General features: G+C 45.5%; 1 protein-coding gene across 2 annotated transcripts; it reads left to right on the top strand.

Moving 5' to 3' along the window:
- The first annotated feature begins 42278 nt into the window (after window positions 1-42278).
- LOC120996029 (retinol dehydrogenase 7-like) lies at window positions 42279-107527 on the top strand. Of its 2 annotated transcripts, none has more exons than XM_040425685.1 (5): window positions 42279-42298; window positions 79172-79508; window positions 84479-84737; window positions 104511-104674; window positions 107191-107527. In XM_040425685.1, exons 2-5 carry the CDS (start codon window positions 79196-79198, stop codon window positions 107406-107408), a joined length of 954 nt encoding a protein of 317 aa, XP_040281619.1. In that variant the 5' UTR covers window positions 42279-42298; window positions 79172-79195; the 3' UTR covers window positions 107409-107527. The 2 variants fall into 2 exon arrangements, with proteins under 2 accessions (XP_040281619.1, XP_040281618.1); XM_040425684.1 differs by lacking the exon at window positions 42279-42298 and adding an exon at window positions 45379-45401.
- The last annotated feature ends 36652 nt before the right edge of the window (window positions 107528-144179 follow it).

Raw genomic sequence — 144179 nt, 5'->3', positions numbered from 1 at the left:
ACAGATCCCCCATAACAGTGTGCCATCCACAGATCCCCCATAACAGTGCGCCATCCACAGACCACAATTAGTTCAAAACCCAACAAAAGCACACCTTTTGGTTCAAAATATTTTTTTTCTTATTTTCCTCCTCAAAAACCTAGGTGTGTCTTATGGGCCGATGTGTCTTATAGGGCGAAAAATACGGTATTTAAATGACTAACGTTGATTTTCAATTTACAAATTTACAAATGTAAAACATGTCATTGTTTGAGATGTCTATTAAAAAAAATACATACAGGTGAAACTCGAAAAATTTGAATATCGTGCAAAAGTTCATTTATTTCAGTAATACAACTAACAAGGTGAAACTAATATATGAGATAGACTCATTACATGCAAAGCGAGATATTTCAATCCTATATTTGTTATAATTTGGATGATTATGGCTTACAGCTTATGGTGGGTTCACACTAGCGTTAGGGATTCCGTTATGGCTTTCCGTTATAACATGGTTATAACGGAAAGCCATAACGGAATCCCTAACGCTAGTGTGAACCCACACTTATGAAAACCCCAAAGTCACAATTTTGAGGTTCCCTTTGCTCAGGGGGTATGGATTAATTAGCTGACTAGAGTGTGACACTTTGAGCCTAGAATATTGAACCTTTTCACAAAATTCTCATTGTAAGCTGCATTAATGCAATTCCTTTTCATTTGCATTTACTGAAATAAATGGATTTTTGCACGATATTCTAATTTTTCGAGTTTCACCTGTATCTATTTTATGAAACTGAGTGTTCATGGATATTCCCGCCTCTTGGTGTAGGGTTAGGGTTTGCCAAATAGAATAATTATTAGGTTGGCAGATGCTACACAGCTGTATTGACAAACATAGCTATTTCTCTTGATGGAAAAAAGTACTCTGACATCAGCAGTGTGACTGACTTGCTGTAAATACAGCTTTTAGAAATGTCAGCCGCCCCCCTCCCCCCAGCAATGTGACTGAACAGCCTCATATACTGCACTACTACACTGGTCTATCCCCCTCCCCCACCAGCAGTGTGACTGAACGTCCTCATATACTGCACTACTACACTGGTCTATCCCCCTCCCCCACCAGCAGTGTGACTGAACAGCCTCCTATACTGCACTACTACACTGGTCTATCCCCCTCCCCCACCAGCAATGTGACTGATCAGCCTCCTATACTGCACTACTACACTGGTCTATCCCCCTCCCCCACCAGCAGTGTGACTGATCAGCCTCCTATACTGCACTACTACACTGGTCTATCCCCCTCCCCCACCAGCAATGTGACTGATCAGCCTCCTATACTGCACTACTACACTGGTCTATCCCCCTCCCCCACCAGCAGTGTGACTGAACAGCCTCATATACTGCACTACTACACTGGTCTATCCCCCTCCCCCACCAGCAGTGTGACTGATCAGCCTCCTATACTGCATTACTACACTGGTCTATCCCCTCCCCCACCAGCAGTGTGACTGAACAGCCTCCTATACTGCATTACTACACTGGTCTATCCCCTCCCCCACCAGCAGTGTGACTGAACGGCCTCCTGTACTGCACTACTACACTGGTCTATCCCCTCCCCCACCAGCAGTGTGACTGAACGGCCTCCTGTACTGCACTACTACACTGGTCTATCCCCCTCCCCCACCAGCAGTGTGACTGATCAGCCTCCTGTACTGCACTACTACACTGGTCTATCCCCCTCCCCCACCAGCAGTGTGACTGAACAGCCTCCTATACTGCACTACTACACTGGTCTATCCCCCTCCCCCACCAGCAATGTGACTGAACAGCCTCATATACTGCATTACTACACTGGTCTATCCCCTCCCCCACCAGCAGTGTGACTGATCAGCCTCCTATACTGCACTACTACACTGGTCTATCCCCCTCCCCCACCAGCAGTGTGACTGATCAGCCTCCTATACTGCACTACTACACTGGTCTATCCCCCTCCCCCACCAGCAGTGTGACTGATCAGCCTCCTATACTGTACTACTACACTGGTCTATCCCCCTCCCCCACCAGCAGTGTGACTGATCAGCCTCCTATACTGCACTACTACACTGGTCTATCCCCCTCCCCCACCAGCAGTGTGACTGTCTAGCTATAGCTGTAAATACTGCCCTGCTGTATTTAGTAGACAGAAACACACAGATACTCCAATAACTAAAGTAAAGTGCTATGAAAATGCAGCAGTTCTGTGTATTCTGATGCAGCACCTTACTTTACTAGAAGGAGTTAGTCGGTTTCTGTCTATGACAAACAGCAGGGCAGTATTTGTAGCTATAGTTACAAAGCCATAGTGCTGGTGGGGGAGGGGAATAGTCAGATGTAGCAGAGCTGTATATGAAGCTGTTCAGCCACAGTGCTAGTGGTGGAGGAGGGGAATATACAGATGTAGCAGTGCTGTATATGAGGAGATTCAGCCACAGTGCTAGTGGGGGAGGGGGAGACAGATGTAGCAGAGCTGTATAGGAAACGATTTAGCCACCCACAGTGCTGGTAGGGGACTGGGGAAGACAGATGTAGTAGAGCTGTATATGCATCTATACAGATACATGGTCTAAGGTTTATACACAACTCAGTGCTGGTCGGTGAGGGATGCTCATGTTTTATGGGAGTCAGAAGCACAGATCATATGGCTACTGGCTGACATGCTTTTGGGCCAATGTATAGCAGTGAATTATTGTTTCCTGCACAGAATGGGTTTGAAAAACAGGTTTTGTGTGTAAAACTGTATCAGAATGCAGGAGAGCAACATGTCACTGTCTACAGCTCACTTCCCATTGCTCTCTGAGGGATGGGCCTCCTAGACCCTGCAGGCTGCCAGACTGATGAATCAGACTCTCCAGCAAAAGTCCAGCAAAAACGCTTCCTTTACTGATAATACAACCATCTGCATCCGTTATGAATGGATCCGGTTTTATTATCTTTAACACTGCCAAGACGGATCCAGCATTACCCCCATTGAAAGTCAAGTTTGTTTGTTTTTACTTTTTTTACCACTTCATAGTCCCACAAGGGTACTATAACAGACAACATTCTGATTGATTTTAATATGCAATGCATTATCCCTATAGGGCATTGCATTTTAATATCAGTGCTATTCGGACATTAATCAGCAGGCTACGCCAGAGAGTCGCAGCCTGCTGGAAATTGCTAAAGGCTGGTCTGGGGCCTACACAAGACCCCAGCCAGCCTTCACACACATCGGCACCTCGCGATCGGGGTGCCGATGGGAGACATAGGGAGTCCACTCTCTCTGTCAGCACTTTAGATGCGGCGGGCGCCATCATGTGAGAGCTGGGGACCTGTGCAGCGCTTGGACGACTGTGGCTCCACACTCAGAGTGCAGCAATGAGCTGTCTGATCGTGAGCTGTAGGCACAAACTGACTAAGGCCTCTTTCACACGACCGTTTTTTTTTCCGTTTACGGACTGTTTTTTTGCGTTCCGTATACGGTCCGTATACGGAACCATTCATTTCAATGGTTCCGCAAAAAAAACGGAATGCACTCCGTATGCATTTCGTTTCCGTATTTCCGTTTTTCCGTTCCGTTGAAAGATAGAACATGTCCTATTATTGCCCGTAAATCGCGTTCCGTGGCTCCATTCAAGTCAATGGGTCCGCAAAAAAAACCGAACACATACGGAAATGCATCCGTGAGTCTTCCGTATTCGTTCCATTTTTGCGGAACCATCTATGGAAAATTTTATGCTCAGCCCAATTTTTTCTATGCAATTATTGTATACTGTATATGCCAAACGGAACAGAAACGGAAACACAACGGAAACAAAAAAAAAACGGAACAACAGATCCGTGAAAAACGGACCGCAAAACACTGAAAAAGACATACGGTCATGTGAAAGAGGCCTAACTTAGACTTCTCTCAGTGAACATGTCACTCTGTGCCTGACTGAGGGTGAGAGAAGCACTCTGGGCCCCTGCGCAGCTTACCTTCAGATCTTCCAGTTCCTTTTTTTTTTCTCTTGCTGGCAACGAGGGCATGGTTTAGCGGCCTATAATGTCCGGCTTTTTGGGGTGAATACAGTGGCCACCCTAAGGCCTCATGCACACAACAGTATTTTTTCACGGTCCGCAAAACGGGGTTCCGTTGGTCCGTGATCCGTGACCGTTTTTTCGTCTGTGGGTCTTCCTTGATTTTTGGAGGATCCACGGACATGAAAAAAAAGTCGTTTTGGTGTCTGCCTGGCTGTGCGGAGCCAAACGGATCCGTCCTAACTTACAATGCAAGTCAATGTGGACGGATCCATTTGACGTTGACACAATATGGTGCAATTGCAAACGGATCCGTCCCCCATTGACTTTCAATGTAAAGTCAGGAGTTAATATACCATAGGATCAGAGTTTTCTCCAATCCGATGGTATATTTTAACTTGAAGCGTCCCCATCACCATGGGAACGCCTCTATGTTAGAATATACCATCGGACTTGAGTTAGATCGTGAAACTCATATCCGACAGTATATTCTAACACAGAGGCGTTCCCGTAGTGATGGGGACGCTTCAAGTTAGAATATCCTACGAACTGTGTACATGACTGCCCCCTGCTGCCTGGCAGCACCCGATCTTTTACAGGGGGCTGTGATCCGCACAATTAACCCCTCAGGTGCCGCACCTAAAGGGTTAATTGTGCGTATCATAGCCTCCTGTAAGAGATCAGGTGCTGCCAGGCAGCAGGGGGCAGACCCCCTCCCTCCCCAATATTATATTCATTGGTGGCCAGTGCGGCCTCCCCTCCCCCCCCCCAGTTAAAATCACGTTCCGAATCCCCCATCATTGGTGGCCAGTGCGGCCTCACATCTCCCCCCCCCTCCCTAGTTAAAATCACGTTCCCCCATCATTGGTGGCAGTGGAGAGTTCCGATCGGAGTCCCAGTTTAATCACTGGGGCTCCGATCGGTAACCATGGCAACCAGGACGCCCCTCCTACTGGTAAGTGATAGGTCTGTGCTATAAGCAATGCGCCGCACAGACCTGTCACTTACCAGTAGGAAGAGCGCCCGGCCGGTCACAGACATCGCAGCTCGCAGGTAAGTATAATGCTTCTAAAAATTGCTAAGTAACCATGGCAACCAGGACTGCAGTAGCGTCCTGGTTGCCATGGTTACCGATCGGAGCCCCAGCGATTAAACTGGGACTCCGATCGGAACTCTCCACTGCCACCAATGATGGGGGAACGTGATTCTAACTAGGGGGGGGGGGAAGATGTGAGGCCGCACTGGCCAGCAATGATGGGGGATTCGGAACGTGATTTTTAACTAGGAGGAAAGATGTGAGGCTGCACTGGCCACCAATGATGGGGGATTCGGAATGTGATTTTAACTGGGGGGGGCCGCACTGGCCACCAATGAATATAATATTGGGGAGGGAGGGGGTCTGCCCCCTCCTGCCTGGCAGCACCTGATCTCTTACAGGGGGCTATGATACGCACAATTAACCCTTTAGGTGCGGCACCTGAGGGGTTAATTGTGCGGATCACAGCCCCCTGTAAAAGATCGGGTGCTGCCAGGCAGCAGGGGGCAGTCATGTACACAGTTCTCAGTATATTCTAACTTGAAGCGTCCCCATCACTATGGGAACGCCTCTGTGTTAGAATATACTGTCGGATATGAGTTTTCACAAAGTGAAAACTCATATCTGAAAAAGCTTTTATGCAGACGGATCTGTGATCCGTCTGTGTGAAAGTTGCCAACGGCCACGGATCACGGACGCCGATGCCAATCTTGTGTGCATCCGTGTTTTTTCACGGACCCATTGACTTGAATGGGTCCGTGAACCCTTGTCCGTCAAAAAAATAGGACAGGTCCTATTTTTTTGACGGACAGGAAACACGGATCACGGCCGCGGATGAACAATGGTGCATTTTCCGAGTTTTCAACTGACCCATTGAAAGTCAATGGGTCCGCAGAAAATCACGGAAAATGGAACAACGGCCACGGATGCACACAACGGTCGTGTGCATGAGGCCTAACACCAACAAAAGTGCATATTGAGTTTTAAAGAAAGTATATTATACACAGTCAATTATGCGTCATAAAAATTGATAAAACAAATGACCTTATATAATTTACCATAATATCATTAAAAAAAAACAATGATTATATAAATATCACAGAAATGAAGCAAACAATAACACTACAAAGAGAACTGCAGTATTAATTAAGGAAAAATCTATAGAAATGCAACTATGTGATGCATGGAGTCTGGAGCATGAACACACCATGTGGTCTTCCAGCTTCTCGCTCATTTCTGCACTCCAGGCTCAGGGAGATGGGGGATTATGCTTCAACTGATCAGTGACACTGATGAAGGGATGATCGCTGCAGAAGTCAGCAGGGTAGTAGACTAAGTGAAGGCTGCAATTAACCCCTGCTACTGGAAAATCCTTTTACACTATCCGATTGTAGGGCAGATTATCTGGGACAAATGTTCATATGAAAGCTCGTCTCGATAATCTGACAATGTAAAGGTGCTGGCTAGAGATGAGCGAATCGACGTTGACGAAGTGGAATTCGATCCGAATTTTAGGAAAAAATTTGATTCGCATCGAATCAGAATTTCTTCACGCTTCGTGGTAACGAATCTCATTTTTTCCTAAAATGGCTGCTGCACATGTGAGGACATGGAGCAAGGAACTCTGGGAAGGCGGGATCACACATAATGCCATGCATACAGCCAATCAGCAGCCAGCCAGCCCTGTGATGTCACAGCCCTATAAATAGCCTCAGCCATCTTGGATTCTGCCATTTTCCAGTGTACTTACTGCAGGGAGAGACGTCAGCAGGCGCTAGGGACAGTGCTAGAAAAAACTTCATTGTGCTAAAAAAAACGATTTACAAGTGCAGGGAAAGATTATTCAAGGTGTAGGGAAAGGATAGGGAGGAATCATTCCATAGCATTTATGTAGAACAGCGTTCAGTAGGGGAGGTTACAGCCTGGGTAATAGGAACAATCCTATTACACCTTGCTGCACTGACTGGGGATTCAAATTGCCATTACACAGCTCTGTAATTCCAGAAAACCTTTCTTGTCAATGGGGTGTTACAGCCATTAACAGTGTTTATTACAAGGAAATATTTCTACGTCTTATTTGCCCTTGTGCGGTGCAGTTATATGTTCTTAAGCATTTTTTGGCTTGTATTAGTGGGAAAAAATGGGCTTATTAGCCATTGTGTGGTGAAGTGCTAAAATTACAGCACTTTTTGTCGTGTATTAGTGGCAAAAGAAAAATATATTTGCCGTAAGCCTTTTGTGGCGTGCATTAGTGGCAAAAGTAAAATATATTTGCCGTTCACCGGGGCAGTTACAGTCTTGTGAAAAAATTAGGACACCCTTTGAAAGCATGTGGTTTTTTGTAACATTTTTAATAAATGGTTATTTCATCTCCGTTTCAACAATACAGAGAGATTAAAGTAATCCGACTAAACAAAGAAAACTGAATAAAAGTCTTTTCAAGATCTTCTGTAAATGTCATTCTACAAAAATGCCTATTCTAACTGAGGAAAAAGATAGGACACCCTTGCCCCTAATAGCGAGTGTTACCTCCTTTGGCTGAAATAACTGCAGTGAGACGGTTCTTGTAGCCATCTACCAGTCTTCGACATCGGTCTGAGGAAATTTTACCCCACTCCTCAATGCAGAACTTTTTCAGCTGTGAGATGTTTGAGGGGTTTCTTGCACGTACAGCCCTTTTCAAGTCACCCCACAGCATCTCAATGGGATTCAAATCTGGACTTTGACTTGGCCATTCCAGGACTCTCCATTTCTTCTTTTTCAGCCAATCTTTGGTTGATTTACTAGTATGTTTTGGGTCATTGTCATGTTGCATGGTCCAGTTCCGCTTCAGCTTTAATTTTCTAACTGATGGTCTCACATGTTCTTCAAGCACCTTCTGATACACAGTAGAATTCATCGTGGATTCTATGATGGTGAGCTGACCAGGTCCTGCTGCAGCAAAGCAGCCCCAAACCATGACACTTCCACCTCCATGCTTCACAGTTGGTATGAGGTTCTTTTCTTGGAATGCTGTGTTTGGTTTACGCCAAACATGTCCTCTGCTGTTGTGTCCAAATAATTCAATTTTGGACTCATCTGTCCAAAGAACATTATTCCAGAAGTCCTGGTCTTTGTCAACTTTATCGCTGGCAAATGTCAGTCTGGCCTCGATGTTTCTCTTGGAAAGCAAAGGTTTCCTCCTTGCACACCTCCCATGCAAGTTAAACTTGTACAGTCTCTTTCTGATTGTAGAGGCATGTACTTCTACATCAACAGTAGCCAGAGCCTGCTGTAGTTCTCGAGATGACACTTTAGGGTTTTTGGATACCTCTTTTAGCATCTTGCGGTCTGCTCTTGGGGTGAACTTGCTGGGGCGACCAGTCCTGGGCATGTTGGCAGTTGTTTTGAAAGCCCTCCACTTGTAGACTATCTTCCGGACAGTGGAATGGCTGATTTCAAAATCTTTTGAGATCTTTTTAAATCCCTTCCCAGACTCATAGGCTGCTACAATCTTTTTTCTGAAGTCCTCTGACAGCTCTTTTGCTCTCACCATGGTGCTCACTCTCACTTCAACAGTCAGGAGCACACCAAACTAAATGTCTGAGGTTTAAATAGGGCAAGCCTCATTCAACATGCAGAGTAACGATCTACTAATTATGTGCACCTGGTGTGATATACCTGTGTGAGATCTGAGCCAATTTAAGAGGGAATACATGTGAGGGTGTCCTATCTTTTTCCTCAGTTAGAATAGGCATTTTTGTAGAATGACATTTACAGAAGATCTTGAAAAGACTTTTCTTCAGTTTTCTTTGTTTAGTTGGATTACTTTAATCTCTCTGTATTGTTGAAACGGAGATGAAATAACCATTTATTAAAAATGTTACAAAAAACCACATGCTTTCAAAGGGTGTCCTAATTTTTTCACATGACTGTATATATTCTAAAGCCTTTTGTGGTGTGTATTAGTGGCAAATGAAAAATATATTTGCCGTTCAACAGTGCAGTTATATGTTATAAAGCCCTTTTTGTTGTGTAATAGTGGCAAAATAAAAATATATTTGCTGTTCAGCGGTGCAGTTATATGTTCTAAAGCCTTTTGTGGCGTGTATAAGTGGAAAAAGAAAAATATATCTGCCGTTCAGCGGTGCAGTTATATGTTATAAAGCCCTTTTTGTCATGTAATAGTGGCAAAAGAAAAATATATTTGCCATTCAGCGGTGCAGTTATATGTTCTACAGCCTTTTGTGGCGTGTATACAGTTGCAAGAAAAAGTATGTGAACCCTTTGGAATGATATGGATTTCTGCACAAATTGGTCATAAAATGTGATCTGATCTTCATCTAAGTCATAACAATAGACAATCACAGTCTGCTTAAACTAATAAACACACAAAGAATTAAATGTTACCATGTTTTTATTGAACACACCATGTAAACATTCACAGTGCAGGTGGAAAAAGTATGTGGATTTAATAACTGGTTGAACCTCCTTTGGCAGCAATAACTTCAACCAAACGTTTCCTGTAGTTGCAGATCAGACGTGCACAACGGCCAGGAGTAATTCTTGACCATTCCTCTTTATAGAACTGTTTTAGTTCAGCAATATTCTTGGGATGTCTGGTGTGTATCGCTTTCTTGAGGTCATGCCACAGCATCTCAATCGGATTGAGGTCAGGACTCTGACTGGGCCACTCCAGAAGGCATATTTTCTTCTGTTTAAGCCATTCTGTTGTTGATTTACTTCTATGCTTTGGGTTTTTGTCCTGTTGCAACACCCATCTTCTGTTGAGCTTCAGCTGGTGGACAGATGGCCATAAGTTCTCCTGCAAAATGTCTTGACAAACTTGAGAATTCATTTTTCCTTCGATGATAGCAATACGTCCAGGCCCTGACGCAGCAAAGCAGCCCCAAACCATGATGCCCCCACCACCATACTTTACAGTTGGGATAAGGTTTTGATGTTGGTGTGCTGAGCCTCTTTTTCTCCATACATAGTGTTGTGTGTTTCTTCCAAACAACTCAACTTTGGTTTCATCTGTCTACAGAATATTTTGCCAGTACTGCTGTGGAACATCCAGGTGCTCTTGCGCAAACTGTAAACGTGCAGCAATGTTTATTTTGGACAGCAGTGGCTTCCTCTGTGGTATCCTCCCATGAAATCCATTCTTGTTTAGTGTTTTACGTATCGTAGATTCGCTAACAGGGATGCTAGCATATGCCAGAGACTTTTGTAAGTCTTTAGCTGACACTCTAGGATTCTTCTTCACCTCATTGAGCAGTCTGCGCTGTGCTCTTGCAGTCATATTTACAGGACTGCCACTCCTAGAGAGAGTAGCAGCAGTGCTGAACTTTCTCCATTTATAGACAATTTGTCTTACCATGGACTGATGAACAGCAAGGCTTTTGGAGATACTTTTATAACCCTTTCCAGCTTTATGCAAGTCAACAATTCTTAATCGTAGGTCTTCTGAGAGCTCTTTTGTGCGAGGCATCATTCACATCAGGCAATGCTTCTTGTGAAAAGCAAATTCAGAACTGGTGTGTGTTTTTAATAGGGCAGGGCAGCTGTACCCAACACCTCCAACCTCATCTCATTGATTGGACTCCAGTTGGCTGATACCTCACTCCAATTAGCTCTTGGAGATGTCATTAGTCTAGGGGTTCACATACTTTTTCCACCTGCACTATGAATGTTTACATGGTGTGTTTAATAAAAAACATGGTAACATTTAATTCTTTGTGTGTTATTTGTTTAAGCAGACTGTGATTGTCTATTGTTGTGACTTAGATGAAGATCAGATCACATTTTATGACCAATTTGTGCAGAAATCCATATCATTCCAAAGGGTTCACATACTTTTTTTTGCAACTGTAAGTAGAAAAAAAAAACATATATTTGCCGTTCAGAAGTGCAGTTATATGTTATAAAGCTCTTTTTGTCATGTAATAGTGGCAAAATAAAAATATATTTGTCGTTCAGCGGTGCAGTTATATGTTTTAAAGCCTTTTTGGCGTGTATAAGTGGAAAACGAAAAATATATTTACCGTTCAGCGGTGCAGTTATATGTTATTAAGCATTTTGTGGTGTGTATTAGTGGCAAAATAAAAATATATTTGCCGTTCAGCAGTGCAGTTATATGTTATAAAGCCATTTTTGTGGTGTAATAGTGCAAAATAAAAATATATTTGCCGTTCAGCAGGGCAGTTATATGTTCTAAAGCCTTTTGTGGCGTGTATTAGTGGCAAAATAAAAATATATTTGCCGTTCAGCGGTGCAGTTATAAGTTATAAAGCCCTTTTTGTCGTGTAATAGTGGCAAAATAAAAATATATTTGCCGTTCAGCGGTGCAGTTATACAGTATGTTCTAAAGCCTTTTGTGGCGTGTATAAGTCGAAAAAGAAAAATATACAGTCAGGTCCATAAATATTGGGACATCGACACAATTATAATATTTTTGGCTCTATGCACCACCACAATGGATTTTAAATGAAACGATCAAGATGTGCTTTAACTGCAGACTGTCAGCCTTAATTTGAGGGTATTTACATCCAAATCAGGTGAGCGGTGTAGGAATTACAACAGTTTGCATATGTGCCTCCCACTTGTTAAGGGACCAAAAGTAATGGGACATAATAATAATAATCATAAATCAAACTTTCTTGGTTGCAAATCCTTTGCAGTCAATTACAGCCTGAAGTCTGGAACGCATAGACATCACCAGACACTGGGTTTCATCCCTGGTGATGCTCTGCCAGGCCTCTACTGCAACTGTCTTTAGTTCCTGCTTGTTCTTGGGGCATTTTCTCTTCAGTTTTGTCTTCAGCAAGTGAAATGCATGCTCAATCGGATTCAGGTCGGGTGATTGACTTGGCCATTGCATAACATTCTACTTCTTTCCCTTAAAAAACTATTTGGTTGCTTTTGCAGTATGCTTTGGGTCATTGTCCATCTGCACTGTGAAGCGCCGTCCAATGAAGCATTTGCCTGAATATGAGCAGATAATATTGCTCGAAACACTTCAGAATTCATCCTGCTGCTTTTGTCAGCAGTCACATCATCAAAAAATACAAGAGAACCAGTTCCATTGGCAGCCATACATGCCCACGCCATGACACTACCACCACCATGCTTCACTGATTGGGTGGTGTGCTTAGGATCATGAGCAGTTCCTTTCCTTCTCTATACTCTTCTCTTCCCATCACTCTGGTACAAGTTGATCTTGGTCTCATCTGTCCATAGGATGTTGTTCCAGAACTGTGAAGGCTTTTTGAGATGTCGTTTGGCAAACTCTAATCTGGTCTTCCTGTTTTTGAGGCTCACCAATGGTTTACACCTTGTGGTGAACCCTCTGTATTCACTCTGGTGAAGTCTCCTCTTGATTGTTGACTTTGACACACATACACCTACTTCCTGGAGAGTGTTCTTGATCTGGCCAACTGTTGTGAAGGGTGTTTTCTTCACCAGGGAAATAATTCTTCGGTAATCCACCACAGTTGTTTTCTATGGTCTTCCGGGTCTTTTGGTGTTGCTGAGCTCACCGCTGCGTTCCTTCTTTTTAAGAAAGTTCCAAACAGTTGTTTTGGCCACGCCTAATGTTTTTGCTATCTCTCTGATGGGTTTGTTTTGTTTTTTCAGCCTAATGCTGGCTTGCTTCACTGATAGTGACAGCTCTTTGGATCTCATCTTGAGAGTTGACAGCAACAGATTCCAAATGCAAATAGCACAGTTTAAATGAACTCTGGACCTTTTATCTGCTCATTGTAATTGGGATAATGAGGGAATAGCACACACCTGGCCATGGAACAGCTAAGAAGCCAGTTGTCCCATTACTTTTGGTCCCTTAACAAGTGGGAGGCACATATGTAAACTGTTGTAATTCCTACACCGTTCACCTGATTTGGATGTAAATACCCTCAAATTAAAGCTGACAGTCTGCAGTTAAAGCACATCTTGATTGTTTCATTTCAAATCCATTGTGGTGGTGTATAGAGCCAAAAATGTTAGAATTGTGTCGATGTCCCAATATTTATGGACCTGGCTGCATTTCCGTTCAGTGGTGCAGTTATGTTCTAAAGGCCTTTTTTGTGTGTATTAGTATGAAAAAAAAATGAGCTTATTAGCCGTTGTGTGATGAAGTGAGAAAACAAAAGACTTTTTTGGGGTGTTTTAATTTCCTTTTTATTTATTTATTTGATCTAACAGTATGTCAGACAGAGAAGTGCCAGACCCTGCACAGGGGAGTGACAGAGACCTAAATGTTTCTGGTGCAGGCAGAGATCACAGCAGAGTAAGGGGCCATGGCCGCAGGGGTCCCTTCGAGAGGACTGAGCTCCTAGTGTCTTGACCAGCGTCATGTCTTGACCAGCGTCGTGTCTTGACCAGCGGTTCTTGAATGCTCGACTCGATCTTCGACTTCGTCGCAAGTGACATCAGACACCCCCAGCCAAAAGTCAGTGGGTTCGTCAGACACAACCCTTAGTTGGCATGGCCCGGGAGCAGGCCCTGTGCCCTCACCTGTCCTCAACCTGCCTCCGTCCTTTTCTGTTCCCTCAGCCAGAAAAGTATTGTATGCTGTGGGCTCAACTCCACTATACAGTGAGGACGAGCTACTAGAAGACAGTCAGCAGTTAGTGGCAAGCCAAGATGTGGAGGAGACATCCGCCGCTTCCTCCACTAGGCGGGCAAGTAGTGATGAGGAGAGTGTCATGGGAGCTGGTGTTGCGAGCAGTCAGGCTTCTGACCCAGAGACGGTTGAGGAGGACATCAGTGACATGCAGACAGTACTCGATGATGATGATGTAGCTGATTGCACTTGGGAGCCAGGTGATGAAGGGGCTTCATCATCATTGGGAGAAGAGGGAGGCAGCTTGCCCGTGAGGCAGCAGCGGAGCCAGCAAGTCGCTAGTGTGGCCGGGAGTCAGCAGGGTGGCAGCAGTGGGAGGTCGGGAGCCATATGTGCCCGGGGTAGACCACCCGCTTCGCAGGAGCCTACCTGCCCGGGAAGTAACGGTGCAAGGGTTCACGGAGGCAGCGGCGGTAGCAGTTAGTCAGTGCGTAGTGTTGGGGGTAAAATCACCTACTCGGCGGTGTGGCAGTTTTTTGTTAAGCTGCCGGAGGAGGTGAACATGGCCATATGTAGAATCTGTGGGCAGAAGTTGAAACGTGGCCAGGATGTCAATGTTGGCACCACTGCCCTGCATCAGCATATGCAGCGTCACCATAAAGTGGCTTGGGAGAACTGTGGCTCTGATGTGGTGGTCCAGCCTGCTGCAGCAACTGCTGCATCACCCAGTGGCAAGCAGCGGATTTCAGGCAGTCAAGGCCCAACCACCTCAGCCGAAGGCAGCTGTCTGTCCTTCCCATCATCTGCTGGTCCTGATGCTCCTGCTCCTCACCTCCTGCTGCTCCTCCTGCTCAGTCATCGATCACCGAAGCGACTGCCAGGAGACAACAGTATGAGTGAACTCATTCAACGGTGCAGAAGCTGAACATGCTCCTGTCCAAGTTGCTGGTGCTGCAGTCCCTCCCTTTTCAAGTGGTGGACTCTGCCCCTTTCAGAGAACTAATGGCTTGTGCCCAGCCGAGGTGGAGAGTCCCAAGCCGTCATTTCTTTGCCAAAATTCAGTACCAGCCCTGCACACACATGTAGAACACACACATGTAGAAGGTGGGCCAGTCCTTGAGCCTGTCGGTGTCTGCCAAAGTGCACGGCAGCTCCGACGTGTGGAGCTGTAACTACGGTCAGGGACAATGCATGTCCTTTATGGCCCACTGGGTAAATGTGGTTCCAGCACAGCCAAACCAGCAACTTGGTCAGGTGATGCCGCTTTCGCCTCCACGTTCTCACGTCGTTGGTCCTGCGATAATGTCCGCCTCTGCCTCCTCATTCTCCACTGTGTCCTCAGAGTCCACTGCAGGGACAATTCACCATGCCCCTCCAGCATACCACATGTGCGGGGCACGGCGGTGTCATGCTGTTCTGCACCTCGTTTGCCTGGGAGAACGGAGTCACACAGGAAAGAAACTCCTCTGTGTCCTTCATCAAGAAATCGAATCCTGGCATTCTCCGTGACAACTGAAAATTGGAACCATGGTGACCAACAACGGGAAGAATATGGTGTCGGTGCTGCGTAAAGGAGGGCTGAGCCATGCGCCCTGCATGGCACACGTGTTCAATCTGGTTGTCAAACAGTTCCTGAAGTCTTCCACCCATCTGCGGGATGAACAATGTCATTCCACTGCTTCATTGCCTGGAACAGATGCTGGTAAAACTGAACTACTATAGAGACATCTTATGTAGTCAGTTGGCCGCTGCCTATCTCCGCCATCAACCATCCTCTTGCAGGTCTGACCGGGGGGGGCCCTGTACACTCACTTTCCTCTGCCATAGCTGCTGTGGCAGGGTGGGTGGGGGGGGGGGGGGGGGGTAGGAGCAGTTCCAGCTCCATCAGCAGCAACTTGAGTCTAGAGTCGCTGATGAGCAGCTTTCTTCACCCGCCTAGTGAAGAAAATACTCACCAGCAAAAGCAAGACCTGGAGCAGGACCTGAACCAGCAGGTGGTGGCATACTTGGACAGCACTATGCCACCCCACATTGAAGATCTGCTGGACTACTGGGCAGCCAAACTGGATTTGTGGCCGCAACTGGAAAAGCTGTCCTGCCCGGCCAGTAGTGTGGCATCAGAACGGGTGTTTAGTGCGGCAGGGGCCATAGTTATCCCAAGAAGAACTCTCCTGTCCACCGAAATTGTGGAGAGACTGACTTTTGTCAAGATGAATCAGGCGTGGATCAGCCAGGATTTCCACCCAACAATGCCTGATTCATCAGATTAGATCATCCATGGTGCTACACCAACACTTTGACAAAAGAGACCGGTGTCTTCTGGCTACCTGCCTCAGCTACTATTCTGATGCTGCCACCCGCCTGATGCCACACATCTGATGCCAAGTGCTCCTTCTTACACTGACCATCGTCAGGGGGTACTGTTATTGCCACCTACCTCCCCACTCTGTCACTGGCTCACTCTGTGGTCTCCTCATGCTGTTGCCACCTCCACACTTTGTCACCTTGCCACTCTGTGGTCTCCTCATGCTGCTGCCACCTCCACACTATGTCATCTTGCCACTCTGTGGTCTCCTCATGCTGCTGCCACCTCCACACTATGTCACCTTGCCACTCTGTGGCCTCCTGGGGCTGCCGCCACCTCCATACTCTGAAATTGGGCCACTCTGTGGTCTCCTCATGCTGCTTCCACCTAACAACTATGACATAGGGCCACTCTGTGGACATTCTTCATGACTGGGCCACTATTTTGCCTTTCGGCCTGGCTGACATCATCATTTATTTGACCCTTCTTGTGATCTGTCAGAAGGAAAAATGAGACGCACAACGGATCCTCTCTGTGTAGCAGTTGTAAGGCCTGTATGGTCCCAACAGAATTGGCTTGTGATTTGATAGCCAAAAGCAGGAGTGGGTACAAAACACAGAAGACATGCAAATATTCCATTCACGTGTCATCTCTGTTGTGGATCCACTACTGTTTTTTTCGGCATTAGCAATACTGATGGATTACTGACCAAATGCTGACCGAGTGAAGGCGAATGCTCAACAGACAGGATCCGTTTTTTTGGTGTTATTTTTCTGATGGATCAGAGGAAGGGCTAATTCATCAGTGACGTCAACACAAACTTACTGCTGACACCCTCTCCCCTCTGTAAGGGGGCTCTACTTGTATAAGCGTTTAATAAAACAGGTTCTGTAGACATCTATGTGGAATGAGCTGATGACGGTGTAAAAGAAGTGCGCTTCTTCTTGGGGCTAAAATCGACCTGTAAGGCTGAGTTCATACTTGAGTTATTTGGTCAGTTTTGGCCCCGTGACTGCCCAAAGAAGTAAAGTGTGCAGTGATTCTAAGAGCGACGCCTGTCATCTGCATGTCATACTGACTCACAGTATTATTTCACTACCACAGCGGACTCCCTATGCGTTTTACTGCAAGGCACAGTGTTCTACACCACTATAAAGGCTCTCTGCAGCCAGAAAATAGCAGTTTTTAACGCGATTTGCCACGAAGAAATTCAGATAGAACAAAGAATTTAAAAGATTCGGCAAACCGGCCGAATCGAATATTTAAAAAATTCGCTCATCTCCAGTGCTGGAAATCACCAGTAGTGATCACTCCTCCCCATGGAGAAGAGATTATTGCTGCATGGAAATGTAGCTCTTCACCTACACTGACGAGCAGGCGATTGTTTGATGGACAACAAACTGGGGGAATGTGTCCCTGACTGCATGAGACATGCTATTTAGATTGTCAAAGGGTGAGGGCACCTTCACATGCCCTCACCCTTTGACAATCTAAATAGCATGTCTCATGCAGTCAGGGACACATTCCCCAGTTTGTTTCAGAATTTCCCGCGACTGAATATAGTTCCATTCACCTGAATCAGGCGTGTAGAAATCCATGCGCTTGCCTCCCATTCAAAACGAATGGAACAGATTTTTAGTGGCAGAAAATTCTGCTACAAAACCCACACGGTGTGAAAGCATCCTTAAAGGGACAGGTCTTCCCAGGACATTTGTTAGCCCATCCTTTGAAGAACTGTTCAATTGAGGACAAAATGGGGGGAGGGAGGTGAGTGATCATCTATTCTGTGATGGGGGAGTAATCCATGAATCTTGTGGTATGGGTACTGTCTACCTTCCCCTCAGTTAATGGATAATAGTTTGAGCCAGTAGCCCATACCCTTTTATCAGAGTAAGGCCCCTTTCTCATGGGCGAGAATTCCGGGCGGGTGCAATGCGTGAGGTGAACGCATTGCACCCGCACTGAATCTGGACCCATTCACTTCAATGGGGCTGTGCACATGAGCGGTGATTTTCACGCATCACTTGTGCGTTGTGTGAAAATCGCAGCAAGCTCTATATTGTACGTTGTACATAGAAGTGAATGGGGCTGTGTGAAAATCGCAAGCATCCGCAAGCAAGTGCGGATGCGGTGCGATTTTCACGCATGGTTGCTAGGTGACGATCGGGGTGGGGACCCGATCTTTATTATTTTCCCTTATAACATGGTTCTTAATACAGAATGCTAAGTAAATTAGGGATGGAGGGGTTAAAAAAAATAAAAATAAATTAAACTCACCTCATCCACTTGTTCGCGCAGCCCGGCTTGTCTTCTTTCTTCTTCTTTGAGTACCTGGGAGAAAAGGACCTTTGGTGACGTCACTGCGCTCATCACATGGTCCGTCACATGGTCCAAAGGTCCTTTTCTCCCAGGTCCTCAAAGAAGAAGAAAGAAGACAAGTGGATGAGGTGAGTTAAAAAAAAAAAATTTTAACCCCCTCTGTCCCTAATTTACATTTTGTATTCAGAATGCTATTATTTTCCCTTATAACCATGTTATAAGGGAAAATATTAAAATCTACAGAATACGTAACCCAAACCCAAACTTCAGTGAAGAAGTCCGGGTTTGGGTCTGGCTGGGTACCACATTCAGTTCAGGATGCATCAGTTCAGGATGAATCAGGATGTCTTCAGTTCAGTCTTTTTGAGTTTTCAGGACGGAGATAATACCGCAGCATGCTGCGGTTTTATCCCCGTCCAAAATTCTGGAACACTTGCCAGAATGCCGGATCCGCCATTAATTTACATTGAAATGTATTAATGCCGGATCCGGCATTAAAAATATCGCAATGCCGGATCCGTCCTTCCGGTCTGCGCATGCGCAGACCTTTAAAATTGTGGGGAAAAAAAATAGAAACGGATCCGTTTGTCTGTATGACAAACGGACAGACGGATCAGTTCTTGCAATGCATTTGTAAGACGGATCCGCATCCAGATCCGTCTACAAAAGCTGTCCGTTTGCATGCAGATTGCCGGATCCGGCAGGCAGTTCCGGCTTCCCACCCTCCCTTTGTCTCTTTGGGAATTTTTACACAAAATTGGTGCTGATTTTTGTTATTGTTTTCTTATGTTTAAGAAAAGGTTTCAGCTTTTAGCATTAGAAGTTGTGAGGGATACCGTACCCCTCGTGCCCCGACTGACGTCAGACGTCGACTACGTCGAGCTCACGAGATGCGGTATGGTCACTGGTTACCAAGACGTGACGTTACGCCCTCCTGAAGGAGCATGTAAGGTCAGCTTGGTACAGTTTACACTGACTCCTCCTGTCCACACGGGCACAGAGAGGCAACAAGCTGAGGGAGCCTGGTTACTGCCCCAGTGAAACAGCGCGTCCTCGGCCTGGGAAAACTGCCACCAGCTTCTCGTTTGATATAAGCCCAGTCCGCTAACGGGATTATATAGGGTGAGAAACCAACCCACGGTAGCTTATAACTAGGCCGAAACACGGACGTGGGGATTCGTAATCGAGATACAAGACAGCACAAGATTAAATGATATATTTAATCGCCTTAAGGGCACACTAGATAACACAATATACACAAGGAATATATACAGTGGTAGGAGGTTACAAATACAGGTAATATGGTACAAACAGGATTACACACAGTACAAGTCAGTTACTGGGTAGTTGAATTTTCCTTTGGGTTATGATTAGTCACATGGAGGGCAGTGATGTCAGCTGGTTGCAGGTCCCTCTAAACACATGTCACGATGTGACCTTCCTTCAGAGAAAGACACCGCCCGCTGGCTTGCATGGGCTTTTTGACCTATAGCTGGTCCCTCCCTCCCTGCCTCTGGGAAGGGTCCCCTCCTCCTCTTCTGGGCTGGCAGCCAAGGACCCACAAAACCCATAGCTCCAGACCAGGAGGTCACAGGGAGATAGTTCTGGGACCAACAGACCCGCCTGGGTTCTGGCTACAATTAGAGTCCAAGCATGGTACTGTTATTGGGTTTCTGTGGGGAGATATGTATATCTCCCTTCTCTGGCACCTGACCTCCAACCTATGACCATGGGCATGTTCATCGTGGCCATCGGCACACAAATATGTATACGGTTTGCGCCTGTGATGGCCGGGCGATCCATAATTCCTTATAAATCGCTGGTTCCATGCTGTTGATTGAACTGGGGAATAGCTTAGACCTCATGCTGAGAGATTCTTCCTGTGACATCATCTTGGTTCCTTGCTGACTGGTTGAGGTGTGAATTCGTACTCATGTGGCCTCCTTGAAGCCATAACCACTGTGGAGTTCACTACCTCCGTTATCTGACAAGCAGAGGGTTGAAGTGAGAAGTTATTTTTCATGTACACTGACAAAGGTGAATCAGATGAAAATCATGGCTGCTAGAAAATAATGATCCATATTCCTCACAGATGTCACAGCTGGCGGTCGGTCGTTCGTGTAAAAGAATGTGGTGTAGTTGAGGGCGGACTTGCCCACTAGAAGCAGTGGTTTGGCATACTGCTTCGGATCCCTCCTGTTTTGAGTTATCCGACCCCTGAAATGTCCCCCCATATGCCCGGGCCCCTCACACACAATGTACTTACCTCGCTCTCCGGCATCCGTGTCGCTCCTGGTCCCAGCACTGCCGCCACTGCTTCTCCCTGTGCGATGTCGGGGGGCAGCCATTGGCAGGGACCAGGAGCGACGCAGAAGCGAGGCAAGTATATTGTGTGTGAGGGGCCTGGGCATATGGGGAGGCATTTCAGGGGTCGGATAACCCCTTTAAAGGGAACCTGTCACCTGGATTTTGGGTATAGAGCTGAGGACATGGGTTGCTAGATAGCCGTTAGCACATCCGCAATACCCAGTCCCCATAGCTCTGTGTGCTTTTATTGTGTATAAAAACCGATTTAATACATATGCAAATTAACCTAAGATGAGTCAGAGCTTGAAAATATGACTCTTCTCTGGTCACACCAGTAAGATATGACTCTTTTATGTTAATTTGCATATGTATCAAATCGTTTTTTTTTACACAATAAAAGCACACAGAGCTATGGGCCCTGGGTATTGCGGATGTGCCAGCGGCCATCTAGCAACCCATGTCCTCAGCTCTATACACAAAATCCCGGTGACAGGTTCCCTTTAATGGTATAAAAACCATTCTGTGAATAATTTTGATATTTCAATAAAGCTGTGGCCCATTCAACAATAAAAGGTTTTATACATATTACTTATTGGTGTTACTGTGTTTACTTACATAGGAAGTTGTGGGTATACAGGTAAAACTAAAAAAAATTGAATATTGCGCAAAAGTTCATTTATTTCAGTATGCTTAAAAGGTGAAACTAATATATAAGATAGACTCATTACATGCAAAGCAAGATATTTCAAGCCTTTATTTGTTATAATTTGGATGATTATGGCTTACAGCTTATGCAAACCCCAAACTCAATATCTCAGAAAATTAGAATATTGTGAAAAGGTTAAATATTCTAGGCTCAAAGTGTCACACTCTAGTCAGCTAATTAATCCATATACCCTGAGCAAAGGGTACCTGAGCCTTTAAATTGTCTCTCAGTCTGGTTCAGTAGGAATCACAAATATGGGATAGACTGCTGACCTGACAGTTGTGTGGAAAACCATCATTAACCCCCTCCATAAGGAGGGAAAGCCTCAAAAGGTAATTGCAAAAGAAGTTGGATGTTCCCAAAGTGCTGTATCAAAGTACAGGGTGGGCCATTATATGGATACACCTTAATAAAATTGGAATGGTTGTTGATATTAACTTCCTGTTTGTGGCACATTAGTATATGTGAGGGGGGGAAACTTTTCAAGATGGGTGGTGACCATGGCGGCCATTTTGAAGTCGGCCATTTTGAATCCAACTTTAGTTTTTTCAATAGGAAGAGGGACTTATTGGGAATTTCACAAGAAAAACAATGGTGTGCTTGGTTATAACGTAACTTTATTCTTTCATGAGTTATTTACAAATTTCTGACCACTTATAAAATGTGTTCAATGCAAAGCAAGATATTTCAAGCCTTTATTTGTTATAATTTGGATGATTATGGCTTACAGCTTATGCAAACCCCAAACTCAATATCTCAGAAAATTAGAATATTGTGAAAAGGTTAAATATTCTAGGCTCAAAGTGTCACACTCTAGTCAGCTAATTAATCCATATACCCTGAGCAAAGGGTACCTGAGCCTTTAAATTGTCTCTCAGTCTGGTTCAGTAGGAATCACAAATATGGGATAGACTGCTGACCTGACAGTTGTGTGGAAAACCATCATTAACACCCTCCATAAGGAGGGAAAGCCTCAAAAGGTAATTGCAAAAGAAGTTGGATGTTCCCAAAGTGCTGTATCAAAGTACAGGGTGGGCCATTTATATGGATACACCTTAATAAAATGGGAATGGTTGTTGATATTAACTTCCTGTTTGTGGCACATTAGTATATGTGAGGGGGGAAACTTTTCAAGATGGGTGGTGACCATGGCGGCCATTTTGAAGTCGGCCATTTTTGAATCCAACTTTAGTTTTTTCAATAGGAAGAGGGACTTATTGGGAATTTCACAAGAAAAACAATGGTGTGCTTGGTTATACGTAACTTTATTCCTTTCATGAGTATTTACAAATTTCTGACCACTTATAAAATGTGTTCAATGCCAAAGCAAGATATTTCAAGCCTTATTTGTTATAATTTGGATGATTATGGCTTACAGCTTATGCAAAACCCCAAACTCAATATCTCAGAAAATTAGAATATTGTGAAAAGGTTAAATATTCTAGGCTCAAAGTGTCACACTCTAGTCAGCTAATTAATCCATATACCCTGAGCAAAGGGTACCTGAGCCTTTAAATTTGTCTCTCAGTCTGGTTCAGTAGGAATCACAAATATGGGATAGACTGCTGACCTGACAGTTGTGTGGAAAAACCATCATTAACACCCTCCATAAGGAGGGAAAGCCTCAAAAGGTAATTGCAAAAGAAGTTGGATGTTCCCAAAGTGCTGTATCAAAGTACAGGGTGGGCCATTTATATGGATACACCTTAATAAAATGGGAATGGTTGGTGATATTAACTTCCTGTTTGTGGCACTTAGTATAATGTGAGGGGGAAACATTTCAAGATGAGTGGTGACCATGGCGGCCATTTTGAAGTCGGCCATTTTGAATCCAACTTTAGTTTTTTCAATAGGAAGAGGGACTTATTGGAATTTCACAAGAAAAACAATGGTGTGCTTGGTTATAACGTAACTTTATTCTTCATGAGTTATTTACAAATTTCTGACCACTTATAAAATGTGTTCAATGTGCTGCTCATTGTGTTGGATTGTCAATGCAACCCTCTTCTCCCCACTCTTCACACACTGATAGCAACACCGCAGGAGAAATGCTAGCATAGGCTTCCAGTATCCTTAGTTTCAGGTGCTGCACATCTCGTATCTTCACAGCATAGACAATTGCCTTCAGATGACCCCAAAGATAAAATTCTAAGGGGGTCAGATTGGGAGACCTTAGGGGCCATTCAACTGGCCCACGACGACCAATCCACTTTCCAGGAAACTGTTCATCTAGGAATGCTCGGACCTGACACCCATAATGTGGTGGTGCACCACCTTGCTGTAAAAACTCAGGGAACGTGCCAGCTTCAGTGCATAAAGAGGGAAACACATCATCATGTAGCAATTTCGCTATCCAGTGGTCTTGAGGTTTCCATTGATGAGGAATGGCCCCACTATCTTTGTACCCCATATACCACACCATACCATAAATTTGTTTGTCCCAACAGTCTTGGAGGGATCTATCCAATGTGGGTTAGTGTCAGACCAATAGCGGTGGTTTTGTTTGTTAACTTCACCATTCACATAAAAGTTTGCCTCGTCACTGAACAAAATCTTCTGCGTAAACTGAGGGTCCTGTTCCAATTTTTGTTTTGCCCATTCTGCAAATTCAGTGCGCCGATCTGGGTCATCCTCGTTGAGATGCTGCAGTAGCTGGAATTTATAAGGGTGCCATTTGTGAGTAGCTAATATCCGCCGAAGGGATGTTCGACTAATGCCACTCTCCAGTGACATGCGGCGAGTGCTACGCTGTGGGCTCTTGCTGAATGAAGCTAGGACAGCCACTGATGTTTCTTCATTAGAGACAGATTTCATGCGTCCACATTTGGCAAATCCAACACTGAACCAGTTTCACAAAACTTAGCAAGCAGTTTGCTAACTGTAGCATGGGAGATGGGTGGTCTCGTAGGGTGTCTTGCATTGAAATCTGCTGCAATGACCCAGTTACTGCGTTCACCAGACATCAAAACAATTTCTATTCGCTCCTCACGTGTTAACCTCGGCGACATGTCAATGGCTGTAAACAAAGAGAAACTTGTAAATAACTCATGAAAGAATAAAGTTACGTTAAAACCAAGCACACCATTGTTTTTCGTGTGAAATTCCCAATAAATTTGATGTGTCACATGACCCTCTTCCTATTGAAAAAACAAAAGTTGGATTCAAAATGGCGACTTAAAAATGGCCGCCATGGTCACCACCCATCTTGAAAAGTTTCCCCCCCTCACATATACTAATGTGCCACAAACAGGAAGTTAATATCACCAACCATTCCCATTTTATTAAGGTGTATCCATATAAATGGCCCACCCTGTACATTAATAGAAAGTTATGTGGAAGGGACAAGTGTGGAAGAAAAAGGTGCACAAGTGGCAGGGATGACCGTAGCCTGGAGAGGATTGTCAGGAATAGGCCATTCAAAAGTGTTGGGGACTTTTACAAGGAGTGGACTGAGGCTGGAGTTAGTGCATCAAGAGCCACCACACACAGACGGATCCTGGACATGGGCTTCAAATGTCGTATTCCTCTTGTCAAGCCTCTCATGAGCAACAAACAACGTCAGAAGAGTCTTACCTGAGCTAAAGAAAAATAGAACTGGTCTGTTGCTCAGTGGTCCAAAGTCCTCTTTTCTGATGAAAGCAACTTTTTCATCTCATTTGGAAACCAAGGACCCATAGTCTGGAAGAAGAATGGAGAGGCACACAATACAAGATGCTTGAAGTCCAGTGTGAAGTTTCCACAGTCTGTGTTGATTTGGGGAGCCATGTCATCTGCTGGTGTTGGTCCACTGTGCTTCATTAAAGGGACTCTGTCACCACTTTCTAACCCCCCCTTTTAAAAGTATTGTTATCTCCATGGCGCCCCTGTGATTACAAAGGTGTTGTTAGAAGATAAATTCGCCGTCTCCTTTTGATAAAAAGAGCTTTTATCTAACCTGTCAATCTTCTTGATAAGGTGCCCAGGGCGTTTCTGTTGGTCTCAAGCTGCCGCCCGCCGCCGCCGCTGTTGGTGCCCAGCTCCTCCCCTGATGCTTTCAGCGCCGCCTGAATATAATGAAATACGCCTCCGGCTCTCGCTCAGTGCCCCCTCCTTTTAAAAGATCCCGCGCGTGCGCACAGGCCTGTGCCTGATGCGCCCGTGCGGACATTTACAATCAGCCTCATTGAGCGAAGTGCGCATGCGCGCACTTCGCTCAACCTCCTCATCAGACGAGCACTGCAGCCGGCCGGCTGGCAGTGCTCGTCTGATGAGGAGGTTGAGCGAAGTGCGCGCATGCGCACTTCGCTCATGAGGCTGATTGTAAATGTCCGCACGGGCGCATCAGGCCACAGGCCTGTGCGCACGCGCGGGATCTTTTAAATGGAGGGGGCACTGAGCGAGAGCCGGAGGCGTATTTTCATTATATTCAGGCGGCGCTGAAAGCATCAGGGGGAGGAGCTGGGCACCAACAGCGGCGGCGGCGGGCGGCAGCTTGAGACCAACAGAAACGCCCTGGGAACCTTATCAAGAAGATAGACAGGTTAGATAAAAGCTCTTTTATCAAAAGGAGACGGCGAATTTATCTTCTAACAACACCTTTTGTATCACAGGGGCGCCATGGAGATAACAATACTTTTAAAAGGGGGGGTTAGAAAGTGGTGACAGAGTCCCTTTAAGTCCAGAGTCAACGCAGCCATCTACCAGGAGATTTTGTAGCACTTCATGCTTCCTACAGCAGATGAGCTTTATGGAGATGGAGATGGTGACTTCATTTTCCAGCAGGACTTGGCACCTGCCCACACTGCCAAAAGTACCAAAACCTGGTTCAATGACCATGGGATTACTGTGCTTGATTGGCCAGCAAACTCGCCTGACCTGAACCCCATAGAGAATCTATGGGGCATTTCCAAGAGAAAGATGAGAGACATGAGACCGAACAATGCAGAAGAGCTGAAGGCAGCTATTGAAGCATCCTGGTCTTCCATAACACCTCAGCAGTGCCATAGGCTGATAGCATCCATGCCATGCCGCACTGAGGCAGTAATTGATGCAAAAGGAGCCCAAACCAAGTACTGAGCACATATGCATGATTATACTTTTCAGAGGTCCTACGTTTTTCTATGTAACATCCTTTTTTTTATTGATTTCATGTAATCTAATTTTCTGAGATTGTGACTTTGGGGTTTTCATAAGCTGTAAGCCATACTCATCCAAATTATAACATAAAGGCTTGAAATATCTCGCTTTGCATGCAATGAGTCTCTCTCATACATTAGTTTCATCTTTTAAAGGGAAACTGTCACCTGGAAAACACATATTAAACCAACCACAGTACCTTTAAAGTATCCCCCAGTGTGTTGCTAATCTTGTTTTCTCTTTCCTCATTCTGTCTCCTCATATTTGTTAAAATTGCAGTTTTAATGTCTGTTGGCGCCTTCTCCAAGTCAGGCTTGAAGTCAAGGGGGCAGCGATTCTCGTCTTTAGCGTGAGCATGATCACTGAACTTGCATTCTCCAGCGCCTGAAGCCAGTGATGGAACTGAACGGCACAATGCGCAGTCTGCAAAATGAAGGCGGTGAGAGAGGGAGCGCTGTAAACAGGCGCATGCGCGAGAAGAGCGCGGTCCCCGGCAATCACGGCAAAATGTCCATTACAATGTAGAGAGGAGGGGTAAGGGGCGGGGGTTATCGTACCTTGAAGCAAGAAGGCCGCTGCCCCCCTTGACTTCAACCCTGACTTGGAGAAGGCGCCAACAGACATTAAAACTGCAATTTTAACAAATATGAGGAGACAGAATGAGGAAAGAAAATCATGATTAGCAACACACTGGCGGATACTTTAACCCCCTTTAGGACACAGCCTTATTTCACCTTAAGGACCAGGCCATTTTTTGCAAATCTGACAGTGTCACTTTAAGTGGTGATAACTTCAAAACGCTTTGGACTTATCCAGGCTATTCTGAGATGTTTTTTCGTCATATATATGTACTTTATGACACTGGTAAATGCAGAAGTCAAAAAAATATTTTTTTATTTATAAAAATACCAAATTTACCATTTTTTTTAAAAAAAATGCAAATTTCCAAGTTTCAATTTCTCTACTTCTATAATACATAGTAATACCTCCCAAAAATAGTTATTAATTTACATCCCCCATATGTCTACTTCATGTTTGGATCATTTTGGGAAATGATATTTTTATATTTTGGGGATGTTACAAGGCTTAGAAGTTAGATAGCAAATCTTGAAATTTTTCAGAAATTTGAAAAAACCCAATGTTTAGGACCAGTTCAGGTCTGAAGTCACTTTGTGAGGGCTTTACATAATAGAAACCACCTGAAAATGACCCATTCTAGAAACTACACCCCTCAAGCTATTCAAAACTGATTTTACAAATGTCGTTAACCCCTTTAGGTGTTGCACAAGAGTTATTGGCATATGGGGATGAAATTTGAGAATGAATTTTTTTTGCCAATTCTCAATTTTACCCATTTTTTTCCACTAACAAAGCAAGGGTTAACAGCCAAACAAGACTGTATCTTTATTGCCCTGACTCTGCCGTTTACAGAAACACACCCCGTATTTGGTCGTACACTACTGTACTGGCACACAGTATGGCGCAGAGGGAAAGGTGCGCCATATGGTTTTGGGAGAAGGCAGATTTTGCTGGACTGGTTTATTTACCCATGTCCCATTTGAAGCCCCCCTGATGCACCCCTAGAGTAGAAACTCCATTAAGTGACCCCCATCTAAGAAACTACACCCCTCAAGGTATTCAAAACTGATTTTACTAACTTTGTTAACCTTTTAGGTGTTGCACAAGAGTTATTGGCAAATGGGGATGAAATTTGAGAATTTCATTTTTTTGCCAAATTTTCAATTTTAACCTATTTTTCAACTAACAAAGCAAGGGTTAACAGCCAAACAAGACTGTATCTTTATTGCCCTGACTCTGCCGTTTACAGAAACACCCCATATGTGGTCGTACACTACTGTACGGCCACACGGCGGGGCGTAGAGGGAAAGGAGCGCTGTGTGGTTTTGGAGGGCTGATTTTTATGGACCGGTTTATTTACACAGTGTCCTGTTTTCAACCCCCCTGATGCACCCCTGGAGTAGAAACTCCCTAAAAGTGACCCCATTTTGGAAACTACGGGATAAGGTGGCAGTTTTGTTGGTACTATTTTTAGGGTACATATGATTTTTGGTTGCTCTATATTACATTTTTGTGAGGTAATGTTACCAAAAATTGAAATTCTGACATTTCATCTCCATTTGCCATTAACTGTTGAGGAACACCTAAAGAGTTAATAAAGTTTGTAAAATCAGTTTTGAATACCTTGTGGGGTGTAGTTTCTTAGATGGGGTCACTTTTAGGGAGTTTCTACTCTAGGAGTGCATCAGGGGGGCTTCAAAAGGGACATGGTGTCAATAAAAAAGGCCATCAAAATCGGCCTTCCAGAAGGTCCTTTCCTTTTGCGCCCTGCCTTTTAGTGATACAGCAGTTTACGACCACAAATGTGGCGTTTCTGTAAACTGCAGTATCTGGGTAATAAATATTTAGTTTTTTTTGGTTGTTAACCCTTGCTTTGTTACCGTAAAAAACTGATTAAAATGGAAAAGTGCCAAAAATAGCTGTTTTGGCACCGTTTTAAATTATTTTTTTTTTGACCGTGTTAATCTGGGGGGTTAGGTCATAGGGTATTTTTATAGAGAAGATTCTTATGGATGTGGCGATACCTAATAAGTCTACTTTTTTTACAATTATTAGGTTTTAGACTATATTATCCTTTTGATACCCCAAAAAAATTTTTGTATGTCTAAAGTTTAAGAGTCATTTTTTTTTTTGTTTTTTAGCCGATTATCTTATGTAGAGCTCATTTTTTGCGGATGAGAGGACGGTTTTATTGGCACTATTTTGGGGGCTATATGACTTTTTGATCGCTTGCTATTAAACTTTTTGTTATGTAAGGTGACAAAAAAAGTTTGTTTTTTTTTGCCATGTTAATCTGGGGGGTTAGGTCATGGGGTATTTTTATAGAGGAGATTATTACCGACGCGGGTGATACCTAATTTGTATACTTTTTTTTTAATTATTTAAGTTTACAAACTTTTTGAACAAATTTCTTTTGGTGTCTCAAGTCTGAGAACCATAGTTTTTTTTATCCGATTGTCAGTGGCTAAATTGGGATATAAATTTAGTACTCCATGGAAGTGTGGTACTCCCTGAAGCAATCAATAACGCAGAGGCCCGGATGATCGGGGCACGTGTCACACTGAGTAGTGGTGTCCTTCTGTATCCCCCTTCTGTGACATACTCTGCACCTTTTCTGGGTCCGTCCCTTCTTTCCAGTATGGGGGAACCACACCTGGAAAGTGTTGGCCAGGGACGATCCGGGTGCCTCCAGTTCCCGAGGTACTCCGGCCTGCTCTTTCCCGGTCCGAAAAGATCAGGGCCTTGAGGACTGCCTTATACAACTGAAGGAATGTCCCTGTGTTGCCAGCTCTCCGGGACAGCACAAAAGAGTTGTACAAGGCAATCTGTACCAAGTAGACCGCAACTTTTTTGTACCATGGCATTATATGGCTTGAGGACTTGATCAGAGAGATCAACTCCTCCCATATACCGATTGTAGTCGACGATACAATCGGTCTTGAGGACCGTTGCCACGGTACCTCGCACAGGGACAGGGGTGATGCCGTTACCATGAATTGTGGACAGTACAAGGACATCCCTCTTGTCCTTATATCTGACCAGCAACAGGTTTCCAGTGGTAAGGGCACGGATCTCACCCCTGGGGATAGGTTACCTGGATGGGGTGGGGCAGGGAGGCTGCGTTGATTTTTCCTCACGGTCCCACAAGAGGACGTGGATCTGGCGGCGAGGGACTGGAACAAGGGGATACTAGTATAAAAGTTATCCACGTACAGGTGGTAACCCTTATCTAGCAGTGGGTGCATAAGGTCCCACACAAGTTTCCCGCTAAAATCTAGAGTGGGGGGACATTCTGGGGGTTGAATACGGGAATATCGCCACTCGTACACACGAAACTTGTAAGTGTACCCTGAGGTACTCACAAAGTTTGTACAGCTTCCCGCCATATCTCGCCCGCTTTGAGTGAACATACTGGCGGAAAATGAGTCTCCCCTTGAATGCAATGAGAGACTCATCAACCGCGACCTCCCTTCCAGGTACAAACCGGATTCCAAAAAAGTTGGGACACTAAACAATTGTGAATAAAAACTGAATGCAATGATGTGGAGATGGCAAATGTCAATATTTTATCTGTAATAGAACGTAGATGACAGATCAAATGTTTAATCCGAGTAAATGTATCATTTTAAAGGAAAAATACGTTGATTCCAATTTTCACGGTGTCAACAAATCCCAAAAAAGTTGGGACAAGTAGCAATAAGAGGGCTGGAAAAAGTAAATTTGAGCATAACGAAGAGCTGGAAGACCAATTAACACTAATTAGGTCAATTGGCAACATGATTGGGTATAAAAAGAGCTTCTCAGAGGTGGCAGTGTCTCTCAGAAGCCAAGATGGGTAGAGGATCACCAATTCCCACAATGTTGCGCAGAAAGATAGTGGAGCAATATCAGAAAGGTGTTACCACAGCGAAAAATTGCAAAGACTTTGCATCTATCATCATCAACTGTGCATAACATCATCCGAAGATTCAGAGAATCTGGAACAATCTCTGTGCGTAAGGGTCAAGGCCGTAAAACCATACTGGATGCCCGTGATCTCCGGGCCCTTAAACGAGCACTGCACCACAAACAGGAAGGCTACTGTAAAGGAAATCACAGAATGGGCTCAGGAATACTTCCAGAAACCATTGTCCAGTGAACACAATCCACCGTGCAATCCGCCGTTGCCAGCTGAAACTCTACAGGGCAAAGAAGAAGCCATTTCTAAGCAAGATCCACAAGCTCAGGCGTTTTTCACTGGGCCAGGGATCATTTAAAATGGAGGTGTGCAAAATGGAAGACTGTTCTGTGGTCAGGACGAGTCACGATTCAAAGTTCTTTTTGGAAATCTGGGACGCCATGTCATCCGGACCAAAGAGGACAAGGACAACCCAAGTTGTTATCAACGCTCAGTTCAGAAGCCTGCATCTCTGATGGTATGGGGTTGCATGAGTGGCGTGTGGCATGGGCAGCTTGCATGTCTAGAAAGGCACCATCAATGCAGAAAAATATATTCAGGGTTCTAGAACAACATATGCTCCCATCCAGACGTCATCTCTTTCAGGGAAGACCCTGCATTTTTCAACAAGATAATGCCAGACCACATTCTGCATCAATCACAACATCATGGCTGCGTAGGAGAAGGATCCGTGTACTGAAATGGCCAGTCCTGCAGTCCAGATCTTTCACCTATAAAGAACATTTTGGCGCATCATAAAGAGGAAGGTGCAACAAAGAAGGCCCAAGACGATTGAACAGTTAGAGGCCTGTATTAGACAAGAATGGGAGAGTATTCCTATTTCTAAACTTGAGAAACTGGTCTCCTCGGTCCCCAAGACGTCTGTTGAGTGTTGTAAGAAGAAGGGGAGATGCCACACAGTGGTGAAAATGGCCTTGGTCCCAACTTTTCTTGGATTTGTTGACACCATGAAATTTCTGATTCAATATATTTTTCCCTTAAAATGGTACATTATCTCAGTTTAAACTTTTTTTCCGTGATTTATGTTCTATTCTGAATAAAATTCTAGAAGTTGGCACCTCCACATCATTGCATTCAGTTTTTATTCACGATTTGTATAGTGTCCCAACTTTTTTGGAATCCGGTTTGTACATAGGCCTGTACAAATTTGGCCCCAAAGTGATCGATGACCGGCCTGATTTTGTACAGGCGGTCATAGGCAGGATCACCTCGGGGGGGACATGCTGCATTATCTGAATAATGCAGGCATTTCAGGATGGCCTCAAAGCGGGAGCGTGTCATGGCCGTACTGTAAAAGTGGGGTCTGGTAGAGGACGTCCCCACTCCAGTAATGCCTACACTAGGTTTCTTGACTAGGCCCATATGCAGCACGAGGCTCCAAAATGTCCTCATCTCGCCTGCACTGACCGGCGTCCAGCCACCGGGCCTAGCCAAAAAGGAGCCTGGGGTTTTGAGCGACGAACTGTTGGGGCGTACAGGTTCGTCTGCTCCACCATTAGATTTGCCAGTTGGTCACTGAAAAAATGACTAAAAAACGTCATATTCAGTGAAGCCCACTGTGGAAATCTGGATTCCTGGTTGGCCTACAAAATCAGGAATCACGGGCTCAAATCGCTTTGGGTGTACACCAGACAAGTTCACCGGCAGGGGGCTCCGGTGGATTTAGCTGGTGGGCCGGAAAACTAGTACGAGCCTCAGAGCTGCTCGTACTAGGGTGGGGCACAGGGTCCCTATCATGGCGGTCCCCTTGCTCCGCCTGGCGGATTCTCCGCCGCCTTGGAGGCTCATCATCATAGCTAGATGATGAGGACGCAGATGACAACAGGAAAGTGGGGTCATCCTCGTCCTCACTGGGACTCTCTGACTCGGAGGCAAGCTGGGCGTATGCCTCCTCGTGCGAGAACATCCGGCGGGCCCATAGGGGAGTGTGTGTCTGCGTGTGTGTGTGTTGTGTGTGGTGCGTGCGTGTAAATCTTTATTCAGTGTGCGATGTGTGGGGGCACAGGTGTTCGCGGATTTATCCCTAAAACTAACAGAAAAAAAAAAGACTAACTAAAAAAAAGGGGCAAAAAATTTTGAAAAAATAATTCAAAAACACGCTGATCAAAACCGTCCGAAGTTTGATCAGCGGTGGGGTGGTGCGATGCGCTAACAGTGGCCCGGATACGCGACGCTTAGAGTGCCGGCCACAGTCAGCATACGCGCACAAAAAATAAAAAACTGTCTGCACCCCAAAAAAGTTGTGGGGGGCAGGGGGGCAAGTGGCAGCCCCCTGGGGGGGTCTAGGGTCACACAGCTGTGCTGTGGACCTCAGATTTACTTAAGGTGGTGCAATCAAACTTTTTTTTCCCACTAACTTTCCCTTTTATATCCCTGCCTAGCCCAACCTTTCCCTAATTACCTGGCTGATCTGATGGGGGGGTGCTGGGGCACAGATCGGGTCCTGGGGCAAGGATGGGTGCTGGGGCACAGAATGGGGTGATGCTGGCTGAGATCCACACGTGCAGGCAGGCCAAGATTTGAACCTCCCGCCGCCCGCCCACCTACCAATCAGAAGCGATCCTGAGAGGTGATGTCACCATCACCTCTCAGGATTGCAGGATGGTGATTGGTGGTGTAAAATCACAACCACCGATCACCATCCTGTTTCCGGGTTATCGGGGTCCTCAGAGACCCGAATAACCCGGAAATGCAGCAAACCGCAGGTCTGAATTGACCTGCGGTTTTGCTGCAATCGCCGACATGGGGGGGTCACAGGACCCCCCGGCGCATCTAGCCAAGGTGCCTGCTCAATGATTTGAGCAGGCACCGGGTTCCGATCACAGCCGCCCGGAACCAGGACAACATGCCGGTACCTCATGTGTCCTGAAGAGGGTTAAGGTACTGTGGTTGGTTTAATATGTGTTTTCCAGGTGACAGGTTCCCTTTAAGTTGCATTACTGAAATAAAATGAACTTTTGCACGATATTCTAATTTTTCTAGTTTCACCCTGTATGTAAGAGGAGTTTACAGTATATTCTCTGCAGTCAGAAAAGAACGCTTCCTTTCCCAACAATAGCTCCATCAAACCTGTAAATATACAGTCTACCAGATCTGATAACCACAGTAATACAGATAAACTGTGCCTGCAGGTGAAGGATAACAAGACCCCCCCGCCCCCTCCCCAGCTAGGAGAGACCGCCTAATCTACAGCAACAGAGAGGGACAAGCAGACCAGGACTTTCTATCTGATTTAAGGTGGAACGAAACTTTCCCTCATGTCGTCACACTTTTTGTTATAAGAAAGAATTCAAGTTTCGGAAGACTACTTTGTGCATATTTCATTGAGAAACCTCAGAATTATCTGGAAGGGATATGTAACCTTATACTGTTGGTATACTGGAAATAGCTGGACTGGCAGAATTCTATTAACAATTGCTACTAAGGAAAAGCTTAGCTGTAAAGATCTGCGGTTGTCGCAGGACGGATGCAGACCCACTCAACTTGAATGGGGCCCGTGATCCGTCCGCGCAGCAGAAAATAGAACATGTTTTCCGGATTGCAGACCCATTCAAGTGAATGGGCCGGCATCCCGTGATACGGTGTGCATGTGGCAGGTGCCCATATATTGCAGACCCGCTGTTTGAGGGCCGCAATACGGGCACGTTGGGCAACGGCCATGAGAATGAGGTCTTAGCAGTGAACTGCCCTGGCAGCAGCATTTTTATGCCTTCTAGAGAGAGAATCAGGCCCAGACTGGCAATTTGCTATAATGGGTAGATTTCCCGGTGGGGCCGAGGGTGCCATCTACATCAGTGGGCCGAGTGTCCCGGGCCCTTTTACTTATATTGCTTATATCCAGGCCGCAGCAGCGGCACACAAAAGGCACTTCTTCCTCAATGGTAGATTACCATACGGACAGTTTAGGTAGCCACCCAAGGCTCCCAGGTGGTCCATGGCCACACAAACCACCCACCATCTGCTGCAAAACTGATGTGTGGTCTAACGGTCCATTCACATGTCTGCAAGTGTTTTGCAGTCCGCAAATTGCGGATCCGCAAAACACGGACACCGGCCATGTGCGTTCCGCATTTTGCGGACTGCACACGGCCGGCACAATAATAGAAATGCCTTTTCTTGTCCGTGGCTGCAGACAGAAATAGGACATGTTCTTTTTTCCGGGGCCGCAGAACGGAAGTGCGGATGTGGACAGCACACTGTGTGCTGTCCGCATCCTTTGCGGCCCCTTTGAAAATGAATGGGTCTGCACCCGTTCTGCAAAATTGCGGAACGGATGCGGACGCAGACCCATAATGCGGACATGTGAATGGACCCTAAAATGTATTTGTCTTGCTGTAGATGCTAGGCATGGGCTGAAGAAGCGAAGTGATTTCTGTTTCGAGTCCGATGAAGAAAAGGAACGAGAATGACTACCATTGGAGATGGATTATGTGTGAATCACTGGATTTACAGAGGATCTGTCAGCTCTCCTGATGTGTATATCATGGCAAAACCTTGTATAACCCATAACAACTCTAGACATTTCTTTTTAAAACTATCTTTTACTCCTCCTGGAAATGTACATGGAAACGTTTGTGATGCAACTACTGTAGCTTTTTTACATCACAAAAAGTCTTCAGGTCGGCTTGGCCTTATGCACACATTTTCAGGAGGAATAACAGAGGTACAGGAAAAAGCAGAGAATTGTCATTTCATTGAGAATACAAGTGCTATATTACTAAAACATGTCAGGAGAGATCACAGATTCTTGTGTATTCTGCCCATGGCTGCTGTAACTACACATACATTGTCTGCAGATGTAGCACATGCGGGCTCGGACTGGCCCACAGGGGTACAGGGGAATCCCCCGGTGGGCCCCTGAGCAAGGTGGGCCCTTAGGCTCCCACCCCCTGCACAAGTGGCACATAATACATTAGATTTACTGCACTATATACATATATTCAATGTACAGCACCTCAACCAGCTTATGTTCATGTAAAAAACTTGTTAGATTATTTATTATATTTAAATGTATCCGTACGGTGGGCCCCCAAAATACATTTTACTGATGGGCCCTAGGTACCCCAGTCCGACACTGAGCACATGGACTTCAACCTGCAGCATAAATCATTGACATTGTTATCTCTGGATATTGGTGTTTTTACACTGTTTGCTATAACGTACGGTAAGTAGCTATCTGCCCTATTTACTTTATCTGAGTAATTTTGTGATCTTGTGGATTGCAATATAGATCCATTCAGATCTTGGTATATGGGTATTGATCAGCTCTGAGTGGATCGTTATTAGTATCTTCTGTTGCATTGACTATGTGAATTGTCTCCTGCTCTATTCATTAATGCATCTGGCTTTACATACATAGACGTGCTTTGGTATAGCGACATACTGTACTTCCTAACAGACAGCTATTAGCACTTTAAACTTAGATTTATACCTACTTGAAATCAGAGAATGCATATACTTTAAAATAATTACAGATAAAGAGATTCTAATAGGGGTAAGGCCTCCTGCACACGACCGTTTTTATCCCCATTTACTGGCTGTTTTTTGCGTTCCGTATACGGAACCATTCATTTCAATGGTTCCGCAAAAAAAAAAACAGAATGTATGCATTCCGTTTCCGTATTTCCGTTTTTTCCGTTCCGTTTAAAGATAGAACATGTCCTATTATTGCCCGCAAATCATGTTTCGTGGCTCCATTCAAGTCAATGGGTCCGCAAAAAAAGGAACACATACGGAAATGCATCCGTATGTCTTCCGTTTCCGTTTCGTTTTTTGCTGAACCATCTATTGAAAATGTTATGCCCAGCCCAATTTTATCTATGTAATTACTGTATACTGTATATGCCATACGGAAAAACGGAACGGAAAAACGGAACAGAAACACAACGGAAACAAAAAACGGAACAACGGATTCGTGAAAAACGGACCGCAAAACACTGAAAAAGCCAAGTTCACACGAACGTGTGTAATCCGTGGCCGGTATTGCGGCCCGCAAAATCGTGGGCCGCAATACATGGCCACAGTTCCGTGTGCATTCCGCATCACGGATGCGGACCCATTCACTTCAATGGGTCCGCAAATCCAGAATTGCGGAACGGCCGCACGGAACGGGACCCCTCGGAAGCACTACGGAGTGCTTCCGCGGGGTTGCGTCCCGTACTTCCGTTCCGCAAAAAGATAGAACATGTCCTATCTTTTAGGCGGATCGGGCGGATCGCGGACCCATTAAAGTGAATGGGTCCGCGATCCGATGCGGCTGACCTACGGTAGGCGATCGTGCATTGCGGCCCGCTATTTGCAGCACGTTCGTGTGAACTCGGCCTTAGAGAAGGGACTCAGATAGGGCTTCACCCTCTGGCAACAAGACAAATAAGTAATACCTCTCAGGCTTAATTCACACGTCCGTGTGTGTTGCGGACCCCGCAAATTGCGGGTCCGCAACACACCAGCCCGTCACCCCCATTGAAAATGCCTATTCTTGTCCGCAAGCTGCGGACAAGAATAGGACATGCTCTATCTTTTTTGCGGAGCTGCGGACCCAAAATCGGGGCCGCGCTCCGCAATTGCGGCTGCAGACAGCACAATGTGTGCTGTCCGCAACCATTCCGTCCCCATAGAGAATGAATGGGTCTGCACCCTTTCCGCAAAATTGCGGAAAGGATGCGGACACATTTTGCGGACGTGTGAATGGAGCCTCATTCTGATCAGGAACCGCAAGACTGGCCACATTTTAAGGTCAAACTAATGGCAAGTTAAATGGCCAAGGAAATAAAAAATCAAGCTTATCTGGAGCAATGAAAAGAAATGAACTCTCACCCAGATAAAGTGGAAAAACCTGAGCACAAAGGGGGCACATTTTTAACCCTTTGAGGACCAAGGGACGTATTTGTCCCATGTTTTTAATTGCCTGTATCATCTGATTAAGAACTTAAAATACTTTTTTTGTTTTTGTTTGAGTCAAAATATAAGTTCTTATCAACAAATGGATCTAGCTATTTGCCAGTTATTTCATGAAATGGCTTAGTTACAGCAACTGAAGTGTACGGACTTCAGTTGCTGTAACAAAAAAAAAATGTGCTTCTTTTGGCTCTCCATTAAAAGTAACCTAAATAGTCACATTTGTCCCGTGTCATAACTCCTCCCCCAAAAATGACACAAGTGTAGAAATGCTTTTATTTATTGTTCAAATACATTCTTAAATGGAAAAAAAAATATTATTATTTTTATATTGATGACGGTAATCTTATGGTCCTCAAAGGGTTTTTAAGACCCGCGTTTCGGTCTTAATAAGCCCCTGTACTGGCGGTGGTTATCTGAAGTCATGTAGGGGCGCCGGCCTCTGAATAACTTGAGCGTAACCGCGAGACGTCCGTGTTGCATCTGTTTTGTTTTGTAACAATGCCTGTCCTTGTCCGCAAAACAGACAAGAATAGGACATGTTCTATTTTTTTGTGGAACGTACTTGCGGACATACGGAAACGGAATGCACACGGAGTCATTTCCGTTTTTTTTGCGGACCCATTGAAGTGAATGGTTCCCATACGGGCTGCAAAAAAACCCGGAACAGACACGGAAAGAAAATACAGTCGTGTGCATGAGCCAAGGGCTCTTTCACACTTGCGTTGTTGTGTTCCGGCATAGAGTTCCGTCGTCGGGGCTCTATGCCGGAAGAATCCTGATCAGTTTTATGCATTCTGAATGGAGAGAAATCCGTTCAGGATGCATCAGGATGTCTTTCAGTTCCGGAACGGAACGTTTTTTTGGCCGGAGAAAATATACCGCAGCATGCGGCGCTTTTTGCTCCGGCCAAAATTCCTGAACACTTGCCGCAAGGCCGGATCCAGAATTAATGCCCATTGAAAGGCATTAATGCGGATCCGGCCTTAAGCTAAACGTCGTTTCGGCGCATTACCGGATCCGACGTTTAGCTTTTTTCTGAATGGTTACCATGGCTTCCAGGACGCTAAAGTCCTGTTTGCCATGGTAAAGTGTAGTGGGGAGCGGGGGAGCAGTATACTTAACCGTCCGTGGCGGCTCCTGGGGCGCTTCAGAGTGACGTCAGGGCGCCCCATGCGCATGGATGACGTGATCGCATGGATCACGTCATCCATGCGCATGGGGGCGCTCTGACGTCCTTCTGGAGCGCCCCGGGAGCCGCACGGACGGTAAGTATACAGCTCCCCCGCTCCCCACTACTACTATGGCAGCCAGGACTTTAATAGCGTCCTGGGTGCCATAGTAACACTGAACACATTTTGAAGATGGATCCGTCTTCAAATGCTTTCAGTTCACTTGCGGTGTTACGGATCTGGCGGGCACTTCCGGCAAATGGAGTACACGCCGGATCCGGACAACGCATGTGTGAAAGAGGCTGTGATTGCTATGTGATTTGGTGTAAAAAAAAAAGTAGTAGATTTTTGTTGCATGCCATATATGTTGAGAAATCAACAACTTTTCCTCTTCACGCCAATTTTCAGAAATGGCGAGAAAAGGGGGCATAGTGAGGGCGGAGAGAGGGCGTCACAGCAGGTCCGCCACATTTATCTTTATTTACTCCTTTTTTCTGGTGTGAATAAAGACAGAAATATGCGCCAGCTAGGAGGCTGCAGTAGCTTTTAGACTGTTGCAAAAAATTAAAGGTGTGCGCCTGTGCAGACACTTGGCTGATCCTCTGGCGGCACAGGGGGAATCAAGACCAGCAAAGAAAACGGGACGCCTGGCGATTAGCTGTTCGAGAAGGCAGCATCACTCACTGCTTCCTGCAGGCCAGTGTCATCACGACTATAGGTCTCATGGCCTGGGCGCAGCTCAGCCCCATTCACTTGAGAAAATTCATATATCAGAACTAGTGATGAGCAAAGTTTTTAAAAATTCGATTCAGCTGCTTCGCCAAACTTCGACAAGAAATTTGATTCCATTGTATGGAGCGAGCTCCATGACGGGGAACGGCGATTGCACCGCTCCCGCGTCATTTAACTAGTCAGATGCCGCATTCAATGCTGATCGCGCCATCTGAGAGTCACATTCAGCCTATTAGGGGGTTAATCAGGGGTTAAAACATACTCACCTCATCCATTTGATCGCTGGGGGGGGGTCACAGACATCTTAATTGAAGAAAACGCGGCAATTCTCGCACGCTGACGTGATGAAGTCACCACGAGAATTGGCGCGTTTTCTTTACTGAAGATGGCCGCGATGACCTCACTGCAATCAAATGGATGAGGTGAGTACTTTTTTTTTTTTGCCAAGCAATTCAAATTTGTGGCGAATCAAATTTTTCCTGAAATTCGGATCCAATTCCACTTCGTTAACTTTGATTCGCTCAGCGCTAATCAGAACAACGGCATCATATGGCCCCACAGCATATATTGACATGTGCAAAACACTGCCTATAATCCTATCAACAGGATAATAAAGAATATAAGTGTGGAAAGTGCAAATACTTGTAATCAGTGGAGGGTATCAAAACATAAAATAACAAACTATAACACTATACAGGGGCGTAGCTATAGGAGAAGCAGGGGAAGAGGCCGCCTTGGGGCCCAGACCCACAAGGGGCCCCTTCAGGAGACTAAGACTTAAAAGATTTTATTGTCAGGGGCCCCCAACAGTATTATACAATGACATTATATACCGTGACACTGTAGGAAACGGACGGAGCAGCTGCCGTGCCTTGTCTGAGACCTCAATCTTGACGAGCTACAGGAGTAAGGCCCCCTGCACTTGAACGTGTGCTGCCCGTTGCCGTATTGCAGACCGCATTTGCGGATCCGCAATACACGGGTGCCGTTCCTTGGGCATTCCGCATCAGGGATGCGGACACATTCACTTGAATGGGTCCGCAAATCTGGAGATGCGGAATAGTGCGTAACGGAAGCACAGAACGGAACCCTATGGAAGCACTACGGAGTGCTTCCATGGGGTTTCGCCCCGTACTTCCGTTCCGCAAAAAGATAGAACATGTCCCATCTTTTTGCGGAACGGCCGGTTCGTGGACCGATTCAAGTGAATGGGTCAGCGATCCGCTGCGGATGCCCCACGGACTGTGTTCGTGCATTGCGGCCCACATTTTGCGGGTCGCAGCACGACCGCGGGGTGCACACGTTCGTGTGCAGGGGGCCTAAGGCCTGGAACCCCTATAGAAATGCCTATTCTTGTCCGCAAGCCGCGGACAACAATAGGACATGTTCTATCTTTTGCGGAGCTGCGGAGCTGCGGACCTGAAGATCGGGGCTGCGCTCCTCAAATGCGGATGCATTCCGTCCCCATAGAAAATGAATGGATTGCAGAACAGATGCGGACCCATTTGCGGACGTGTGAATGGAGCCTAAGGGTTGTACGTGAGTTGGGGGTTTGCGAAGAAGTTGCTGGGGGGGGGGGGTGGCATTCAAAAATGGGACCCAGTAATTTCTAGTTATGCCACTGACACTATATCACTATAACAGTTTATCAAACAATAATCAAAGGGTTTTACTCGTAATATCTGATGCAGCCAGGATGGTGACTGACCCTACGCGCACTTCGGTGTGCCCTGGTCAGTGTCACTCCATCTGGCACGCTGACGCTTGATATACTGTTATAGTAATAGTTTGTTATTTTATTTACTTTAATAAGATGCGGCCCCCACCATCTAGTGTAAGACAATTAAAGCAGCAGCATAAGTAGCAAAAATTAAAGTGGTTTTCTGAGACTTTACAACTGATGACCTATCTTCAGGATAGGTCATCAGTATCTGATTGGTGGGGATCGCAGTAGCGCCGTGGCCTTCTCTCAGCTTTTTCCAAGGCCAGAGATGACACGTTCATGTGTCACGTGGCCTAGGCGCAGCTCATTCCCATAGAAGTGAATGGGGCTGTGCGTGATACCAAGCACAGCCGCTATACAATGTACGGTGCTGTGCTTGTTGAGCACGGGGAAGGTCACGGCGCTCACAGGAACACCAGTGCCTTCTCAAACAGCTAATCGGCGGGCGTCCCAGGTGTTGGACCCACCAGTCAGATACCGATGACCTATCCTGAGGATATCTCATCAGTTATAAAATCTTGGAAAGTCATTTAAAATTAAAAGCTGACATATTGTTATTCCGCACAAAAAGACTTATGTTCTTGCTCCTGATAGGGCCCCCCAACCTCTGGGCCCCATAGTAAGTGTTTGCAAATGTATACTGTACTAACAGTGCCTAAAAATTCAAGGTGTAAAACTAATGTTCCTGGACTCATTGGTCATTAGACAACGGCTGTAGAGATTCCACAGGAAGGTTGTCCCCTGAGAGCAGCAAGTAACCATGGGGTCCTATTGGAATCCTTAAAAAGAAGAAGGGGGCGGAGGATTTGCCCATCTCATGTTACTTCTAGGCAGTAAATTGAAGTCTCAGATTGCAGAGGCTTTGGGTGAAGAAGGAAGCTTGTAAGGTAAGGAGCCGTTATCATTTTTTACACATTGTAGGTTTTTGTTGCAGATTACGCTGCGGATTTTGATGAATTAGATGAGTATTTAGTTTGTGAATTATGTTGCTGATTTCTGTGCAGATTACATCTCCATTAAAATGAATTCATCTACAGGAAAATCTGCAATAAAACATTATCTGCGTTCTGTTCCGCTACGAATTTAACATTACAGATGCCGGTAGTGGCTAACCTAGGCGATGTATGTATGTGGCAACATGTGAGGGCACCCTTAGGGCCCATTCAGACGGCCGCATTCAATTCAATGGGGCTGCAAAAGATGCGGACAGCACACCGTGTGCTGTCCGCATCCGTGGTTCCGCTCCACAGCTCTGCAGAAAGGATACAGCATGTCCTACTCTCACAAGAATAGTCATTTTCTATAATTTTTGCGGCCATGTGCGATCCGCAAATTGCGGAATGCACACGGCCTGTATCCTTGTTTTACAAAACACTACGGCTGTCTGAATGAGGCCTTAGGCCTCATGCACATGGCCGTGTTCCGCGGCCGAGAGCGGTCCGTGGTAACACGGCCTGGATTCCTGTTGAGAGCAGGAGCGCACGGCGTCATTGGTTGCTACGACGCCGTGCGCTTCATGCTGCCGCTGCTGTACAGTAATACACTCGTATAGTGTGTTACTGTAGTGCAGCAGTGGCATGAAGCGCACGGCGTCAATGACGCCGTGCGCTCATGCTCTCAAAAGGAATCCAGGCCGTGTTACCACGGACCGCTCTTTGCCGCGGTACACGGCCGTGTGCATGAGGCCTTCTACAGAAAAAAAAATATCCTTTTGTGAAAGGGAAGATTCTACAGGAAAGGTTTTCCATATTTCTCCTGCTGGGAATATTTGAAATCCACAAATAAACCCAGGAAAAAATGAAATTTGCAGGCAACTTTTCTGATGCTTTGTTCCCATCTCATTTTGCAGTAAGGGCCCAGGTAAAATCCCAACATGACAGTCCAGCAGTGAAAACGACAATTTCTTTATGCGAAATACGTTAAAATTAAGTGTAGACACCAGTTTCCTAGTACAAGTGAGGTCTACATTTAAAATGGCACATAAATCAAGATCTACTTCCAAGGCGTGCTCTGACTGCCTTATCATTTGTGGCAAGCCTCTTGCCAGCAGACATTAACCCTTTCTCGTAGCGAACTGCTGCCAGAGAAGCAGCCCTGGGCATGAATGTTCTGTTGTAGAAGAAAGTGCTCCATACCAGACTGTAAAGATCCAGTTGGCCTTCTGTACAGCTGACAGGGCATTCAATCTGTTTGCTGTTGCAATTAATATATTGCGTAAGGCTACTTTCACACTGGCGTTTTGGCTTCACGTTTGCGAGATCCGTTCAGGGCTCTCACAAGCGGTCCAAAACGGATCAGTTTTGCCCTAATGCCTTCTGAATGGAAAAGGATCCGCTCAAAAAGCATCAGTTTGCCTCCGATCAGTCTCCATTCCGCTTTGGAGGTGGACACCAAAACGCTGCTTGAAGCGTTTTGGTGTCCGTCTGACGAAACTGAGCCAAACTGTAAGTCAATGGGGACGGATCCGTTTTCTATGACACAATGTGGCACAATAGAAAACGGATCCGTCCTCCATTGACTTTCAATGGTGTTCAAGACGGATCCGTCTTGGCTATGTTACAGATAATGAAAACAGATCCGTTCTGAACGGATGCATGCGGTTGTATTATCTGAACAGATCCATCTGTGCAGACCCATGACGTATCCGCACCAAATGCGAGTGTGGAAGTAGCCTAAGGCCTCGTGCACACAACCGTTTTTGTGGTCCGCATCCGAGCCGCATTTTTTTTGCGGCTTGGGTGCGGACCCATTCACTTCAATGGGGCCGCAAAAGATGCGGACAGCACTCCGTGTGCTGTCCGCATCCGTTGCACCGTTCCGTGGCCCCGCAAAAAAAATATAACCTGCCCTATTTTTGTCCGTTTTGCGGACAAGAATAGGCATTTCTACAATGGGCCGCCCGTTCCGTTCCGCAAATTGCAGAAGGCACAGGGTCGGCTTCCGTTTTTTGCGGACCGCGAAAAACGGCACAGTCGTGTGCATGAGGCCCAATTCTGTAGCACAAAATAAAGCACAAGATTGCGCAACACGACAAACTTTGCGGAAATGGCTATCACATTATTAAAACCCTGGTAATGTAGTTGTACTGAGTTAGTTTTCTTTTGTGTGTACACAATTGGAGATAGTTTACTGGCTTCAGTGAGCCCTTTTGTAGATGCACTGGGGTCATTTATCAAACTGGTGTGAAGTAGAACTGGCTTAGTTGCCCATAGCAACCAATCAGATTCCACCTTTCATTTTTCACAGCTCCTTTGGAAAATGAAAGACTGAGTCTGATTGGTTGCTATGGGCAACTAAACCGGTTTTGCTTCACACCAGTTTGATAAATCTCCCCCTATGTGGATTTGACAGAGTTATCATCCTAGAAGACAGCATGTCTGATTTGAGAAAATTGTTCACTATATTGTAGTCCTAAGGTTGGTTTTTATTTTGATTTATTATCCACTTTTGTCCTATTAAAATGGCTGCCAGACAGTAGCTTTTCCCAGATTCTGTTGTTAAGGGCTCATGCAGACAAACGTATTTTCTTTCCGTGTACGTTCCATTTTTTTTTTCGGGCCGTATGCAGAACCATTCATTTCAATGGGTCTGCAAAAAAAACTGAAGTTACTCCGTGAGTATTCCATTTCCGTATGTCCGTTCCGCAAAGAGATAAAACATGTCCTATTATTGTCCGCATTACGGACAAGGATACGACTGTTCTATTAGGGGCCAGCTGTTCCGTTCCGCAAAATACATACGGTCGTGTGCATGAGCCCTGAAAGGGTTGTTCCAACCTCTATCATGACCCCCCCCCCCCCCCAATGCCTGGGCCCCTCGTATACATTACCTGCTCCCCGGCACCCTCATCACTCCGGATCCCTGCACGGCTGCATCTCCTAATAGCTCGGATCAAAACATCCGGCGACATGGGGAGCAGCCAATAGCAGGCTGCGACGAGGACGAGCCTCCCTAGCGTCCATACAGGAATCTGGAGGTGCTGGGGAGCAGGTACGTATATTGTATACGAGGGGCCCGGGCATTGGATAACCCCTTTTATGATTTTACTAGCCCAATCAATCATCCACCGTTGCAGTTTCAATTGGCCTTCACCAATTGTCCCACTAGGATGGATTGTAATGTCTGTCTAATTTTGTGGCGTTTCCTACAGTTCTCTCCCCCTCCCCCAACTCAATCATCCTGAACAGTGTTTGTGCAAGCAGGAAAGGACAATACTGCTTTGAGCTTTCACTGTTTGGGGTCTGGGTGGCTGCAGAAGAGAGAGGCTTGGGAAGGGCTACTTCTTTATTTCACACTAGCCTTACAGCCTGCAGTGTTACAGGGAACAGACCAGCTGGGTCTCTCTGGATCCATTATTCCCGGAGACGACATGATTGCCGTCCGGTCCCATTAACTATTAGGGCTCATGCACATGAACGTATTTTCTTTCCGTGTCCATTTTATCATTTGTTTGCGGACCGTATGCGGAACCGTTCACTTCAATGGGTCCGCAAAAAAAACAGAAGTTACTCCGTGTGCATTCCAATTCCTTATGTCCGTATTTCCGTTCCGCAAAAAAATAGAACATTTCCTATTGTCCGCATTACAGACAAGGACAGTACTGTTCTATGAAGGGCCAGCTGTTCCGTTCTGCAAATTACGTAATGCACACGGATGTCATCCGTATTGTTTGCGGATCCGTTTTTTTTGCGGACCGCAAAATACATATGGTCGTGTGCATGAGCCCTTACCCTGCAAATATGCAGAGAATTGGCCGGACTAAAACCGCTGTGCGCAGCCTGGCAGATCTCACTAGTTTCACTGTGAAACTAGCCTGAGGCTCTCATTGGGCTACTGACAAAGTTTTGGTCTTGTTTTAAAGGCAATGTGCCATCCGAAAATGACCTAATGTTTAAATCACGTTTTTAGGCTACTTTCACACTTGCGTTCGGAGCGAATCCGTCTGGTGTCTGCACAGACGGAATCTCTCCTATAATGCAAACGATGGTATCCGTTCAGAACGGATCCGTCTGCATTATATTTCAGAAAAAATTCTAAGTGTGAAAGTTGTTCAGACGGATCCGTCCAGACTTTGCATTGAAAGTCAATGGGGGACGGATCCGTTTGAAATTGCACCATATTGTGTCATCTTTAAACGGATCCGTCCCCATTGACTTACATTGTAAGTCTGGACGGATCCGTTTGGCTCCGCACGGCCAGGTGGACACCCGAACGCTGCAAGCTGCGCTCGGATGTCCGCCTGCTGAGCGGAACGGAGGCCAAACGGTGCCAGACTGATGCATTCTGAGCGGATCCGCATCCACTCAGAATGCATTGGGGCAGTACGGATCCGTTCGGGGCCGCTTGTGAGAGCCTTCAAACGGAGCTCACAAGCGGAACCCTGAACGCTAGTGTGAAAGTAGCCTTATTTTGAAAAAAAATATTAAAAATATTAAAAGCATTTTTTATGTTATTTTTAATTTTCCATGTCAATATCTATACTAAAACAAAAAACATAAAATCCTGCAGTTTTTGCACTGCCACTAAGCCTAACAATAGGCACCACTTCTTCTGTCTGTACAGATCAGTTATCTGCTTATCTATACACAGAGGTGATATCATTACAGGCATGATTAGAATGATAAGACAGGATCCACCAATCACATTAAGGCCTTGCCAGTGCTGCAGACTGCAAACAGCGGGTCCGCAATATATGGGCACCAGCTGTTTGCTCACAGCATCACGGATGCAGACCCATTCACTTGAATGGGTCTGCAATCTGGAAGGTGCGGTGCGGAACGGAGGCACGGAACCCCACGGAAGTATTACAGAGTGTGTGCACTACTTTTCTGCGGTGTGGACCCCATTCAAGTAAATGTGTCCGCAGATAGTGTCCACACAGTCATGTGCATGCGCCCTAAGGCCTCTTTCACACTAACGTTATGGATTCTCTCGTGGTCTGTTCAGAAAAAACTGATGCTCTTGCACACAAGTTCAGTCAGTATTCTCTGCGATTGCATTCAGTGTTTCAGTTTTTCCCGCATACTGAATACTATGAGTCTCGCTGACGAGGCCAATAGTGTTCATGCTGCAATTCATATTTTGGCCACCAGATGGCAGGCCAGGATAAGAAATGAGCAATTTTCAGTACAAAACTTCATTTTAAAAAGCCCTGATAGTACAAAATTAGAAATTAAAAAACATAATTTATAGGCTAATATATGAGCTTCAAAATCATCACAAAAAAAAAAAATGTTAAATATATAAAAAAATATAAAAGTTTAAATCACCCCCCTTTCCGTATAAATAAAAAATAAATACCTAAATAACAATAAATATAAACATCATGGGTATTACCGCGGCCGAAAACACCCATTAAAATATAGAAACATTTTTCCAAAACGGCGTAACGGAAAAAAAAGGTCAAAATGGAGCGATTTGCCATTTTTTTTGCATCTCTTACCCCAAATAAATGTGATCAAAAAGTCACGCACACTCCAAGATGGTATCAATAAAAACTATGGATTGTCCCGCAAAAAATGAGCCCCTAAACTGCTCAGTAGACATAAGGATAAAAAAATTTTTAGGGTCAGAATATGGTGATGTAAAAAAAAAAATCATTTTTATCAAAGTTTACATTTATTTTTACACTATTTAGACATAAAACACAAACTACATATATGGGGTATCGTTGTAATCATACTGACCCAGAGAATGAAGGGCATGGGTCAGTTTTGCCGCAAACTAAATGCAGTGGGAACAAACCTGTAAAATGGTGGAGGAATTTCGTGTTTTTTTTCCAATTCCACCCCATTTGGAATTTTTTTACCGCTTCCCACTACATTTTATGCCATAATTAATGGTGGCACTAAAAAGTACAACTTGTCCCACAAAAAAATAAGCCCTCATACAGCTACGTGAACGGAAATTTAAAAAAGTTATGGCTCAAGGAAGATAGGGAAGAAAAATGAAAATACCTCTGGTAGTGAAAGAGTTAACGCTCTTAAGAACAGCTCAGCCTCACATTGGTAGCTGCTATCCAGCCTAAGGTAAGAAGCTGGCTGTGAGGAGGGCAGCAGTGAGGGACGGCTGACCGGCTGCAGGAGGAGAAAAAAAAGATTCTAGGGTAGATTTATCAAAACTGGTATGTAGTAGAACTGGCTTAGTTACCCATAGCAACCAATCATTTTCCACTTTTCATTTTTCAGAGCTCACCTGGAAAATGAAAGGAGGAATCTGATTGGTTGCTATGGTCAACTAAGCCAGTTTTCCCTTTACACCAGTTTGATAAATCTCGCCCTCTGTCTCGCTGTTTTACCTGTACTTGTCCCAAGGGGAAGGTTACATGGAAGTCTGTGAATGTTATAGACCCCCCCCCCCCTCTTTTATTTTATGCAAATGAGCCTCTAGGAGCAATGGGGGTGTTGCCCCTACTCATTGAGGCTCTGTTCTCCCTCCTCTGGCCACGGCCTCATTATGTTGATTGACAGGGCCAGGCAGGATGATGTGAATACTCAATCAGCATGATGAGCCTCGAAGTAGGGGCAACACCCCCATTGCTCCTAGAAGCTCATTTGCATAAAATAAAAGTTCATTTTTCACAAAAACGGAGGCACATAGAAAGGGACAAAGACTGTTAGCTTCAGATGACATTGGCACATGTATAAAGTCAGCCAGTTTAATAACCATGTTCCTGAATGACAGAAGCCCTTTAAATAGCATAACATTACAATAACCCATATGCAATGGTATATGAACAACCCCTTTTCCTCATTCATATATATATATATATATATATATATATATACTAATTACAGAAGAGGTCCTTGAAGCCCCAGATAAACAGTTAATCCCATCCGGGGTACCCCATCTTGCCTCTGCCTGATGAGCATTCAGAGGCACCACTGATGGACACCTAACCCCGCCACAACAAACTGCCAAGCATGGGAGTCCAGCCCCAACTGTGGAGCCCTCCCATCCTCCCCTCCAGAGATTTGTTCCAACTTTAAGTACCTCCCACCGCCACCTTAATGGGTCAAGTCTCTGCGTCCCGCCACACTGTCAAGGCTGTCTCAATGCCCTCCTGCAGGGCCAAACACCACAGGTCCATCCCGTCTGACCCCGTCAAAATTCACTAGTACCCTTCTCCAACTCAGCATGCCGCACCACCACCACCCCAATTAACTTTAATACGGGCCCTGTTGAACCCTTCCACCAAATGGGCACCTCGCCACACCCAACGTAGAACAATTTCCGACCAAACAGTTACCAGACCCGGAAACAATGACCAGGCGCAGCGAATCAAATTTGATGTCCCTGACCAACTCCCAAAAAGGATGTGCCCCAAAATAATTCTGTCCATATGCAAAACTAACATGTCTGGAGACCAGGGGTGTTGCTAGGGTTTTAAAAGATCCAGGGCCCAAGACCAAATGCATATGGCTTCAGTCGACGACCCCCCCCCCCCCCCCACACACACACTAGCACTAAAGACATTTTATTTGCTGCATAGACACTATCAAACATACAGAGGTATACAGAAGCACATACCTCTCACATCCAGGGCCTCCAAGGTGACGTCTACTCTGATGTAGATCTTCTCTGTCATCATCATCTTCATTCGGCCCAGACAACTTCTTTCAGCTGTGCCTCGTCTCTGCAGAGTGTGACACCCAGACATCTTAAGTTACTCACTTTTGTATCATTCTCTCCATCCTCGAGTCCCAACAGTCTTATACTGCTGTTCGCTGTGCTCCCCAATACCCCCAAATGCTATCATGAAAAAAATATTAGTGCCATACAGATGGTCCCTCCCCATAGTAATAGTTAGGGATGAGCGAATGGACTTCGGATGAAACATCCGAAGTCGATTCACATAAAACTTCATTCTAATACTGTATGGAGCAGGAGCTCCGTGCAGTATTAGAATGTATTGGCTCCAATGAGCCGAAGTTATTGCTTCCAAGTGGTACCTTGGAACTGAACACAAGTTCGGGAAATGTTTTTTTACAGTACAAATCAATTTATGAAGTTATTGCGCGAAGTCTCGCGAAGCAATAACTTCGGCTCATCAGAGCCAATACATTCTAATAATGTGCGGAACTCCTGCTCCATACAGTATTAGAACAAAGTTTTATGCGAATCAACTTCGAATGTCATCCGAAGTCAATTCACTCAGCCCTAGTAATAGTGCTCCTCAAAGTCCCACCAATAGTAATTCCCTACTAGAAGGCCCTCATTAGTAATAGAGACTCTACTATAGAGCCCCCTTTAGCAATCAGGACCCCTATAATGTCCCCTGTATTTATAATGTCCCCTATAGTTAGAAGCATCCCTGTAGTGCCCTCAGAAATGATAATGCCCCAGCCATTCCAACATACAGTCCCATGTAAATAACATCACACCATCTCTCCCACCTCCTCCAACATACCTCCCAACTTTTTGGAAGTTTGAAAAGGGACACTTAGGGTTCATTGTGTGAAAGATCAATTTTTCCTGCATATCTATACACTGCAATAGTTTTCTAGTGCAAAAATTATCTAAATATAGAAATCTCTAAAATTCAAATGGCATCAAATAATGAAATAATATACAAGGCAGGCTCTAATATTTAGATATGAAGCAAACACTTTCTGGATCAATATTGTAACTGCAGTAATGAAAATCTATACCTCGGATCAAAAAGAGGGACATTCATGGAGCAAAGAGGGACTTGGGTCAAAAGTAGGGACTGTCCCTCCAAAAGAGGGACACTTGGGAGGTCTGCATACAGTCCCATGTAAGAAACATCACTCACAAACTGCCTCCATCATACAGTCCCATGTAAGGTTACATGCACACGAATGTAAAAAAAATTAAAATAAATAAAATAGGCCGTTAAAAGCAGACACACTGTCAGCTTTTTTATGACCATTCTAACACTTTGTGCGTCTAATAGGGGAGATCTAATGACTATGTATAAATATATCAGGGGTCAGTACAGAGATCTCTCCCATCATCTATTTATACCTAGGACTGTGACGAGGGGACATCCTCTGTGTCTGGAGGAAAGAAGGTTTGTACACAAACATAGAAAAGGGTTCTTTACGGTAAGAGCAGTGAGACTATGGCACTCTCTGCCTGAGGAGGTGGTGATGGTGAGTTCACTAAAAGAGTTCAAGAGGGGCCTGGATGTATTTCTGGAGTGTAATAATATTATAGGCTATAGCTACTAGAGAGGGGTCGTTGATCCAGGGAGTTAGGCCTCATGCACACGACCGTTGTTTTGGTCCACATCCAAGCTGCAGTTTTTGCGGCTTGGATGCGGACCCGTTCACTTCAATGGGGCCACAAAAGATGTGGACAGCACTCCGTGTGCTGTCCGCATCCTTTGCTCCGTTCCGTAGCCCCGCAAAAAATAATATAACATTTCCTATTCTTGTCCGTTTTGCGGACAAGAATAGGCCTTTCTACAATGGGCCGCCCATTCCGCAAATTGCGGAAGGCACACGGGCGGCTTCCGTGTTTTGCAGATCCGCAATTTGCGGACCGCAAAAAACGGAACGTTCGTGTGCATGAGGCCTTATTCTCATTGCCTGATTGGAGTCTGGAAGGAATTTGTTTTCCCTTAGGCCGGGTTCACACGAATGCTTGTTCGCCGGCTGTAGGTCAGCCGCATCGGATCGCGGACCCATTCACTTTAATGGGTCCGCGATCCGGCCGTTCCGCGAAAAGATAGGACTTGTTCTATCTTTTAGCGGAACGGAACAACGGGACGTAACCCCAGGAGGCACTCCGTAGTGCTTCCGAGGGGTCCCGTCCCGTGCGGCCGTTCCGCGATTCCAGATTAGCGGACCCATTGAAGTGAATGGGTCCGCATCCGTGATGCGGAATTCACACGGAACTGTGGCCGTGTATTGCGGCCCGCGATTTGCGGGCCACAATACGGCCATGGGTCACGCACGTTCGTGTGAACTTAGCCTTAAAGTGAGGAAAATTGGCTTCTACCTCACAGGTTTTTTGCCTTCCTCTGGATCAACTTGCAGAATAACAGGCCGAACTGGATGGACAGATGTCTTTTTTTCAGCCTTATAAACTATGTTACTAGGTCTATTTTCTCGTCATCTGGCTTTTAATTTTATTGGCTTATCCAAACCCCTCATAGTGGCCTAAATTGTAAAAAATGCCCCAATATTGGCCCTCAGGATTATTAATGTCCCCCATAGTGGCCCTCAGCATTAATAATGTCCCACATTGTGGCCCCCAGCATTAATGTTCTCTATAGTGGCCCCAGCATTAAAGAGGTTGTCCAGGTTTTTTAATATTGATGACCTAATCTCAGGATAGGCCATCAATATCAGATCGGCGGGGGTCTAACATCCGACACCCCTGCCGATCAGCTGTATGAGAAGACATGTGCCAGCTCCCTCCTCTCTTCCTGCTCTGCTGCTGTTGTCCCATAGACATACAGCAGCGGACAGGTAGAGAGAAGGGAGAAGCACATGCGCACGCCATTTCCCTGTACAGCTGATCAGCGGGGATGCCGGGTGTCGGACCCCCACTGATCTGATATTTATGACCTGAGGAAGCGTCATCAATATTAAAAATCTCTGACAATCCCTTTAATAATGTAGCCCACAGCATTTTTTTTTTTACTGACAAAAAAAAACAAAACCTACCTCATCCACTTTCCCGTGCAGGGACACTCGCTCCTCACTGGATGCAGCAGGACCTGACGTGATCATGTGATGTCATCACGCTGGGAGCGCTGCATTGCTGCATCCAATGAGGAGTCAGTGTCCCTGTGCATTTGATGAGGTGAGTATTTTTAAAATTATTTTAACTCCTGAAATGTCATTTATCCCCACTGTACCTGTTTTTATCGGTTTTACACAGGTGGACTCCCGTCATTGATTTCACCGCCAAAAAAATGACGTCCTATTTTTTTGTCAGCCGCTATTTGCTGGCCGTTAAAAGAAAAAACAGCCGGAGGACAGGGAGTCAGAAAACCGGACTGTCCAGCCTAAAACCCGTCATCTGGCCACCCTACGTGTAAATAACATCACTCCCCTCCCTTCAGCCCCCCCAACATACAGTACCATGTGAATGTCATCAGTCCTCTGTCTTCAGCCCCTCCAAAATACAGTCCCATGTAAATAACATCACTCCCCTCCCTTCAGCCCCTCCAATATACAGTCCCATGTAAATAGGGTGGCTACTGGCTTAACCCCATAAAGCTGGATCTCACCTGCCACACCCCCAAACTGCTAAACCACGCCCCTGGCTGTTAAGCCACGCCCCTGTTGTCAGCAAAAAGGGGAGGGACTGGAAGGGTGAGCTGGGGGCAGCCCGGGGTGCTTCTCTCCCCCTCAGTTAGCCTCAGAGCCATGTCCGCCGGCTCTACTGACTGACTGGAGGTGAGAGAAGCCTCAATCAGTTAATATGTTGCAGCAGCTCATGGTCAGATAGCACAATGCTGCTGTCTGAGCGTGGACTACTGAAAAGGAGGACATCCCTGCGTCCGTCCAGGCCCTGTGTCGGACAGAGAGCCAGAAAACCAGACTGTCCAGCCTAAAACCGGACATCTGGCCACCCCCATGTAAATAACATCACTCCAGTCCCTTCAGCCCCTCCAATATACAGTCACATGTAAATATCATCACTCTCCTCCCTTCAATATACAGTCCCATGTAAATAACACCCTTCCCCTCAGCCCTAACATACAGTCCCATGTAAATAACATCACTCCCCTCCCTTCAGCCCCTCCAATATACAGTCCCATATAAATAACATCACTCTCCTCCCTTCAACATACAGTCCCATGTAAATAACATCACTCCCTCAACCAAGCAGGGAGGTGGTGTAAGAGAGGAGAACTACAACTCCTAGCATTTATCTGGCTCACACTGAATCTATCCCTCCACTTACCTCTCTGCCCCCTCCCACATTGATCACATGACTGTTGCATCATGGCAGGTCCTTCTCAACCACTGAGCTCTGCCTCTAGCACAGATCACCTGAGTGATGTCATCACAGGTCCTCCAGCTCCATCACTGGTCAGTAGTCACCCTTGTTTTTTCGTGATCTGTGGATCAGCTCAGCAGGGGGCCCTGGGCAGATGATTCGGTGTGGTGGCGGTGCAGGGATTCAATTGTACAGCCATGTGTCCAGCAGGCAGTGCATTGGCATACCTCCCAACTTTAGAAAAGAAGGAAGAGGGACACTGTGTGCAGCGCAATTTTTTTTCTGCATTAGGACATGCCTCTAACTCTGCCCAAAACATAACTAAACACCGAATCCCACCGAGTCCTCTAAATGGCCCCACATAGTCATTATTCCCCTTTATGCCACCACACAGTAGTTATGCCCAGATATGTGCCCCCTCACAGTAGTTATGCCCAGATATGTGCCCCCTCACTGTAGTTGTGCCCAGATATGTGCCCCCTCACTGTAGTTGTGCCCATTTATGTGCCCCCTCAAGGTAATATGCCTAGCTATTCCTCCTCATAGTGATATACCCAGTTTTCCCCCCTCACTGTAATATGCCCAGCTGTGCCTGCCTCACTGTAATATGTCCAGTAAAATGCCACCTTCACAGGCAGTAAAAAAATAAAAATAAACTACATACTCACCTCATTCCTCAGCAACACCAACAGCAGGACACATGGAGCTCCCGGCCGGCCCGCCCCCTGCCCAGACCTGCTGTGTGGAGCACAGACAGGGGGAGGAATGATGGAGCAGGGAGCCGATGGACGGCTCTTGCTTCATTACAGGCAGCTATCTCTGTGTCCTATGGAAGCAGGGACAGATGCCAGAAAGCGGGACATACCTCCCCCCCCATAGCAGGAGGGCGGGACAGGCACTGAAATCCAGGACTGTTGGATCTGGGACTGTTGGGAGGTATGCATTTGGGGCCTGGGACAAAACATTTGTGGCCAAGGCCCCGAATGTTTTAACTTAGTGACACCCATGCTGGAGACCAAACATAACGGTGAAACTCTGGCATCACCTTACCCCAAACCAGGCCTCTGCAACCCAGCCACCATATCACCGCCACTGACCGAGGGAATCCGAGCGGTTGCCCATCTGGTCACACCTCAGCCCGCAAGGCCCTCTAAAAGACGTATGAATGGCCCAGGATTCACAACAGGGCCAGCTCCAAACCTGAATAAGAAAGAACACTAAGACCCCTTTCATACGAGTGAGTATTCCACGCAGGTGCAATGCGTGATGCGAACGCATTGTGCCCGCACGGAATCCGGACCCATTCATTTCAATGGGGCTGTGTACATGTGCGTTGGTTTTCACGCATCACTTGTGCGTTGCGTGAAAATAGCAGCATGTTCTATATTCTACGATTTTGAAGCAACGCTGGCCCCATAGAAGTGAATGGAGCTGTGTGAAAATCGCATCCGCAAGCAAGTGTATTGAAATGAAGTTTAACATCTGAAGTCGATTCGCTCATCCCTATCTGTCACCCATTTAATGCTGTCCTAACTAATGGCAGCATAAACTAGTGACAGATCCCCTTACCAAAAACGCTGGGTCACTTACTTTAATTGCCTGAGCTGCTTTGTTCAAATGTTGTATTGAAAAGCTCCAGGACATCCAATGAGTCCTGATATTTATGACCTCTTGGCTGTCCGAGCTCACCAGCCACTGATTGCAGTAGGTAAAAAAAATTGTCAATCAAAGACCTTTTAGCATCTTAGCATAAAATTCCAAATGGTGTGGAATTGGAAACAACACCATTCAGTTTTTTATCGGTTTTGTTTTTACGACGTTCCCTATGAGGTAAAACTGACCTGTTGCCGTCATCCTCTTTGTAAGGCCTCATGCACACGGACGTTTTTTTTCACGGTCTGCAAAAACGGGGTCCGTAGGTCCGTGATCCGTGACCGTTTTTTCGTCCGTGGGTCTTCCTTGATTTTTGGAGGATCCACGGACATGAAAAAAAAGTCGTTTTGGTGTCCGCCTGGCCGTGCGGAGCCAAACGGATCCGTCCTGAATTACAATGCAAGTCAATGGGGACGGATCCGTTTGACGTTGACACAATATGGTGCCATTTCAAACGGATCCGTCCCCATTGACTTTCAATGTAAAGTCTGGAGTCCCTTTTATACCATCTGATCGGAGTTTTCTCCAATCCGATGGTATATTTTAACTTGAAGCGTCCCCATCACCATGGGAACGCCTCTATGTTAGAATATACTGTCGGATATGAGTTAGATCGTGAAACCTCATTTCCGACATTATATTCTAACACAGAGGCGTTCCCATGGTGATGGGGACGCTTCTAGTTAGAATATACTACAAACTGTGTACATGACTGCCCCCTGCTGCCAAGCAGCATCCGATCTCTTACAGGGGGCCGTGATCAGCACAATTAACCCCTCAGGTGCCGCACCTGAAGGGGTTAATTGTACTATCATATCCCCCTGTAAGAGATCAGGGCTGCCAGGCAGCAGGGGGCAGACCCCCCCCCCCTCCCCAGTTTGAATATCATTGGTGGCCAGTGCGGCCCCCCCCCCCCTTTCTCCCTCTATTGTAATAATTCGTTGGTGGCACAGTGTGCGCCCCCCCCGCCCCCCCTTCCTCCCTCTATTGTAATAATTCGTTGGTGGCACAGTGTGCGCCCCCCCCCTTCCTCCCTCTATTGTAATAAATCGTTGGTGGCACAGTATGCGCCCCCCCCCCTTCCTCCCTCTATTGTAATAAATCGTTGGTGGCACAGTGTGCGCCCCCCATCGGCCCCCCCTCCCTCTATAGCATTAACAACATTGGTGGCCAGTGTGCAGCCTCCCATCTCCCCCCCCCCCCCCCCGATCATTGGTGGCAGCGGGTTACTAGCAATAGTACAATAGTAAAAGATTCATACTTGCCTGGGAGCTGCGATGTCTGCTTCCGGCCGGGAGCTCCTCCTACTGGTAAGTGACAGTTCATTTAGCAATGCGCCGCACAGACCTGTCACTTACCAGTAGGTGGAGCTCCCGGCCGGACACGAACATCGCAGCAGCCGGTAAGTATGAATCTTCTACTATTGTACTATTGCTAAGTAACCATGGCAACCTGGACTGTAGTAGCATCCTGGTTGCCATGGTTACCGATCGGAGCCCCAGCGATTAAACTGGGACTCCGATCGGAACTCCGCTGCCACCAATGATGGGGGGGGGGGGCGGGAGATGGGAGGCCGCATACTGGCCACCAATGTTGTTAATGCTATAGAGGGAGGGGGGGCCGATGGGGGGCGCACACTGTACCACCAACGAATTATTACAATAGAGGAGGGGGGGCACACTGTGCCACCAACGAATTATTACAATAGAGGGAGGGGGGGGGGCCGCACTGGCCACCAACCTATTATTACAATAGAGGGGGGGGGGGGCCGCACTGGCCACCAATGATATTCAAACTGGGGAGGGGGGGGAGGGTCTGCCCCCTGCTGCCTGGCAGCCCTGATCTCTTACAGGGGGCCGTGATCAGCACAATTAACCCCTTCAGGTGCCGCACCTGAAGGGGTTAATTGTGCTGATCACGGCCCCCTGTAAGAGATCGGGTGCTGCCAGGCAGCAGGGGGCAGTCTTGTACACAGTTTGTAGTGTATTCTAACTAGAAGCGTCCCCATCACCATGGGAACGCTTCTGTGTTAGAATATACTGTCGGTTCTGAGTTTTCACGAAGTGAAAACTCAGCTTTGAAAAAGCTTTTATGCAGACGGATCTTCGGATCCGTCTGTATAAAAACTAACCTACGGCCACGGATCACGGACACGGATGCCAATCTTGTGTGCATCCGTGTTCTTTCACGGACCCATTGACTTGAATGGGTCCGTGAACCGTTGGCCGTGAAAAAAATAGGACAGGTCATATTTTTTTCACGGCCAGGAAACACGGATCACGGATGCGGCTGCAAAACGGTGCATTTTCCGATTTTTCCACGGACCCATTGAAAGTCAATGGGTTCGCGAAAAAAAACGGAAAACGGCACAACGGCCACGGGTGCACACAACGGTCGTGTGCATGAGGCCTTAGTATGATTACATTGATACCACATTTATATAGTATTTCTTGTGCTTTAATATTTATAGAAAATAAAAACTTTGTAAAAAAAGAAATATTTTTTCTTCTCTTTGCCATATTCTGACCCATCTAACTTTTTTATAGGTATGTCTATGGAGCTGTGTGAGGGCGCTTTTTATTCAATTTTATTGGGGAGGTGAAGTGATGAAAAAATGTAGAATCGGCCATTCAGATTTTTCGTCTATTACACCAACATCATGCAGTCGTTAGTCGTATGGGTGTTTTTTGACACAGTGATGCATATGTTTTTTTTTAAAATTTATTCTTAAGGAGAAAGGGGGATGATTTGAATTTTTTTTTTTCTTTTTATATTTCTAAAAGCTTTTTCTTAACTTTTGTTCTACTTTCTTTTAAGCCCTTAAGGGCCTAAAGATACTTTTACACTTGCGACAGAGGATTCCAGCAGGCAGTTTCGTCGCCGGAACTGCCTGCCGGCAATCCGGACGCAAACTGATGGCATTTGTCAGACGGATCTGGATGCGGATCCGTCTGACAAAAGCATTGCAATACCGGATCCATCTCTCCACTGTCATCCGGAAAAACAGATCCGGTATTTTTTTTTTGCATTTTTAAAGGTCTGTGCATGTGCAGACCGAAAAGCCGGATCCGTTTTGCCGGAACACTAAATCCCGGATCTGGCACTAATGCACTTCAATGTAAATTAATGCCGGATCCGGCATTCCGGCAAGTGTTCAGTATTTTTGGCTGGAGATAAAACTGCGGTATTTTCTCAGTCCAAAAAACATAAGAGGGACTGAACTGATGCATCCTGAACAGATTGCTCTTTATTCAAAATGCATTAGGATAAAACTGATAAATTTTTTTTCCGGTATTGAGCTCCTGTGACAGAACTTAATACCGGAAAAAAAAAACGCTAGTGTGAAAGTACCCCAACATCATGCATGGAGGTAAATCCATAGACAAATAGAAAATTGAGCATACAGTGCTGTCACAGGCCTACATTGGAATATACCTGTAAAAAGCATTGGAACCTCAGCAGGCTCCAGCCTTTTACAGATATTTAATGGGTCCCCCGATCCTCAGGATTGGTCATCGATTTCAGATTGGTGGCAGTCCAACTCTCGCATCCCCGTCGATCAGCTGCTTGAAGAGGCTCTAGATCAAGAGCTTTATTCTCTTCAGGGTTCATTTCACTTGCCTTTGAAGAGCTATAACCTTTTTGTGGGATGAAATGGAGACCCGTCCACCAAGCTGAGCATGGTGTGGAAAATCAGTCCACTTGCTTCTTTGTATACTGTTTTCTCTGACACTTGTAGAAGTACAGTAGGACTGTTTTTGATTGAAAATAGCTTTATTTACAGTCATCAAGCACAAACAGTAAGCTTAACAATGACACAGCACAGGTTGGTACATAGTGCAATAAATAGTACATGTGCAACGGGCAGCCGCCCCCCAGGGCCCTCTATGTCGCCTCCCAGGTGTAGGAGATGCCAAGTGGTATGTTGCGGCCTAAAATGTCTCTTTGTGTCACGGTGCTCCTACTTGGATACGGCAGACCCCAGGCTTTGGCTCCGAAGCAATAAATAGGGGTAATAATTGAGGGATTTGAAGAAATAACTTGAGTCCAGACCTTGAGATGAAGTTCAATGGCGGCGTTACTTGAATAAATGTTTCTCCAAGCTGTTTCAGGCTTTGTCTTGGTTCCAGCAGGCTTTAGCATGAACTGGCAGGCAAACTCAACTCTGCTTTATCTCTGTTTCTCTCTGACTTTGTTGTAAACAGCTGGCTGGCTGTATAACTCAGTTTCTTCTGTATGCTGCACTTCTTCTCTTTATTCAGACTTAACTTCGGCCAAGGAATAGGTTAGAATCCTGGCGGCTCCAACATGGAGTCTCCACCAGCACAAACCAGAACAGCCATAACTCCTTCTGGTAGCAAGCAGGACTAGCCCACTTCTGACCAAAGGGGGGAAGGAATGGAATGGTGAGTTCTATTCTATCAAACTATAGCTCTGCCGTGTTTGGTGCCACCTGCTGGTGAACCAGGCACATTACATGTAATAAACAGTTACATAACTACATTATGAATGCACATTGTGGAGGAACTGGAAAGACCTACATAAGATGACATTATATTAGCCCACTTGCAGAAGGACCCGGCTTCGCGCGGGTATATTTCATCTATTTCATTTAATGTTTGTGTGTGTCGTTAAAAGATATCGACAGTATCCCCCATAAAAGTGAACTCTACAGAACCCCGCCCCTTTAACAGTGAATTCCACAGTGCCCCGCCACCTTAAAATGGGACCTTTACAGCAGCCCATCCCCTTTAATGCTAGGGCTACACGACGACATGTGTCGCGCAACATTTTGTCTCAAAAAATTTCATAATGATAGGCTATGGTGTTGCACTATAACATGTGATATACTGCGACACAACAGTCGCAAAAAATCCATCCAAGATGGATTTTTCTGCGACTGTCGCGTCGCAATGCAACACCATAGACTATTATTATAAAATTGTTGCGACGTCAATGTCGCGTGACACATGTAGCAGTGTAGTTGTGCCCTATGACACATGTCATCGTGTAGCCCTAGCCTAAAGCTGAACTACAGCAGTGAAGAAAAACGGCTGGGTTGTTAGGGAAACCTGGAGTAAAACTGTGTGTATGTGGAGACTAAGGGCCTGCGAGCTTCTATTGGCTGATAACGGACACGTGACCGTGTGTATGGCAGTTGGGATATGAAGAGAAAGGCTTGTATTGTATTTGGGAATATCTCATGAATGGTATGTCCTAGAGATCTGAGACCCGGTCTAAAACCTTCCTGGACACCTGATGTACCTGTGTGCCAAATTTGGTGGAGATCAGTCAGTCATTTGGTCGCGCATAAAGAACAGACAGATGTCAGGACAGACAGAAACTCATTGTGTACCGGGATGTTGCCTGCACAGTATTCTTTCCCAGATAGTAAGTGATATGTGTACCAAGTTTAGTAGAAATTGATCGATGAGGTTTTTGAGTTACAGAGCAATATGTGTGTAGCAAAAACAGTTGGAGCATACAAACTCCATGCAGCTGTTGTGTAGGGGCGTATGACCCCCACAAGATTTCTTTCCAGGTAGCAAGGGATGTGTATACCAAGTTTTGTTGAAATCAATAGTTGCGTTTTTGAGTGATTGCGGAACATACATACATATATACATATGCACACACATATATACGTCCTTCTTTATATCTTTTATATATATATATATATATATATATATATATATATATATTTGTGGGAGGAGCTGGGCGAGAAATGGAATAGGCATGCCTATAGACTGTCCCCACCCGACTGGCTGGAGTGTGCCCGATGCCAGCGACGAGGTAAGGCCTGAATAAGTGGGCCACCCAAGAGGAAGGAAAGAAGAAAGGGATGGGAGGGAGGGCAAGAACCGGGCGCCCTTCTGCTTGTGGGAGGAGGTTTAAATAAGGTAAGTGCGCCCCTCCCACAAATACAGGCTGCACGCAGCCTTCAATACTTGTGGGAGGAGCTGGGCGAGAAATGGAATAGGCATGCCTATAGACAGTCCCCACCCGACTGGCTGGAGTGTGCCCGATGCCAGCGACGAGGTAAGGCCTGAATAAGTGGGCAAAAGAGAACCGGCAAGTGCAGGGTATAACATATTTATTGCAGTATGGTGCGACCTATAATGCCAAGGAACGGAAGGCTCGGGATACTTCTGCCCGTGGATTCGGGATGTACCTTGAGAAGCAGGATGACCTCCACCGACCCATCTTGCGGATAATGTGCGCTGGTATCTGGTGACCGGAAGCCCGGATATCGTGCTAGGGTTGTAACCCAAACCTGCGGCCAGGGTGCGGATGTTGGAGATGAACATGGTAGAAGACAGGGGTTTCCCGTTGACCGGGAGCAACGGGCCATCTAAGGCGGGAGATTGAAGGGAGGCCAGGAGCTCCTGGAGCACCTTGATAGGACACCAACAGTTAGATGTAGGGTAGAATTCCACCTCCGTGGGGGGACCGGTTTGACTGGTCTTTGAAAATGGAATAGACAAAATAAAGTGGTCGGAGTGCCATGCGAGATGCCGCCTTAGCAGGGTCGTTCGGGAGATGGTGCTGCAGGTGAATTCCCCGAGCCTGAGGAACCCATAGAACCCGAGATACATGGCTGCCTTCGTGACGATGCTTGCGAATTGGCCAAAAGGAAGACCATCCAGGGCTACAGATAACCTGCGGAAAAGCTCACCTGAGACCGGTTGCCTGCGCACCTGGACTGCCGTGCTGACTCTCTGAACACCCCTGAGGGTGGCTTTGATGGCTTGATTCGAAAAGATGGATCCGGCAGAGGGGTCGCTGAGCATCCGGTGGTGCTGGATGCCTGCCAAATACAGCTTGATGGTATTGTATGAGAGGTGGCGATGGGAGTGGCAATGGGCTATGAATGCCATGATGAAGGTGACCTCGTCTATGTCCCCCTGCGGATGAGTGTCAGCAAAACGTCTAAACATGCTGAACCCGGTGTCATAATTCCTGGCGGTGTTGGTGGCTAGCGACCGCCGGACCAATGACTGCGCGGTTGCAATCAGGGGCTCTAGTCCAGCAGGAGGGCGCTGTAAGATGGAGCTGGGACGCCGACGGGATCTGCCTCTGGGAGTTCCTGGAAGAAAATATCGAGGTTAAAGCGGGACAGGGCGTCAGCCGCCACGTTCTGCGCTCCCTGGATGTGGACCGCAAAGACGTGGAAGTTAAACTCCAAGGACAGCCAGACAAGCCTACGTAACCTAGACATCATCCTGAGATTTCTAGCCCTCCCCTTGGATATCACTTCCACCAGGACCTGACTGTCGGTCCTTAAGACGACTGATTTGTTTGCCCAGAGCGGACCCCAGACGCGGGCAGCCGCCACAATGGGGTATAATTCTAATAGCGGCGAGGACCTCATGGCCCCTGCCTCGGACAGGAGCTCCACCGGCCAGCTGCCGACCAACCAGTGCGGATAGAAGATTGCCACGAACCCACGGGAGCCCGCGGCGTCAGTGTAAACCGTGGGGGAAGCTGCATTTGGGGATGGCACGAACAACGAAATGCCATTCCACCCGGTCAGGAAGGTTTGCCACATTTGCAGATCCGCCATGGCGGGACCATCCAGCCGGACGGTGGAGTCCTGATCCGGAGCGGTCGGGAGGAGATTGAGAAGCCGCGAGATGAAGGACCTCCCCTGTGGCATGATCTTGAAGGTACAAGTAAGGAATCCTAACAAGGACTGGAGCTCTTGCCTGGACAAAACTCCAGAAGAGGCCGCGGAGGAAACGGCGGCCCTGACCTTGGCCAGCTTGGTCGCGGGGAGGCTGGCCTCCATGCGGACTGAGTCCAGAGTAATGCCCAAGAAGGTAACCCCAGTGCCTGGACCCTCTGTCTTGGCAGATGCCACCGGAACCTCGAGCCTGGCGAACAGTTGGAGCAAGTTCCTCAAACCTGATGGGGGCCCCTGGGGCCTCTCGATGATTAGGAAGTCATCCAAGTAATGAATGACCATGTCCATCCCCCCATGATGGACAAGGATCCAGTGTAGGGCACAGGCGAACTTGTCGAACAACCACGGGCTGCTTTTGGATCCAAATGTGAGGCGGTTAGCAAAATAAAACCCGTCTGCCCAATGCAACCCATAATACTGCCATAACTGAGGGAGGATGGGGAGTAGCTTGAAGGCGTCCGCAATGTCGGCCTTGGCCAGCCAAGCCCCTTCCCCAGCCAGCAGGATGAACTGACTGGCCTCGTCAATGGATGAATAGGACATCGAGAACTCCCCTGATGGGATCAGGGAGTTGAGACTGGGGATCAGCGACATGTGTGGAGCAGACAAGTCGTAAATTAGACTCTTTTTATTTGATGCCTGTTTGGAGACTAGGCCGATAGGACTGATCCTCCACTCGGCAAAGGGAATCGTTTCAAACGGGCCTAGCAGGAACCCTTTGCGGACCTCGTCCTGTAACAGAGTGGCCACGGCCTCCGGATCCTGCATGGCCGACTGCAGGTTCCTTCCCTCCCAGGAAACCTGAGGGAGGGCAATGAGCCCTGTATTGAAACCCTTCTCGAAACCGGTGATGAGGAACTCCACCGACCGGCGATCGGGGTGATCCTGCAACAGGATGCCCAGAAGCTCGACGTTGACGTCGGTCAGTCATAGAGCCTTACGTTGCCTCTTCGGGCAGCTGGAGCGGGAGTGGGCCCTGAAGCAGAGGGAACACACATATAGGGCTCTACAACTGTTGAAATTACAGCCCCCGGCATTAGAGTTGTTGCAGACCTGACTCTGGCCTAAGAAAGTAATGGGCCTGCCCAGCTTGTCAGTGGAACCCTGGGACCGTTGCGTGCCAGAGGGGCCTGGCTGGGAGCCTTCTCGGGCCGGGATGGGAAAGTTGGGGCACCAGTCGGCCGTGTGCTGGATGGACTGGCACGCCGCGCACGTAGGGGCCTGCAACCCGGCAAAATGGCGGCAGAACAGCTCCATGTCTATGTCCGCCCAGTCCGTGGTGAGCTGGAACTGAGCGAGGGCGGCTGCCGCTTTGGCTGAAAAAGACCTATGGTAGTCATAGAAGTTCTTTCCCCCGTATTTGTAGCCTAAGTCAGTGACCTGGTATAGGTAGGAGTCCAGCTCCTCCCGTCTGTGTGGCTGGACGCCGCAGATGGTATCCCGGTAGAGGCTGAATGCCAGGACGAACTCGGGGATCGACAGCTTCCGATTCAGGCGGGTATCCTTGGCCCGTAGGACCACCGAGACCTCCCCGCAATTGATGACCTTATTCTCTGCTACGTCTAGGGACGCAATGAGAAGGGACGCGAGGTTGACGTCCCTCCCCGCCAGGATGTCCCTTTTAAGGCTTTCTGGGATGTAGTGCGAGGGGGCAATCTTGGGTCTGACATGGACTGTACCTGGCGCCAAATCCCGGGACGTGGATGGCAAGACCGGAAGGGCTGGAGAAGGCAGGGCCGGAGGAGTCCGGGATTCCCACTCCCCCATCCTAGTCTGGATGTCCGCGACCGAACCTGCCAGACTGGCGATGGTGGCCTGTAACTGCAGGAGGGTCAGCTGTATCGATGAGGGAGAAGGCTCCTCACTTGAACCTGCTGGTGCCGTCATCAGGAGCCGGTACAGCTCCGCCTTTCTTGCGGTGGCAGGATAGTGAATCCCTCTGCGTCTAAGCTCTGCTATCAGCTTCGGAATGGTCCAGCTCCTCAGGGAGGGGTTGCTGGTGCGGCCTGACACGGAGGTCCCGGGCAAGGACAGATTATCCTCCGACTCAGGGACCTGCGACATCTTCAAGCTGCATGGAGGAGGTATGAAGGTGACAGATGAGACTTCCTTCCCCCTCCCCCGGGTGCCCGACCGAGAGCTACAGAGGAAAATAGTTCTCTTGACCGAAAGGTGTTGACCGCTACTTACCTTAAATGAAAGGGACCACGCTACTGACTTCTGTACTGAGGCAGAGACCTATGAACGGGAGTTTATGACAACGAATAGCTAACGCAGTGACAGGTCGCAGCACAGCCTTGGCTGTATCTTACCTGAACCGAGAAAATAGGCGTACCGACCGTGGTTTGCTTGAAGCTCTGGTGGACGCGGATCTGCTTTATAAAAAGATAAGCCGTGTTTTTACCGATGCACGGCGAGAGCCGTGACCTGCTGGTCCCTTAGACAGTGATCCAAACAAACACAAAAAACACCTGAGCGATTCAGGGAGGTATCGCCCTGAGTGGTTCAAGGCGACACTGTCACGAGCGATACAAGGAGACCTTGCCCCTGAGCGTTTCAGGGGCCATTGCGGCCGAGCGATTCAGGGAACCATTGCACCTGAGCGATTCAGGGCACCTGAGCGATTCAGGGGACCATTGCACCTGAGTGATTCAGGGAACTATTGCACCTGAGTGAATCAGGAAACTATTTGTGCCTGAGCGATTCAGGGACCATCTGCCTGATGGAATCGAGAACCATAGCACCAGAGCGACTTACGGACACTGCACCTGGGAAACCCGAAACATTGCCCGTGAATAAACAGGGAAAACATTGCACATGAGAGAATCAGGAAAACATTGCACATGAGTGAATTGAGGGACCTCCCTGGGTGATACCTGGACGAATTGTGACTGAGCGATTCAGGGACGACTTTGCGCCTGATTCAGGGAAGACATTGCGCCAGAGCGAATCAGGGAAGACACTTGCGCCAGCGAATCAGGGAAGACAGTTGCGCCTGAGCGATTCAGGGAAGACACTTGCGCCTGACCGATTCAGGGCAGACACTTGCGCCTGAGCGATTCAGGGCAGACACTTGCGCCTGAGCGATTCAGGGAAGACACTTGCGCCTGAGCGATTCAGGGAAGACACTTGCGCCTGAGCGATTCAGGAAGACATTGCGCCAGAGTGACTCAGGAAGACATTGCGCCAGAGTGAATCAGGAAGACATTGCGCCAGCGACTCAGGGAGGACACTTGCGCCTGAGCGATTCAGGGAAGACACTTGCGCCTGAGCGATTCAGGGAAGACACTTGCGCCTGAGCGATTCAGGTTGACACTTGCGCCTGAGCGAATCAGGGCACCATTGGACAGATGCGGGGAAACTACCAACAGGGTGGGCCGGGTAGGGAAAATGCTGTTGCTTCTGGAGCCCAGTCCTAACAGAGGATCAAAGGTTCCCCTTTAATTTATTTATTTTTTTTCCTCCCCCAGCCGGTATTTTATCAATGACTCAGTGTTGAGCGGCAATTAAGGATTTGTAGTAATCTGACACCAAATGTAACTCCCCTTGTTGCTGGCAGCAATTTTAACAGAGGGTGTACTCATATGGCAACGTAACACCCCCTAATGACCGTCCGTTCTGAGGCGCAGACCCAGGGATATTGCGGACCGCCCCCTACCGGCATGACACCACGGACACTGGCCGTTGCGCTGTGGCACCCCCACCCCCCTTTTTTCCGATATGACATAAAGACACTGAAACCAACCCCCCCCCCCTCCCTCTTCCCTAGTATGACAGCATGAACACTGTAACCCCCCCTCCCCGCCCCACAACATGGTGACCGCCGTGCTGTTTACCACATGGTGCCCACCGAGCCGCGTGGAACCCATGTGGATAGCTGTGTGCATGGCGGCGCCGCAGCTGCAGAGCGGGAACCGGCAGCCGCCGCGCTGTCCGCTTACCTCCTGGATGCGACGGAGCTGCCGGTAAGTGAGGGTGATACGAGGTGCCGGTGGCAAGCGTGTCTGGCCGGGCCGCAGACCGGTGATACTTACGACGGCGATGCTGCTGGAGGCACGGAATGACGAACCGACGGAGACGCGACCGGAAGTGACGTCAGGCGCTGGATGCTGCAGAAGCAAGAACCGGGCGCCCTTCTGCTTGTGGGAGGGGGTTTAAATAAGGTAAGTGCGCCCCTCCCACAAATACAGGCTGCACGCAGCCTTCAATACATATATATATAAAAATTAGTTTCTGTCTGTCCTTTATGCGCGACCAAATAACTGAACCGGTCTTCACCAAATTTGGCACACAGGTACATCAGGTGTCCGGGAAGGTTTTAGACCGGGTCTTAGATCTCTAGGATGTACCGTTCCTGAGAGATTCCCCAAAAAATTTCCTGCATTAGCCAACACAAGCCTGCAAGTCTTTCTCTTCAAATCCCAACTGCCATACACAGTTTTACTCCAGGTTTCCATAACAACCCAGCCATTTTTCTTCACTGCTGTAGGCCAGCTTTAGGCTAGGGCTACAGGACGACACATAGGGCACAACTACACTGCTACATACATGCATCTTGGATGGATTTTTTGTGACTGTCGTGTCGTGTCGCAGTCGCAGCATGTCGCAGTGCGACACCATAGCCTATCATTGTAAAAGTTGTTGAGACAAAAGGTCGTGCGACACATGTTGTCATGTAGCCCTAGCATTAAAGGGGCAGGGCGCTGTAGAGGTCACTGTTAAAGAGGCTGGCACTGTGGAGGTCACTGTTAAAGGGGTGGGCACTGTGGAGGTCACTGTTAAAGGGGCTGGCACTGTGGAGGTCACTGTTAAAGGGGTGGGCACTGTGGAGGTCACTGTTAAAGGGGTGGGCACTGTGGAGGTCACTGTTAAAGGGGCTGGCACTGTGGAGGTCACTGTTAAAGGGGTGGGCACTGTGGAGGTCACTGTTAAAGGGGCCGGCACTTTCGAGGTCACTTTTAAAGGGGCGGGTGCTGTGGAGGTCACTGTTAAAGGGGCAGGCACTGTGGGGGGGGGGGTCAGTGTTAAGGGGTGGGGTGCTGTAGAGGTCACTGTTATGGGGGATACTGTCGATATCTTTTAACGACACACAGAAACATTAAATTAAATAGATGAAATATACCCGTGCAGAGCCGGGTAACGGACACTGTGGAGGTCACTGTTAAATGGGCAGGTACTGTGGAAGTCACTGTTAAGGGGGCGGGCCCCTGAGGTCACTGTCAAGGGAGTAGGGTGCTGTGAAACTCACTGTTAAAGGGGTGGGCTGCTGTGAAGGTCCCATTTTAAAGTGGCGGGGCACTGTGGGGGGGTCAATGTTGAGGGATGGGGACTGTGGAGTTCACTGTTAAAGGGGTGGGGTGCTGTAGAGGTCACTGTTATGGGGGATACTGTCTATTATCTTTTAACGACACACACACAAACATGAAATGAAATATATAAATACAGAGTAATGTCGCACTCGAATGAGGTGGAGATCCAACAGAGGTGCTCCCACTAACAGACAACACCCAGTCTGATAATGGTAAGTGTAATAAAGGAATAGAAGTGGGGCACTCTCTAAAAGTAAAGGGATCTTTAATATAAGTGAAATACAATAAATTGACAATATGCAATAAAATTCAATAATATTTAAAATAGCGGAGGATAAATGTCAGTAGTACAAGTTCAGCAATAGATAAAACCTAAAATAATAAAATATAAGATAAAAGAATATATAGATCCCAATAAATATAAGACAATAAATTTGAATATATAAGAATCAAAAAAATTCGGATAAATAATCTTAAGAATATTATTTTCCACTGATGGTGAATGGATACGTTTTCCACATATGCTGTATGAGTGGATAAATGAATAGTCGTTTATATCTTGGTGATAATAAGCTTGTGACCAGTCTCTTATACACATAAGCAAATGAATAGTCAATACGCGATTTTCATCATGTAAAAAGTCGCTGACTACCTAATATTATATTCGATTTGCGGACAGTCTTGGTAGTGGCCAGAGCTCCAAGTAATTGTAGCTTTCAATAGTTTAAACAGACAATGTTACAGCTGCTATTTTAAATATTATTGAATTTTATTGCATATTGTCAATTTATTGTATTTCACTTATATTAAAGATCCCTTTACTTTTAGAGAGTGCCCCACTTCTATTCCTTTATGAAATGAAATATACCCATGCAAAGCCGGGTCCTTCTGCTACTATATATATAGATTAGAGATAGTAGCAGGATGCAGTAGTGGTAACACCACTCTGGGGTGTTACACATGCCGTGAAGGCATCCTACACCATAAATGACATATGGCACCACACTATGATGCTGATAAAGCCACAAATGTACCCTTGTAGCCTTCTGCTGAGTCAGTTTACAGACAGATAGATGAGGTGGGGGATGGGCCAGTGCAGAATGCATACTGATGGATGAGAGTAGGACAAAGGTGAGGTTGTGGGGATTGGAATTACCTTAAAAGTAACTTGATAACATATGCTAAACATAATACAATAAGGCACATTTAGGTGTTACAAGGAGAATCAGGCGGAAGTAAAAGTATAAGTCTGTCTTGTAGTACATCCAGTAGTAGTTGGTCCAACGTGCAAGTACCAAGTACCAATTAATGCACTTCAGATATGCTATCTTGCTGATAATTCTCGCTTGCTGTAAGGGCCCTTTCACAGTTGCGTTGTTGGGTTCCGGCATAGAGTTCCGTCGTTGGGGCTCTATGCCGGAAGAATCCTGATCAGGATTATCCCAATGCATTCTGAATGGAGAGAAATCCGTTCAGGATGCATCAGGATGCCTTCAGTTCCGGAACGGAACGTTTTTTGGCCGGAGAAAATACTGCAGCATGCTGCGCTTTTTGCTCCGGCCAAAAATCCTGAACACTTGCCGCAAGGCCGGATCCAGAATTAATGCCCATTGAAAAGCATTAATCCGGATCCGGCCTTAAGCTAAACGTCGTTTCGGCGCATTACCGGATCCGACGTTTAGCTTTTCCTGAATGGTTACCATGGCTTCCAGGACGCTAAAGTCCTGTTTGCCATGGTAAAGTGTAGTGGGGAGCGGGGGAGCAGTATACTTACCGTCCGTGCGGCTCCCCAGGCGCTCCAGAGTGACGTCAGGGCGCCCCACGCCGATGGATGACGTGATCGCATGGATCACGTCATCCATGCGCATGGGGCGCCCTGACGTCATTCTGGAGCGCCCCGGGAGCCGCACGGACTGTAAGTATACTGCTCCCCCGCTGCCCACTACTACTATGGCAGCCAGGACTTTAATAGCGTCCTGGGTGCCATAGTAACACTGAACGCATTTTGAAGACGGATCCGTCTTCAAATGCTTTCAGTTCACTTGCGTTGTTACGGTGGGCACCTCCGACAAATGGAGTGCACGACGGATCCGGACAACGCAAGTGTGAAAGAGGCCTAAGCTGGTACTTGTGGATTTAGGTGTCCACTGTGTAATGCAGGCTTTAAGTTGGTCTGGCATGGGCGTTATTTAGGTGATGGGTGTCCGAACTGTAATCCCTTGTTTGCAGTAGGGTCTGTACAGCCGACTAACTCTTCTGAATAACCACGAAGTAGTGATCTCACAGAAGAGATAAAGACACTTGGAGTAGGAGTTCAAGCAAGTGCTTCCTTCCTCCACACAAACTACAGTTAGGCCCATATATATTTGGACAGAGACAACATTTTTCTAATTTTTGTTCTGTACATTACGACAATGTATTTTGAACAAAACCATTCAAATGCAGTTAAAGTTCAGACTTTCAGCTTTAATTCCGTGGGTGGAACAAAATGATTGCATAAAAAGTTGAGGAACTAAAGCATTTTTTAAACTCCATCCCTTCATTTCAGGGGCTCAAAAGTAATTGGACAAATTAAATAATTGTAAATAAAATGTTAATTTCTAATACTTGGTTCAAAACCCTTTGTTGGCAATGACTGCCTGAAGTCTTGAACTCATGGACATCACCAGACGCTGTTTCCTCCTTTTTAATGCTCTGCCAGGCCTTTACTGCAGCAGTTTTCAGTTGCTGTTTGTTTGTGGGCCTTTCTGTCTGAAGTTTTAGTTTTTAACAAGTGAAATGCTCTATTTGGTTCAGATCAGGTGACTGACTTGCCATTCAAGAATAGTCCATTTCTTTGCTTTAATAAACTCCTGGGTTACTTTGGCTTTGTCATTGTCCATCTGTATTACGAAACGCCGACCAATCAGTTTGGCTGGATATGAGCACACAGTATGTCTCTGAAAACCCAAGAATTCATCTGGCTGCTTCTGTCCTGTGTCACATCATCAATAAACACTAGGGACCCAGTGCCACTGGCAGCCATGCATGCCCAAGCAATCACACTGCCTCTGCCATGTTTTACAGATGATGTGGTATACTTTGGATCATGAGCTGTAATATGCCTTCGCCATACTTTTTACTTTCCATCACTCTGGTAGAGGTTGATCTTGGTTTCATCTGTCCAAAGAATGTTCTTTCAGAAGTGTGCTGGTTTTTTAAGATGTTTTTTAGTAAAGTCCAATCTAGCCTTCTTATTCCTGAGGCTTATGAGTGCTTGCACCGTGTAGTGAACCCTCTGCATTTACTTTCTTGCATTCTTCTCTTTATGGTAGATTTGGATATTGATATGCCTATATCCTGGAGAGTGTTGTTCACTTGGTTGGCTGTTGTGAAGGGGTTTCTCTTCACCATGGTAATTATTCTGTGATCATCCACCACTGTTGTCTTCCGTGGGTGTCCAGGTCTTTTTGCATGGTTGAGGTCACCAGTGCTTTCTTTCTTTCCCAGGATGTACCAAACGGTAGATTCTGCCACTCCTAATAGTGTAGCAATTTCTCGGATGTTTTTTTTCTGTTTTTGCAGATGAAGGATGGCTTGTTTCACCTGCATAGAGAGCTCCTTTGACCGCATGTTTACATCTCAGCAAAATCTTCAAAATGCAAGCACCACACCTTAAATCAACTCCAGGCCTTTTATGTGCTTAATTGAGAATGAAATAATGAAGGAGTTGACCACACCTGCCCATGAAACGGCCTTTGAGTCAAATTACTTTTGGTCCCTTTAAAAACAGGGTGCCATGTGTTAAGGATCTGAAACTCCTAAACCCTTCATCCAATGTTAATATGGATACCCTCAAATGAAAGCTAAAAGTCTGGACTTTATCCATGTGCCATGTCCATTATATAACTACACTCACCTAAAGAATTATTAGGAACACCATACTAATACGGTGTTGGACCCCCTTTTGCCTTCAGAGCTGCCTTAATTCTACGTGGCATGGATTCAACAAGGTGCTGATAGCATTCTTTAGAAATGTTGGCCCATATTGATAGGATAGCATCTTGCAGATGATGGAGATTTGAGGGATGCACATCCAGGGCACGAAGCTCCCGTTCCACCACATCCCAAAGATGCTCTATTGGGTTGAGATCTGCTGACTATGGGGGCCATTTTAGTACAGTGAACTCATTGTCATGTTCAGGAAACCAATTTGAAATGATTCGAGTGTCACGTATCGGCAGGACAGGTAGTGGATCCTCTGGACCAGAGAGGCGATGGCGCGGGTTGTACTAGAGGACCGGTTCTAAGCAGTTACTGGTCTTCACCAGAGCCCGCCGCAAAGCGGGATGGATTTGCTGCGGCGGTAACTACCAGGTCGTGTCCCCTAGTAACAACTCGACCTCTCTGGCTGGTGATATGGCGTGGTACACAGGGAGAAGGCAAGAGCGAAGTCGGACGTAGCAGCGGTCAGGGCAGGCGGCAAAGGTTCAAAGGCGAGTGGACGGTAGCAACGGGTACGGCAACAGGTAAGGCAAACTAACATAGTAAGGAACGCTTTCTCTGAGGCACAAGGCACAAAGATCTGGCAGAAAGCTGTGGGAGGAGAAGGTATAAATGGGCAGTGCACAGGTGCAGCCTAATTAAGTCAGCACTGCCTCTCACAACCTTAACCCTTAATAACCCCTTTGGACCAGGCACCAATCACCGGTGCACTGGTCCTTTGAATCTAAGAGTCCCGGCGCGCGCGCCCCCTAGAGAGCGAGGACGCACACGCCGAGACGCTGGAGTTCTGCCTGGGGGCATACGCTGTGAGCGCTCCGAGGCCAGCAGGGGACCCGGAGCGCTCAGCGTAACATCGAGCTTTGTGACATGGTGCATTATCCTGCTGGAAGTAGCCATCAGAGGATGGATACATGTTCTCATTCTGTTTACGCCAAATTCGGACTCTACCATTTGAATGTCTCAACAGAAATCGAGACTCCTCAGACCAGGCAACATTTTTTCCAGTCTTCAACAGTCCAATTTTGGTGAGCTCGTGCAAATTGTAGCCTCTTTTTCCTATTTGTAGTGGAGATGAGTGGTACCCGGTGGGGTCTTCTGCTGTTGTAGCCCATCCGCCTCAAGGTTGTGCGTGTTGTGGCTTCACAAATGCTTTGCTGCATACCTCGGTTGTAACGAGTGGTTATTTCAGTCAACGTTGCTCTTCTATCAGCTTGAATCAGTCGGCCCATTCTCCTCTGACCTCTAGCATCCACAAGGCATTTTTGCCCACAGGACTGCCGCATACTGGATGTTTTTCCCTTTTCACACCATTCTTTGTAAACCCTAGAAATGGTTGTGCGTGAAAATCCCAGTAACTGAGCATATTGTGAAATACTCAGACCGGCCCGTCTGGCACCAACAACCATGCCACGCTCAAAATTGCTTAAATCGCCTTTCTTTCCCATTCTGACATTCAGTTTGGAGTTCAGGAGATTGTCTTGACCAGGACCACAACCCTACATGCATTGAATCAACTGCCATGTGATTGGTTGACTAGATAATTGCATTAATGAGAAATAGAACAGGTGTTCCTAATAATTCTTTAGGTGAGTGTATAACGGATCCAATTGCACCATATTGTGTCAGTGAAAACGGATCCGTCCCCATTGACTTACATTGTAAGTCAGGACGGATCCGTTTGCCTCCGCATAGTCAGGCGGACACAAACGCTGCAAGCTGCATTTTAGTGTCCGCCTAAAAACCGCAACTGAGACCAAACGCAACCAAACTGATGCATTCTGAACGGATCCTTATCCATTCAGAATGCATTGGGGCTGAACTGATCCGTTTTGGGCCGTTTGTGAGAGCCCTGAAACGGATCTTACAAGCGGACCCAGAAACAACTGTGTGAAAGTAGCCTAAGCCTCTCTCATGCCAGCAGATATAAGATGTGCTAATGTGCTAACAGTTTTCCCAGAAACCCAGAGTTGTTACCAAAGGGACAATTTGTAGTTTTAATGCGTTTTTTTAGGTATTTAGTGGATTGCTTGGTGAATAAGAATTTTTGTGGCAATGATAATTATTGTAGTGAAAAATTTAGTTTTATATGATATAGTAATATATTATCTATTGTACTATATAGGTATCATGCTATAAATATTCAGCATTCTCTGCCTCCCCATGCATTAGTAAGGCTGCAGAGAGTACCGAAATGTCGCATGGTTGGAGCATGATTTTGGACTCGGCATCCCTCATGTTTTAAAACATATGCGATTATGGCATTTTTTTACAAATCAATAAAAGGAGTGAAGGTGATTCACCCATGATTTGTGATTGCACACTGGAAAACATTGAAGAACATGAGGCAATCTTCTATATGAGTCTACAATTATTGAAAGACTATGATGGGATAGCAGTCACATGACACACCAGGAAGTAGGATTCAGACATGGGAAATGAGAGAGAACTGCAAATGAGGTAAATTTAAAAAAAGGAGGAACAAGAGTTAGTTATTGAGGAAAATACACTTTAGAGTGAAAAGTAGCTTATGGCACAACCTCACTAAGAACCACTACATTAATACTATTGCCAGCTAATGTAAGGGAAAAGATAATATAATAAAACAAATACTAAAATACATAACATTTTTAAACAAGACCAAATGAGGAATTTATTACTGTACCTTCTACAGTTTACACAATATATATTTAAAAAAAATGCCAAAAATAAATGGACTTTAAATACTTACACCAATTTTATCTATAAGTCATTGTCTCCTTATGGTTGAGAGACAATGACTTCTCTTTGTGAGCTGCGTGGCCTTACCCCCTGGGGTTCACATGTGTGGATACAATAGTGACCTCAAGCAATAGCCTCTACAATAAAAAGGGCCATAAATGCCTAAGCTGCTCCTCCAATAGACATCTGTTGTGTAGAGAATAAACAGTACTTTGGCATTTCACTACTAAAAAAAACAATGCAACAAAAGGTTCTGTAATGGTATATCTAATCCCTTCTCTTTTGTGACCATGTCACCACACACTGAGGACTATTACAGGTTTACATTGATTGCCTAATCTGGCCATCATACTGTATGTAACCCTGATGGTTACATGTTAGGACTAGATCTCTAAAAGACATACTGATAGGGAACTTATATTGTGAGCCCCATTGGGGACAGTTGGATGCTAATGTCTGTAAATCGCTGTGAAATATAGTAGTGCTATATAAGTGCATAAAATAAATAAAGTCTAGCAAGCAAAATGGGGGAGCTGGAGGCTATGTTACTAGAAGAACACATAGATGTAGTCGGTGTGGCTGAGACATGGTTGGACTCTTCGCATGACTGGGCTGTTAATATTTAGGGTTTTACACTATTTAAGAAAGACAGGGTCAATAGAAAAGGTGGTGGCGTGTGCCTGTATGTGACGAGTGATCTGAAGACAAGTGTGAAAGAGGCAATTGTGGGTGCGGAAGGTGAGGATGTTAATACCTTATGGGTGGAATTTCAAAGGGATATAAACACTGAAAAAATACTTGTTGTAATCTGTATACCCCTAATATCAGAGGAAATAGAAGCTCAACTGTGTAACCAAATAGAGCGGGCTGCACAGGTTGGTACAGTGGTCATAATGGGAGATTTTAACTTCCCAGACATTGATTGGGGTCATCGTTCTGCCTCAACCGCAAAGGGGAGAAGATTCCTCAACTTGCTGCAGGACCACTTTATGGGCGAGTTTGTAGAAGCTCCCACTAGGGGCAATGCTCTGTTGGCTATGGTAATCTCTAATGATGCAGAGCTTGTTGGAAATGTTACTGTTTGAGAAACACTAGGTAATAGTGACCACAATATAATTATATTTTCCCTAAACTATAAGAAGCAAACTCTGTCAGGCAGAGCAAAAATACAGAATTTTGTATAAACGGCTAAAATGAACCCCCTCCCCATGGCTTACAGCTACTGTAAAAAGGGCAATAAATGACATAAAAGGGCATTTAAAAAATACTAATCTGAGGGGTCAGCTGTAGCCTTTGAAGTCTATAAAAAGGAGATAAAATGTTCAAAAATACAAAATGAACAGCAGGTGGCAAAAGAGAGCAAAACAAATCTGAAAAAATTATTTAAATATATAAATGCTAAAAAACTAAGGTCTGAGCAGGCGGGACCCCTAAATAATGGTAAATGGGGTAAGGTTAGTCACTGAAGATAAAGAAAAATCAGAGTTACTAAATGGGTATTTTAGTTCTGTATATACAAAATAAGAGAAAGGAGCTGATATCTGTGGTGCTATGGCTGTTGGTACATCCAGTAATATACTCAATTGGCTAACTGTAGATATGGTCCAAGCTAAGTTAAATAAGGTAAATGTGAACAAGGCTCCAGGTCCAGATGGATTACACCCAAGCGTTCTTAAAGAGCTCAGTTCAGTCATTGCTATGCCCCTGTTTATAATTTTTAAAGATTCTCTAGCTACAGGTACAGTGCCAAGTGATTGGCGCAAGGCAAATGTGGTGCCCATATTCAAAAAAGGATCTAGGTCCTCCACAGGTAATTATAGACCAGTTAGTTTAACTTCTGTTGTAGGAAAATGTTTGAAGGACTCTTAAGGGATTATATACAGGAGTATGTGACTGTAAATAATATGTGATAACCAACATGGGTTTACCAAGGACAGAAGTTGTCAGACTAACCTGATTTGTTTTTATGAGGAGGTGAGTAGTAGCCTGGACAGAGGGGCGGCTGTGGATGTAGTGTTTCTGAATTTTGCAAAGGCTTTTGATACTGTCCCTCATAGACGCTTAATAGGTAAAGTAAGGTCTATAGGCTTGGAAAGTATAGTTTGTAATTGGATTGAAAACTGTCTGAAGGGCATTGTCCAGAGTTGTGGTCAATGATTCCTATTCAAAATGGTCCCAAATTATAAGTGGTGTACCCAAGGTTCAGTGCTGGGTCCTCTATTATTTAATTTATTTATTAATGATATCGAGGACGGGATTAATTGCACCATTTCTATTTTTGCAGATAACGCTAAGCTGTGTTGTACTGTGCAGTCTATGGAAGATGTCCATAAAATACAAGCTGACTTAAACATTGATTGGGCATCAACTTGGCAAATGAGGTTCAATGTGGATAAATGTAAAGTTATGCATTTTGGTAGTAATAATCTCTGTGCTTCATATGTCCTTGGGGATGTAACACAGTCACTTATAGAGAAGGATTTGGGAGTCCTTCTCTAGATCATAGACTGAATAACAGAATACAATGTCAATCAGCTGCTTCTAAGGCCACCAGGATATTGTCATGCATTAAACGAGGCATGGATTTGGGGGCAAGGATGTAATATTACCACTTTACAAAGCGTTGGTGCGGCCTCATCTGGAATATGCAGTTAAGTTCTGGACACTAGTCCATAGAAAGGATGCTCTGCAGCTAGAAAAAGTGCAGAGGAAAGCAACTAAACTGATAAGGGTATTGGTTATGAAGAAAGATTAAAAGAATTAAACTTATTTAGTCTTGAGAAGAGACGTCTAAGGGGGGACATGATTAACCTATACAAATATATAAATGGACCATACTAAAAATACGATAAACTCTTCCATGTAAAATGCCCTCATAGGACAGAGGGGCTCTGCCTCCGACTGGAGAAGAAAAAGTTCAGTCTCCAGAAGCGTCAAAGCTTCTTAACTGTAAGAACTGTGAATCTGTGGAACAGACTTCCTCAGGACGTGGTCAACAGTGGACAGTTTTAAAAAGGATTTAGATGAATTCTTAAGTAACATGTAAAAATCCGAGTTTCACTTCCTTCTGGGATTCGCATCCCCACCTATCCCTTGGTTAAACTTGATGGACTTATCTCTTTTTTCAACCGTATTAACTATGTCAAAATGCTCACTCTACCCCTTAATAAATACTTTAAGGGAGTTTCCAAAATGGCGGTCTTTAAAAACAATTATGAGATGTTTTCATTGGCTTTATGGGCATTTTGTATTCAATTTTCTTGTATAAAAAACAAGTCAGGTGGAAAAATGCAACAAAAAAAAATTATTTGTGCAGCATTTCAAATGAACAGAGTGAACGGAACTTGTATAGTATCTGAGAAACGTAAAAATGTCCCCTCTTTGGATTTGTATTAATCGGGATGTTCATTAGGTAACTTGGTAATGTTAAATAAATGGGTATGTAAGAGAAATTATATTAACTTTCCTTCTCTGTGTTCTATCTATTGTAGTCACGCATTACTACTTCATCCATTATGTGGCTCCCTCTGCTGGTGCTGTTGGGTTTAATCTTCCTATACAGACGATACAGATATGGTTTGATCTTGGAGAATCTCACAGACAAATATGTCTTCATCACTGGATGTGATTCTGGATTTGGAAATCTGTTGGCAAGACAGCTGGACAAGCGTGGAGTGAAGGTTCTGGCGGGTTGTCTGACCGAGAAAGGAGCTGAAGACCTAAAGAAGGAGACGTCAAGCAGAGTGCAGACAGTCACTTTGGATGTTACCAACACTCAGAGTGTTGTTGCTGCAGTCAAGTGGGCATCTGATATTGTTGGCGACAAAGGTTAGGTTGTTAATCTTTTTCAGTTTAAAATATGACTAGTACATTAATATAATTACTTAGAGGGGTTGGTGGACCTGACTATAAAGGCCATCAAAGTGGCGGAGTGCTTTCCTACCACCATTACATTCTATTGATGGTTAATGGTCACAGCTGTCAAACTCCTTGACAATTGGACGTGAGATTGATGGCTTATCATAGCCATATGCCACCACTGTACCGTATTTCATGAGGCAACCCCTTTACCATTAAAACAAAATAAGGGTGGTTTCACATACAGTGGCTTTTTTTTGTTTTGTTTTTTAAATTTTTTAACTGCCCCTAGATGTCACTTTACAGTCTAAATTAAAATATTGCACAGCCTACATGCACAAGGTTTTGGTTTGTGGCACTTTTGAAGCATTTTTTAGGTCAGTGGTGTTATGCTGAAAGTATGGTCAATAATTCCAATGTGCGAAGGGAGCGGGCTGGGTGAAGACAGAAGTGATTTTATTGAACATGTTCTGGAAAGAACAAACAAATCACCTTCAGTATATGGGGATACAGGAAATGTAGCAGTAAATCCTGTCCTCCTACATTAAAGGGCTTCTGTCACCCCACTAAACGACTTTTTTTTTTGTGTACTTATAATCCCTATCCTGCGATATATCTATACATTATGTTATTAATCATTTTCGTTCAGTAGATATGTCAAAAAACGTACTTTTATAATATGCTAATTACCTGTCTACCAGCAAGTAGGGCGTCTACTTTCTGGTAGCAGCTGCAAAAAACCGCCCCCTCCTCCTGTTGATTGACAGGGCCAGCAGCGATCTCCTCCTCCGACTGGCCCTGTCAGCATTTCAAAAATCGTGCGCCTGTGTTGATTCGGCTCAGGCGCTCTGAGATATGGAGGCTCTCCTCCTCAGCACTCCCTCAGTGCGCCTGCGCCGATGACATCACCGAAAAAGAAGACGTCATCGGCGCAGGCGCACTGAGGGAGTGCTGAGGAGACGAGCCTCCTTCTCTCAGAGCGCCTGCGCCGAATCAAGACAGGCGCGTGATTTTTGAAATGCTGACAGGGCCAGTCGGAGGAGGAGATCGCGGCTGGCCCTGTCAATCAACAGGAGGAGGGGGCGGTTTTTTGCGGCTGCTACCAGAAAGTAGACGCCCTACTTACTGGTAGACAGGAAATTAGCATATTATAAATAAGTTTTTTGACATATCTACTGAACGAAAATGATTAATAACATAATGTATAGATATATCGCAGGATAGGGATTATAAGTACACACAAAAAAAAAATGAGTTTAGTGGGGTGACAGAAGCCCTTTAATACACCTCTCTATATTCAATTATACATTCTCAATAACAGGTATAACTTTCCTATAAGAGATATTAAACCATTAACATGAGAGTTGCTCTCGGATTCTTTAATCTGCATCACAGTAAGGGTCTATTCACACGTCCGTTTTGGTGTTCCGCATCCGTTCCGATTAAAAACGGAACGTTATGCGTATCCATTCATTTTCAATGGAATCCGCAAATAATCGGAGAGCACTCATGGTGCTCTCCGATTCCGTGATTCTGTTCTGTTCCGTGGGTTCCGTTATTCGGATCCTGGAAAAAAAATATACCCTGTCCTACTATTTGTCCGATTTTGCGTTCCGTCATCCCATTCTAGTCAATGGATCCGTCAAAAAAATCGGATGACATGCTAAAAGCATCCTCATGTCATCCAGATTTTTGGATCCCCAAAAAACAGGAACGTTTATCTGGAAAGGTAAAAATACTGACGTGTGAATGCACCCTTAACCAATAGTGCAGTATAATATTATAGAGTGACATCAGCTTCTATAGTAATCATAGTCACTACATATTAGTACCATGTGAAACCTCATTGTACTTCACTAGCACTTGTGCATATTTTATATACTCACACTGCATCACCAGCAGCCTTAGCTGATTATAGGAATGTGTTTTACATCATTTTAGCCTATTTATGGTTCTGAATTTGTGTTCCCTTAGGGTACTTTCACACTTGCGGCAGGACGGATCCGACATGCTGTTCACCATGTCGGATCCGTCCTGCGGCTATTTCGCCGTGCCGCCGGACCGCCGCTCCGTCCCCATTGACTATAATGGGGACGGGGGCGGAGCTCCAGCGCAGCACGGCGGTTCACGGCGAAAGCCGCCGGACTAAAAAGCCTGAAATGCAGTAATTTTAGTCTGGCGGCCTTCCGCCGTGCTGCGTCGGAGCTCCGCCCCCGTCCCCATTATAGTCAATGGGGACGGAGCGGCGGTCCGGCGGCACGGCAAAATAGCCGTAGGACGGATCCGACATGGTGAACAGCATGTCGGATCCGTCCTGCCGCAAGTGTGAAAGTAGCCTTACCTGGAATGAACAAACACATGACTTCAGTATGGGGATACAGGAAATGTAGCAGTAAATCCTGTCCTCCCATAAACCAAGATCTGCGTTATTCAGTTCCCCTTTGCTGTTTGTAGCTCTGCTATTCAAGCTTTCGCTCTGCTGCCATCTACTGGTGGTTAATAACAATGTCATGAATTTAATATAATACAGTCATACTTGTGGATTGTTGAAGCTAGAAATTATATAGATATTAGTTTATTCTTATGGGGTGCCTATTTTTGAAATCTCTTACAAAAACAAGACAAAAAAATATATTTTTTTTACTATTATTAGGCCGATTACTGAGAACGAACGTCTGTACTAACACTCCTTCTTGGCGGGATGTTCTGAGAATCAGCAGGGAGCGCCATAAAAAGTATTTGACAGCTATATCCAGCCAGAGGGCCATTTTTTTTTAAAGAGATTGAAATGGAAAACTTAAAACTTCTAATGTTTTGAATGATCTAATCAGTAAATTATTTTATTCAAGGGGAACTCCTTGAAAGAAGACCTGTTACTGACTGACAGTGAATGACAGCTACAGTATCTTTATATATACAGTCGTGGCCAAAAGTTTTGAGAATTACATAAATATTGGAAATTGGAAAAGTTGCTGCTTAAGTTTTTATAATAGCAATTTGCATATACTCCAGAATGTTATGAAGAGTGATCAGATGAATTGCATAGTCCTTCTTTGCCATGAAAATTAACTTAATCCCCAAAAAAACTTTCCACTGCATTTCATTGCTGTCATTAAAGGACCTGCTGAGATCATTTCAGTAATCGTCTTGTTAACTCAGGTGAGAATGTTGACGAGCACAAGGCTGGAGATCATTATGTCAGGCTGATTGGGTTAAAATGGCAGACTTGACATGTTAAAAGGAGGGTGATGCTTGAAATCATTGTTCTTCCATTGTTAACCATGGTGACCTGCAAAGAAACACGTGCAGCCATCATTGCGTTGCATAAAATGGCTTCACAGGCAAGGATATTGTGGCTACTAAGATTGCACCTCAATTAACAATTTAAAGGATCATCAAGAACTTCAAGGAAAGAGGTTCAATTCTTGTTAAGAAGGCTTCAGGGCGTCCAAGAAAGTCAAGCAAGCGCCAGGATCGTCTCCTAAAGAAGATTCAGCTGTGGGATCGGAGTGCCACCAGTGCAGAGCTTGCTCAGGAATGGCAGCAGGCAGGTGTGAGCGCATCTGCACGCACATTGAGGTGAAGACTTTTAGAAGATGGCCTGGTGTCAAGAAGGGCAGCAAAGAAGTCACTTCTCTCCAAAAAAAAACATCAGGGACAGATTGATCTTCTGCAGAAAGTATGGTGAATGGACTTCTGAGGACTGGGGCAAAGTCATATTCTCTGATGAAGCCTCTTTCCGATTGTTTGGGGCATCTGGAAAAAGGCTTGTCCGGAGAAGAAAAGGTGAGCGCTACCATCAGTCCTGTGTCATGCCAACAGTAAAGCATCCTGAGACCATTCATGTGTGGGGTTGCTTTTCATCCAAGGGAGTGGGCTCACTCACAATTTTGCCCAAAAATACAGCCATGAATAAAGAATGGTACCAAAACACCCTCCAACAGCAACTTCTTCCAACAATCCAACAACAGTTTGGTGAAGAACAATGCATTTTCCAGCACGATGGAGCACCGTGCCATAAGGCAAAAGTGATAACTAAGCGGCTCGGGGACCAAAACGTTGACATTTTGGGTCCATGGCCTGGAAACTCCCTAGATCTTAATCCCATTGAGAACTTGTGGTCAATCCTGACGAGGCGGGTGGACAAACAAAAACCCACTAATTCTGACAAACTCCAAGAAGTGATTATGAAAGAATGGGTTGCTATCAGTCAGGAATTGGCCCAGAATTTGATTGAGAGCATGCCCAGTCGAATTGCAGAGGTCCTGAAAAAGAAGGGCCAACACTGCAAATACTGACTCTTTGCATAAATGTCATGTAATTGTCGATAAAAGCCTTTGAAACGTATGAAGTGCTTGTAATTATATTTCACTACATCACAGAAACAACTGAAACAAAGATCTAAAAGCAGTTTAGCAGCAAACTTTGTGAAAATTAATATTTGTGTCATTCTCAAAACTTTTGGCCACGACTGTACATTTATACAGAGAATGCTATGAATCACCTCCCCATGTACTGAGAGCTGTTCACAGGGGTGATCTTAGCTTAGAAATAGAAAATGTATAAATTACAAGCTTTATTTCCGTATTTTATTTTTTTCATTAACCGGTGTGCACTTGTTTTTTAGATTATATAGTAGTAGGAGGCATTTTACCCATTTGGAGCTCAACTAAACTTATGACCTTCATTTAGCAGATCTCTTTGATCTCACATCCTCAAGAAAGTTTTATTGTGCATGCTCCATTTCCCTGCAAGCAGTAGCTGATTTGGGAATCTCAAAGTCAAAATCCCAGTGACCAATGTTGAAAGGGACACCTGCATCATACAAAGGGGTTTCCAAAAATGATGTTTTCTGAAATAAGATCACCTATTTATGAATAAACAGGAAAGGGTTTGGTACAAGTTTATGCACTGCTAAAATCCAATTTTCTCATCTGCAGGAATCTGGGGCATAGTAAATAATGCAGGAGTTAGTATCCCGAGTAGTATGAATGAATGGATGACAAAAGAGGATTTCTTCAAAATCATAAATGTTAACCTCCTGGGGGTCGTTGATGTGACCATCCATTTCTTACCATTGATTCGGAAAGCTCGAGGACGAGTGATCAATATAGCCAGTATAGCAGGAAGACTGACTGTGTCTCCCGGAGGATACTGCTTGTCCAAGTATGGAGTGGAATCATTTTCAGACACTCTAAGGTTAGTACTGTTAAAAGGGTTGTCTATGTTTTATTAAAGGACATCTGTCAGCAGATTTGTACTTATGAAACTGGCTGACCTGTTGCATGTGCACATGGCAGCTGAAGGCATCTGTGTTGGTCCCATGTTTCATATGTGCCCGCATTGCTGAGATAAATTATGGGGGTCATTTACTAACCAGATATGTGCCTATATTAGGTGTATTTCTGGAGCAGATTGCGGTGCAAAGGTCCTTCCAGCTAGGAAGCTGTCTTACATTTAGAAGCGGCGGTGGATCCACCGAAGTTGTATAGTCCAGCGCCTCTACATAACTCTGGTGGGTCCACAGACAGCTATATGGGATATTAAGACCTCAAATGATCTCCTATGTTTTAATATATGTAAATGAGCCTTTAGGAGTAATGGGGGCGTTGCCGTTACACCTAGAGGTCTAGAGGTTCTGCATTCTCTGCAACTGCAGAGCCTTCTGCACTTTGACAGAACCAGGCAGGCGCGATGACATTTACACTACCTAGCCCTGTCAAAGTGGACATGTTAACATTTGCCAAATTTTTAGGGACATTTCTGTGACAGAAAATGTCGTGCCCATTCACAAGAAAGGTAGTAGGGAGGAATCGAGCAACTATAGACCAGTGAGTCTGACATCAATAGCAGGCAAATTAATGGAAACCCTATTAAAGGATAGGATTGTGGAACATCTAAAATCCCATGGATTGCAAGATGAAAAACAACATGGGTTTACTTCAGGGAGATCATGTCAAACAAATCTTATAGATTTTTCCATTACGCCCCATGACAGCACCTGTGAGAGATCCTCCTCCTTCCGGACAGGAAACAGGAACTTCCCAGATCTTTAAATTGGTCCCATGCCTTCCACCTTCAGTTCTTTCCTGTTTCCTGTCCAGGGACAGGAGGATTTCTTTCCAGGTCTATTTTGTGGCTTCAGGACCTCTAGGGTTAAGACGAAACCTAGTGGAGGTACCTGTCGGCGTAAGTCTCCACTAGGAGCCGCTGAGAAGTCCGGCGTCTGCATTTTCTTCCCTTCTTCGGAGCCATGGGGGGATGCCTGGGCTGCCTCGTGTCCCTGCCTGCCGGCGAAGTCGCGGCATGAGGGGGGAGCTGCGTCTTCCCTCTCATTGAGGCTGGCTGTGCTGGACGCGCGCGTCGCGCCGGAAGTGACGCGTGCGTTCCACCGGCCGGAAGGGGAGGAGCTAAAACATGGCGGGCGCTGCGCGGCCCATTTGAAAAAGGGAGCGCCGGCCAGCCAGCGTCGAGGGAGTAGCAGCAGGATCGACTGGCACAAGCGGCACCTACAGCCCTCGATTGCCCCCCTTTACACAGCACGATAATGCAGGAAGAAGGGGATGTACAACAGCGCACCGACAGACAGGAGCAGCTTTTGGAACCCAGCATGGTACTCCTGGGGGTAAGAGGGGTTAACCCCCACCATCTCCCTTTGGGGAGTTATTATTTTGGCCAGGTTAAACTGATGGGATGTTTTATTAAATGCAGGCTAAAGAGGCCCCAAGGAAAGCTTCCCACAAAAGAGCTAAGGAGTGTGGAATCTGCAAGAGGAAGTTGGATTCATCTTACTCCAAGACATGTTGTCAGCCATGTCTGGATAAGTTAGTGGCAGAGGAGTCGCCATCTTTATTACAGAGTATCCAGAATTTAGTAAAAAATGAAGTCCGTTCGTCCGTAGAGGAGCTTAGAAAATCCTTGCCTAGCTCATCCAGGCATAAGAAGGCCCAGGCGGTAGCGGAGGATACTACGGACTCCGAGTCTGAGGAGGGCGCTATTGTGGACTCAGATTCCTCTTCCGAGGATTTGACAGGGAAGCCGTTGTTTAGAGCTGAAGATACGGACCTATTATTGAAGGCGGTTAGATCCACGATGGAGCTGGGGGAGGAAAAGGAGTCCAGGTCTAGACCAGAGCTGATGTTTGAGAGCCTTAAGCCCAAAAGGTCTAGAGTTTTCCCCATTCAGGACTGTATAAAGGACCTGATTAAACGTGAATGGGAGAAGCCCGATAAAAAATTCTTTATCCCTAGAGCGGTCAAGAGAAAGTACCCCTTTGATGATCAGGAGGTCTCAGCTTGGCAGGAGGTACCAAGGGTAGACGCTCCTGTAGCTAAAATAAATAAAAAGTCAGCCCTTCCGTTTGAGGATCTAGGGTCCCTTAAGGATCCCATGGACAAAAGGGCTGACGCATACTTAAGGAAGAATTGGGAAGCTTCCACCTCTGCCTTTAAGCCAAATATAGCAACTACCTCGGTGGCTAGGTCATTAAAGCTCTGGTTGGAGGAATTAGAGTCTCATATAGAGAATAAGACTCCTAGGGATCAGCTGCTTGAGGCAATACCAACTATGTCCAGGGCAGTGGACTTTATTTCTGATGCCTCTGCTGATGCATTGAGGCTTTCCGCCAGGGCGGCTGCCCTATCCAATTCAGCCAGAAGGTCCTTATGGTTGAAAGGGTGGAGGGGCGACGTAGCTTCAAAATCTAAGCTTTGCGCCTTGCCTTGCCAAGGAGATTTTTTATTTGGATCAGCCTTAGATGACATTTTAGATAAGGCATCCGATAAAAAGAAAGGATTTCCAGCACCGTCCTTTCCTAAACAGGGGAAGCCATTTCGGAATAATGAAAGAAGGAAGGCTTTTGGGGATCCAAAGAAAAGGAGGGAGTGGAGATCTGATAAATCAAAAAGTGTCCTGTTTAAACCCAGACCTCAAACATCAGGTTCCACTCAACAATGACGCCAGACCCCAGGTGGGCGGTCGTCTTTCTTTATTTTTTCCAGCCTGGCGAAATATTACCGCAAGCGCCTGGGTAAAGGATATTATAAAGGAAGGCTATCGCCTAGACTTCAAGAGACTACCACCCAGGACATTCAAAGTTACTTCTTTAAATCAAAATTCTCCAAAACAGGTGGCACTTTCGGAGGAAATAAACAACCTCCTGGGAAAGGCAGTCCTTGTCCCAGTCCCCATGGACGAACAAGGAGAGGGTTTCTATTCAACCCTATTTCTGGTCCCCAAGCCCAACGGTACGTTCAGACTGATTATAAATTTAAAAGGTCTCAACCAGTACCTGTCCTACCAGAAGTTCAGGATGGAGTCCATCTCCTCCACGGTCCTCCATCTGTTTCCCAACTGCGTGATGGCCTCAATAGACATAAAGGACGCCTACTACCACGTGCCCATCCATCCCTCGTCCCAAAAATACCTGAGGGTGGCAGTGAAGATGGGGGAATCAATCGTCCATTTACAGTTCAGTGCACTTCCTTTTGGGGTATCACAGGCGCCGAGGCTCTTCACAAAGCTGATGGCGGAGGTAATGGCGGAAGTAAGGAGGTCGGACATCATTATAGTCTCATACCTGGACGACCTTCTCCTGGTAGGGCAGTCCCCAGAGCAGTTGAAATCTCACATACAGAAGGTCCTGGGGATCCTCATGAGCCTGGGCTGGTTAATAAATTGGGACAAATCATCCCTGATTCCAACATCCAGATGCGTTTTCCTCGGCATCCTGTTAGACTCTCAGACTCAGAAATCTTATCTTCCAGCAGACAAAAAGGAGGGGATTCAGCAGAAGATCAGGTCTTTCAGCAAGGTCAAAGAAGTCCCCTTAAGAAAAGCTATGTCTATTCTGGGTCTGATGACGGCTTGTATTCCGGCTGTGAGGTGGGCCCAATTCAGGTCCAGAATACTGCAACGGCTCATTCTATCCAAATGGGATGGGAGGTCGCTATCCCTGGATCACAAGATTGTGGTCCCGGGTTCAGTAACCCGGTCCCTAGCTTGGTGGCTAAAGGCTTCGAACCTCGGTCAGGGGGTAGAGTGGGTGAGACACGATCCCTTGATAATTACCACCGACGCAAGCCCTTGGGGATGGGGGGCCCATTCAGTTTTGGGGTTTTTCCAAGGTCCTTGGTCAAGAGACCAGAGTGCGCAGTCCCAAAATGCCAGGGAATTAAGAGCAGTCCTGTGCGCACTAGAGAAAAGTCTCCCTTTTTTGTCCCAAAAGCATGTCAGGATCCTATCAGACAACGCCTCGGTGGTGGCTTATATAAACAAACAAGGGGGGACAAGATCCTATCGACTAATGGAGCTGGCATCCAGGATTTTCTTGTTGATACAGAGGAAAGTTCTGTCCCTCTCAGCGGTGCACCTGAAAGGCTCAGAGAATCACCAGGCGGACTTTCTCAGCAGACACAGATTCAGTCAGGCGAATTGGTGTCTGAATCAGGAAGTGTTTCACCAAATACAGGCCCTATGGGGATCCCCTACGATAGATCTATTCGCCTCAGTGGAAAACAAAAAGTGCAAAAAGTTCTTTTCTCTCAGCAGGGAGGATCAGTCGATAGGCACAGATGCGCTCTCACAGTCGTGGGGGAAAGGCCTAGTCTATGCGTTTCCTCCCATCAGTCTATTGCCCAGAGTGATCCAGAAGATCAGAGGGGAGCAGGCGACGGTGATACTAATAGCACCATTCTGGCCAAGAAGAGTCTGGTTTGCTTGGTTGAGGAGACTATCAATAGCCGATCCTTGGGTGCTTCCGGAAAGACAGGACCTATTATATCAGGGCCCTCTACATCATCCGGAAGTCAAGAACCTCCACCTGACGGCTTGGATTTTGAGAGGACATTCTTCAGGTCTAGAGGCCTATCAGAACAGGTCATCGGGACTCTCCTAGCTAGTAGGAAGAAAGTCACCTCCGAAATCTATCTGAGAGTATGGAAAACCTTCCTTCGGTTTGCAGGTCCAGGCTTAGACTTGAGCTCACCCAACATCCCGTTAATTTTGAACTTTTTGCAGGAAGGCCTTAACAAAAAGCTTAAACCCAGCACTCTCAAGGTGCAGGTCTCAGCTCTGAGTGTCCTGTTTGACTTTCGATTGGCTACTCATCCTTGGGTCAAAAGGTTCATTAGGGGGTCCTCTAGACTATGTCCTATAGTTAGATCTAAGTCAGCCCCCTGGGACCTTAACCTGGTTCTTTCTGCTCTTACCAAGGCTCCGTTTGAGCCTCTGGGGGACATCCCCTTAAAGATGTTGTCCTATAAGACCGTATTTTTAGTGGCCATTACATCTGCCAGACGAGTAGGAGAGCTGTCCGCCTTGTCCTCTTCCCCACCATATACTCAGATTCTGGAGGATAGGATTGTTTTCAAACCAGACCCTGCATTCCTGCCCAAAGTAGTGTCTGTATTCCATAAGTCTCAGGAGATAGTTCTCCCTTCCTTTTGTCAGGACCCAAAGAATGAGGGAGAAAGATCTTTTCATACTTTAGACGTTAGAAGGTGTGTCTGTGAGTATTTAGAGTCTACAAAGGACTTTAGAAAGACCCCGCAACTCTTTGTTCAATTTCAGGGTCAGAACAGGGGCTCAAAGGTTACAAGCCGTACCTTAGCCAGATGGATCAAGAGAGCGATAGGTTTGGCATATTCACTATCAGAGTGTCAGGTCCCTTCAGATTTTTCAGCCCATTCTACCAGGGCAGTAGCCTCTTCCTGGGCAGAAAAAGGGTGTGCTACTATAGAACAGATCTGTAGGGCTGCAACGTGGAGTTCTCCCTCTACGTTTTACAAGCACTACAGGTTGGACCTTTCATCTGTGCAGGATATGTCTTTTGGGAGAAAGGTGCTGCAGGCTGTAGTCCCTCCCTAATAATTATCTAGTCTAGTCTCTCACAGGTGCTGTCATGGGGCGTAATGGAAATACTTCAATTACTCTTACCGGTAATATGTTTTCCATGAGCCCATGACAGCACCTACATAATTCCCTCCCTTATTTAAAAAAAAAATAAAAAAAAATATATATATATATATATATATAATAATAATAAGACTTTTATTTATAAAGAATGATGATGGGAAAAAAGAAAAAGAAAAATAAATAAATAAATAAAGAAAGAGAGAAGGAGAAATTTACTCTTTAGTATAGTGCCAAAGAAGAGATATGCCTGGCATATATTTGGCGCAGAGTTTTTTCTATTATGTTTTCTCGCCTATGTTGTTAGTTTTTACTATATATAGGTGCGTTGCTGGTCCCAGGAATCTTGTCAAATACTGAAGGTGGAAGGCATGGGACCAATTTAAAGATCTGGGAAGTTCCTGTTTCCTGTCCGGAAGGAGGAGGATCTCTCACAGGTGCTGTCATGGGCTCATGGAAAACATATTACCGGTAAGAGTAATTGAAGTATTTTTGACTGGGTGACTAAAATAATAGACGGTGGAGGTGCAGTAGACATCGCATATCTAGATTTTAGTAAGGCTTTTGACACTGTCCCACATAGAAGACTTATCAATAAACTGCAGTCATTGAGCATGGACTCCCATATTGTTGAGTGGATTAGGCAGTGGCTGAGTGACAGACAGCAGAGGGTTGTAGTCAATGGAGAACATTCAAAACAAGGTCATGTTACCAGTGGGGTTCCACAGGGATCTGTACTGGGACCAATTTTGTTTAATATCTTCATAAGTGATATTGCAAAAGGCCTCGATGGTAAGGTTTGTCTTTTTGCTGATGACACAAAGATATGTAACAGGGTTGATGTTCCTGGAGGGAAACGCCAAATGGAAAAGGATTTAGGAAAACTAGAAGAATGGTCAGAACTCTGGCAACTGAAATTTAATGTGGATAAGTGCAAGATAATGCACCTGGGGCGTAAAAACCCAAGGGCAGAATATAGAATATTTGACACAGTCCTGACCTCAGTATCTGAGGAAAGGGATTTAGGAGTAATTATTTCAGAAGACTTAAAGGTGGGAAGACAATGTAATAGGGCAGCACGAAATGCCAGCAGAATGCTTGGATGTATAGGGAGAGGTATAAGCAGTAGAAAGAGTGAAGTGCTTATGCCGCTGTACAGAACACTGGTGAGACCTCACTTGGAGTATTGTGCGCAGTACTGGAGGCCATATCTCCAGAAGGATATAGATACTCTAGAGAGAGTTCAGAGAAGAGCTACTAAACTAGTACATGGATTGCAGGATAAAACTTACCAGGAAAGGTTAAAGGACCTTAATATGTATAGCTTGGAAGAAAGAAGAGACAGAGGGGAGATGATAGAAACTTTTAAATACATAAAGGGAATCAACTCGGTAAAGGAGGAGAGCATATTTAAAAGAAGAAAAACTACCACAAAAGGACACAGTTTTAAATTAGAGGGGCATAGGTTTAAAAGTAATATAAGGAAGTATTACTTTACTGAGAGAGTAGTGGATGCATGGAATAGCCTTCCTGCAGAAGTGGTAGCTGCAAATACAGTGAAGGAGTTTAAGCATGCATGGGATAGGCATAAGGCTATCCTTCATATAAGATAGGGCCAGGGACTATTAATAGGATTCAGATATATTGGGCAGACTAGATGGGCCAAATGGTTCTTATCTGCCGACACATTCTATGTTTCTATGTTTCTTCCATAAATCTAAATGGAGTTGTTTCTGCAGCATGTGCATATATTTCCACAAGAACTATTCAGATGAATGGGACTGTTGCAGAAACTTCTAGAACAGATCTGCCATGTGTGAACATATACTTACAGGGGTTTTCTGAGCTCAGCCAATCGGCTGTTTGAAGAGGCCAGTGTGCTTGAGCGAGGGCTGGGACATCTTTATTGCTTGCTCTGCTCCATACCCAGGAACATCGTACAATTGGAAAGGGCTGTACTAGGTACAGCTAGTGGTGGTTTTTACCAATGTCCAAACCACACAAAGTATGCCCCACCAGGCTCCCTGCCTTAGGCGAGATGCAGTCCCGCTGTTCACTCCAGTAGGCCTCAGGCGAGGTGGCGCTACAGGGGGCAATTACAAATACTTGGGGCTTGAAATACTGGGGGCACTACTGAGGCATTATAAATACTGGGGGGACATTAAACATACTAGGGGCACTACTGAGGCATTATAGACACTGTGGGCAATACTGAGGGTATTAAATATACCAGGGGGCAGTACAGGGGGCCATTAAAAATACTGGGGACACTGGGGGAGGGCATTAAGTCCTAGGGACACAACTGAGGGGAATTAAACATACTAGGGACATTACTAAGTTATTAAAAATACTGGGGGCATTACAGGGGCAATTAAATACTGGTGACACTATAGGGCACCATTATAAATACTAGGGGCATTAAATACTTGGGGCACTACTGGAATATTATAAATGCTGGGGGCATTAAGTATTGTGGGCACTATTGAAGGGCATTAAAATATTACGGGCACTACTGGGTTATTAGAAAGACTGGCTGCTCTATTGAGGGGCCTTAATCATTCTAAGGATACTGTTGGGGTATTTATAAATACTGATGTCAACACTGGAGCGCATTAAACATACTAGGAGCATTACAGTGGGGCATTTAATACTGGGGGCACTACAGGGGGCCATTATAAATAGTGGGGGCATTAAATATTCAGAGTGCTACAGGGGACATTAAACATACTGGCACTACAGAGGACCATTCTAAGTATAGGGGGCACACTACAGGGTACCATTATAGACACCTGAACCACTACAGGGGGCCATTATAAATACTGGGGGCACTACAGGGGGGCCATTATAAATACTGGGGGAATTACATTGAGGCCATTATAAATGGGTGGCATTATAACTGCATTTTTAACACTGGGTGTTTTGTGGGGGCATGATTATTATTGGGCACTATATAGAGAGCACTATTACAAACAGGGACATTCTGAAGGAGCAATATCACTGTGAAGGCACTATTACTAACGAGGGCACTCTGGAAGGGAATTATTGCTATTGGTGGGACTTTTGGGAGCACTTTAGGAACTATTTGTAAGGAGCTGTTATTTCATATTATAGTATTTAGGGTATTGGAAAGCACAGTGGACACAATATTGGGAGTAGCAGCGGTATGTAGGACCGTTGGAGCACCAGGTGGGGAAGGATGATGAAAAAGTGAGGAATCTAAGATATCTGGCAAACTCTGCAGAGACGAGATATGGTTGACATAATTCACCATGGCGGTCTAGTCTGAATGGAGAAGATGAAGAAAAAAAAACTCTGCATCAGAGTAGACATCATTGGATGTAAGAGGGGTTTGGACTGAGACGTCGGCAAGAGGAAAGGGGCACCATTTCAATTATCACTCCAGGTAGCAGAAAGCTAAAATGTGTCTTGGCCACAACTTTCAACTGTATACTAAAGATGCATATACAGTTTTGGACAAGCAAAGAACCACTGTTGGAAATAGTGATTCCAGGTTGGCTCTCCTGATTAAAGCTCCCAGGCATAAGATTCTTTGCTGCCATAGAAATACCAAGCCCCTAGTCCTCATTAATAACTCACATTTAATATTTCAGCCTATTCAGTCCTGCAGCATGTTACAACTTGTCATCTGTAGGGACTGGCATTCCCTAATGGGGAAAAACCTAATGCACCCTATGCAGTCACACATCCTAAAACTTTGTTCTGTCTAAATATCATGTATGAGCACAAATGTATTCCTGTACTGATTTCCCCTTCTACAGTCCATGAAAGATTTCCTCCATCTTGTGCAAACAAACACTAATCCAGAATAGCTTATGTGATCTGCCACCTCCGGAAACATGGTTTCTTTCCTCCGTCTCCACATCCTGATCTGCCACATCCACCTCTGTCTCTAAAACATAGAAAGGAGGAGGAGAGCAGAGAGAGCTGACACATCCTGGAGTAGTGTGCTGTAGGACTGATGTCAGAAGCAGCAGAGAAGCCAGATATGTGAAGATGTGAAGGTTTCTTTGAATCTGAAACTGAAGTTTTTTTTGTTTTTTACTGAAAAACATTTGGAAAGTTGTGCAATTCTGTATTTATGCAAATGAACAATAAAAACAATTTGTCTAGGCTATATCCTACTGAGCAGCACAGTTGGTGTTGGATTCCATTGCTTTTGCAAACTTGGTTAATAAGTGACTACCTGTAATATTTGCCACCAAGATGGTGTCTGATGCTTAGTAGAATTTGTAATATTAACCCCTTAAGGACCCGCGCTGGGCCCCTGCTGCATACGCTGGCATCTGTGAAAACACCTATGACTGCGTATTAACCCCTTGTATGCCGTGGTCAAAGCTGACCGCGGCATGCAGAGGGTTTTTGGAGGGTACGGGTGCTCTCCGCATCTCCATCGGGTCCCCGCGCTGCAGTGATGGGGACCAGATGGCAGAGAAGGCAGCCTGATGCCTTCCATAGGCATTGGGGCTTGCCTTCTACGGAAGCCTTGGAGATCCAGCCCCTTATGCTGGGTCTCACAGGCAGGCTGTCATCCAATTTATTTCCATTATATACAATAGGAGGACACTCCCTAGCCCTTCTTAAAACCATGTCTGTGTCTCGTGATGTCAATATCTTCGTCAAAAGTATAGGATGTATTGTAATGCATTGCAGAGGGGATCAGACCCCTAGAAGTTGAAGTCCCAGAGTGGGACAAAAATAAAAATAAAGTTTCAAGTAAAAAAAAAAAGCCCTTTTCCCAAAATAAAACACATAAAATTGTAACAAAAAAAAAGAAAAAAGAAAAACTGACATATTGGGTATTGCTGCATCCATAACGACCGGCTCTATAAAAATTTCACATGATCCACCCTCTCACCTGAACGCCATTGAAAAAATTAAATAAAAACTGTGCTAAAGCAACCATTTTTTTTGTCACCTTACATCACAAAAAGTGCAACACCAAGCGATCAAAAAGGCGTATGCCTCCCAAAATAGTACCAATCAAACCGTCACCTCATCACGCAAAAAATTAGCCCCTACATAAAACGGGCAAAAAATTTAAAAAAAAAATATGGTTCTCAGAATATGGAGACACTAAAACATGATTTATTTATTTTTTTGTTTCAAAAATGCTTTTATTTTGTTAAAAGTGAAAAAAATAAAAAGTAGACCTATTAGAATGAAGAGGTTAGTAGGGAAGAATTAAGCGATTCATCTATTGTGGAGCATGCCGCATTAATAGAAATCCTGGCTGCAGCTAACAAAAATGGAGATTTAATACAGAAAATTCAGACAGATGTGGTTCTGGTAAGAGTTTACCAAGATCCGAGACAGAATCACAACTATAGAAAAAACAGTGGGGGCTCTGGAGAATGAAGCAAAAAAAATTTAATCTGAAACTTCTATGCTGAGAATGGAGGTTAATATTCTTAAAAGGAAGGTGGTGGATCTGGAGGACAGGTCTAGGAGATGCAATTTGAGAATTTTGTGTCTCCCTGAAGGCTCGGAGGAAATAAATCCTGCTGAAATACTACAGACCTTAATTCAGGAAAACTTTTTAGAAGGAACATTTCTCTCCTTTGTTTCTGGTGAAAAGGGCACGGAACTTATCCCTGGGAGGCAGCCACGGATATACACTGCGTGCAGAATTATTAGGCAAATGAGTATTTTGACCACATCATCCTCTTTATGCATGTTGTCTTACTCCAAGCTGTATAGGCTCGAAAGCCTACTACCAATTAAGCATATTAGGTGATGTGCATCTCTGTAATGAGAAGGGGTGTGGTCTAATGACATCAACACCCTATATTAGGTGTGCATAATTATTAGGCAACTTCCTTTCGTTTGGCAAAATGGGTCAAAAGAAGGACTTGACAGGCTCAGAAAAGTCAAAAATAGTGAGATATCTTGCAGAGGGATGCAGCACTCTTAAAATTGCAAAGCTTCTGAAGCGTGATCATCGAACAATCAAGCGTTTCATTCAAAATAGTCAACAGGGTCGCAAGAAGCGTGTGGAAAAACCAAGGCGCAAAATAACTGCCCATGAACTGAGAAAAGTCAAGCGTGCAGCTGCCAAGATGCCACTTGCCACCAGTTTGGCCATATTTCAGAGCTGCAACATCACTGGAGTGCCCAAAAGCACAAGGTGTGCAATACTCAGAGACATGGCCAAGGTAAGAAAGGCTGAAAGACGACCACCACTGAACAAGACACACAAGCTGAAACGTCAAGACTGGGCCAAGAAATATCTCAAGACTGATTTTTCTAAGGTTTTATGGACTGATGAAATGAGAGTGAGTCTTGATGGGCCAGATGGATGGGCCCGTGGCTGGATTGGTAAAGGCCAGAGAGCTCCAGTCCGACTCAGACGCCAGCAAGGTGGAGGTGGAGTACTGGTTTGGGCTGGTATCATCAAAGATGAGCTTGTGGGGCCTTTTCGGGTTGAGGATGGAGTCAAGCTCAACTCCCAGTCCTACTGCCAGTTTCTGGAAGACACCTTCTTCAAGCAGTGGTACAGGAAGAAGTCTGCATCCTTCAAGAAAAACATGATTTTCATGCAGGACAATGCTCCATCACACGCGTCCAAGTACTCCACAGCGTGGCTGGCAAGAAAGGGTATAAAAGAAGAAAATCTAATGACATGGCCTCCTTGTTCACCTGATCTGAACCCCATTGAGAACCTGTGGTCCATCATCAAATGTGAGATTTACAAGGAGGGAAAACAGTACACCTCTCTGAACAGTGTCTGGGAGGCTGTGGTTGCTGCTGCACGCAATGTTGATGGTGAACAGATCAAAACACTGACAGAATCCATGGATGGCAGGCTTTTGAGTGTCCTTGCAAAGAAAGGTGGCTATATTGGTCACTGATTTGTTTTTGTTTTGTTTTTGAATGTCAGAAATGTATATTTGTGAATGTTGAGATGTTATATTGGTTTCACTGGTAAAAATAAATAATTGAAATGGGTATATATTTGTTTTTTGTTAAGTTGCCTAATAATTATGCACAGTAATAGTCACCTGCAAACACAGATATCCCCCTAAAATAGCTAAAACTAAAAACGGACTAAAAACTACTTCCAAAAATATTCAGCTTTGATATTAATGAGTTTTTTGGGTTCATTGAGAACATGGTTGTTGTTCAATAATAAAATTAATCCTCAAAAATACAACTTGCCTAATAATTCTGCACTCCCTGTACTTTTGACGAAGATATTGACATCACGAGACAGAGACATGGTTTTAAGAAGGACTAGGGAGTGTCCTCCTATTGTATATAATGGAAATAAATTGCTTTTCTTTCCGGATTTCTCTAAAGAGATCCAGGAAAAGAGACGGAGCTTTACGGCAGTAAAAAAAACGTCTACAGGAAAGGGACATTAGATATTCATTTGTTTATCCAGCTAAACTGCGAATAATAATCAACGGTGAAATCAATTTTTTTGATACCTCGGACTCTGCTATAGACTGGCTGGACCGAAATAATATTTAAGCAGTTTGTTTTTCATGATTACCTTTTCTTTTTTGTGCTGGTTCTCTTTTTCTATTCTAGGTGTTGGCAGGAGAGGGGGAGGCGTGGTCTTAAGTGAGAGATCTGTGCAGTGATGTGGCAGATCATGAAGTTTGGGGGGGAAGGGGGTGGGATGGGTTGCAATGTGTCTCCTAAGATGGTGGGGCTGGGAGCGGGGATTTGAAATACATCTATAGTATGGGAATTTTCTGGCTGGTCTGATGGCAGTTAGAATCTTTACTTGGAATGTGTGAGGCCTTGGGGATAAGATTAAAAGACAGGCGGTCTTTGACCAGGTTCAGAGACCTCTACCAGCGATTATCTGCTTGGTTGAGACGCATGCTACTGAGGAGTCGGTTTTGCGACTCAGTAGGGGATGGGCTGCGCAGACTTATAATTTTACCTTTACTAGCTATTCCAGAGGTGTTACAGTTTTGATCCACAAGGGGATTGATTTTGTCTGCGAGGCATCCTCTATCGATGAGCAAGGGAGGTTTTGTCTTTCTTTATGGGAAACTCTTTGTAGGATTGTGTATTCTGGCTTTTGTTTACATTCTGCCCCCTTTTTCTTTATACGTGCTTAAATGCTTACTAACCTTTGTGGATTGGTGGCCTGAATGTCCCTCACTAGGGATTGGGGACTTTAATTGTGTTATGAATCCAGAAATAGATAGGATCTCTATGGGAGGAGATACTTGCACTCCAGCCCAAGGGTCCCCTTTGTCACGCTTTTGTCTGGAAGAAGGTTTTGTGGATGTATTGGGATGGGTTGGAAAAGGGAAAAGAGCTTATTCCTGTATAAGTAAAGCTGGAAATTCCATGTCTAGGATAGACTTGTCCTTAATAAATAAAAACCCTCTTAGATTTATTAAATCTATGAAATATTAGGTCAGGTCGCTATCAAACGATGTACCCCTATCTCTTGAATTAACTATGGGGAGTAATGATCATAGAGTAAGACCTTTTATTTAGATTGAACCCCCATTGGATTTCTATAATGGGTAAGGATATTCATGAACTAGTGAAAAAGGAGATAGGGTACTTTTGGGATAGTAATGAGAATATAGCTAGAGTGCAACTGGTATGGAATGCATTTAAGGCCTTTATGAGGGGAATTTTTGAAAGTAATATTTCCAATCTTAAAAAGGGATACGGTAGGAAGGAGGGGGACTTAAAAGAAGCGGCATTGGTTACCATGAATGAGTTCTCTAGGAATAACACTTCAGGAAATAGGGAAAATATGCAGAATGCTAGCCCGGTGTATGCTGACTTTTTTGGGGAAAAGGCCCAGCAGAGACTTTTTTAAGGGACAAAAATACTTTTCTGAAGTGGGGAGACCAGGGAATCTCTTGGTGAAGGTGAGCTCTAATCAAGAACAAAAAGAGATACCGTATTTTTTGCTTTATAAAAGGCACCTGATGATAAGACTCACCTAGGTTTTTGAAGAGAAAAATAAGAAAAAAAATATTTTGAACCAAAAGGTGTGCTTTTGGTGGGTTTTGAACTAATGGTGGTCTGTGGATGACACGGTTATGGAAGGGATCTGTGGATGATACACTGTTATGGGGGATCTGTAGATGATGCACTGTTATGGGGGGATCTGTGGATGACTCATAGCATCTTATAGTGACCCCATTACGCCGGGCCACGCTCACAGCAGTCTTTACATGTAAAGTCTGTTTATTCAATCCTTAACCAGTGGCTTTGGTTTGTTAAACTAGCTTAATCTTCTGTAGTAGTACTCACTATCAAAGTGGCAGTCAGGTCGGCAGCGTAACCTCACTCATTCATGCTCCTCCCACTTCATAAATGGAACAGGAGGAGCGTGAATGAGTGAGAGGTTATGCTTCTGGCCTGCCCGCTGCTTTGATAGTGAGTACTACTACAGATGATTACACTAGTTTAATAAATCAGAGCCACTGGTTGAGGATTAATCCTCAACCAGTGGCTCTGGTGTGTTAAACTAGCGTAATCTTCTGTAGTAGTACTATCTATCAAAACGGCTGGCAGGCCGGCAGTGTAACGTCATTCATTCATTTATTCACGCTCCTCCTGCTCCATTCATGAAGTGGGAGGAGCATGAATGATTGAGTGAGGTTGCGCTGACGGCCTGTCCGCCGCTTTGATAGTGAGTACTACTACAGAAGATTACGCTAGTTTAACAAACCACTGTTTATTCAATCTTTAACCAGACTTTACATGTAAAGACTGCTGTGAGCGGGGCCCAGTGTAATGGAGTACAGTTACTGCCCCGCTGCGAGTGCAACAGCAGTTGCTGGCCTCCAGCCCCTCCTCCCACCCTGCTTACTGTAACTGATATATCGCAGGCCGCGCTGTGCAGCATAGCGGGCTGTGATGTATCAGTGTCAGCAATGTAAAAATTGCACCATTCGCTTTATAAGACGCACTGCCATTTCCCCCCCACTTTTGGAGGGGAAAAGTGGGTCTTCTAAAGCAAAAAATATGGTAGTTAGTATTCGCTCATCTGAGGGTTTAATTATTAAAGAACAAGAGTGTATAAAGGGAATCTTTCTGAAGCATTTTTCTACATTATATAATTCAGATAATGTTATATCAGATGAAGAGATGAATTCATATTTGGACTCTCTATTTCTCTCCCAGTGCTTACCGATACTCAGGGGGAATTTCTGAATTTAGATCTCTCTCTAGGGGAGCTAGAGACTGCATTAAAGGCACGTTGAGGAAATTCTTCCCCTGGGTCAGATGGACTCCCATATGAATTCCATTGTAAATATGGGGAGATTATTCTCTATCGCTTATTGAGGGTGTTTTTAGGGTCATCTGAGGAGGGTAGCCTTCCAGAGTCCATAACAGAGGCTGTGATAATATTAATATTGAAAAAAGGGAAGGACCCATTGGATGTGGGATCATATAGGCCTGTTTCCTTATTGAATACAGATATGAAGCTTCTTTCAAGAATTCTGGCTACAAGGCTATCCAAGGTTATTACATCAGTTATACATCAGGAACAAAATGGATTTATTCCTAATAATGGTACTCATTATAATTTGCATCGTTTGCCAATATACAGTCTTCGGGGGGGGGGGGGGGGGTGTCTCTCGCTCCATTCTAAGGCGTTTGACAGGGTGGAGTGGGGATTTCTTTGGAAGGTTTTGGGAAGGATGGGAAGTTGGGGCTGTCTCCTCTCTCCATTGTAATTCGATATTTATATTGAGCCTCTTGCTGCCAGAATCAGGCAAGACCCTGGGATTGAGGGGTTTGGGATATTAGGATTAGAGGACTGTATTTCTTTATATGCGGACGATGTGCTGTTTTTTGTGAATCATGCTAATGCCTCACTTCCCAAACTTATTCATATAATTAATGCCTTTGACGCAGCCTCGGGTTTTGATATTAACTGGTCAAAGATGACTCTTATGCCGGTGGATAGACCTGACTATTCTATTGAGGGGCCCCTGAGTTTACTTAGGATTTCTGATTCATTTGAATATTTGGGCATGATTATATATCCCCCAAAGTTGATTTTTTTTTTGCATCTAAATCTGCTTCCATTGATAAGTAAGTTGAGGTCAAAAGTGACAATATGGCTTCGACTACTCTTATCCAGAGCTGACAGAATATCCCTGGTTAAGATGGAAATATTACCCCAACTCCTCTATATTTTTTCGGAATTCGCCATTGTGGATTGAAGATACATTTTTTTTAAATGAATCCAGAGAATTATTAATGATCTGCTGTGGGGAAGAAAGCGGGTGAGGCTTAAATTGGAATATCTTTATAAGCCGATGGAACAGGAATTGTTAAACTTTCCCTATTTTAAGGGCTATTTTATAGCTTCACAGCTATGGCTTTATAATTACTGGGAAGAAAGTCCACTCTGCAGGTATTTGTTGAGTAGATATATGTATGATAATATGTTCACACTATTAGAGTCTGGGTTATTATCCAGAAATCAACAGGACTACAGGGAATTTAGAAAGCTATTTATTAAAGTGTGTAGCACTGTTAGAGGTTGGTTGGTAAAAAGGGGATCTCTCCACTGTACGCCTCTCTGGCATAATTATTATTTGCAAGAATTGGATGATTTAGCTGAAGATAAATATTGGCAAAAAAATATTTTGTATGTTGCACAAGTGGTGAGTAATGGAGATATACTTCCCTTTTTTGGAATTGACACAGAGAGCACATAATTAATTTATCTTGGTTTAGATATTTACAGTTACGTTCACGACTTTCTAGCGTAAAGGGGAAATTTTTGTTACAGATACTTGTACACTTGTGAATGATTTAATGGGAAATCTGGGGCAAAAGTTTAAAATTTCTCAACTTTAAAAACTGCTTCTTATAGCACAATTTAATACACGTTCCCCTGGGCAAAAGGCCTTGGAATATGGTTTAAAGATCCAGCCAGATGATTGGGGGAAGATAATGACTAATTTAAGATTGGGGTCACATAATTTTTGATCATGTTTTGATTCAATTTAATATTTTACATAGAGTATATGTCACACCAGTATGGCTCAATAAATGTAGGTTGAGAAACACGTCTAATTGTCCACTGTGTGGGCTGACTATTTACACATGTTTTGGTTTTGTAAGCAACTAATAGAATATTGGGAGGCAATAGCTAAACTTATTATCCAAAAACTGAAAATAGTGATTCTATATACTGTGGAATGTTGGATCCTGGGTGATTTTTCCCCCAAATTATTTGTGATAAGTATAAAAGATTCCTCTTGATTAAAATCTTCTTGGCAAGACTTTTGATCATGTGAAGTTGATTTTCACGAAATACTCCTACTGTGTATACATGGTTGAATCTGGTCAATAAGATTAGGAACTATGAAAGAATCTTATATAAACAAAGAAACATTGAAGAGAAATGGAATAAGGTTTGGGGGATATGGAAGTTATAAGTCTTCCGTCCTTTACCCCACCATTATCCCTTTTTCCATCTTGGTTGTCGGAGGGGATAGGAGGGAAGTTTTGGGGTAAAAATGAGAAATGTAATAATGTTGAAGATTAAGTTCATAATTTTGTATGTCCTTTTTTTTGTCAATAAAAAAAAATGCTTTTATTGTGTTAAAAGTGAAAAAAAAAATATTAGGTATCGCGTGTCTGTAACAACCAGGTCTTTTAATATATCACATGACCTAAGCCCTCAGGTGAACACCGTAAAAAAAAAAAAAAAATGGTGTAAAAAAAACCATTTTTTTTTTTTGTCCCCTTACATCACAGAAGGTGTAATACCAAGCGATCAAAAAGTCATACGCACCCAAAAATAGTACTAATCAAACCATCATCTCATTCCACAAAAAATGAGCTCCTACCTAACACAATCGGCCAAAAAATAAAAATTAAATATGGCCCTCAGAATATGGAGACACTAAAAAAATCTTTTTTTTTTCAAAAATGCTTCATTATGTAAAACTGAAACAAACAACCCAAAAAAGTATTCATATTTGGTATTGTCGCGTCCGTAACAACAAAATAGCACATATTCTAACCTGTCAGATGAACAATGTTAAATAACAAAAAATAAAAACTGTGCCAAAACAGCTATTTTTTGTTACCTTGCCTCACAAAAAATGTAATATAGAGCAACCAAAAATCATATGTATCCTAAAATGTCCCACAGTTTCCAAAATGGGGGTCACTTTTTTTGGAGTTTCTACTCTAGGGGTGCATCAGGGGGGTCTTCAAATGTGACATGGCAATTTAAAATTATCCCAGTGAAATCTGCCCTCCAAAAACCACATGGCGCTCCTTTCCTTCTGTGCCCTGCCGTGTGCCTGTACAGCAATTTACAATCACAAATAAGGTGTTTCTGTAAACTACAGAATCGGGGTAATGTTGAGTTTTGTTTGGCTGTTAACCCTTGCTTTGTTACCGAAAAAAAATTGATTTAAAATGGAAAATTTGCCAAAAAAGTGAAATTCTGAAATTTCATGTACATTTTCCTTTAATTCTTGTGGAACACCTAAAGGGTTAACAAAGTTTGTAAAATTAGTTTTGAATACCTTGAGGGGTATAGTTTCTATTATGCAATCCCCACAAAGTGACTTCAGACCTGAACTGGTGCTTAAAAAGTGGGTTTTGGAAATTTTCAGAAAAATTTCAAAATTTGCTTTTAAACTTCTAAGCCTTCTAACGTCCCTAAAAAATAAAATGGCATTCACAAAATGATCCAAACATAAAGTAGGCATATGGGAAATGTAAAGTAATAACTAGTATATGAGGTATCACTATCTGTTTTAAAAGCAGAGAAATAGAAATTTGGAAAGTTTTGTGAATTTTTCAATTTTTGGGGGTAAATTTGGGATTAAAAAAAAAATTCGATAAAAATATTGACTGAAATTTACCACTATCATGAAGTACAATGTGTCACGAGAAAACAATCTGAGAATGGCTTGGATAAGTAAAAGCGTTCTAAAGTTGTTACCACATAAAGTGACACGTGTCACATTTCCAAAAAACGGTCTGGTCCTTAAGGTGAAAAATGGCAGGGTCCTGAAGGGGTTAAAATTTTTGATAAACATGTTTTTTTACTGTTCCCTGTGTATTTTACAGGCGTGAAATGAAGCCATTTGGAGTCAAGATATGCATCATTGAACCTGGCTTTTTTAACACACAAATTACAAATTCAGAGGTGTTAAGAAAAAGTTTAAAATACAGCTGGGACAATACTTCAGAGGAAGTCAAAAAAAGCTATGGAGAGAAGTTTTTTCAGCAAAGTGAGTATTTTATATTAAATATATAAACGAAGAATGTAATGCATTCTGTGTCTAATGCTGGATCATAGCAATATATTAGGCATGTTTCCCTTCACCATTAAATACCCGGTTTTAGTTCCATTGCGCCACATTTAGGCCATATGCAAATTGCAATTATTTGTTTATTATACTGACATATATAGTGCTGACATATTCTGCAGCACTTTACAGACATTCGCATCACTCTGGTCACAATGGGGCTCACAATCTAAGGTCCCTAATTAGTAGGTCTGGAGTGTGGGAGGAAATTAGAGTACCCAGAGGAAACCCACGCAAACACAGGGAAAACATACAAACTGTGCAGATGTTGTTCTTGGTCGGCTGCAAACCCAGAACGTATTTCACGATCTACTAGTTCTGATGGTAGAAACTGCAAACAATAATCTGGGTACTGCAGCAACTACACTCCAAACCACAATATAGGGGAGATTTATCATCTTCCTTGTGCCTGAAATGTGGTGTTAAAAAGTTGCAAACTCTGACTTAAAAAAAATATAAAATGTTGCATCTCTCTGATTTTGGAATAGCAAAAAAAGGTCCAGCTCCTTTACCTTAAAAACCAATGCTTTATTCTTTCACATATTCAATTAAAATCCATGTGTACAAACGGGGAAACTGTAGCACAATGTGACGCGTTTCGGGCCACTTGCTTATGGGCCCACACGCAAGTGGCCCGAAACGCGTCACATTGTGCTACAGTTTATCCGTTTGTACACATGGATTTTAATTGAATATGTGAAAGAATAAAGCATTGGTTTTTAAGGTAAAGGAGCTGGAACTTTTTTTTGCTATTCCTGGATTGCTCACCTGGCTGCGTCTAGACCAGTACAGTCCGTGTGAGGTTCAAAGGTCTCTAGGACCTTAGCGTGGCTCTGTATACCTCTCTGATTAGTCTTTTATAAAACATACATTTTATTGATTACTCTTTTAAAATATTTCGGAACTCTTAACAAAGTGATTAAAATTCCTCAGACTTGGAGAGGTGGGAGTATGTGTTTTCACATTTTAATTGTATCTATTCAACCGATACACTGACTCCAGCAGGGTGCCTGATGATCTCTCAGGTTGTTTGCCCTTTTATTTTGCCTTTTCGATTTGGTTCTCCTATACAACAGCTGTATATTTAGCTGTTGTATATGTTCCCCTCTGGGATCCCTACCGCTCCAAATCCGAACTAAAATCTAAGCCTGCATCCCTACATGTTTCGCCGTATGCTCAGCATCTTCAGGGGATGGCGTGCAGGTTTTCATCTGCACGTCATCCCCTGAAGACGCCGAGCATACGGCGAAACATGTAGGGATGCAGGCTTAGATTTTAGTTCGGATTTGGAGCGGTAGGGATCCCAGAGGGGAACATACTACACAGCTAAATATACAGCTGTTGTATAGGTAGAACCAAATCGAAAAGGCAAAATAAAAGGGGAAACAACCTGAGAGATCATCAGGCACCCTGCTGGAGTCAGTGTATCGGTTGAATCGATACAATTAAAATGTGAAAACACATACTCCCACCTCTCCAAGTCTGAGGAATTTTAATCACTTTGTTAAGAGTTCCGAAATATTTTAAGAGAGTAATCAATAAAATGTATGTTTTATAAAAGACTAATCAGAGGTATACAGAGCCACGCTAAGGTCCTAGAGACCTTTGAACCTCACACATTAATATATACAGCGTGGTCACCTCCTGTAAGACCTACAAGTATGTTGGTTGTATGATACAGTACAGTCCGTGACTCCTTTAAAAAACTGGAGGTGAGTGCTGCAGTAAATGAATTTATTATTATTATTTTTTTTGCATCTCTCTGATTTTGCACTGCCCCCACCCCTTACCCTTAAGGTGGCGAGGTAAGGACAGGAAGGGGCATAGCCAGTCACCCAACAAATGCAATATTTAGCCCGTTTTCTGGCGCAAATGAAGATAGAAATCTACGGCAGCTCTGAGCTGTCACAGATTTCTGTTTAGGCGTATGGACTGGACAGGAGGACAGAAGGGGTGAGCCTCATCATAAATTAGGTTTATCCTCTGCTGGTCTTGATAAATCTTCCCCTATGAGTCTGAGACCTGTTTCACATTGCCAAAACAGCCTGCTGAAGTTATCTGGATCCGGCATTGGCAGATGTTGCCAAAATGCCCACTAGTCCCATTGACTGTCATGGAATCTGGTGGAGATCTGGCTGCTACCCGGGATTCGACTGGACAAATACTGTTGCAAAAATAATGGCTCGTCAATTAGGGTCTGACCTCTGGGATGTCAGAAAGCACTATTCAGCCCCTTTAGAAACCTAAAACAATTCTGAGATTAGGACAATCCAAGAGGTGGGACATCATATCAGCCAATTAACCGTCTATCTTATAACTTTGTGGTGCACGGGATAGGCCCCAGATATAGACATACTATGGTGAAGAAAACAAATGGAATGAATGATCTATGGGGTTTGTCTTTGCTCTAACCCACACTTTTCATATTTTACATACAGGTATGGAGTCTTTGGATCAAATGTCATCATTGTGTAACACAGACCTTTCTCTGGTCACAAACTGCATGGAGCATGCTCTGACTGCGGTTTACCCCTGGACACGTTACTCTGTCGGATGGGATGCCACGCTCTTCTACTTACCACTTTCCTATTTACCTACAGTGATCTCTGACTTTATACTCACCATTGGAATGCCTAGACCAGCAGATGCTATCTGATGATTCTTCTGATATTCCACCAAATACTTGGTATCTTAATGATGCCAATGGATGGACCTACATCTCCAACCCTACTACCTGTGTAACTTTACAGTTTAATAAGTAAAGAGTACTTTGGACCCAGTTTCGTCTCCTGTATTGTATTAATTAGAGTTGAGCGAATCAAAGTTGACAAAGTGGAATTCGATCTGAATTTCACAAAAAATTTGATTAATCATAAAGTCGAATTTCCTCGCACTTCGTGGTAACAAATCAGATTTTTTTCTAAAATGGCTGCTGCACATGTTAGAGGAAGAAAAACGGGGAATGAGGGAACACCCATAAAGCCATACAGCCAACCAATCACCAGATATCCAGCCCCTATGATGTCACAGCCCTATAAAATGTCTCCTACCCGGTTTCCACCACTTTACAGTGAACTTAGTGCAGGGAGAGATGTTACAGGCACTAGGAACACTGATTAGGAAAGACTTTAGTCACAATATATTATTATTGAGCAGTTCAGGGACAGCTTAGAGGTGTAGGGATATAACAGGGAGGTATTATCCACACTATTGGGAGAGAGCAGGGGGCAATTGAACAGTGTAAAGATTGCTAATAGGAACTATTCTATTACACCTTGAAGCACTAATTGGGGTTAAAAAGTGCTCTAATACTGCTTATTTTAGGTTTGTTTTCATTCTTTTATATAAGTAATTCCATTAATCCTTGATTGTGTAATTCGGGTGAAATTGCAGCTTAATACCACAGATTTTAAGGTGTTCATGTTCTTTTATAGATAATTCAATCCTCCTTAATTGTGTAATTGGGGTGAGATTGCGGCCTGATACTACAGATTTTGGGTTGCTCACTAGAGATAAGCAAATCGAAGCTGACTAAGTGGAATTCGTTTAGAATTTCAGGAAAAATTAGATTTGCAACGAATGCGAGTTTCCTTGCGCTTCGTGATAACGAATCACATTTTTCCTAAAATGGCGGCTACACGTGTGAGGACTGAGGACTTGGGGCAAGGAACTCGGGAAAGGTGGGATCACCCAGATTGACATGCCTGCATGCAGCCACGTCGGCCATCTTACAGTCAGACATTTTCCAGCATTCAGAGTGCAGCAGCAGACGTGTGAAGGCGCTAGGGACAGCGATTAGAAAAATGATTGTGGAAAAAGAAAGACAGAAAAAACGAGTGCAGGGAAAGGATAGGCTGGAATCATTTCACAGCAGGGAGAGACTTCGGAAGGCGCTAGGGACATTGATAGGAAAGTGATTTACAAGTGCAGGGAACAATTATTTGGGGACCCAAATAGTCATTAGACAGCTGTCATTCAAGCTTTTTGTTATTGGGCTGCAAGTCTTATGTTGAAAAGCCTTTAGAAGCTTATGTCTTAGTATCTTATTCAGTATTACAAGAAAAATATATACGCATTTCAATCCTGCAGTTATTTCTGGTAAAAGCGTACAGGGGCGTTCATTAAAAAAAGAAAAAATATACGCACTGCATTGTTAGTTATTTCTGTTAAGAGTATAGGGGCATACTTCAGTAAAAAGAGAAAAATATATACGCACTGCACTGTTGCAGTTATTTCTGGTGAAAGAATATAGGGGCGTAGTTCAGTACAACAAGAAAAATATATTCTCAGGTTATTTCTGTTTAAAGCGTACAGGGGCGTAGTTCAGTACAACAAGAAAAATATAATCTCAGGTCACTTCTGCAGTTATTTCTGTTGAAAGTGTATAGGGGCGTATTTCAGTAAAAAAGGAAAAATATATACGCACTGTTGCAGTTATTTCCGTTGAAAGCGTATGGGGCCTATTTCAGTAAAAAAAAGAAAAATATATACGCACTGCATTGTTTAATTGTTTTCTGGTCAAAGCGTATAGTGGCCTATTTCAGTCCAACAAGAAAAATATATTCTCAGGTCACTTATGCAGTTATTTTAGGTGAAAGCGTATAGGGGTGTATTTCAGTAAAAAAAAAATGAAAAATACGGTATATACGCACTGATTAAGTGGAGTTAAAGAAAAGGAGTTTAAGACAAGGAGCAAGAAACTAAGGTTGGATAGAATTTCCTTGTGTGTTGTTGGCTTGATTCTAGCTAGTCCGTCAACTACAGCAGACGGGGTCTAATTCTAACTCGTATTTACTGTTTTCCTTCTTTACTGTTCTTCCCCATTAAACATGTGCTCCATGGACAGTGCCACTAAGTGTGTGTCCTGTGCAATGTATGCATGCCTTGAAGAGGCATTTGAGGGTGAATACATTTGCGCTAGATGCAATCATGTTGCATATTTGGAAGCCCAGATCTTGGATCTAAATAAGCAGCTTGAAATACTTAGGGGCATGTAAAACTGGAGAGAGGCTTAGACCTCACTGTGCAGGCACTGGCTGGGGTCAGTGAAATGGAGGGGGTGGAGGACAAGATCAGGACTATCGAATCTGCAGTTGGGTTAATGTAGAAAGAAGGGGTAGAGGGAAAAGTGCCAGGGAGGCTAGTCCTGAGTTGGCACACCCGAGTAAATATGCCTGTTTGGCTGATATAAGGGATGAAAGCCCAGGGCCAGCAACACTGCAGCAGGTCGTTTCTCCTAGCAACCAGGAGGATGACCGCTGCAGGAAGGATGGGAAAAGGAGTGCAGCAAAGGTCAGACAGATGCTGGTGGTAGGGAACTCTATTATAAGGCGGACAGACAGGGTCATCTGTCGCAGAGACCGTGAATGCTGAACAGTGTGTTGTCTGCCGGGTGCTTGGGTTCGGCATATTGCAGATCGGATTGACAGATTTCTGGGTGGGGCTGGGGAAGACCCGGCGGTCATGGTACACATTGGCAGCAATGACAAAGCCAGTGGGAGATGGAAGGTCCTTAAAAATGATTTTGGGAAGCTAGGTGAGAAGCTCAAGTCCAGGACCTCCAAGGTAGTGTTTTCAGAAATACTACCAGTGTGCCACGAGCGTCACTAGAGAGACAACGGGAGCTTATGGAGTTAAATAAGTTCAGTCTCCAGAAGCGTCAAAGCTTATTTACTGTAAGAACTGTGAATCTGTGGAATAGACTTCCTCAGGACGTGGTCACAGCAGGAACAGTGGACAGTTTCAAAAAGGGTTTAGATGAATTCTTAAAAGTAAAAAACATAAATGCTTATGAAAACGTGTAGAAATCTGGGTCTCACTTCCTTCTGGGATTCGCGTCCCCACCTATCCCTTGGTTGAACTTGTTGGACGTTTGTCTTTTTCAACCGTATTAACTATGTAACTGTCACTGCACTGTTGCAGTTATTTCTGGTAAAAGCGTATAGGGGCGTATTACAGTAAAAAAAGAAAAATATATACGCACTGCACTGTTGCAGTTATTTTCTGGTCAAAGCGTATAGTGGCCTATTTCAGTCCAACAAGAAATATATATTCTCAGTTCACTGCTGCATTTTTTTCTGGTCAAAGCATATAGGGTTGTATTTCAGTACAATAAGAAAAATATATTCTCAGTGCATTTCTGCAGTTAATTGTGGTGAAAGCGTTTAGTGGACTATTTCAGTACAAAAAGAAAAATATATTCGTCGCTTTTAGGGGTGTTAATTTCCGTTTAATTTGTTTAGTTCAGCTACAAGTATGTCAAACAGAGAAATGCCAGGCCATGCACAGAGGAGTGGCAGAGGCCTGAATGTTTCTGGCGCAAGCAGAGGTCGCAGCAGAGGAAGAGGGCGTGGCAGCAGGAGTCGCAGCGAGAGGCCTGAGCTCCCGGTGTCATCTAGCGGTCGTGTCATGACCAGCAACCCAGCAGTTCTTGATTGGTTAACTAGTTCATCCACGTCATCCCAAGTTACATCAGACACCCCCAGCCAACAGTCGGTGGGTTCGTCAGACACAACCCTTAGTTGGCATGGCCCGGTAGCAGGCCCTGTGCCCTACCTGTCCTCAACCTGCCTCTGTCCTTTTCTGTTCCCTCACCGCGAGACGTACTATATGCAGTCGGCTCAGCTTCACTTTTCAGCGAGGAAAAGCTCAGGACAATCAGCAGCTACTGCCCAGCCAAGATCTGGAGGAGACATCCGCCGCTTCCTCCGCTAGGCGGGCAAGTAGTGATGAGGAGGGTGGCGTGGGAGCTTGTGTTGCGACACTACTCGATAATGATGAAGCCAATCGCACTTGGGAGCCGGAAGAAGAAGGGGCTTCGTCATAATCAGGAGAAACGGGTGGCATCTTTCCCGTCAGGCAGCGGCTGGGCCAGCAAGTCGCTAGTGCAGCCGGGAGTCAGCAGGGTGACAGCAGTGGGAGGTCAGGAGCCAAACGGGCATGGGGTAGACCACTCGCTTTGCAGCAGCCTACCTGCCCGTACAGGAGTGGTGCACGGGTTCATGGAAGCAGTGGTGGTAGCAGTCAGCCAGTGAGTAGTGTTGGGGGGGAAATCGGGGACTCTGCGGTATGGCAGTTTTTTGTGAAGCCGCTGGAGGAGGTCAACATTGCCATATGTAGAATGTGGGCAGAAGGTGAAGCGTGGGCAGGATGCCAATGTTGGCACCACGGCCCTGCGTCAACATATGCAGCGTCACCATAAAGTGGCCTCAGAGAACCGTGGCTCCGATGTGGTGGTCCAGCCTGCCGCAGCTACCGCTACATCACCCAGTTTCAGCCAGCCAAGGCTCCACCACCTCAGCGAAGGGAGCTGTCTGTCAATCCCATCTTCTGCAGGTCCATATGCTCCTGCTCCTACTCCTCATCAGTCATTTTGTCAGCAATCGATCACCGAAGCGATTGCCAAGAGACAACAGTATGCGTGCACGCATCCAACAGCTGAACATGCTCCTGTCCAAGTTGCTGGTGCTTCAGTCCCTCCCTTTCCAAGTGGTGGACTCTGCACCTTTCAGAGAACTAATTGCTTGTGCCGAGCCACGGTGGAAAGTCCCAAGCCGTCATTTCTTTGCGAAAAAGTTAGTACCAGCCCTGCATACACATGTAGAACAGAAGGTGGGTCAGTCCTTGATCCTGTCTGTGTCTGCCAAAGTGCACGGCAGCACCGACGTGTGGAGCTGTAACTACGGTCAGGGATAATACATGTCCTTTATGGGCCATTGGGTGAATGTGGTTCCTGCACAGCCACACCAGCAACTTGGCCAGGTCACAACGCCTCCACGTTGTCACGCCGTTGGTCCTGCGACAATGTCCGCCTCTGCCTCCTCATCCTTCACCATGTCCTCAGCCTCCACTGCTGGGACAAGTCACAGCCACTACAGCATACCACATGTGCAGGGCCCGGCGGTGTCACTCTGTTCTTCACCTGGTTTGCCTTAGTGAACTGAGTCACAGAGGGGAGGAACTGCTCCGTGTGATGCATCAAGAAATCGAATCCTGGATTTCTCTGCGACAACTGAAAATTGGAACCATGCTGATCGACAACGGGAAGAACATGGTGTTGGTGCTGCGTCAAGGAAGGCTTAGCCATGAGCCCTGCATGGCACACGTGTTCAATCTGGTTGTCAAGCGGTTCCTGAAGTCTTCCACACATCTGCAAGACATCCTAAAAATGGCCAGGAAACTTTGCATGCACTTCAGCCACTCGTACACCGCAAAACACACCCTCCTTGAGCTGCAGCAGCAGAACGGCATCCCCCAACATAGGCTGATATGCGACGTTTACACCCGTTGTAATTCCACCCTCCATATGTTGGAATGACTATACGAACAGAGAAAGGCCATCAACGATTTCTTGATGAGCCAAGCGGACAGGAGAACTCCACTGTGTAACTTCGATGTCAGCCAGTGGCAGCTCATGCATGACACCTGCCATTTGCTCAGGCCCTTTGAGGAGGCCACGTTATTTGTCAGTCGCCAAGACTATGGGATGAACAACGTCATGCCACTGCTTCATGTCCTGGATCAGATGCTGGTAAATCTGGCTGGTCAGGGGACTGGAGACGTGCCGCCTAGATCTCACGGCCACATGAGCCCTGTGGGGGCTAAACTGGAAGAGGAGGGGGAGGAGAACATTGGAGCACAGGCAATGTGTAGCAAAATGGGTGGTTTTTCTACTCCGCTGACGGGACAGGAGGAGCAGGAGAAGCCAGAGGAGCTACAGGGCAATGAGGAAGACGAGACAGAGGACGAGGACACACAGTGGCAGTATGCAGTGGAGATGGAGGCAGGGAGTCCCTCCGAGCCACTTGCACAAATGGCACAATTCATGTAGTGACAGCCGAATTGTCACCAATTGGCAGAAGGATGACTTCTGGCTCTCCACCTTGCTGGACCCTCGCTACCGGTCTAGAATGGGGGGCCTTTTTTACACCCACCGAAGGGAGGACAAACTGAACTACTACAGAGACATCCTATGTAGTTAGTTGGCCGCTGCCTATCTGCACCATCGTCCATCCTCTCGCAGGTCTGATTGGGGGGCCCTCTGCGCTCACGTTCCACTGCCATGGCTGCTGGGGAGGGGAGGGTGTGGGGTGGCAGGAGCAGTACCAGCTCCATCAGCAGCAGCCTGAGTCTACAGTCGCTGATGAGTAGCTTTCTTCACCCACATAGTGAAGAAACTACTCAGCAGCAGCAGCAACAGGTAGACCTGAAGCAGGACCTGAACCAGTAGGTGGTGGCATACTTGGACAGCACCCTGTCACCCCACATTGAAGATCCGCTGGACTACTGGGTAGCCAAACTGGATTTGTGGCCGCAATTAGCAGAGTTTTCCCTGGAAAAGCTGTCCTGCCCGGCCAGTAGTGTGGCATCAGAGCGGGTGTTTAGTGCAGCGGGGGCCATAGTTACCACAAGGAGAACTCACCTGTCCACCCAAAATGTGGAGAGACTGACGTTTGTCAAGATGAATCAGGCGTGGATCAGCCAGGATTTCCAACCACCAATTCCTGAGGCATCAGACTAGATCATCCATGGTGCCACACCAACACTTTGATACAAGACACCGGTTTCTTCTGCCTACCTGCCTCAGTTACTACTTTGATGCTGCAACCCGCCTGATGCCACACATCTGAGGCCAAGTGCTCCTTATTTCACCTTCCTCAACGGGTACTGTTATTGCCACCCACCGCCCCACTCTATTACCAGATCACTTTATGGTCTCCTGATGCAGCTGCCATCTCCAAGCTATGTCACCTTGCCACTTTGTTGTATCCTCCTGATGCTGCTGCTACTGCCATCTCCACAATATGTCACCTTGCCACTCTGTGGTCTCCTCCTGATGCAGCTGCTGCTGCCATATTCACACTATGTCACCTTGCCACTCTGTGATCTTCTCATGCTGCTGCCAACTCCACACTATATCACCTTGCCACTCTGTGATTTCCGGATGCTGCCGACACCTCCTAACTATGTCACCTTGCCATGCTGTGGTCTCCTCATGCTGCTGCCATCTCCAAACTATGTCACCTTGCCACTCTGTGGTATCCTCATGCTGCTGCCATATCCACACTATGTCACCTTGCCACTCTGTGGTCTCCTCATGCTGCTGCCATATCCACACTATATCACCTTGCCACTCTGTGGTCTCCTCATGCTGCTGCCTTCTCCACATTATGTCACCTTGTCACTCTGTGGTCTCCTCATGCTGCTGCCATATCGACACTATGTCACCTTGCCACTCTGTGGCTTCCTGTTGCTGCCGCCACCTCCAAACTATGTCACCTTGCCACTCTGTGGTATCCTCATGCTGCTGCCATCTCCACACTATGCCACCTTGCTACTCTGTGGTCTCCTCATGCTGCTGCCATCTCCACACTATGTCACCTTGCCACTCTGTGGTCTCCTGCTGCTGCTGCCATACCACATTATGTCACTTTGCCCCTCTGTGGTCTCCTCATGCTGCTGCCATCTCCACACTGTCACCTTGCCACTCTGTGGTCTCCTCATGCTGCTGCCATATCCACACTGTCACCTTGCCACTCTGTGGTCTCCTCATGCTGCTTGCTGCCATCTCCACATTATGTCACCTTGCCACTCTGTGGTCACCTCATGCTGCTTGCTGCCATCTCCACATTATGTCACCTTGCCACTCTGTGGTCTCCTCATGCTGCTGCCATCTCCACACTATGTCACCTTGCCACTCTGTGGTATCCTGCTGATGATGCCATATCCACACTATGTCACCTTGCCACTCTGTGGTCTCCTGATGCTGCCGCCACCTCCAAACTATGTCACCTTGCTACTTTGTGGTCTCCTCATGCTGCTGCCATCTCCACACTATGTCACCTTGCCACTCTGTGGTCTCAGGATGCTGCCGCCACCCCCAAACTATGTCACCTTGCCACTCGGTGGCCTCATAATACTGCTGCCATCTACACTTGGTGGGCTTCTCATGATGCTGCTGTTGCATTCGCCTCCTCCAGACTCTGTCATTGTGCCACTCTTTCAAAGTGTTTTTTTTTTACCAGTAATATTGATGGGTGACTGAAAAAATCCTTTTGCTGTATGGACAGAATGACATCATGTGAGGTTGTGTGACGTCTGAAAGTGTGAGGAAAATACATATTATGAAACAACAAATTTACAAAAAGTACATGAAAACAATGACAACCTCCTGATGCTGCCGCCACCTCCAGACTCTGTCATTGTGCCACTCGGTGGCCTTCTCCTGATGCTGCCAACTCCAGAGTGTCATTGTGCCACTCGGTGACCTCCTCATGCTGCTGCCACCTCCAGACTCTGTCATTGTGCCACTCGGTGGCCACCTCATACTGCTAGCACCTCCAGACCCTGTCATTGGGCCACTCTGTGGTCTCCTCATGCTACTTCCACCTCACCACTATGTCATAGGTAGAGTTTTCCTTGCGGTTCACCTGGCGGTCGTTTCGCTGAAAACTTTGCTCATTCTCGATTCACCAAACATGCGAAATATGGCGATGTCCATCGGCGCCATACTATTTTGCATTGTGCCGAGCTTTGACCATTGACACATCCATCAGGTGGGACAGGACAGCCAGTTGAGACATTTCAGCACATGGACACACCCCCACCCTATCACAGAACCCAATCTGGCAGCCTTTTTACATTCTGTGTTTTGCTAGTGTAGGGAGAGTGTCACAGCTGTGTCATGGTCTGGTGTAGTGGACCATGACACTTTTGCCGTGCATGCTTGTTGCTGGTGGCAACATGTTGTTTTGCATGTTTTGACACTTCCCCTTTAAGTTGTGTGTCCCTTCCCATCCTGGTGTGTTCGGGGTTAAGTTGTGTGCTTGGTGGAGCTGGGTGTAGACTCTGGCTCTTCTTATACTGTGTTGTGAGCCTGAAGGTCAGATGGTTGTTTGCCTGCATATGTGTAGGAGATCTGCTCCTTTCTGGATGTCTAATCTTACCTGTGTGAGGGCATCCTAGTTGGACATCGTTTGTCTCCCTTGTCTCCTTTCCCTTCCTCACCTTTTATGTTGTTTGTTGGGGTTTAGTTGTTTGTCATGTCTGGTGTTCCATGTCAGGTCGGTTTGGTGTTATCTGTATGAATGTTTGATATTTTCCCCAGTCTGTTGTTGAACCATAAGCCTGTATGCAGTGCTGCCTGAAGCTTCCATGCATCTGGTGTTCGCACGGAGGTCTGGGTAGATGTTTGGCGCCGTCTTTCCATCTCTGCTGTGGCAGATAAGTGTTGGTTGTCGCTAGTGTTCTGTTGTTACACTGTGTACTTACCTGCCATCCAGTTGCTGCATATGGTCTTTTCCCTTCTGTTACTAGGCCACTGGAGACTCCGGTTTGTCTGTTTCCTTGAGGAACCGGTTGTCTCCTATACCTGACCACTATGCAAGGGACCGTTAGGGTCAGTAGGATCCAGGTTCGAGTGTATGAGCCCTCCCACCTTCAGGGGGCGCTCATACGGTCAGGAGATCAGGGTCAGGATTAGGGCAGCTATAGGAGGTGACCTGCTCCCTATCCCTGTTTTGTGGCCTAGTATCAGTTCCCATTATACGGTGGGGGTTTCCCCCACTCCCCACCGTGACAGAGAGGTTGCTTTGTGGAGCAGGGACAGGCTGTTAGGGACACCAAACGCTAGCTAATAGGGCCACAAAAGTCCTTTTACGGACTGGTATAGGTGTGCTATCGATAAGTGTGATATACTGAGGAGTGTGATATACTTATAATATACTTTCTAACATAGAAAGTATATTATAGTGCATTTGTATTGTGCAGCAGTTGTGTGCGGTTCTGCTGCGACACTGCAGCTATATAGAGGGACAAACGCTATTGGAATAACTAATTGCAACTGGTGTGATATACCTGTTGCCCCAAAAAACTGATTAAGGGGTGTGATATACCTATAATCAGTGTCAGACTGGGGTACCTAGGGCCCACCAGTAAGGCTACTTTCACACCTGCGTTTAGGTCGGATCCGTCTGGTATGTGCCCAGACGGATCCGCACCTATAATGCAAACGCTTAGATCCGTTCAGAACGGATCCATTTGCATTACCATGAACAAAAAAAAATAAAAACATTTTTTTTTTTTTTTTTTTGTTCATGATAATGCAAACGGATCCGTTTTGACTTTACATTGAAAGTCAATGGGAGACGGATCCGTTTGAAAATTGAGCCATACTGTGTCAACTTCAAACGGATCCGTCCCCATTGACTTACATTGTAAGTCTGGACGGATCCGTTTGCCTCCGCACGGCCAGGCGGACACCTGAACGCTGCAAGCTGCGTTCAGGTGTCCGCCTGCTGAGCGGAGCGGAGGACAAACGGAGCCAGACTGATGCATTCTGAGCGGATCCGCATCCATTCAGAATGCATTAGGGCTGGACGGATCAGTTCGGGGCCGCTTGTGAGAGCCTTCAAACGGAACTCACAAGCGGAGCCCCGAACGCTAGTGTGAAAGTAGCCTAAAATGTATTTTCGGGGCCCACCTTACAGATACATTCAAATATAATAAATAATCTAACAAGTTTGATATATGACCATAGGCTGGTTGAGGTGCTGTACATTGAATATATGTATGTAGTGCAGTAAGTTTAATGTGTTATGTGCCACTTGTACAGGGGGGGGAAGACTAGGGGCCCACCTTGCTCAGGGGCCCACCGGGGGTTTCCCCTGTACCCCTGTGGGCCAGTCCGAGCCTGCCTATAATATACTTTTTAACATAGAAAGTAAATTATAGTGCATTTGTATTGTGTAGCAGTTGTGTGTGCGGTTCTGCTGCGATACCGCAGGTATATAGAGGGACAAGCGTTATTAGAAAAACAATTTGCAATGGGTGTAACATACCTGTTGCCACCCAAAAAAACTGATTGAGAAGTGCGATATACCTGCTTCCACAAAATACTGATTAAGGGGTTTGATATACCTGCTTCTACAAAACACTGATTGAGGGGTGCAATATACCCGCTTCCACCAAATATTGATTCAGGGGTTCTATATACCTGTTTCCAAAAAATACTGAATTAGGGGTGCAATATACCTGCTTCTACAAAATACTGATTAAAGGATTCTATATACCTGCTTCCACCAAATATTGATTGAGGCCTGCGATACACCGGCTTCCACAAAATACTGATTCAGGGGTGCGATATAACTGCTTCCACGAAATATTTATTCAGGGGTTCTATATACCTGTTTACACAAAATACTGATTGAGGGCTGCGATATACCTGCTTCTACAAAATACTGATTAAGGGGTTCTATATACCTGCTTCCACAAAATACTTATTGAGGGGTGCAATATACCTGCTTCCACCAAATATTGATAGAGGCCTGCAATACACCGGCTGCCACCAAATACTGATTGAGGTGTGCGATATACCTGCTTCCAACAGATATTGATTCAGGGGTTATACAGTCAGGTCCATAAATATTGGGACATCAACACAATTCTAACATTTTTGGCTCTATACACTACCACAATGGATTTGAAATTAAATGAATAAGATGTGCTTTAACTGCAGACTGTCAGCTTTAATTTGAGGGTATTTACATCCAAATCAGGTGAACGGTGTAGGAATTACAACAGTTTGCATATGTGCCTCCCACTTGTTAAGGGGCCAAAAGAAATGGGACAGAATAATAATCATAAATCAAACTTTCACTTTTTAATACTTGGTTGCAAATCCTTTCCAGTCAATTACAGCCTGAATTTTGGAACGCATAGACATCACCAGACGCTGGGTTTTATTCCTGGTGATGCTCTGCCAGGCCTCCACTGCAACTGTCTTCAGTTCCTGCTTGTTCTTGGGGCATTTTCCCTTCAGTTGGGTCTTCAGCAAGTGAAATGCATGCTCAATCGGATTCAGGTCAGGTGATTGACTTGGCCATTGCATAACATTCCACTTCTTTCCCTTAAAAAACTCTTTGGTTGCTTTTGCAGTATGCTTTGGCTCATTGGTCATCTGCACTGTGAAACGCCGTCTAATGAGTTCTGAAGCATTTGGCTGAATATGAGCAGATAATATTGCCTGAAACACTTCAGAATTCATCCTGCTGCTTTTGTCAGCAGTTACATCATCAATAAATACAAGAGAACCAGTTCCATTGGCAGCCATACATGTCCACGCCATGACACTATCACCACCATGCTTCACTGATGAGGTGGTATGCTTAGGATCATGAGCAGTTCATTTCCTTCTCCATACTCTTCTCTTCCCATCACTCTGGTACAAGTTGATCTTGGTCTCATCTGTCCATAGGATGTTGTTCCAGAACTGTGAAGGCTTTTTTAGATGTCGTTTGGCAAACTCTAATCTGGCCTTCCTGTTTTTGAGGCTCACCAATGGTTTACATCTTGTGGTGAACCCTCTGTATTCACTCTGGTGTAGTCTTCTCTTGATTGTTGACTTTGACACACATACACCTACCTCCTGGACAGTGTTCTTGATCTGGCCAACTGTTGTGAAGGGTGTTTTCTTCACCAGGGAAAGAATTCTTCGGTTATCCACCACAGTTGTTTTCCATAGTCTTGCGGGTCTTTTGGTGTTGCTGAGCTCACTGGTGCGTTCCTTCTTTTTAAGAATGTTCCAAACAGTTGTTTTGGCCACACATAATGTTTTTTCTATCTCTCTGATGGGTTTGTTTTGTTTTTTCAGCCTAATGATGGCTTCTTCACTGATAGTGACAGCTCTTTGGGTCTCATCTTGAGAGTTGACAGCAACAGATTCCAAATGCAAATAGCACACTTGAAATGAACTCTGGACCTTTTATCTGCTCATTGTAATTGGGATAATGAGGGAATAACACACACCTGGCCATGGAATAGCTGAGAAGCCAATTGTCCCATTACTTTTGGTCCCTTAACAAGTGGGAGGCACATATGCAAACTGTTGTAATTTCTACACCGTTCACCTGATTTGGATATAAATACCCTCAAATTAAAGCTGACAGTCTGCAAATAAAGCACATTTTGTTTGTTTCATTTCAAATCCATTGTGGTGGTGTATAGAGACAAAAATGTTAGAATTGTGTCGATGTCCCAATATTTATGGACCTGACTGTATATACCTGTTTCCACAAAATACTGATTGAGGGGTGCGATATACCTGCTTCCACCAAATATTGATTAAGGAGTTCTATATACCTTCTTCCGCAAAATACTGATTAAGGGGTTTGATATACCTTCTTCCACAAAATACAGATTGAGGAGTGTGATATACCTGCTTCCACAAAATATTGAGGCCTGCGATACACCGTTTTCCACAAAATACTGATTTAGGGGTGCGATATACCTGCTTCCACCAAATATTGATTGAGGTGTTGTATATACCTGTTTCCAAAAAATACTGATTGAGGGGTGCGATATACCTGCTTCTATAAAATACTGATTAAGGGGTTCTATATAACTGCTTCCACCAAATATTGATTGAGGCCTGCGATATACCTGCTTCCACAAATACTGCTAGTCTCTAGGGACTTTGGCACAGGGTCCTTTGGAAAATGACAGCCAGATGAAGAGGCAGGCCATTCCGCAGGGGTAGTAGGGGTCGGGAAGCTGCACCAGGCCGGAGCTTAAGTTGGAAGTTGGAGAAGGACGATTTGCCGAACATGCAAAAATATGGCGATGTCCACCGGCGCCATACTCTTTTGCATTGTGCCGAACTTTGACCCATGACACATTCATCAGGTGGGACAGGACAGCCAATTGAGACGTTTCAGCACATTGACACACCCCCACCCTATCACAGAACCCAATCTGGCAGCCATTTTGCATTCTGTGTTTTGCCAGTTTAGAGTGAAGTTGCCTTGTGTAGCAGGGACAGGCTGTTAGGGACACTAAACGCTAGCTAATAGGGCCACAAAAGTCCTTTTACGGACTGGTATAGGTGTGCTATTGATAGGTGTGATATACTGAGGAGTGTGATATACTTATAATATACTTTCTAACATAGAAAGTATAGTATAGTGCATTTGTATTGTGCAGCAGTTGTGTGCGGTTCTGCTGCGACACTGCAGCTTCCACAAAATACTGATTAACCCCTTAAGGACACAGGGCGTACAGGTACGCCCTGAGGTCCCGGTACGTAAGGACACAGGTTTCAAGTAAAAATAAACCAAAACTTCATTTTCCCCAAATGAAGTAAAAAAAAAAAAGGTAAAAAATAGGGCATATTGGGTATCACTACGTCCGTATCGACCGGCTCTATAAAAATATCACATGACCTAACCCCTAAGATAAACACCGTAAAAAATAAAAAATAAAAACTGTGCTAAATAAACCATTTTTTGTCATCTTACATCACAAAAAGTGTAATAGCAAGCGATCAAAAAGTAATATGCACCCCAAAATAGTGCCAATAAAACCATCATTTCATCCCGCAAAAATTGAGACCCTACCTAAGATAATCGCCCAAAAACTGAAAAAACTATGGCTCTCAGACTATGGAGACACTAAAATCTGCCTTCCAAAAACCGTATGGCATTCCTTTCCTTCTGCGCCCTGCCGTGTGCCCGTACAGCAGTTTACGACCACATATGGGGTGTTTCTGTAAACTACAGAATCAGGGCCATAAATATTGAGTTTTTTTGGCTGTTAAACCTTGCTTTGTACCTGGAAAAAAAATATTAAAATGGAAAATCTGCCAAAAAAGTGAAATTTTGAAATTGTATCTCTTTTTTCCATGAATTATTTGTGGAACACCTAAAGGGTTAACAACGTTTGTAAAATCAGTTTTGAATACCTTGAGGGGTGTAGTTTCTAGAATGGGGTCATTTTTGGGTGGTTTCTATTATGTAAGCCTCACAAAGTGACTTCAGACCTGAACTGGTTCTTTAAAAAGTCGGTTTTTGGAAAATTTCAAGATTTACTTCTAAACTTCTAAGCCTTGTAACGTCCGCCAAAAATAAAATGAGATGAATGATTTGTGTGCGAACACACGATAAGGTACCTCTTTGGCGCACAGGGACAACCACAGTTCCAAGGTTTTTTTGGTATAAATACTATTTATTGTTCAGTTGACAACGCGTTTCGGAGTTTATAACTCCTTTCTCAAGTCTTAGGGGCGCCAACAGCAAAAGAAAAAAGCAACAAACAAAGGGTGGCCGGATGACTGGGGACTCCCTCTGGTGCGTGCCGCTGTGTCTGGCAAAAAAAACTTGGAGCTGTGGTCGTCCCTGTGCGCCAAATAGGTACCTTATCGTGTGTTCGCACACAAATCATTCATCTCGCCCTCAACAATCCCTAGGAGTTTTGGCAACTCCATCCTAAAGGATTGAACGGGTACCGGCAGCACCGACCCCCCCCCCCCTACCTATTGTGTGTCTACCTTCACGGACGTTGCACTTACACACGCACAACACCCAAAGGTGAGCACATTCCATCCATTACGCTTATCTCATTATCATTGCATACCACCCTATGAGCGCCTCTCCCTCTTCTCTCTTGCCATAATTGCTGCCCCAAAAATAAAATGTCATGCCAAAATGATCCAAACATTAAGTAGACATATGGGGAATGTAAAGTAATAACTATTTTTGTAGGTACTACTATGTATTATAGAAGTAGAGAAGTTGAAACTTGGAAATTTTCAAACTTTTCCAAATTTCTGGCAAATTTGGTATTTTTTTTTATAAATAAAAATGATTTTTTTGACTCCATTTTACCAGTGTCATGAATTACAATATGTGACGGAAACAAAAACTATTAACTATCATTTACACCTGACCCAGTCATTGCATATTATAGCCTCAGTGTGCATAACCCCAATCCGGCTTACTGCACTTGATAGGCTGCTCCATCAGCAATGTGCTGTTAACAACTACCTGTACGAACTCTGCAGCAGGACAGGTTCTGGGGAGCTTGGTTTCTTTTCACCGCACCAGTGGCTGCTCATGCGCGACGCATGCAGATTTCTGCGGCCATTTGATCAGATCACCAAACTGGTCAGTCGCAGCCAGGGTGCCATCAGTGACATTGTACCTTACGCCTTCTTTCTGGAGCGTGCATTGCGTTGTGTCATTGATCAAGCCGTCGAGGAGCAGGAGCTGGAAGAGGAGGAAGTTGCAATGCTGAATGAATTCCCAAGGGGGCTACTCCATCTGAGACAAGTCAGCAGGAGTCTAAAGAGGAGTCAGAGGAGGATAGTGTCTGGGGGGAGGAGGAGCAAGAAGAGCAGGGTTTGAGGGGGACTTTAAACTTTTCGGGGATCCCTGGTGTTGTCCGTGGCTGGGGGGAGGAGACCGAGGACGACATTCTCCTGGGCGATGAGCAGGAGCCAGGGCACTCCACCGCTTCCAATTTAGTGCAAATAGCGGCCTTCATGCCCCAGTGTTTGAAGAGGGTCCCCCGTATAAAAGCATAAAGGGCAGGGACCAGTACTGGGTGGAAACGTACTTAGACCCCCTGTACAAACAGAAAATGGTGGACATGTTACCAGCATCACAGAGGGCTGTCAGAATGCAGCATTTCCAAGTCTTGCTGCGAAAGATGCTGCATTCTGCTGTTGGGGGCGCTGGCAGAGGAATTTCCACCCACAGCAAAACAAGTGCGGGTAACAATCCTACAGCACTTGCAAGAAGAGGCTGGTTTGAAGATGTGTTGGTCACTTCGGATATGAGATCATTCTTGCAGCCAACCCATCGACAGTTACCCAGCCTCAGGGAACGCCTAGACCAACAGGTGTCCGACTACATCGGGTTAATGGCCGATGTGGACGCTCTGAGAAGCGAGGAACCCCTGGACTACTGGGTGTGCAGGCTTGACCTGTGGCCAGAGCTGGCACAATTTGCCATGGAACTCTTGGCTTGCCCCTCGTCGGGTGTCCTGTCCGAAAGGAAGTTCAGCGCATCAGGGGGGATCGTGACCGATAAGCGCACTCACCTAGCTCACGACAGTGTGGACTACCTCACATTTCTAAAAATGAATGAGGCATGGATCTCAGAGTATTTCAACACCTGTGACTACCACGTTTAATTGAATTTCCTCATGCCAGCCCACACATATCCGCCAACACTCAGAACAAAGAATGGTCCTTGTCTTATGTATATACAGCAGCATAAAAGGCCTTTTCTGTGAATGCCTAATTTTTGGGGCCTGTACTCCAGTGGCCTACAGTAATATTTTTATCCAGTGACCGCCTAATGTACCTCCAGCCACAGAATCACAAGTTCTTTTCTGTCCGGAGAATGCCTAATTTCTGGGGCCTGTACTCCACTGGCCTACAGTAAAATTGTTATTCAGTGACCACCTAATGTACCTTCAGCCACATAATCATTTGTTCTTTTCAGTCCAGTGAATGCCAAATTTTTGGGGCCTATACTCCAGTGGCCTACAGTAATATTTTTATCCAGTGCCCGCCTAATGTACCTCCAGCCACAGAATCACAAGTTCTTTTCTGTCCGGAGAATGCCTAATTTCTGGGGCCTGTACTCCACTGGCCTACAGTAAAAATTTTATTCAGTGACCGCCTAATGTACCTCCAGTCACATAATCACTTGTTCTTTTCTGTCAGTTAAATGCCTAATGTTTGGGGCCTGTACTGGCCTACAGTAAAATTGTTATCCAGTGCCCGCCTAATGTACCTCCAACCCCATAATCACTTGTTCTTTTCAGTCCAGTGAATGCCAAATTTTTGGGGCCTAGGCTCCACTGGTCTACAGTAAAATTGTTATTCAGTGACCGCCTAATGTACCTCCAGTCACATAATCACTTGTTCTTTTCTGTCAGTTGAATGCCTAATGTTTGGGGCCTGTACTGGCCTACAGTAAAATAGTTATCCACTGACCGTCTAATATACCTCCAGACACAATATCACTTGTTCTTTTTTGTCCAGTGAATGCATAATTTTTGGGGCCTGTACTCCACTGGCCTACAGTAAAATAGTTGTGTATTGACCGTCTAATATACCTCCAGCCACATAATCACTTGTTCTTTTCTGTCAGGTGAATGCCTAATTTTTGGGGCCCGTACTCCCGTGGCCTAAAAAAAAATGTTTCTATGCTCCAGCAGGACATATTTAGAGAGTTTCCCCTGGCCCCTGATTAAAATACATATTTTTTGTGGGAATTTTTGCCATTGATCCCCCTCTGGTATGTCACTGTCCATGTTGTGGAACTATTTGTGCACTTCTAGTAAGTATTTGGTTGCTGCAAATATGACCTGAAGGTTTTTCAGGTTCTCCTGCCATTAAAGTGAATGGGGCCCGCTGCGAACGCGAGGTTCGCGAACATTTGATCGTGAACGCATGTTCGCAAAACGTTCTGGCCGATGGCAGTGATGGACGAACATCGGGCGCGATAGTTCGCGAACGCCAACGGGTCCCATTGACTTTAATGGTAGGCAAACCTGAAAAACCTTCAGGTCATATTTGCAGCCACCAAATACTTACTAGAAGTGCACAAATAGTCCCACAACATGGACAGTGACATACCAGAGGGGCATCATTGGCAAAAATTCCCACATAAAATATGTATTTTAATCAGGGGCCATTTTTATGCGTCTTAAAGGGAAACTCTTAAAAATGTGCCCTGCTGGAGCCTAGAAATTTTTTATTTAGGCCACAGGTGTACAGGCCCCAAAAATTAGGCATTCTCCTGACAAGAAAATAACTTGTGATCATGTGGCTGAAGGTACATTAGGAGGTCACTGGATAAAAATTTTACAGTAGGCCAGTACAGGCCCCAAAAATTAGGCATTTACCTGACAGAAAAGAACTTGTGATGATGTGGCTGGAGGTACATTAGGCGGTCGCTGGATAAAAATTTTACTGTAGACCAGTACAGGCCCCAAAAATTAGGCATTCACCTGACAGAAAAGAACTTGTAATGATGTGGCTGGAGGTACATTAGGCGGTCGCTGGATAAAATTTTTACTGTAGACCAGTATAGGCCCCAAAAATTAGGCATTCACCTGACAGAAAAGGCCTTTTATGCCGCTGTATATACATAAGACAAGGACCATTCTTTGTTCTGGTTGGTGGAGGATATGTGTGGGCTGGCTTGAGGAAATTCAATTACACTTGGTCGTCACAGGTGTTGAATTCCTCCGAGATCCATGCCTCATTCATTTTTAGAAATGTGAGGTAGTCCACACTGTCGTGAGCTAGGCGAGTGCGCTTATCGGTCACGATCCCCAGGGCTGCGCTGAACGTCCTGCCGGACAGGACACTCAACGAGGGGCAAGCCGAGAATTCCATGGCAAATTGTGCCAGCTCTGGCCACAGGTCAAGCCTGCACACCCAGTAGTCCAGGGGTTTCTCGCTTCTCAGGGCGTCCACATCGACCGTTAACCCGGTGTAGTCGGACAACTGTTGGTCTAGGCGTTCCCTGAGGCTGAATCTGGAGGGATGCTGTTCATTGGTTTGGTTGCAAGAATGATCTCATATCCGAAGTGACCAACACATCTTCAAACCACCCTCTTCTTGCAGGCGCTGTAGGATTAGTACCCGCACCTGTTTTGCTGTGTGTGGAAATTCCTCTGCCAGTGCCCGCAACAGCATAATGCAGCATCTCTCGCAGCAAGGCCTGGAAATGCTGTATTCTGAAAGCCCTCTGTGATGCTGGTAACATGTCCACCATTTTCTGTTTGTACAGGGAGTCTAAGTATGTTGCCACCCAGTACTGGTCCTTGCCCTTTATGCTTTTTATACGGGGGTCCCTCTTCAAACACTGGAGAATGAAGGCCCTTATTTGTACTAAATTGGAAGCGGTGGAGTGCCCTGGCTCCTGCTCATCTCCCAGGAGAATGTCGTCCTCGGTCTCCTCCCCCCAGCCACGGACAACACCAGGGATCCCCGAAAAGTTTAAAGTCCCCCTAAAACCCTGCTCTTCTTGCTCCTCCTCCTCTTCCCAGCCACCATCCTCCTCTGACTCCTCTTCAGACCCCTGCTGACTTGTCTGGGAATTCATTAAGCATTGCAACTTCCTCATCTTCCAGCTCCTGCTCCTTGACGGCTTGATCAATGACACAATGCAATGCACACTCCAGAACGAAGGCGTAAGGTACGATGTCACTGATGGCGCCTTGGCTGCGACTGACCAGTTTGGTGATCAGATCAAATGGCCGCAGAAGTCTACATGCATCGCGCATGAGCAGCCACTGGCACGGTAAAAAGAAACCAAGCTCCCCAGAACCTGTCCTGCTGCAGAGTCCATACAGGTGGTTGTTAACGGCACGTTGCTGCTGGAGCAGTCTATCAAGCATATAAAGGGTGGAGTTCCAGCACGTCGGGCTGTCACAAATAAGACGTCTGATGGCAGTGGCGTAACTACCGGGGAAGCAGGGGAAGCGGCTGCTTCGGGCCCGGCGCCCCGGCAGCGTGTGTGACAGTTTATTTTCAAGTTAGTTAAATATGATCGATTCTTGTTGTTCAGGGCCCCTTCACAGCGGCGGCGGCGGACCAGGCCCCCTCGCTAATATGATCTTAATCTTACCTGTCTCCTGAAGTCTCCTGATGTGTCTGGGATTCGAACCCACAACCTTCATGTATCAGAGGCAAAGCATTTACCCACACAGCCATAAGGGCTGCATTGCAACTGATAAAATATGAGACTTCTACTGTTGTAGCTGGCTAAGTGTACATCTATACACATGACAGCTGCCCCAACACACCCAGCACTGCTATATCTCTATATATGATAGCTGCCCCAGCACACCCAGCTCTGCTACATCTAATACACATGACAGCTGCACCAGCACACTCAGCTCTACTATATCTCTATATATGACAGCTGCCCCAGCAAACCCAGCCTGCTACATCTATACACATGACAGCTGCCCAAACACACCCAGCTCTGCTACATCTATACACATGACAGCTACCCCAGCACACTCAGCTTTGCTATATCTCTATATATCTATCTACTGTATAGCAATACTTAGAGATATATAGATGTAGCAGACTGGGTGTGCTGGGGTAGCTGTCATATATAGAGATATAGTAGAGCTGAGTGTGCTGGTGCAGCTGTCATGTGTATTATATGTGGCAGAGCTGGGTGTACTGGGGCAGCTATCATATATAGAGATATAGCAGAGCTGAGTGTGCTGGGACAGCTGTCATATAGAGATATAGCAGTGCTGGGTGTGTTGGGGCAGCTGTCATGTGTATAGATGTACACTTAGCCAGCTATAACAGTAGAAGTCTCATATTTTTTCAGTCATTGGCAAGGCAGCTCTTATGGTTGTGTGGTTAAGTGCTTTGCCTTTGATGCAGAAGGTCGTGGGGTCAAATCCCAGCAGAAACTTTTCTGAAATACAAGCACTGACTCCATATATGGACATACAGGGTGGGACACAGGAAGAGGCTGCATCGCATCGCTAACATGGAGGTAAGTAGAAGTGTTTATTTATTTTTTTAATACCCGACTGTTACTGCCATGGGGGGAGCGGGAGGCACTTGATACTGGCACATGGGGGGAGGGGGGTTGGCACCTGATACTGGCACATGGGGGGAGGGGGGTTGGCACCTGATACTGGCACATGGGGGGAGGGGGGTTGGCACCTGATACTGGCACATGGGGAGGGGGAGAGGGGTTGGCACCTGATACTGGCACATGGGGGGGAGAGAGAGGCACTTGATACTGGCATCTGGGGGGGTTCGGCACTTGATTCTGGCACATGGGTGGGTTTGGCACTTGATTCTGGCACATGGGTGGGTTTGGCACTATGATACTGGCACATGGGGGGAAGAGGCACTTGATACTGCCACTTTTTTTGGGGGGGAGATGGCACTATGATACTGGGACATGGGGGGGAAGAGAGAGGCACTTGATACTGGCACATGGGGGGGGTTTGGCACTAAGATACTGGCACATGGGGGGTGGGAAGGAGAGAGGCACTTGATACTGGCACATTGGGGGGGGAGATGGCACTATGATACTGGGACATGTGGGGGGGAGGAGAGAGGCACTTGATACTGGCACATGATGGGGGGGCATCTATGGGGACACTTACTGGCACATTATTGGGGGGCATTATGGGGGACACTAGGCCGGCAGCCTATCAGAGGCCGGACACTGAGGGGCATCTACTGGGGCACTATATATGGGGCATTTTATACTGGTACATTATGGGGGGCACTAGCAGGAAGGGGGGAGAGGAGCACTATGGGGGAATTTACTGGGGGCACTATATAGGGGTATTTTATACTGGGACATTATGGGGGCACTATGGGGACATTAGCTCAACTGGGGGCATTACAAGAGGGTATTTTTGCACTGTCACATTATAAGGAGAATTATTTCTACTGGGGGGGCATTATGGTGGGCTTTATTACTCCCCCATTGTATGACCCCCCAGTAGCAGCACCAGCCTCTCCCTGCTCTGCTATCCCTCTGCCCCTCCAAATCCTTATTATGAAATCTTTCTCATTAGGATAAAGCACAACATCAGCTCCACCGAGCCCCCGGTCAAAGTGTTGAAGTGGCGTCCGAGATCCCCAAGGGCCAAGCCAAGTAACTGTAAGTTTTTATATTAAATATGTTTATGTTACACACATATAGCCTACACTGTGCCCCACAATATACAGTATACCGCTACACTGTGCCCCACAATATACAGTATACCGCTACACTGTGCCCCACAATATACAGTATACCGCTACACTGTGCCAAAGGAGTGGGGTTTACACAGGAGGAGGGAGGTGCGCTGGGGGGGCCTTACAAATATTTTCTGTGGGGCCCAGTCACTTCTAGTTACGCCCCTGTCTGGCGGGCAAGTGGTGTCGCCGCTGAACGTCAGCAAGGCGAGCCCTGGCCGTGTAAGATCTTCTAAGATAGCCAGAGATTTTCCTGGCCTGCCGCAAGACATCTTGGACCCCGGGGTATTTGGCAATGAATCGCTGCACGACTAAGTTCAGGACGTGTGCCATGCACGGCATGTGTGTCATTTTGCCCTGTTTTCAGCGCGCTCAGCAGATTGGCATTATTGTCGCACACCACTTTACCAACTGTCAAATTGAGCAGGGTTATCCACTGATCGGCCAGTGACCACAGAGCTGAAATCAGTGCAGGACCATTGTGGCTCTTGGCTTCCAGGCACAACAGCTGCAGCATAGCATGGCAATGTCTCACCTGGGACGTCCAATAGATTCTGGGGAGCTTGGGAGGTGCAGCGGAAGAGGCGGTAGCAGTGGAAAAGTAGGAGTCAGCCAAGGAGGAGACGGAGGATGGAGTCGGAAGAGGAGAAGAAGAGGCAGGCCTGCATGCAATCCTTGGTGGTAACAACAAATCCACACGGAAGCCACGGGTTACATGCTTGATGGCCGTCAGAAGGTTCACCCAGTGGGCAGTAAAAGTTATGTACCTTCCCTGCAGTGTTTGCTAGACCATATGTCTGTGGTCAGATGTATCTTGGCACCGACACTGTGTGCCAGAGAAATATTTACTTGCCGCTGAACGTAGCCATATAGCTCTGGGATGTCCTTCTGGGAGAAATATTTCCTTCCGGGGACCTTCCATTGCGGTGTTTCAATGGCCACAAATTTTCTAAAGACCACCAGTTTATAAGCCAGCGGTCAGCCGTTGGGCAAGAGGGTTATCCGGCGTCATCAACTTTTTACGCTCGGACAGTTGGCCACGGAAGCCTGCCTTATGCCAGATGAAAGTGACAACGGCACGGTGGAAGGTGTAGTGAAAGATAAATAGGAGGAGAGAGGAGAAGAAGAAGAGGCAGGACGTGGATCGCTGGGAGTATGGCTTTGTGGGTTCTGATGGCGTTGCTCCCACTGGGCTCGGTGATGGGAGGCCAGGTGCCTTCTTAAGGCGGTCGTCCCTAGGTGAGTGTTGGGCTTACCGCAACTTATGCGTTGACAGCACAGGCTGCAGATGGCAGCACTATTGTCAGCAGCTGACACGTTAAAAAAAAGTCCACACTGCGGAGCCATGTACCGGCATCCTGGGAGCGCCAGAAGTGACCGTGCATGGTGGATGGCTCGCTCCAGATACATTTGCAATCCACTTTTTGCCCATTGTGCCCTGCGAGCTCTGCTTGCTTCTCCTCCTCACTCTCTGCTGCTCCATATCTCCTTCTGAACTCCCCTCCTCTTCCTTTCTGGTGGGAACCCACGTGACGTCCATCGACACGTCATCATCGTCACCTTCACCACCACTGACATTTTAGATCTCGGCGTAGGCAGCAACAGCGGGGACCTCACTCCTTGGGTTGATCTGGGTATTGTCGTCAGACCGCTGGGTGGCAGCCGTTGCTACCTCCTCTTCCTCATCCGATGTCAAGAATGGCTGCGCATCGGTAAGGTCTGGGAATGGATGGGAAAATAATAATTTCTCTGACTCGAGTGTAGGGGCTATGGTGGTGGTGGTGGTGGTGTATTTTGGGGTGCACACAGCAGAGAGTGAGGAGGGTGCAGATACAGAGGATGAGGAGGGTGAAGATACAGAGGATGAGGAAGTTGCAGAAGCGTAAGGCTGAGTGAGCCACTCAACCAACTCTGGTGCGCCCTTTGAAGTAATCGCACGTGCCTTCTCCAACTTCCCACTTAGGCTCCGGCCTGGTGCACCTGCCTGACCCCTACCACCCCTGCAAAACGGCCTGCCTCTTCCTCTGCCTGTCATTTTCAAAATGACCCTGTGCCCAAGTCCCTAGAGAAGAGCAATATTTGTGAAAGCAGGTATATTGCAGGCCTCAATCAATATTTGGTGGAAGCAGGTATATCAAACCCCTTAATCTGTATTTTGTGGAAGCAGGTATATCGCAGGCCTCAATCAATATTTGGTGGAAACAGGTATATCGAACCCCTTAATCAGTATTTTGTGATTTTGTGGAAGCAGGTTTATCGCAGCCCTCAATCAGTATTTTGTGGAAGCAGATATATCAAACACCTTAATCAGTATTTTGTAGAAGCAGGTATATCGCAGCCTACAATCAGTATTTTGTGGAAGCAGGTATATCAAACCCCTTAATCAGTATTTTGTGGAAGCAGGTATATCGCAGGCCTCAATCAATATTTGGTGGAAACAGGTATATCGAACCCCTTAATCAGTATTTTGTGAAAGCAGGTATATCGCAGCCCACAATCAGTATTTTGTGGAAGCAGGTATATCAAACCCCTTAATCAGTATTTTATGGAAGCAGGTATATCGCAGGCCTCAATCAATATTTGGTGGAAACAGGTATATCGAACCCCTTAATCAGTATTTTGTGAAAGGAGGTATATCGCAGGCCTCAATCAATATTTGGAGAAAGCAGGTATATCAAACCCCTTAATCTGTATTTTGTGGAAGCAGGTATATCGCACTCTCAATCACTATTTCGTGGAAGCAGGTATATCGAACCCCTTAATCAGTATTTTGTGGAAGCAGGTATATCACACCTCTCAATTATTTTTTTTGCCACAACAGTTATATCACACCACCCTGTTTTTTGGGGGCAACAGATATATCGCAGCCCTCAATCAGTATTTTGTGGAAGCAGGTATATCAAACCCCTGAATCATTTTTTTTTTGGCAACAGGTATTTCACACCCGTTGCAATTAGTTGTTACAATAGCGTCTGTCCCTCTATATAGCTGCGCTATCACAGCAGAACCGCACACAACCGCTGCACAATACAATTGCACTATAATATACTTTCTATGTTAGAAAGTATATTATAAGTATATCACACCCCTCAGTATATCACACCTATCGATAGCACACCTATACCAGTCCTTAAAAGGACTTTTGTGGCCCTATTAGCTAGCGTTTGGTGTCCCTAACAGCCTTTCCCTGCTCCACAAAGCAACCTCTCTCTACACTGGCAAAACACAGAATGTAAAATGGCTGCCAGATCGGGTTCTTTTATAGGGTGGGGGTGTGTCCATGTGCTGAAACATCTCAATTGGCTGTCCTGTGCCACCTGATGGATGTGTCATGGGTCAAAGTTAGGCGCAATGCAAAATAATATGGCGCCAGTGGACATCGCCATATGTTCTTATGTTCGGCGAACGCACAAAGTTCACCGCAAAACGACCACCGGGCGAACCGCAAGGCCATCTCTAGTCATACATCCACTCTGTGGACTTCTAATGCTGTTCCCACCCTCCCCACTTCATGACTGGTCCACTATTTTGGCTTTCGGCCTGGCTGACATCATCATTTATTTGACCTTTCTTCTGATCTGTCAGAAGGAAGGAAAAATGAGACGCACAACGGATCCTGTTTATGTAGCAGCTGTAAGGCCTGTATGGTCCCATCAGAATTGGCTTATGATTTGGTAGCCAAAAGCAGGAGTGGGTACAAAACACAGAAGACATGCAAATATTCCATTCACGTGTCATCTCTTTTTTAGATCCACTCCTGTTTTTTTTGGGCATTAGCAATACTAATAGATTATTGAGCAAATGCTGACCGAGTGAAGGCATATGTTCCACAGACAGGATCCATCTTTTGTGGGTTATTGTTCTGACGGATCAGAAGAAGGACTAATTAATCAGTGACGTCAACAAAAAATTACTACTGACACCCTCTCCACTCTGTCAGGGGGGTTCTACTTGTATACGCGTTTAATAGAACAGGTTCTGTAGACATCTATGTGGAATCAGCTGGCGACAGTGTAAAAGGAGTGCGCTTCTTCTTGGCACTAACATCGACCTGTAAGGCTGAGTTCATACTTGAGTTATTTAGTCAGTTTTGGCCCCATGACTGCCCAAATAAGTGAAGTGTGCAGTGATTAAAAGAATGACGCCTGTCATCTGCATGTCATATGGACTCACAGTATTATTTCACTACCAAAGCAGACTCCTTATGCGTGTTACTGCAAGGCACAGTGTTCTACACCAATATAAAGACTCTCAGCAGCCAGGAAATAGACGTTTTTTAGCTTAATTCGCCGCGAATATATTCGGATCGAATTAAATGTTTCACGAAAAATTTGGCGAACCGACGACTCTAATTTTTGAAAAATTCACTCATCTCTACTGCTCACATTCTTTCATACATATGCAAATCCGTTAATCCCTAAATGTGTAATTGGCGTGAAATTTCGGCCTGATGCTACAGATTTTAGGGTGCTCACGTTTTTTTTCACATGATTCAATCCTTTAATCCTTAATTGTGTAATTGGGGTGATACTACAGATTTTGAGGTGTTCACATTCTTTTATACATAAGTACATCCATTCATCCTTGTTTCGTGGGTGAAATTGCTCCCTGACACTACAGCTATTTTACTCCTACAGTTGCTGTTACAGTACAGTATGTCCGACAGGCAGGTGACACTTCCAAGGGAACAGTAGCAGCAGTCGCAGCGACAGCATCATCCAGCATCATCCAGCAGTCATGTTTTAACAAGCAACCCAGCTGTCCTTATTGGAGATCAAGTCAATCATTTATCATCTCAAGTGACATCAGACACCCCCAGCCAGGAGTCGGTGGGTGCAACCACGCTTAGTTGGCATGGCCCGGGAACAAGCTCTGTGCCGCTCCTGTCCTGAACCTGCCTCTTTCATTTTCTGTTCCTTCTGCTGGGGAAGTATTGTATGCCGTCGGCTCTGCTCTGCTTTTCAGTAAGGACAAGCTTATTGAGGACAGTCAGCAGCTACTGCCAAGATGTGGAGGAGAAATTTGCTGCTTCATCCAGTAGGTTGTCAAGTAGCGATGATGAGAGTCGCATGGGAGCAGTTGTTGCGAGCGGTCAGGCACACGGCTCTGAGACTAGTGTGGGTAAAATCATTGAGAAGCAAATAGTAGTGGATGATGACGTAGCTGATTGGACAAGAGCAAGGTGAAGAGGGGGCTTCAACATCATTAGGGGATGAGGGTGGTGGCGTGCGTGTGAGGCAGCGGCTGAGCCCGCAGGGTGGTAGCCTGGCCGTGAATCAGCAGGGTGGCAGCAGTGTGAGGTCTGGAGCCAAATGTGCCCAAGTTAGACCGTCTGCTGCTCAGGAGCTGACCTGTCCGGAAAGAACTACCGGTCCACGGGCTCACGGAGGCAGCAGGCAGTCAACAGAGTGGTGGGGGTAAAATGCCAAACTCGCCGGTGTGGGAATTTTTCATCAAGTCACAGGAGGACGTCAGCATGGCAGTTTATAAAATCTGTAGGCAGAAGGTGAAGCATACCCAGGGTGCCAATATTAGCACAACGGGCCTGCGTCAACACATGTAGTGTCACCATAAAGTGGCTTAAACCGTGGCGCTAATGTAGTGGTACAGTCTGACACAACAGCCGCTGCATCTCCCAGTGACCCACACCTCTTCTCCAGCAGTCAAGGCTCCACCACCTCAGCAGATGCGAGCTCTGTTTCCTTCCCATCATCTACTGGTCTTGATGCCCCTTGCTCCTACTCCTTGTCACACGTTTCGCTAGCAATCAATCACTAACGCGATTACAAAAGACAACAGTATGCGTGCACGCATCCAATGGCGCAGAAGCTTAATGTGCTCCTGGCCACACACCTGCTGCCATCTTCTCCTACTGCCACCCACCATCTTGTGCTGTTACTGCCACTGCTGTTGCCCTCCACCCCTCCACTCTGTGACTGGGCCACTATGATGACTCCTAATGCAGTAGCCACCCTCACCACTTTGTGACCGGGCCACTGTGTAGACTCCTGATGCAGTTACCATCCTCACCACTCTGTGACTTGGCCATTGTGTTGACTCCTCATGTGATTGCCACCCTCACCACTCTGTGACTGGGCCACTGTGTTGACTTCTCCTGCGGTTGCCACCCTCACCACTCTGTGACTGGCTTACTATGTTAACTCTTCATGCGGTTACCATCCTCACCACTCTGTAACTGGGCCACTATGTTGACTACTCATGCGGTTACCAACCTCACTACTTTGTAACTGGGCCACTGTGTTGACACTTCATTCTGTTTCCACCCTCACCACTCTGTGGCTGAGCCACTATGTAGACTTCTCACACAGTTGCCACCCTCACCACTCTGTGACTGGGCCATTATGTTGATTCCTCATGCGGTTGACACGCTCACCACTCTGTGACTGGGCCACTAGGTTGACTTTTCGTGCACTTGCCACCCTTCCCCACTGTGTGACTGGGCCACTATGTTCACTCCTCATGCAGTAACCATCCTCAACACTCTGTGACTGGGCCATTGTGTTGACTCCTCATGCAGTTGCCACCCTCCCCACTCTGAGACTGGGCCACTAGTGTCCCTGTTTGACTTTGTTGATCACCATTTACTTTGAGAAACACAACGGATCCTGTCTTTGGAGTATCCGTAAGGCCTCTTTGACATGGTTCCTATTTTGCATCAGGATATGCTCATGATTTGGAAGCCAAAAGCAGGAGTGGGTGAAAAACGCAAAAGACATGCAAATATTCCAATCATGTGTCATCTCTGTTTTGGATCCACTCCTGTTTTTTTGGAAAATATAGGTTTAACATTCTGTCCCAATGCCCTGGGTGTGATGTCCTCTGGCAGAGTTAAGCTGATTGCTCGAGAAAGAACTAATGTTCTATGTGTGCAGTTGCAGGGTATAGATTAGGCTGGGGTCACATCATGTTTTTGTGTTATGTGTAATGTACTGTACACATTAAACTTATTAAACTTATGTCATAAAGTGGCAACCATCACCCAAGGGTTCCATTATAATAAAAAAAAAACGGATACACTAGCTTATACTTTTTTGCTCGATTCTGCAGGATGGAAAAGTGTAGTGTACTGCACAATTGTATTATTTCTTTTTCCAAACGTGTATGTTAAACTTGGTGCAAAAAAGGATGTAAACCTTGCCTTATACAGATGATGTGCAAATTACAGGAAGTGTTTTCTAATGATGTCTATGGTGCACATCATATCATATCATAATAGCTAAAAATGAAGTGTCTTGATTTATTCCAAAATATCATGGGTAGCAGTGTGCCACTTGTTAAAGCAGTTGTCGCGATTTTGATATAAATGTCTAAAGAGGCCTCAGCACTGCGGTCAGCCTCTTTCTAGGCCACAGAATTCACACTTATAGGTCACATTACCTATGTGCAGCTCAGTCTCATCTAGTGTATCAGACCCTGCCCATCTGATATTGATGACCTATCCAGAGGATAATTCAGCATCATTATGTCAGAAAAGCCCTTTAACCACTTAAGGACCTATGACGCACATGTACGTCATATCTGACCAGTACTTAAAGACCAGTGACGTACATGTACGTCATGCTGAATGGTCGGGTGCAGGAGCTGCGCCCACCCGATCAGCGGCAGGGGACCGGCAGTCACTGATAGCTGGACCCCTGTTGTATGCGCCAGCATTGGTGAAAACACAGATTCTGGTGCATTAACCCTCGCACTGCTGCGGTCAGTGCGGACCGCAGCACGTGCGGGATCATGCCGGGTGCGGGGTGGCCATCGGTCCCCGCGCTGCTGTGATGAGGACCCAATGGCAGGGAAGGCAGCCCGATACCTTCCTTAGGCATTGTGGCTGCCTTCCGTGCCATCCTGTGAGATCCAGCCCCCTGTCATGAAGTACAATATGTGTACAATATGTGACGAGAAAACAATCTCAGAATGGCTTGGATAAGTAAAAGCTTTTTAAAGTTATCACCACATAAAGTGACACATGTCAGATTTGCAAAAAATGGCCTGGCCCTTAAGGTGACAAATGGCAGGGTCCTTAAGGGGTTAATGTGTTTTTCAGGCTTCTTGAGTGTTTATGACATTCACTTTATTACTCACTGGTGGCCAGTTTGGTTGGAAACTTCCATAAATGAATGATGTTACTGCAGATTACGTAAATGGTTTTCATGGGGAACATAATACAAAGTGAACAAAGTGAATTAGATTTGACAAATCTGATGTTCATTTTGTGTGTGGAAATTTACCTGCCATGAGGATTTTAACCCCTTAGGCTGGGTTCACACGGGCGTTGCGGGAAAATATGCGGGTGCGTTGCGGGAACACCCGCGATTTTTCCGCGAGAGTGCAAAACATTGTAATGCGTTTTGCACTCGCGTGAGAAAAATCGCGCATGTTTGGTACCCAAACCCGAACTTCTTCACAGAAGTTCGGGCTTGGGTTAGGTGTTCTGTAGATTGTATTATTTCCCCTTATAACATGGTTATAAGGGAAAATAATAGCATTCTGAATACAGAATGCATAGTAAACTAGCGCTGGAGGGGTTAAAAAAAACCAAACAAAAGTAACTCTCCTTAGTCCACTTGATCGCGTAGCCCGGCATATCCTTCTGTCTCCTTTGCTGAACAGGACCTGTGGTGAGCATTAATTACAGGTAAAGGACCTTTGGTGACGTCACTCCGGTCATCACATGATCCATCACCATGGAAAAAGGTCATGTGATGGATCATGTGATGACCGGAGTGACGTCACCAAAGGTCCTTTACCTGTAATTAATGCTCACCACAGGTCCTGTTCAGCAAAGGAGACAGAAGGAGATGCCAGGCTACGCGATCAAGTGGACTAAGGTGAGTTAAATTTTTATTTTTATTTTTTTAACCCCTCCAGCGCTAGTTTACTATGCATTCTGTATTCAGAATGCTATTATTTTCCCTTATAACCATGTTATAAGGGAAAATAATAATGATCGGGTCTCCATCCCGATCGTCTCCTAGCAACCGTGCGTGAAAATCGCACCGCAACCGCACTTGCTTGCGGATGCTTGCGATTTTCACGCAACCCCATTCACTTCTATGGGGCTTGCGTTGCGTGAAAAACGCAGAATATAGAGCATGCTGCGATTTTCACGCAACGCACAAGTGATGCGTGAAAATCACCGCTCATATGAACAGCCCCATTGAAATTAATGGGTCGGGATTCAGTGCGGGTGCAATACGTTCACCTACCGCATTGCACCCGCGCGGAAATCTCGCCCGTGTGAACGCAGCCTTAGTGACCAAGCCTGTTTGGGCCTTAATGACCGAGTTAGATTTTGGAAATCTGACATGTGTCACTTTAGCAGAGAATAACTTCGTAAAGGTTTTACACATCAAAGTAATTCTGACATTGTTTTCTCGTCACACATTGTACTTTACTTAGGTGGTAAAATTTTACCCATGCAATATGCGTATCTTTAAGGGCTCTTTCACACTTGCGTTATTGTCTTCCGGCATAGAGTTCCGTCGTCGGGACTCTATGCCGGAAGAATACTGATCAGGATTATCCTAATGCATTCTGAATGGAGAGTAATCCGTTCAGGATGCATCAGGATGTCTTCAGTTCCGGTACGGAACGTTTTTTGGCCGGAGAAAATACCGCAGCATGCTGCGCTTTTTGCTCCGGCCAAAAATCCTGAAGACTTGCCGCAAGGCCGGATCCGGGATCAATGCCCATTGAAAGGCATTGATCCGGATCCGGCCTTAAGCTAAACGTCGTTTCGGCGCATTGCCGCATCCGACATTTAGCTTTTTCTGAATAGTTACCATGGCTGCCGGGACGCTAAAGTCCTGACAGCCATGGTAAGTGTAGCGGGGAGCAGGGGAGCAGCATACTTACCGTCCGTGCGGCTCCCCGGGCGCTCCAGAGTGACGTCAGGGCGCCCCAAGCGCATGGATCACGTGATCACATGGATCACGTCATCCATGCGCATGGGGCGCTCTGACGTCATTCTGGAGCGCCCGGGGAGCCGCACGGACTGTAAGTATACCGCTCCCCCGCTCCCCACTACTACTATGGCAACCAGGACTTTAATAGCGTCCTGGGTGCCATAGTAACACTGAAAGCATTTGGAAGACGGTTCCGTCTTCAAATGCTTTCAGTACACTTGCGTTGTTACGGATCCGGCAGGCACCTCCGGCAACGGAAGTGCATGCCGGATCCCAACAACGCAAGTGTGAAAGAGGCCTTATAAAAAACTTGAAAATTTGTAAATGTTGGTATATTTTCCTATTTTTAACTTCAAATATATTTTCACATCTTAGCTTTAGTTTGGCTGCTTTTTTTTTTATTTAAAATGTTTGAAGTACATATTTTTCCCCATTTTGAAAACTAGACCCCTTAATGTATTCCTCTAGGGGTGTAATGAGTTTTTTTACCCCCTAGTTTTTTTTTAAAGAAATGAATGCTAGGAAGGTGATTTTTTTACACAAAAGTGTCAATTTAAAGACAGTTTTTTTCTACAGAGCACATAAAAATGAAGAAGTACACCACAAAATGTATCACCCCATTTCTTCTGTCTTCCGAAATATTCTGATTGTGGCCCTAATCTTATGTCTTGACACACGGCACGGCCCAAACATAAAGGAGCACCTGGGGCCTTTCAGATAATAAACTGAAAATGGTTCAGGCCCCATTGCACACATGTAATGGTGTTCAGCTGCCAAAAAGATAGAAACCCCCATAATGGACCCTATTTTAAAAACTAGACCCCCTAAAGTAGGGAGTCTAGGGGTATAGTGAGTTTTTTGACCCCTCAGTTTTTTAAGAAATAAATGTAGGTGAAAAAAAAACAAAAAATGTAAATTTAAAGACAATTTTTTTGTACTTCGTAAAATGAAGAAGTACACCCCAAAATGTATCAACCAATTTCTCTTGTCTTCGGAGATATCCCCATTGTGGCCCTAATCTTGTGTCTTGACACACGGCAGGGCCCAAACATTTTAAAAATTAGATCCCTTAAAGCATGCATCTAGTGGTGTAGTGAGCATGCTGAGTGCAAAATTATTATAGGATAAAATAATAAGTATATATGGTTTTATTCAAATTGCTAATAAAAATGTTCACAGGAAATTGGACAAAAATTTTTTTTAGATGGGTTACTGTCTTAGAAATATGCCACATTCTAATCCATGTGGCGCGTACAGATGAGAAGTGAAGCTGTAAACTTATAAGGGAGACAGATTTCTAAAAAGGCATTTGCCTGTACCAATGACTATCTCGCCAGTAAAGCAGTTGTCCCGCATGTCTGTCATTCTGATGCTGTTGTGAGCAGCGTTCTGTTCTGACATATAAATGAATTACTTATTGCAGAAAAAAACCTGAACTATAGTGAGAAAGAAAATGGAGCAAAATGTCTCCAACTATGTTGTAAAATTCCAGTTTGTTCACAAGATACAAGAAAACCGATAGGGCTGTAATGACAAGCGGGCATTCATGGAAAGTGACTGGTCATACAACGTCTCTTTAGCCCCATCAATCCCTATATGAGAGATGAACGTGCTAAGTGACGCGGTGCACCATAACAGGCTCCTGCCCGGCAAGGTAGAAACCTCTATGCACACAATCAACCAGTCACCTACAGAATATATAAAAGGAAAGTGTCCAGAACCGTCTGTAGGAACAGTAATGGATCACTTATTCCCAAAATGATGTCAGGCTTTCTAGACGTATTGTGGGATGTAAGAGGTCCACAAAAAAAAAAACATTCTTAATAAAGCCCTTAGTGTACTGGTGAGGAACAACTCAATCATTAGAGATCCTCCAAGTAAAAAAATATCATGCCAATATCATGATACAGTAATGTGAATGGAATTAACAGCTTCGTGTGGCAGGACAAAAATGAAATGATGAAAACTAAGAAAACAAATGAAAAATTTGTTCCAATGTCTGAAAAAAAAATTTGTTCCACAACCCATCCCAAAAGGATCCCTACCACTCTGGAAAGCCCACAAACTAAACAGAAAATGAGAATAAATCGACTTCCTGAAATAGACCCACCCACCCACCCTTTTTGGTATTAAATAAAATTAATAATTAGCAACCGTATGATATGTCTCAAAACAGGGGTAATTACAGAGGCCTGGTTGTGATGGACGACTGGGGCAGTAAAATCGGGTGTCCCTCCTCCTTCCATGTTTGCTACACATCCGGCATCATTTCTAAGGATATGTCTGACTGGCAGTGGCAGGGACGGGGTGAGGGAAGTAGCATTCTAAAAGCCTTCGAATGCTTGCCCAGGTGCTGGGAGTTCAAACAGGAGATTTTCAACCACCTTCTCCTGGAACTCGAGGAAGCTGAGGTTTCCTTGGGCCTTTTTAAATAAAACAAAACTATTATAGGTAGCAATCTAAATGAGGTAGATTACTACCTTTGCATACCAGTCCCTGTTTTTTCGCTTCACCAGGTAGGGTTGAAGTGCCTGGTCCGAGAGGTCTACACCTCCCGTAAATTTATTATAGTCTGTCACCAGGGCCCCCTAAACTCCACCCACTACCCACCCCTGGCCCATCCCTGTGCCCATCCCTGTGCGCCACGTTCAGCACGCCCCCGCAGGCCACAGGGGGTACAAGCTTACACACAGCCCCAGAGAATAAAGAGTTAAAGCAGTGACATCACCTCCTTCTGCAAAACAAGAACTTATCTAAAGACTCGAATCACAGGACGGGGGAAGACGACGACAGCGCCCCCTGCCGGCCACAAGCGGAACAGCACCCCCCGGATGATAAAAGTCAGCAGTGAGACGCCCCCTAAGAATACTCACCTGTGAAAAATAGAGGTTGAGGAGACACAGGGTGAAGAACTGCAGGCAGATGGGGGCTCAATAGAGCAGCCAGTGCGGGAAAGGCTGCAGTGCATTGGCCTGGGCACAGTTCATAAGGTAGAAAGAGAAGAGGATGATCCTGCAGCGGGCCCAGAGCAGGCACAGGAACAGGAGCAGGTTCTGGTAACTCAGCCGCTTCTGCTTGTAGTGGTGGAGCAGCCAGAGCTGCATGTAGACTGCCAGGAAGAGCAGGGAGCACAGCACCGTGCACATCACCGTCAGCCCCAGCTCCATTGCTCCATTGCCTAGGGGATGGCAGTGGTCATGGTGAGTCAGGCAGAATGGAGCATGTCACCGCGCCCCCACTCTCCTCTGCAGTTCTCCCTCTCTTTAAAACAACTTCGCTGGAAGACATCAGCTGCGCCCGACCACTTGAGGTACTCTGCGACCAGCTGATTGCCGACTCGTAGCCATGCCCCCCAGCATTTCTGCTCTCTTATAGGAAGCGATGTCTCAAGGGTCATGACATCAGCTGCGCGTGCTCCCTTTGTGTACACAATGGGGGGATGGGGGAGGTTCGGAGGGGGGCCCTGACTGAGCATAGGTGAAGCAAGCAGAGCCCGGCCAGGACTGAACAGAGGACAAGTGGGCGGGCTGCCTCAATGCCTGATAAACTGACCGAGTTTGCAGATGTCCTTCTTCAGGCCCCCCGAGCCACAGGCCCCATAGCAGCTGCGTTGTCTGCCTATATTGGCGTTACGCCACTGTCTGTCACACAGACTGGTTTGTATTTGTCAGCGGTAGCCCCCCTCTCCCTAACTGTCACTGTAGTGTCTGCATCACGGTGGTGAGAATATATTTCATTACATGAACATTACATATATATCAGTAAACAAATTGTAGTACCCATAGGTCTGGGGCAGTGGTCGGCAAGCCGCGGCTCGCGAGCCACATGCGGCTCTTTACACACTTTAATGCGGCTCTTCTGCAGGGCTCCAGATGCCATTTGCGACTAGACCCGCCGCCGCAGCTCTGCTCAATACAGAGGCGGGCACAGGAGATCGTTCTCAGCAGCGCAGGAGGAGTCTCTCCCTCCCCCCTGTGCTGCT

This window comes from Bufo bufo, chromosome 3 (genome assembly GCF_905171765.1).
Source record: "Bufo bufo chromosome 3, aBufBuf1.1, whole genome shotgun sequence".
In the NCBI taxonomy this organism is placed as follows: domain Eukaryota; kingdom Metazoa; phylum Chordata; class Amphibia; order Anura; family Bufonidae; genus Bufo; species Bufo bufo.
This window is presented reverse-complemented; position numbering and strand designations above follow the sequence as displayed.

Coding starts and splice junctions, on each gene's coding strand:
- LOC120996029 (XM_040425685.1), top strand. CDS start 79,196: ATGTGGCTCCCTCTGCTGGTGCTGTTGGGTTTAATCTTCCTATACAGA. Junction 79,509..84,478: donor TGATATTGTTGGCGACAAAG/GTTAGGTTGTTA, acceptor TCTCATCTGCAG/GAATCTGGGGCATAGTAAAT. Junction 84,738..104,510: donor TCATTTTCAGACACTCTAAG/GTTAGTACTGTT, acceptor TGTATTTTACAG/GCGTGAAATGAAGCCATTTG.